Here is a 140,611-nt window from a genome sequence, read left to right on the forward strand (position 1 = left end):
CAGAGGAATTAGACATGTATTGGATATTTTATTATTTTGACTTAACACCTGAGCTTTTCTGTGTGCAGATCCTCATTTAACCTCCAAACTGATGAATTTGTTGTTTGATAAGGCTGATAAGATTTATTTCTTCTTTTTAAAGTTTACCAAGTTTATTTAATTTTCTTTTAAATTATTTTAGTTTGATATACTGAAAAATGGCAAACTATTCTCATAAATGAACAAAAAACACAATTCCAGAATTCTGATTAAAAAAATGAGTTGTGAACTACAAGGTGTTTATTCTAACACCTAACATCATTGGAATTTCAATAAAATTGATTAATTAAACATTTTAAGGCACATTTATCTGCTGCCTTAGTCTTTCTGCACAGCAATAAAAAAATCAAAGAAGATTTTGCAAACCAAGAACTAAAGAAACGCTTAACAAATTTAGAATTACATAATGTAAAAGGTCAATACAGTTTACAGTAAATACTTTCAGTAAATTAAAATTTAATGGAATTAATCACCAAAGGGGTTGAAATGTTTTACCCAACTCCTGATTACATAAAAGGAGCCAGTTTTCTCTACTATTTAAAATGTTGATATCTAAGTAAGAGTTTCTAGCTTGTAGATGTTTTTCCAATTGCAAAGCCCTTCCTGACCTGAACACATTAAACACCACTATATAATGACACTCTGAGAGCAATTACAAACAATAACATTGAGGCATACCAAGAGAAAACAAACATGCATTATCATTATTTCTATTCTTCAAAATATTGTTTTTCTTTATTTGAAAGAAAAAACGTTTTCTAGAAACCAATCAAATATTTTCAGAAAAATAACCATATAAAGCACCAATCAGTGTAAAAAATATTTATTGTCAGTCAGTATATTTAGACAAATTCAGACAAACACATGCATATACATAAATAGTTTTTTCCCAGACGTGTATATATATATATATATATATATATAGTTCACTTTCTTTAAAAAAAACAAAAAACGTCAGTGTTTGTAAAATGTTTAGTATTTTTTTATATGTATTTGTTTGTGTGTGTGTGTGTGTTACAAATGCACTGAACTTTTAGGTTTCTGAGCCAAAAGAAAAACTGGCACATCATGAAGTCTGACCAAACAAACTGCTGGTTTACTAAAACACGTTATGTGTTACATAAAGAATAAAACACAAAACCTGACATTCAAGAAAAATGGCTGGGCATATGAGAGCTTAGATCAAAACAGGAGCTTTAAAAAGTGCATGACGAATAAAAAGTCATCATTTTCACAAAATAATAACAACATTTAAAACATATCTTATCTTCCCTTTTTCTGTTTTGCTTTCAGCCAAATAATGGCGGATCTTATTCCGACAAGGCTGCAAAAATAATCTCATACATCCAGTGCTGATAGAGCCGTCAGTGTTTTCTGGAGAGCTCACGAGCTTCCCATGAGTCTCAAGAGCCTCTGAGCACCCAAGCATCTATCAAACATCTCAGGCAAAACAAAGTGCATTCTCTGGAAATTGAGGTTCTGAGTGGTTTTTAGCAAAAGTACTCATTAGGGGCCCCTTCAGTTCTGGCAATGGCCTCTGAATCCACGCTTGACCGTGCTGACAGAAGCCTGTTGGATTCATCGGGGTTTAAGCGAGTAAGATACTCGCCCTCCATCCCTTTGGCTTTGCCCCCAGGCCCGAGCGTCTCAAACGTTACATAGGAGTCCTGCAGTTCTTTAGTCTGACGGCCCAGAAGCTTTTGACAACGTTTCTTCAGCGCCCCGCAGCAAACGATCAGGGTCAAAGGGACAGCGATCACACAAGCCACAGTTATCACCACAACATTGATAAGCTTCTGAGTGCCACTGGCACTGGCGGCCTCATCTGTTGAAAAGATTACACACTGCTCCTTTTTTGGGATCAAACCTTTGACGCACACGCAAGCGATGTACTTGGTCTTTGGTACGAGGCCTTCAATGGTCATCCGGTTCTTTCCGGCGCCTACATTGATGCGGCGCATGTCTCGCTCCCCAAACACAGCATAGAGGATACTGAATTCTGTGGTGTTTGTGGCCGTGGGAGCTCGCCAGTTCAGGGAGACTGTATGGTCAGTGTCGCCAATCACCTTGACTGAGCGCACCACCCTTTTTTCAGGAGCTTGCTGTAAGGATGAGGCATTAGCTGCCAAGTTACTTAAAGCCTCCTGACGGTCATCTTTTGGCTTTTTAGATTTTGAAGCTTTTCCTCGTCCTGGAGATGCATCGTCAGAGACACTGTAGCTCTCTATCTCATACTTTCCAGTCACGCCTTTGCCATTTAGAGGTTCAATAATGGGTTGGGCTGCAGTTCTGGTTGGTGGGGGAACATATCTTGCAATGAGCTTCTCTTGGTAGGCAGCTCTCCCCATCCCACTGGGTTTCTTCCCTTTGCCTCTCTTAGATACTCCCCCAACAGGTTCATCTGATTTGATTGAATCTGTAATCACCAAGGAGATGATGGCATCCGCGGTGCCCATAAAGTTGGTTGCTTTGCAGATATACTTTCCAGAATCTCTGTAGGAGACTGCAGGCACACTCAGAATCGACCAAATGATCCCTTCTTTTGAAATCTCTTCCTGAACTGAAAGATCAAAACAGAGAATTTTTAACAAGACTTTAAAGACGTGAACATAAATGGATGTACACACATGTGCTATTAGTTCAACTCACCAGTGCCATTTAGCTTCTTCCCATCTGCGCGACTCCAAGTCAACTCTGGAATGGGAACCCCAACGGTGCCACAGCGAAGCAGAACATTATTCCCCAGCGAGCTCCGAACCCGTGCCACAGCCGTGTGCACCCGAGGGCCCTGGCACCTCTCCAACTCAGCTTCGGTGAAAAAAACTCCTGACAGGCTTTCTGGATCGACGCACCTGAGCCTTGTGTCAATGAGAGCCACAGAGGAGGAGGGCGACTTTTGAAATTCAACCAGGTCATACAGTCGGCAGTCACACAGCCACGGGTTGTCGTGAAGACCTGCAGGGGGAACCAAAAGTGACAAATTTCTGTCAGTTTACCTAATGTTGAGTGGATTGAGAACCTGCAGCAGAGTTAAACTGAGTTGAATAAGTCTGTCAGCGTGCCACAAAGCACACACCTATAATTAGAAGAATCCTGACTCTTTCTTTTAAAAAAAAACTTTTCGGAGATCTAAAGTGTAACAGATTTCTCACCCAGAATTAATTTGGAGGATTCAGAGTCTGGAGATGGCTTTATACTAAGCCACATTGAGAGGACCTCAGCTGGAAGGGTTGTCAAACTGTTGCTGGATAAATCCAGATAAGTGATGTTCCTGATGTACGTGGTGGCTGATGCAGGGATGCTAGAGATCTTGTTGTTGTGTAGGTCAAGGAGCCTCAGGATTGGCATGTCGATCAGAGATTCCCATGGAAAGGAAGTGAGGGCATTGCCATCCAGCCTGAGCTCATCCAGGTTGTAAAGACCCCGAAAGCTACCAGCATTCAGTGAATTTAGGGAATTGAATGACATCCAGAGATACTCCAGACTGTTGAGGTAGTGAAAGTTATCGCTGGCAATGCGTGTGATGGCAGTCTTTTCTATGCGCAGCTTAGAGGTGTCAGAGGGGAAGTTTGGAGGAACCACAGTGATCTCTGGATCATTGCATAGCACACTCCTGCAAGACAGAGGCAAACAAGCTTATTTAACGCACACATGGGCTCAACTGTACATAAAAATTACAATTTTTACAATTGATTTGAGTAAAGAAGTCTAAAAAGCTTTTGTTTTGTAATATCCATAGGAGATTAAAGAGAAACCTCGACTTAATCCTCTCCACACAGAATGACTAAAAAGACGAGAGGCTTGCGTGAAACAGCTAACAAAAATATTCAATGAGAACATTTTCTGAAGGTTTACTTTGCTTTGGATCCATCACTCAGCTTGTGGTAGAAGCAGCTGCATTGTGAAGGACAGGAAGTGCTCATCGCAGGAACAAAAACTAAAACAAAGCAAAAAGCTGCTGAGTAGTGTCGCCTCATGACTAAAACTCCAACTATCTAAACTACAATAGCTTAAAAAAAAAAGAAAATAGCTGTAGCAAAGATTCCTAATAAGACCTGGGATGCATGATGCTGGTTTGCAAGCGCACAACTCCACACTGTTCTGCCTGTTCTGAATCCTCAGATAAAAGGGATAGGCAGGATTAGAGGAGGACTTGGGTTATTTTCATTCACACGATTAGGCTATTCTTTCCTGCAAGCTTATTGGCCGAACACATTTCCCTTTCTTTGCTGAGGACCACTTTCCTAACATTTGATTGGCTGGTTAAACAAGACCAATGCGCAAATTACAAGTATTAAAGCTCTTAAACAATGCAATGATGGATGAAAAAAACCCACCATGGAAAAATATTGATTTTTTTTTTCTCAATAGAGACTTTTAAGTTGTATTTAATTTTGAAATTCACTGTGCTTTTATTTATTTGGGATACATTAAAATCAATAAAAGTAATAAATCGAAAGTGCTTAATAATCTTGCAATGCCTGCAGTTTTTGCAACCCTTTTTGAGCCCCAAGGTAACAGAATGGTCAGGTTTTTGAAAAATAACCACTAAGTGGCAGTAGAGAGCCTCTTCAGCTTCAGCATAAAAAAAGGGACAAACCTTGAACACTAATGAAAAGAAAAAGTATGAGACTTTACTTCCTAAATATGTTAATGCAACAGTATAAAGTCAAATAAGAACCATTTTTAATATTCCTGAGGTACAAGAGGTGCAGAAAAAGAAGAGTCCATAAATATAAGGGTCAACGGTGTAACCACATTTGCATGTGTAACACTTTGTGGGTGACGTATGTGTTGTCACAGATGCTGACAGTTTGTTTTTAGGTGTAGGGAAAGGCGATGCTGCAGCAGGGGGATTTTTAAATCCCTTAATCCAGTCATCTCTCTGTCTCTTGTTATTTTCTCTTTGTTCCATTTCTCTCAGAGGAGCTGTCCCAGACAGGAATTCCAACTATCATGTATTAAAATGTCATTTAAATCAGCTAATAATTAACTATTATTGAATTTCAGGTTTGTTTTTAATATAATCCATAAAACTTCTACATTTCATGCAAACTCTGTGACAAAAGCTCTTTCCTGCAAAAAATGAAATAAAGAAACAGCATGATAAAAGCTGGGTTTCTAATACTAATTCTTTTACTCCTGTTTCAGATGAAGTAAAGTGAAAGGTCAATTTTGCAGAAGAATTAAGGCTGTTTAAAAGCAATAAAAGCTGAAGATGGAACAGTCAAAGAGGAGACAAGCAAGAGTGAAGGAGAAGGACCCACAGCGCAGCAGTCTAAGCTTGTGACAAAACCTCAAAGGTTTAAGAAATAAACCTAAACTTGAAGAGACTGAGATATCAGGGAGAAACAAAAAGTGTAACATCACAGATGACCTGAAAACTAAACACTGATATACAGATGGTGGGTAAATAACATTAATCCAGGTGCTGCTATGACAAAAACACACAAAAACATGAAAAAAAAATAAGAAAACATTACTAAAATTTAACAAAGGAAACAAGAAGGCACATTCCTTACACAAAAAGCCATTTTGTTAAGGAAAATTGAGCCTGGGATTTGGAGAAAATGAAACAGTGAGACCTTTGTTTGATTGCAAAACGAAAAGATTATGCAGAAGTATTTTATACACCGCATGTTTGGTTCTATGGAATAAAGTCCATGTGACACAAAAAAAGAGAACTTTATTTTTGTTCTGTGTTTGGCCGTCTCATCAACCTTCAAGGCCAAATAAAGATGACTTGATAATTTTAGTTGATCTTGAACCCCTCTCTATTGGTTTCCATTTAGAACAGGGGTGGGTAAACCTTTTTTACTCGTGGGCCAAAAAGGGTTCCAAAATTTGACAGAAGGGTATGTGGTCTGTTTTTGGCAATTCTTCTAATTAGAGGGAAAAAAACATGGAATCTGGACAAAAACACAATTTAGTTTTGATTAAAGATTAATTATATTTTTGAAAGCATAACATTTTAAACTTTCAAACTGTGACTTTGTTCTCATTTTAGTGCGTATTGTACCAATGGGTTGATGTACGTCAGGGAAAAATGTAAACTTAGAGAAATGCTGCGTAGAATGATCAGAAAAATAATTGTCCAACTCTGAAAACAAACATGAACGTGAGAAAAACAACAAATCTTCAGACACCACATTAATGCAGAATAACTTTTTGCATTTGAACAGAGCTCAATGTATCTGTGTTGCACCATTTATGGGAAGACATCAGAATTAAAAGTTAAAAAAAAAATACTAATGAGGACAAAGGACTGTCACTGAACCTGTAACTTATATAATAAAAGGAAACATATTAGTAAACAGACAAAGTAGTAGGTTTTGCTCCTCAAAATGTATTAAATGAGCTCCAGAGTCTTTCTCTGACAGTAATTAACCATCAACACAAATCAGAGTCAGAATTTGAGGCTAAAATTCAAAAGTTTTACTTTTACACACTTTTAAGCCACTGTTGATCCACAGCAGCAAAATTAACTAGATATTTAAGTTGGTTTGGTGAGTTTTACTTTCTATTTTTCTTTTAGTGACATGATAAACAGTTAGGATGACCATGAAGTAATAGGTTATTATTAATATCTTGATGCTCAGAGTTAAAATGTTTATATCTCTCAAGTATTTCAGTTGACCTATTAAAGTGAAGTTGTGCATCTTCCATGTCATCCTGCTGCACTCATGCTCAGGTGGGCTCAGGCTGGCTCCGGTTTCATCACCCTCAGTTGCAGCAGATTAAAAGATTGTGCTATTGAATCTTTTGAATTGTGAAACTTGGCACAGTGTTTGCTTTATGCTCCTGCATGGTGTTGCACTGCTCCCCACACCCACACCCTTTAGCTGTGTACCAACTTGCAGGCCTCTTACTTGGATTAAGGGCAGCAGAACTAATTTTCTGAACCAAATGTTCCAAATCTGAGTTTCGGTAGTGTCAGAGCAGCAGATGCCAGCGTGAACATCAACACTGCTGCAGCTCCACTTTACTCAATGAGAGGAAGTCTGGGCCCTCGGTCAGGACAATATGGACTGTTTCAGAAAAGGGTACTATAAGTCTATTGGGACACACCACTTCTGCATAGTTAATGAGTTTGTGGTAATCTGTGGACAGATTAGTGGAGGAGACTCTACCCAAATGTTGCATTCTAAAAGGTTCAAGCTAATGCGTGAGTCTCAGGTCAATTCTTGCTGTCCTCATTTTATAAAAGGTTATTCTGGTTGACTGTGTGACACACACAAACACAAATGTCTGATGTTTTTCTGATTTTAGAAATGATCTTCTTCTTCTACTGATTGAACTCAGTGACAGAACTAGAACTTTGAGCTGCAGCAGACTGATAAAATATATCCTGGGTGCTGAGTTTTAGTTTGTTTACTGATATAAGAACAGAAGCAGAGGAAAGTAGATATTTAAATCTGTTGGGCACTTTTTTCTAAAAAATAAATTTCAAATGGGAGTTCCTCAGAGAATTAGGACAGTTATTTGTCTAAATACACCCACCAACGTAAAAGGTGCACATTTTATTGATACTTTTCTCCTGATATATTAAAAACAATAAGGAAAAGTGACAACAAACGAAAATTTACTGAAAATCAGGTAATCAAAATTTAAACAGTCGGCCAACTAACTAAAAAAATTCAGTTTAGCCATTCCTGGGTCATTAATCTGTTGGAAGAAGCATGACCTGCAGCTGAAAAACAATCTTTTTGACAATTGGCTGTACAAAAAAAAAAAATAATCTGGTTAATTTTTTAGCAAGACTGCCTCTCAGCGTATTTGTAAAGCATCTTCTTGAACTGACAAATCTCTTCTTAGAATAGCTGTTAATGTTTTTAAAGAAGGCTCAACACTTACATTTTTAATATGGCTCTTAGCTGAAATGTAGAAATATATTTATTTGATATTTAAACAATTTGATTTCTTAACTTTTTTTGTTTGGACTGTTTATTTTGCGACTATTTGATTATTTCAATTAAAGTATGTCTTTTCATTTTATTCTTTTTAAATGTTTTAACTTTAGTGTTGTATATTTATGGAGGGGGATCCTTCAAAAACTGACCAACCATTTTTGTGGAACGGGTTCATTGCCATGGGATATTCTGGGTCTGGCTGCTTGCCTTGATCAGGAGGTATCCTATATGGTGATGTCCTCTGTGTCGGTCTCCAGTGTGGACAGTTCTCCCAAATGTCACTTCCTCACATCAGTATCCAGCCAGGTTTCCATGTCAGTTTGTTTATCTATTTACACTTTAAATTTTGTTCATGTGTCATTTTATGTCTCATTTTGTTGGCTGCGAGGAGTCGGAAGGATTGATGGGATTGTGTGTGTTTTACACAATAATTATATTTTTAATTGTTTTAAACCTGTAAAGCACTTTGTGTTGCTGCTGTGTGAAACTGCTCTATGAATAAAATGTGGATTTGAATAAAAAGCAAGGATTTACCAGACAGGAAGAAGAAAAATGTTTTAAATATCACCTCTAACTTGCCATAAAAACAATTACTTCAAAGCATTTATGCTACTTAAAGACTCCTTGGCTATAAAGTCAATGGCTTTGTTTAACTGGACTCTGTCTTTTGGAGATGTGGTTTAACTTTACTTTCCTTATCACACTGACCCACTTTCAGAAAACCCAGGGACTGAGTCAAGCCTGCTGTCAAAAAACAACATTTCCCATGGTCCCATTTTCCTGAATCAGCCACCAAGGCCAGCTGAGTGGAGGAAACTTGCTGGAAGTCAGGTTTTTCAGCGGGTAGTTTCATTTTACTGCAGAGAAACGTCGCTGCGCAGCAACCAGCTGCAGAAAGTTTGCAGGACGTGTGCTCGTTAGTACATTCCTGGGAGGATTGCAAACGGGGGAGTTTGAGGGGGGGTTAACCGAAATAAGACCCTTATGCTTTTTCACGTGAGAAGAGGTCCTTTATAAAGCGAAGCGGAGAAGCTTTAGACGCATAGAGAAGGAGCTGTGTTTTACGCAAACGTGTGGCTGTGCATCCATCCAACCATGGGGACGCACACATTACCGGAGGGATTCACGGACTTTGACATGTTTACATTCGGCTCTGCGCTTCTAGTTGGGGGTAAGTGGAGGAAATCCATGCAAAGATCTCATAGAAGCATAAAATTAATCTGTGTCGTTCTGTAAAACGTTTCTTGCTGAAGGCAGCTTTTATTTTGGAGGATTTGGCAATTTGGGTGCTGGATCTGTTTGTTTGTTTGTTTGTTTGTTTGTTTGTTTGTTTGTTTGTTTGTTTGTTTGATAGATAGATAGATAGATAGATAGATAGATAGATAGATAGATAGATAGATAGATAGATAGATAGATAGATAGATAGATAGATAGATAGATAGATAGATAGATAGATAACTTTCTTTGCTGTGTTTGTTTCTGTAACTCAGTGGTAAAATTATGGATTCCAATTTTTAAGAAAAAAGTGTTCCTTGTCATCCCTTCCAGGCCTGTTAGGATTCTTCCTCAACGCCATCAGCATCCTGGCCTTCCTCAGAGTTAAGGAGATGAGAAGTCCCAGCAGCTTCCTCGTTTTCAATCTGGCACTGGCTGACATCAGCTTGAATATAAATGGGCTCACTGCTGCTTATGCGAGTTATCTCAGGTATCAAACAGAAGAAACACCATTTATGCTTGTGTTGCTCTGCTTATATAAGCACTTCCTTTTTTTTTATCATAGATTGGTACAAAGCCTCTTTACGTAGTCCCTTGGCAAAATTAAGTCCAGTGTTTGATATTATCCTGCTCAAACCAAGTAAGCCTCTGGATTTCATAATCCAATCCACAATCCCCTTTGTTCACACTGGAAAGTGTTGCAACCAGCTCTGTTGCAAGTGACCAACCAAAGTTATTCAACTATTGTGTTTTATTATTAGAAATAATAATATTAATCATATTTTAAGTCAATTATAGTCCTGCTTTGAAATAATCGTTCCAGGAAAAGTGTTTTACCAATATTTTATCGGTATGATTAACATTTATTTTTGATATTTGCTCATTCTTGAGAGTGCAAATTTGTTTTTTTAAAAGGCCCAAAAAAGCTTTAAAGCGAAAAACTTCTTATTTAAAAGTAGTTTTCCTCTGAAATAACTACCTTAGTTTGTGAACTGTTACTAATGTGCATCCTAGTGTAAAATATTAGCATAATCTGCTATTGAAGCACAAACAAAACCAAACTTGTTGGTAGTCTTTTCTGCCACTGTAATTATTTCGAACACTGGGCATTTTTAATGAGGTGAGAATTACAGCAAGAGTTCAGACAATGGATGCTCCTTTGTTTTCTTCTATGTCAATGCATGCCTTTAGTAAAAGTGAAAAAATAATTAACATCCATCAGTTTAATGCTGCCTGTGATGTGGGGTTTAGAAGTATGCATTGTTTTGTGGATCATCAGCCAAAAAGCTCTCGAGCCAGTGCCCTAATCCAAAGTGGTTGCTGAGAAATGCAACTATTCGGTGTTTAAAAAAATGCAGTAAGCTGGAGCGGAGTGTGACAGAAGGCTCTTTGTTTCCTCTCTAGGTACTGGCCCTTTGGCCAGGAAGGTTGTGACTATCACGGCTTCCAAGGGATGATATCAGTTCTGGCTTCCATCAGTTTCATGGCTGCAATTGCTTGGGACAGATATCACCAATACTGCACCAGTAAGCAAAAGAATGCCCACATCAAATCTTATTCATCCTCACATTTCTTGGTGGACATTTCTTTTTGATCCTCTGTAAGGAAGATTTAAGAACAATTAGAGCATTCAAACATTGTCAATACGAACTTTCAAACAAGAAATAGATATGTTGAAAAATGTATTTTTAAAACTCCATCCACTTTAACAACAGGCTTATAAGTGACAGAACTGACATTTCACTAAAAAATATATATATAATAATTCCTGTTGACTACATCCTATATAACCCAGTGAGATAAAACTTAGGTAATATCAGACACTCCAAAGAGATAAGTTTTTTAAAAACTTTGAGATCAACCAAAAAATACATGTTAACAATTTAAAAAATGGCAATTGATTTATTAGTATTTTTTAGTAGTTTTATTCCCTTGAAATAAAACCCAAACAAGTCATTAAAAGGGTCAACATGTGTACTCATTCACTTTTTTTTAAATATAGAAAAGAATCAAGGAAATCCTTGGAAACATTGGGATTTTATGAATACTATAAAACAAAAATGCCTTACGGAGAAGAAAAAGGCTTCATGTTTAATGATGTAGTGCTGTGAGCCTCATCTGACAGTGTAACAGGACTGCAAAGGAAGCTATATTAATCAGAAACTCATTTTTCAAATGTAGCTGAAGTAGTTGAAAAAATTTGCAGTTGCAGAGCTTCAGGAGTAATATAATTCTGAGGTTTTTTAGGCTAAGGATGCTATTTTGCCATTTCATTCAGGACAATAGTGCAACAGAGGTCAGAGACGGAATGTGTTTTATAACAAGAGAGTCTTTGTGCCAATGGGATGGTTCTGGTCTTGGAAGACCAAACCATATTTTTACCCTCACAAAAATATAGGAAAATGTAAGACAGTGTTCCCTATGTTTTATAACAATCACATCAGTGATTGGGATTATTTGTTGGTGTAGGTTTCCAATTATTCAAGCATAAGATTAGGTCTTTCTGGCTTCATCGCTCCAAGGCATCTAAAGAATACTAGGAAGAAGAATACTAAGTTCAAAGCAATAAAAGCTCAATTCCACACAGAGATGTTGTCTTTTAGAATAGAAAGTTAATCTGGAAAACGCTTTATTTTAAATTCCATTTGCAATTCCTGTAATTAAACATCCCCTGTCGTCGCGGTGACTCCATACCTCTGTTTTTCTGCAGGGCAGAAGCTCTTCTGGAGCACATCTATAACAATAAGCCTCATCATCTGGATCCTCTCAATTTTATGGTCTGCTTTTCCACTTATGGGTTGGGGCGTCTATGACTTTGAGCCTATGAGGATTGGCTGCACTCTGGACTACACCAAAGGAGATCGGTGAAGTTCTATTAACACAATATTTAAAAAAAAAAAAAAAAAAGCTTCACTAAGAAATGTGCCGTGACAAGGAGAATCTGCATTTTGACTATTTAGCACTTTTTTTTTGTCATTTTCCTCTGTAACAGGGACTACATCACCTACATGCTGTCTCTGGTGTTCTTCTACCTGATGTTCCCGGCTTTCATCATGTTGTCATGCTACGATGCCATCTACAAACACTTCAAGAAGATCCACTACTACAGGGTAAATGCATTACAATATATTAATCAAACAGTCTGAGATATTAGACATGAAAATTATAATTGCTAACTCACAAAAAACATTGTAAACGTTCATATCCAACAAGATAGATAATGTGCTGTAATTTAGGTATTAGTTTTATTTTCTTAAAAAAAGAACTAAAGGGTAAATCTATTAAAAAAAGATTAATTTTGCATGTTAAGTGAAAATGAGCTCTGTAGTCTAAAATTTAACATATAAAGTGATTGGAACCTACATGCATTTCAATCATTGACTGTATATGAGAACTGGACTGAGTGTGACATCACCCATAGAAAAGGCCTTGCTTCCGGTTCTAAGCCATTTTTCCACGATATGCCCGTCGCCATGTTAGAAACGTCCTCAGTAAGCCATGATGGGTTTGTGTCGGTCTGAGTCTACATTTCTATGACGACTCTCCATTCAGGAGACGGCATGTTGGAAGGCCACACCCCTTCCACTGAAGGTGGGCTTGGGAGAATCTGTCAATCAAGCGCTTTGAACATTTGATGTGAGCCCACCTACTTTCCTTTGAGGCATCTGATTGGTCAGTTTATAACTTGAGTAACTTGCACTACAGCAAAAATTTTAATTTAAAAAAAATTAAGATCAGCAAGAACATGTTAGAAAGATGTTGCAGCCCAAGAATGGTTATTCTGACAAATAGAATGACAGTGATTGCTGTTTATATCTTAATAGAAGTCTATTGGATTTTGGCTTTTTGGGACCAGCAGGTACTTCCTGTTTGGAACATGAGCGGATGCTCAGTCCATTTCTCATTTACAGTCATTGATTTTAAGAGGCTTGCTTGATGAATTGCACATGGCTACTGTTTTTTTAATTTCTTTTTTTAAATGATGAAGTTTCCAACATTTGGGGCACAGGGATAACATTTTCAGTAAATGAGAGATTTATGGATTTATGTAAATAACTATGATAAAAATCTGAATTGAAGAATTCACGAAACAAAAAACAAAAAAGAAAGAGATATACACTCACTGGCCACTTTATTTGGTCCACCTGGCTAGTACCGAGTTGGACCACCTTTTGCCTTCAGAACTTCCTTAATCCTTCGTGGCATTTGTAGTTCCACTACTGTTACTTTTGTCTAAAATACTTCCTGGAAATTTCGGAAAAGTAACTCAAAACTAATTTTTGTTTATTAACATTGTCAAGTAGTTTTCTTGTCTTCATTGGATAATACAATCCCTGTTGTTTGAGTTGTAAACAAGTCATTTTGACATCTCTTGTCTTGTTTTCACTATTTTTAGGATTCTTACATACAAATTAGATTCATTTGTTATCATGGAAGTGCCTACATTTTAAATGACTACTTTTTTTTGTTTATTGTTTTTTTGGAGATGCAATTCTCCCTGTGAGTTAAAATAATAGCAGCGAGGTAAAAAAGGTTCGACTCAAAATTGAATTTTGCACTCTTTACTAAAATAATTTTTGCTTGTTTATGGAATATCAGTCATTTTTATGCCATTAATGAACCTTTTTAAACAGGCAAAAAATATATAATTGGTGTACCACATTTTTTTTAATATGAGACGATATTTATTATCTTTGGATTCTTCTAACATAATGTATAAAAATGTGCTCTTTTTCAGTTTAACACTAGCTTGCCCTTAAGGGTTATGCTAATGTGCTGGGGTCCATACGTCCTCATGTGTATCTACGCCTGCTTTGAAAATGTCAAACTCGTCTCTCCGAAGCTGCGAATGGTGAGCGTTTATTGTCAATTATTTTAACAAATCACATGAAAAGTTATCCAAAAACTCTTCATTTCCTTTTTGTCCATGAGTTTGTTTAATATTTATAGATTAATGAGCTTCACTCAAACGTTTTGTTTTTGGCATTTAAGATATCCTGCCATGTTGCACTATTAGCACAATCCAAATGCTTAGTGAGGGCTAAACTACCCAGAATCCACCAGGTGTAAATGCATTTTATGATCTGTTTTCTCTCCTTCAGTTGCTTCCTGTCATTGCAAAGACAAACCCCTTCTTCAACGCTCTCCTCTACTCATTCGGGAACGAGTTCTACCGAGGCGGTGTGTGGAACTTCCTCACCGGACAAAAGATTGTGGAGCCAGACGTTAAGAAGTCAAAACAAAAATAAAAAAACCTAATATGATTTTTAAAAGCAAGTGAATGCAAGATGGACTTAGATTTTTAAATCCAGTTTAATATATGTTCAGCATGAAAACAGTGTAGTTGGCTTTCTAATTTCTTATTTTCCGACTCTTGGTAAATTTGCAGACCCTTTTTTCTGTTTGAAGCAAACCCTACGCTGCAATTATGCATTATTTTGGTGCCGCTCCTCCATCCGCACTCATTAACACCCACAATAAACGGATGCTGCTACTCACCTGTTGTGTACTTTATCTACTGGGATCTGTGACAATGCGCCACTCTTTGATGACATGGCGGCATCGGGCCATCACCAGACAGATTAAACTGTTGCGTTTCTGTTCGTTAGACAGGTGATGTAACTTCTATTTAAGGAGAGGATTCATCTACTGTGTTAAGACTATTAAGCACTAAGGCAGCACTTGACATAAGTGAGCCTCAACACATACTCAGTGGCTGATTCTAAAGGGCCTTCAATAAATAAACAAATGAATGTCACTTTTTATTCTTCCTTTTACTTTTTTGGAGGCTTTAATTGTATACATTTTATTGTAAGAAGTTTTCTTATGGTTGCTTAAGAAAACATCTAGGTTGAAAAGTTGATAAAACCTTTGAAATTTAAGGATAAAGTTTAGAAATGAACTGATTTTATCTTCACTTAGTGCCTACAGTTACAGTAAAATAGCCTCTTTTGAGATGAAATGCCTCTGATTTGTGATGATTAAATCACTGACATGCATTTTCTTAAGTATAGGGCTGCTAAACCAGTCACTCTGTTAAGAATCCTGTTGCGCAAAGTTCCTGTGACACTAACCTCAACTTTTGGGTCATTGGTTAAAATCCTCTCGTTGCTAATTTGTCTTGCCAGAAGAGAAGTCAGTCCTAAAGAGGGTCACAGCACTAGAGTACTGATTATTTATCACCTAAGTTATGTAAAAGGAGACAAAAAGCTACACAAAACTGTTGTTTCGGTTTGTGCTGATGCAACAAAATCAGCATTTCTGTGCTGCGTTGTAATTTATCAGCAAAGAATGATCCAGCACTGTTGGATCTATAATGGTAAATAGGGTACATTGTGCTTTTCTGACCCGAAGTGCTTCACAGTCCCATTCACAAACTGATGGTGGTTCTGCTGCCTTACACTGGCGCCAACTTTTAACCACCAAGACCCATGTGGGGTTCAGAGTCTTGAAACTTGGACACTTGGGTGCGCAGGGTAGGAACCGAGCCTGTGAACTTCCGATCAGAGGTTGACCGCCCTACGTCTGCACCACTGCTGCCCTATTTTGAGGAAAACGCTGATAATATATTGCAGCGTTTGGCCTTCTTGCCTCACAGCAAGAAGGCACTGGTTCAAAAATCCGCTGGGACCTTTCTGTGTGGAGTTTGCTTATTCTCCTTGTGCGTCTATGGGTTTTCTCTGGGGACTCCAGCTTCCCCCCACAGTCCAAAAGCACGCTTTATAGGTTGATTGGTTGCTCTAAAATTGCCCACAGCTGTACATGTATAGGTGTATGATTTTGTGGCCCTGTCCAGGCTGTAACTCACCTTTGCCCAAAAGCAGCCCTATGACCCCAAAGTGGTTAAGAAGATGGATGGAATGTTAATGTTTGGCCATAAAACAGAAGTTGACAAAAAGAAGTTGAAGCCGGATAGGCTCTGGCAGCCCCGTGACTCCAAAAGGGACAAAACGGGTTTAGAAGATGAATGAATCAATGATAGTTGAAGCCGCTCTGTATAAAGTTAAGGGGGATTGTTGCAGTTCTACTTTTAGCCAAGTCTATAATTTCACCTTTAGCCTTCATCTCAGAATGAATACTTCACTGCAGATGTTTGGAGTTAATTAAGTATTGGTTTGAAGTTGTGTCTTAATTCGTTTAAATATATACAGTTAGACAGGTTTATTAATTTGCCCTCTTAAGTCTGTGTCTGTTTGGATGTAACTGCTGCTCAAAGATGTTGCCAATGTTAGCAGTAAATGTAGTTTTTAAATTGGGAAACATCAACTTCCCTAATGAGAAGCTGAGTCAGGATCACTGTTACAGAGTGGACTCATCGGATACGCCTGTAGCACCTCATTAGTGGGCACAACACAACAATGGCATCCTTCCTGCAGACTCTAGCCGCTGCTCTTCCACCTGCAGTCGTGGGGGGATTTTCTCAGCAACGTCTGAGGAATCCAACAGATTAGAATCAAATTCTCTGAAACAGCTTTGCCTTCTGGTTGCAAAGCAGTAGGTGTGTGGAGCAGTTGTCTAATTTGGTTAAAGCTGGAGGTAAAAACAGTAAGCACAGACTCAAAGGAGGAAGCACAGACAGCTCCGAACTTGCAGATTAAGCCTTGTTAAGCTGCTGACACACTGTATAAATAAGTAAATCTGGTTTCATTCAGTGAATTGAGGATTTGGAAAGGTAGATTGCAGTTCTCACAGTTCTACTAAATTATAAAAGAAGTCCTTACTATTAGACTAATATGATTAATTCTACTATTAAGTTTTAAAACACCCTGATAGAAAGGAAAAATTTTAATTTGTAATGTTAACATCAAAATTCATTTAAAAAAATAATGCTAGCCATAAAGCATGCAGCATAATCTCGGGATGCTGAAGCTAAATTGGGAAACAATGCACGTTAAGCTGTTTGTTCCAAATAACCAATTAAGTCAAACTGTATTGGTCCAATAAGAGCAGCGGTACTATGAAGGTCTATAAGTACCAAGCTTGTTGTCATGTGTTGCAACAGGACAAAGGTGAAAGCTTTTTATAGCCCAACAAAGGTCAAAGAAAATCCTCTAAACATTACACATTAGATCTCAACACAGGTAAAGGGGACACGGCAAAACTTGTGTTTTGTGTAATACAATATCTGTTTTTCAAGTAAAAAAAACCTTATAAGATCAAGTACAATTTTGATTTCAAATTCAGCTTTATTTTCGGAGCACTTTTCGTGTTACAGAACACGTCAAAGGGGTTTACATAAAACAAATAATCATAAAAATAACAATACAAATTCAAACATAAGGAAAAACTACTTAAAAGCTAAGCAAGAAGCATGAGTTGCAGGCCGTTCCACTGGCACTTCAATGTAGAAGTTTGTCAAAAATGTGACCTTTTTCTCTGGAATTAATACTAAGGCCTTTTAAAGAATTAACCTTTTTCCATCATTGGACCTAACCTCTTCCAAACTGTGCCTGTGTCAGACATCAAGTCATCATCCACAACTTGACCTCAATGATCTCTGCTCCACCAACATAAATGTCAGCTGAGTCACTGCAACGCATGGGATTGATGTTTTTGTTTGTTTGTTTGTTTGTTTGGTTAATTTGAATGAAGCTGACGTCTGGGATATAACTTGGATGTAGTGGCGACTGCAGAGTAAAGCCTCTGTCATCAATTAAACTGGGCAGTTATTTACAGTAGCGTGTCAACGTGTGGTCACACTGAAGATAATTCCTTAAAGACACACAGAGAGCCTCCTTTAGTAAGAATTACAGATTTAAACCCCATGTTTTCAGACCTAAAGCTGTAAAAAAAAAAAAACAATAAAATCCATAATTGCTTCTTTTAAAAAACGTTTTGATATCAAGCTTACAAGAAAAGTAGAACATAAGTGAATATAATCATCATGCAACATGTTGTAATTGCTTTGACAATATTCAGCACTTGATTGTCCTTCTGTACACCTTTTTCAGGTATAATTCATTATAACCCTTGTGCTATCCTATGGGGTCCATTTGACCCGACCCTTACATTGACGTGTTATCCCTGCCATGACAAAGGTGCATTAAGGTGGAGAGGATTTCATGTAATCCACGGACACCAGTGAAGATCACAAATCATTGAAGAAAAAAAGGTTTAGTGCACTGTCTTGTGAGGTCTAGATGACCCCACTCCCAATGTTAAAGTGCCTAGGATAGCACAAGGGTTAAGAGGTTTGTATGTGGTTCTTTTTGTTGCTGTAGATGCGTGTCTGATCTTTCAGGGAAGTCTTGGTCTCCCTCTGCTGGCATAAAACGGGAAATGTATCAATTTTTTTGTTTTTTAGATCCATGGAAAGTTATTCGGAAAACACACACACACACACACACGCACACCCACACACACACACACACACATATATATATATATATATATATATATATGAACAAAACAGATTTTAAACTCTGAATTAAAAATGTTTTAAATATTAAGGATGCTTGACAGTTATGTAGCAAAATCATTGTTCAATTTTTCAAATTCTTATTTTTAAATTACACTGTATTGAAAATAAATTAGTGTATGACTAAAATTGTCCACACTTACTTTATCACTGTTGCTGTAATTGCAAGATTTTACCACAAGATTCCGCTGTTGCTCAAGTAAACATGGATGTGGGCGTTCACACCAAAAGTTTCTCCTCACAGCCTGCTGTCTCAAATGTTGATCTTCTTACTTTGTTAACCAAATTTTGCTTGAGATTTTACCCCGTGCAATAATTAGATAACAGAGACCTTTTTCTAAACAAAAATAAAAACAAATAGAAAAAAAACGCAACCAATGGCCGTGTTGATGGAACTTTCCACACTTCTATGGGGCTGAAATGTCCTTAAAACTTTTCTTAAGAGCACAAAAAACTAACAAAGAAAACTTGTTTTGACCATAACTCCTTTTAAAAAATGCATGTGTGGAATCTAAACAGTTCATTTTAACTTTCTTTTGGTGTTTCTGTTGATAAATGTTGCTTTGTTTACCTTTTTGGTCTAAATTATATGTTATATTTAGGGTTCCTATTAATAAAAGCAGTTTTATCTGTAACATTTTAAACTTACGTGACATTTTGTAACTGAATGGTGTGAATGTTGTAACGTTTTTCTATGCGCACATCGATCACAAAAGTGGCTTTATTTCAGTTGTGGTTTCTGCAGTGCCCACAGGCTCTTATTGGTGGAAGGGATTGCCGGCAAATTTACATAAAGGAAGCAAGTGGCGAAGGGATTCACTCGGGGGCAAGCTGGTGATGCGTCACAGCTCTGAATGACAAAGAGAGACACAAAAGGGACTAAAATAGCATCGAACCTGCGGGTTAATGTGCACCAATGGCCACAAAGTCATTCGTGGTCTCAGAGCAGAGCGGCGAGGTGCCACAGGTTACAGAAGGCATGGAGCCTGGGATAAGAAAGTTTCCTGCAGCATGTGCTGCTTGTGAGTGAACGGGAAATCTTTGTGCACAACTTTGCCGTTCCGGGCAGAAGCTTCTGCAAGGTTGGAGGAAAATCCGCCGCCTCGACACGTCACTTCTCCGGTGATCATGAACCTGCGTCTGATGATGCTGAAACGAAGACACGCCGGGAAAGCTGAGGAGAGTCATCTTCACCGATGAAGCAGCCGAGTTCCTCTGCGCCTCTCCTTTTACGCACGGGCAAGGTGAGGACGGAGAGCATTACATCAATGTAGAGGCAACACCAATGACTCATCCGAGGAGTTAAAAGATCTGCAGCACAAGTATAAGCACAACTACAGCAACAATTTAAGCATTTTTTTAAAGAGGCACATCATGGATGGAGAAGGAGGTTCATCCGGGCTGGCCAAATCAGCCGCCGTGAAACTATCTGAGATGGGCAGAAGAACCAAGCAGCTGGGCACAGCGATGAGGGATCCTCACCAGCAAAGACGGATCATATTAGTGATTGTTTGCGTTGCTCTCCTCTTGGACAATATGCTCTACATGGTGATTGTGCCAATAATTCCAGACTACCTGGCGGATCTGGAGAATGAGCAGTTGGAGCACGTCCACGTTGTGATGCACCCCAACACTTCAGGAAACAGCACAAGTCAAGACAAAAGCAACAAGAACAATTTAGATCTTCAGATAGGAGTACTTTTTGCTTCTAAAGCCATCCTGCAGCTCTTAGTGAACCCACTCTCGGGGACTTTCATAGACCGGGTGGGATATGACATCCCCCTCTTGATCGGACTGACCGTCATGTTCATTTCCACCTGCATTTTTGCTTTCGGGGAGAATTACGCGACGCTCTTTGCGGCCAGGAGCCTGCAGGGACTCGGCTCCGCGTTCGCAGACACCTCTGGGATCGCGATGATCGCCGACAAGTACACGGAGGAGGCAGAGCGCAGCACGGCGCTCGGCATCGCTCTGGCGTTCATCTCTTTCGGGAGTTTGGTGGCACCGCCCTTCGGGGGGGTGCTGTATGAGTTCGCGGGCAAGAGAGTGCCCTTCCTCGTGCTTGCCAGCATTTGTCTGGCAGACGGCGTCCTGGTGCTGACCGTGATTAAGCCTTTCTCCAACAGGACTAGAGAGAACATGCCAGTCGGCACCCCCATTTACAAACTCATGGTTGACCCCTACATAGCCGTGGTGGCTGGGGCTCTGACAGTGGCCAACATCCCTCTAGCCTTTTTGGAACCCACCATAGCCAACTGGATGGAGACCACCATGCACTCCACTCAGTGGGAAATGGGACTCACCTGGCTACCGGCCTTCTTCCCCCACGTCCTGGGTGTGTATATCACAGTCAAACTGGCGGCTAAAAACCCACATTTGCAGTGGTTCTATGGAGCCTTGGGTATGGTGATCATCGGTGCGAGCTCATGCACTGTACCTGCATGCAAAACTTTCGGGCAGCTCATCGCCCCATTGTGCGGTATTTGCTTTGGCATCGCGCTGGTAGACACAGCCCTGCTCCCCACGCTCGCGTTTTTGGTGGACGTGCGCCACGTCTCTGTGTATGGCAGCGTTTATGCCATAGCAGACATTTCTTATTCCGTCGCATACGCCATGGGTCCAATCGTTGCCGGACAGATCGTGCACACACTCGGGTTTGTACAACTTAATCTGGGTATGGGACTCGTCAATGTGCTTTACGCGCCAGCCCTGCTGCTATTGCGCACCGTGAGCCAAATGAAACCATCCTTCTCGGAGAGAGACAACCTTTTAGACGAAGCCCCACAGGGTCTATACGACACTATTAAAATGGAGGAGAGGAGGGTCAAAAAGAAGGGCTATAGTTCGGCGGGAAACTGCCTGTCAGTAGATGAAAACGGGTTCGACGCCTTTAGCGCACAGCGGTCAATGTCAGTAGAGTCATCCGGTCCGGAGTACACTTAAACAGACCGATCCAAACATTCATTTATAGGACATTTTATAGCCTGGATGAGGCCAACACGTTCTTTTTCTGTCAGTTACAACTTTTCTGTACGTACAGATGTGCAATATAAACACCCACGAAAATCACAACTGCGTGACGCGATTCCCAAAGTTTCCTTTCTTTTCTTTTCTCATGTGGTTTTATTGTGTCAAAACTGTCGATGTGACGTTTGTCAACTGGAGTTCTGTGATCAATTTATCAAGACTTGTTGAATTTGTGTGTATTTCTGAATATGTAAGAAAAAAAACTATAAATATATATTTAAATGTGCAACGAAGAGTATGTGGGACCAAGTGAAAAGCACATTTGCCCCCTCACACAAAATAGCCTTCATTTAAAAGAGAAAGTTTTTTCAATATATGCACAATTTTTTCTTTATTTCTTTTTGATGTGTCTTTAAATTTGTGTGCAGTAATTGTTCAATTTTCAGGTATTATAATTTTCTTTAGGAGAGTAAATGTACCATAAAAAATGCGTAAATTTGTGGACGACTGCACAACTATTTTCAGTAAAACCCTTACAAAGTGTTTACGTGCGTGTGAGTGCGTGAGCGCACGGTGTTAAGACGTAGCCGACGAAATCCTTCTCCTCAAGACGAGCACATATGTATTCATTCAAACAATGGCTGTTTTAATAAATCTCTGGATGTGTGGGAATGTGGTGATTTCATTTTTTAAAATAATAAATGAAAAGTTAACAGTTTAACCCGACTATTTATTTTTGACTATTCAGACAGACGAGCTGAACACGCAAACTATTTCAGAACTTGAGTTTTCCCAACAAGTAGCTTATAACTGAGGTTAACAAATTTTTAAAAAGAAAAGTTTTGTGTTTTTTTTTTTTTTTTTTTTTTTGTTTTTTTGTCGGGCCCTTTCCTCTCCCTGCACCAACATTTAGTTTCTTTTTTAAAAGCATCCAGCTTGATGTCAGCTGGGAGGGTGGGGGCTGGTGGAGGGGGGGGGGGGGGGGGGGCAAGCTGTCTGATAATATGTTCCACGAATGGATTGTGATGGGAGGAGTTTCTTGCCTCGAGGGAGTAGGTAAACGCAAACACCTTCAGCATCTTTTCCAAGCCGCGCGCTTTGACGCGAGCCGCAGCCTCATGGCGAGCCGCGGGAAACAGCAGAGCAGTCCGGCGGATGGAGTGCGCGGAACCTTCCTCTGCTATGGAGTTTCTCTATGAAGGCTGCGCAAACTTTTCTGACGTCTTGAGCGCTTCAGCGACAGGTATGAAAATTTTTGTCAAATTAAAAAAGTTTTTTTTTTGTTTAGTTAGTTAGAATTAAGGGAATGATCCATTATTTTTATTTGTACTTAAAATGAATTGGATGTCATCATCAGCAAAGAAAAGTTTCTTTTTTTATAGTTTTGAATTCCCTCGATTGAAAGAGTTTTAGTTTAAAAAAGATGACAGATGAAGCATAATTTAAGTGGCATATCTATTTCTGAAGGATGGGTGCATGCAGCTGGAATTCAAGGACATGCAGCAAATTGCATTAGGCTGCAAAGCGATGAAGAATGGCATTGCACTTGCTTACCTTCAGACTGCATCAAACCTATACGTTTCTCAAGTTTTTTTTCCTGTCTCTTTTATTTTATTTATATCATGTTTCAAACAAGAAGTGACCAAACCCAGCCCACCTCCAAGAGTGTTTCCACCTAATTCTTCTTTGACTGGACTGCAAATATGCCAATCTTGGAGAAACAGGCTGCTGATGGTCGAGACAGCCAAGTAAGAAATAAAAGCTCACGTTATTCAAAGAAAAGTGTTTCCTACGCTCCTCCTGCACCACCTTTGCTTTCTGAAACTGTCTTCAAGTACAGAAGTAAGCAAAACAGCGCGGCGGATTTTCAGTACCGCGGACAGCTCCACTACTCCCGACTGACCTCTAGGAGCAAAAAGCTTAAGTAACCTCTTGCTTGGGGTTTTTCTTCTGCAGTTTTTAAAATTAAATAGTAATTCAACATATCAAACTAAGCTTTTTTTACATTTCTTTACACAGATGAGTAAAAAAAAATCTTTTTATTATTGTTTTCATAAACCAACATCTTTCCTAATTACCTCAAACTTACAGACATTAATAATAATAATAATAATAATAATAATGGATTGGATTTTTCTGCGCTTTTCCAGACGCTCAAAGCGCTTACATTGTATCATATTCCGCATGCAAATCAACTAACATCAGTCAGAAAAGATAATCAATTTGCCTTTGCCAACAATACCCATGAGGCAGTGAGATTTATTCTCAACTAAGCCTCAAAGCATTCAAGATAAATTATTAACCTAAGTGTTAATGATAAACGCATTAAGAAAACATGTGAAGGACTTGTTCATTTCCTAATTAACAGCAAATCAGGGCATGAGCATGAAAATTACAAGCATCTGCCATCCTTCCATTGCTCCTTATGAGCATATATCTCCCAGTCTGATTTATTGTTGTTCCAGGTGCTGCCAAAAGTCCCTGTCCCTCCACTTACACAAACCCTCGACATGTACCTGAAGAGCGTTCAGCACCTGGTGAAGGAGGAGCAGTTCAAGAAGACAAAAGCCATTGTTGAAAAGTTTGGAGCTCCTGGAGGAGTTGGAGAGGCTCTGCAGAGGAAGCTTTTAAAGCGGAGGGAGAAAACTACTAACTGGGTAAATACTGTTTTAAAAAGTGAATTCCTGGAATGGAATTTGAAAAAAGAAAAAAGAAAAATGAAATCTCAGAATTCCCTGAAGATGTATGTTTTTCAAAAACACCTACATTGAAAGATAATATTAACCCCGGAGAACCCTCTGGACTAAATTTGACCACGTTTTTTTTTTTTTTATTTCTTTAGCTGCTGGTATCGATAATTAAAATAAAAATAAAAAATTAAATCTTAAAAGCTCAGAAAACAGATGTTCTTGGGTTCCTCAGGGTTAAATATCATCTGTTAAGTATTTAGACAAATTTCTGCAAATTGCTGATTTATGTTGGTACTATAATATCATTAATATGGCACATAATGAAATTTGTCACAAAAACATTCAGAACTTCAACTGAATGTATAGCAAATTCGACACATTTTTGTTTGAAAATACCCTCTTTTTTCCACAATATTAAAAAAAATCTCAGTATTTGTGTAATTTTATCCAAAAAAAGTTTGTCTCTCTGATCTTTTCACTGCACTGTTTTTACCCTGGTACCACAACTTTAGTTCTGCATACTCAGCAGAATCCCCAAAAAAGAAAACATTTTTACTAAGTATCCCTACGCCCACATCCAGGTTTATGACTACTGGCTGGAGGACATGTATCTGAACAACAGGCTACCTTTGCCTGTCAACTCCAGTCCTGCCATGGTATTTCCAAAGCAGCCATTCAGAGACCGGACAGATGCCCTCAGGTATGTGTGGAAGTCATCTGTGTTCAAACTTTTAAAAAATCAACTAACATGTCTAGGAAAAAAGAAAGGAATCAACATCTCTGCCTAATCCGTTTAATTTAAAAGAACAAAGAAACTATATAATGAACACAGGTGATGCACAGGTATGCCCTAGATCTGTGTCTGTTTGCATGAATTGCACAAACAGTTATCTTATAAGATTCTATTATACAATAAAAGTATATGCTGTGTCAAAGTAATGTGTTAATCTGCAACAAAAGATTTTAAAAGCATGACCATAAAATCTTTTTCTTTTCTTTAAACAGAAAATATTTATATCTAACTGAGTTTGTTGGAATCTGTCACAACAAATTTGCTTTGGCCTTTGAAAGATTGTTTCTATTTCTAATCTACACTATAATTAAATATCAGGGGAGATTTCCAACATTCAAGAACTTAATAGTGAAATATTTAAAATATAATATATAGTGACAAAAATATTAGGAAATTGCAAGCTATAGTAAGTTAAATGTTGAGGTCATACCACGTACAAGTCACAGCAAGCAAAAGGAAAATAATACGCATTTATAATGTAATTGATATTTAAACCATAAAACAAACATTAAACCTGCTGACATTGTTTATGACTTTCTAAATCCACAAGCTCAGATTTAGATCTGAATCATGTCTATTATTAAATGAACCCAGATGTTACACATGTCTGTCCAACTCTAGCTTTTGTCGAGGCGAACCGCACTGGCTGAATATTTCCAGAGCAGCTGGAAATCTAATGACACCACCACTTATCAAATTGGAAGTGACAGGGCTAAGTTGTCCACAGAGGCCCCTTGTCAGGCCCTGTTTCAGGGGTGTGGTGCAGTGCGGTTCCGTCCTTTGTATTGATTTGGCTTTGAGCGTAATAACACTAAGACAAATGGCTTACAGCATAAGACCTGACACGGCACTGTGTTTTTCCTCTTTGCCCACACTGCCCACTCACACATACAGACTCCCTGACACATGCACTGTATCCTTGTAATTTACCATGATTTGATTATTGTTGATCTTCAAAGAGATACAAGTATATTGAATTATACTCATAATCAGCTTTGTACCACAGATGTCTCACAGAAACCCTGCAGTTTTTTTTTTAGTTTTTGTTCAATTTCATCCTTTTTTACTCCTAAGATTTGCTGCCCGACTCATCTGCGGAGTGCTGGAGTATAAGGCACTCATAGATAAGTAAGTATTGTCTGGAATCAATTACCCTGCTGTAACTGATGAAGTTCAACAATGAGTCAGGGTTAATCACATTTGTGCAATGATGTCTCTAAGGCGAGCTCTGCCAGTGGATTTTGCCCGAGGGCAACTAGCTGGGACTCCTCTGTGCATGGAGCAGTACTATCGCCTCTTCACCTCCTACCGCTATCCTGGCTTAAAGACAGACACGCTGAGAGTGAACGCTGCCTCCAAAGCCCCAGAGCACGTGATTGTGGCGTGCAAGAACCAGGTCAGGGTGTTGCCCTTTAATAGGACTTTCACACTCCACCGTAGTTGTACTTAAAATGGTTTTAACCCCTTATAGTCTGAATTTATTTTTAATTGTTTAACACATATTCTTCAGTGTTTTTTTCTAATCAAGGTGATATTAAATTAAGTGGAGTCTTAGACTTAATGGTACGTTGCCGATTAACGATACATATGGCGTGAAGGGATAAACCATTACAGAAAAAAATGGGAAAAATTATTTTCCAGTAAATTTTCCACCTTGTATTAAATACAAACCTTTGTTTTTATTATTTTAGATAGACCTATTTTAAGACTATTAAATGTGTATGGTGGTCCATAATGTGAGGATGTACAGCTTCAGAACACAAAAATATATTATCTATGAACCTGGTTAAAAATACAAACTTTTTAAATATATCCATGTGGATATTCGGGCTTCCTTGTATCATAAATTGTTGGTCTAAATGATCTGGCTATGTCAGAGCTAAAGGTCAATCATTTGACTGCTATCATTGATGAAGGTTATCTTTGTTAAGATAAGAGGGCCAGCCTTTAGTATGGATGAACACCTAAAAAACAGGGCCTTTATAAAACTGCAAACACCTTTAAAGAATCGTGGAGATGAGCATTTGATTACTTAAAATGGACAGAACATCAAATATAGAAAAAATGCTGAGTATAAAACCCTTCAGCTGATTGGTTATTTGTCCAGAACTTCAAAAGCAGGAAGGAAAGAATTTTTTTTTCAGCTTTACTTCTCTATACATTTTCTAAAAATAAATATTGGACATTTTGATAAGTAAAGGTATGAAATGTTCATAAGTGTATAACCTTGGGGTTAAAGTGAGATTTGTATTCATAAACACTTCACAAACCTTTTTATTTTTATTATAACTAACATGAAGGATGGGGTCACGTCCAAAAAACTTTATCTAAATACATAAAGAAGTAGTGTTTTCTGTTTCAATTTGTAAAAAAAAAAAAAAGTATGTGTTCACCTAAGCATTACTATGGATCACCTCGGGAAATGTGCACTATGTTTAGAAGTGGTTTAATAACTTTCTTTCCCAATTAAAATGACTAGGTTTCTTGTTCTTGATAGTTTTTCGTGTTGGATGTGGTCGCAAACGACAAGCAGCTCAGTGAGGTGGAAATCCTCGGCCAACTGGAAAAGATCATGAAAACGTCAGAAAATTCTAAAGATGGGTGTCCACCAATGGGCCTCCTGACATCAGATGGGAGGACAGAATGGGCACGAGCTCGAGAAGCTCTGACAAGAGGTTTCCCTTTCCAACTTTCTTCCTAATCAGATTAATTTTTAACATACCCTTGGCATTGTTCTGAAAAACGCTCTGCAGTCATGCTTCACCTATTTCCTGCTCCATCCAGATCAGGTCAACCGGGATTCTTTGAGCCTGATTGAGAACTGTTTGGGAGTTTTGTGTTTGGATGAGCCCTGCGGCCTGCAGCCCAATGACACCAACAGAGCCCTGATGATGCTGCACGGTGGTGGTGCTGAAAAGAACGGGGCAAATCGCTGGTATGACAAGTCGATGCAGGTAGATTTTTTTACTGCATGCACTTAAGGCCACCGTTTATTGTAACATAGGACAATTACTTAATCCACGCTCTCCCAGTTTATCGTAGGGATGGATGGGATATGTGGAGTAGTGTGTGAGCACTCTCCGTTTGAAGGAATAGTGATGGTGCAGTGTTCTGAACACCTGATTAAATACATGTAAGTCAGCATAAAACTAGTCAATGAGCCTCCCTGAGACTAATAGAATGAAAAATAAATGTGTTGATGATTCCAAACAGAAAAAAAACCCCACCTGAGATGGTTAAGTCCTCCAGCTTTCGAGAGCTTCCCCCACCAAGGAGACTGCAGTGGAAATGTGACCATCAAACCCAAGCTCTCATAGAAGCAGCTGGACACAGACTTCAGAGGTAAAACAGCTTAATTTGTAGAAAACACACAAGTTCACGAGAGATTTCACTAGCTTTTTTTTTCCTTCACAGGCTAGTGGATAATCTCGACATGGATGTCTTCACATTCAAAGCCTATGGAAAAGAGTATATCAAAAAGCAGAAAGTGAGTCCAGACGCTTTCATACAAGTTGCCATGCAGCTTGCTTTCTACAAGTGCAGAGGAAGGCTGGTGTCCACCTATGAGAGTGCGTCCATCCGTCGCTTTCAAGACGGTCGGGTGGACAATATTCGCTCAGCCACTCCTGAGGCTCTGGCTTTTGTGAAGTCCATGACAGATGAAAGAGATACGTTCTCCGTGAGTCATTTTTCTCCCTTTATCCCGGAGTACTGACTCCCACATTTCTGTTCACCTCTAAATGGAACAGGTGCATCTAGCCAGCTTGGCGGGCCAAACCCAGCCTCTCAATTCAAACAGATGATCTCCCTGCTGATTTAATGGATTTGTGAAGAATGTTGTGCTGTACAACTGTCTATCTCCATCAAATAATGCATACTTCATGTCTTCTGAATGTTTTTTTCCAGCTGTGTTTACTTTCTTCACTGTTTCTTTTTCATACAGGATTTGGAAAAAATGAAACGACTGAAGGAATCAATTAATGCCCAGACCAATTACACGATTGCAGTAAGGATTTAAAACACTTTTTATTTCAAGTACAGATTGATTTATCCATTTAGGTCATTTTAGTATGTTTTACTGTTAAAAGTTGTCTTCTAATGACGTTTTGGTTTGTTGATGGAGTTCAGGGTGTGTCTGCGTCACCAAACGTTGAGGAAACTTTACTATGATTCAAAACATTCAAAGCATTCAATTTCATGCAAACCTTAGAAAATTAAATGCAGATACATACAAAAGTTTTACAGTAGATACATTTGGTAGCATACATTTCTATTATGGATAGTGATATGTGAAGGACACAAGCTGTAAGATAATTTATTCTAGAAAACAAATAGTGACAAAGTAAATATTAAAAAGAAATGTTTCTTTTTGGTCTAGCTTCCTTTTTTTTTTTAAATAAAAAAGGACAATTCTCCACATTTTATTCTCTGGTGGTATTTATCTCATGATGGAGGACACATGTTAAGAAAATTAAGACTAAAATTTGCATTTCTGAATATTTCTCTATTCAAATCATTGTGAATCAGGAGCAGTCTAACCTATACAGCTGGATAGCTCCACCGGAAATGTTAGTATGGGAGTTGTAAGGGGCTGTAAGATAGCGGGAAAGAGTGTAATCAAAGTGATGAGAAATGAGAACAGGCTCACTCCACGCCAACGTTCCCATCAGCAACTCAGAGGCAAAATTCTAACTAACTCCGGCCAGTTCGCCCTAGAAAACAACACAAGTTTTTGATTAAGGCTAAAAACAGCATAACCATAAATAAAATTTCACAGGGAACACTTTTAAAACAGATCAAAATATGACTGGAGAGGTACTTTAAGACACTATAAAATGTATTGCATTTTCCTTTCAGATTTTCATCACCATCTCACTCCTTGCAAATATTTACTAGCCTATTCCACCAATATTTTAATGAAAAATAGTGTTTGAATCTACTTCGATAAATTTGAACATTTCACTTGGGTTTTTTAGGAAAACTCTGGTGTGTCTGATGTTTACAAAACATTTATTTTGTTTCATGATTTCATTCATCAATATCAATTTCAAGTGTAAAAAAATGATCAAACTTAGCAAAAGTGTGTTCTTCAGGCTATATCAGGAATGGGAATAGACAATCATCTTCTTGGATTACTGAGGAGTGCAAAGGAGCTCAACATGGAAAAGCCAGAGATCTTCTCTGATGAGACATATGTGACCAGTAACCATTTCATCCTCTCTACTAGTCAGGTAAGGTAAATGCTCACTGCACCCAAATTCATTGTTGACCTAAATGTTCGTTATACGGAAGAGAAAAGCTGCACATCGGTCATGTTCTCATTTGATATTCAAACTCTTGGCATCTCTGTTGCCTACTGTAACCAAGAAAATGCAACGTCATCAAAAGTAATAAATAAATTAGAACTTACAAACATTTACAATTTAAAAAAAAGTTAAATAAAACAATGAGTTCATTGAGGAGGGGGGAAAAACTGTCATAAAACCTATGTGTAGTCACTGAGTAAGACTGCAAACAAACGGTGGCAACATAAAAAAGGAAAAGTCCAGCTAATGCACTCAACCAATTAAGGAAATGTAGTTTCTGCTGGTCTTTGGAATTATACCTGAAGGTTCTGTGATTGTTGCAGAAGTCTTTAATTTAAAACTCAGCCAGAATCGATTGTTTCAGCTAAATGTTTACCCTCTTAGACCTGTGCATCATCTGTCACTTTCCTGGCAGCTCTTACACTCCACACTTAAAATGATCATTTTTTTCCCTTTTGCTTATTACATTGTGGGAAGCAGTATGTAAGGGCTTAACGAGAAGACACACTGTATTTACAGCTGGAACTGCCCAGGAGTCTACAATAGGCTGTCATTGCAATGCAACAAATTGCAACTCAAATTATTTATTTGTTTTTGCTGTAAATGAACATTTTTACTGTTTGTGAGTTGGGCTCTTAAATGAAAGTTTATTCTTGTGTAAAACATTTTATGTGGCTTTATCTGCAGGTTCCCACAACAGAGGAAATGTTCTGCTGCTACGGCCCTGTGGTGCCCAACGGCTACGGCGCCTGCTATAACCCCCAGTCAGACCACATCATCTTCTGCGTGTCCAGTTTCTGGGAAGACACAGAGACGAGCTCGGCTGTTTTCGTCTCGGCTCTGAACGAGGGCCTGCTGGAAATCAGGGAACTTTGCAACAGGAGCAGTGCTGCAGTATCCAAACCGGCTGACAGCAGCCAGGGAGCCAGTCACGCTCCAAAGTCAGGGAAGTAAGTCCCACCCACAAAGCTACTGCTCCGCACTTTGACCTAAACTTAGTTCCTAAAATGCTTTTTGTGTTGTTTGTTCAATAGTACACCTTCACCAACAAACTGCAAAGCCTTAACACTGATGTTTATTTTTGTAAATATTAAAATATAGACCTTATTCATAATATAAAGTATAATTTTTGCTCTGTAGAAGTGAATCTGGGTTCAGCATTGACTGCGATAGCCTGAGGTTAACTGGTCTGCTCCCTTTAGGAATCTGAAGCCATGTCCTCTTTGAAGCACTGATCTGAGGTTCAGTTCCTCTAACAGAGAGTGATTCAGCAGAGTGATCTGATGTAGAATAGATGTGTAACATAAAAAAATGTAGGTTAGTGGCTTTAGCTAGCAAGAAATATCCCAAACAACCTTAATCTATATGCAGTTAGGAGAAAAAAATGTGCTAAAAAGCTATTTAACCTGCCAGGTTTTTGTTTATTTTCCAATTTTTTTCAACTCTAGTTAGGTTTAAAAAAATGTTTTTTTTTCTGTCTGGTTAGACACTCAATAAATAAAAATATATTAATGAAAAATGTTAAATACAAAATAATGTCTGGTATTTTCAGTGGTACTTTTGAGTCTTGAATGCTTTAAGTAATAGTTATAAGTGTTTTAAAGTCTGCTGCTTTTTAACTACAGTTCTGCAAGAACTGAGACGAACCATCGTCTTTATGTTTAGGACCCAGAAAGTCCTTTTTATGATGTTGAGGTATAATCAGTGTAGCAATGCTACACTATAGATAAGGTTTGCTCTATCACAAAAAAGTACAGTAAGGGTAAGAGTGCAATTTCTTAGCTACAGATGCACTGAGTTGTGCAATATGGAGAATTATCAGCTGCTATTTTTGACAATTCCATGTTTAGATACTAAAGTAAATGCATGTTTTAGTGGAAGATGTTTTATTTAAAAAGGTGCTCTGTATGTTTATCAGTGAATATGCTGTGAGTGTAAGTCAATATGGGCTTGCTTGTGCTGCAGTGAAACAAAACAGTGATAAAAGTATAATTTTATTTTTAATATCAGTATTTTTTTGTGTTCTGTGTCTGGGAGACACCAACAGTTCCAAAGTAAATGTGAAACATTTCAAAGACTGTATCATACAAAGATTATGTGTTACATATTTGCATGTCTATTCTCAAGTGAAGCTGTATTTTTTATATATCTTTGTAAAAATGTTATACATCATTTGAATTGAAAAACATATATACAGAGAAAAACAAAATGCCTTAACGTGAGTTGTGATTTCTGTCTAATCCAGTGATAAATCAGTGTAATTGTACCGGCTGAGTAGATGTGCTTCTATTTGACTTGATGTTTGCAGTCTAACATGAGAGAAAAATGTCCTAAAACGTCATATTTATGGTGTGTTGTTTGGTTCTATAGTTTCAGATGCTTTTACTCAGAGAAACATACAGATAGTAAGAAATAAAATGGACACTATGATTACATTAATGTAATTTAAAGTACTGATTATGATTGTGTACATCAGGAAAGTATATTTATATGAAGAAATTACCTCTTAATAGTGAATATATTGGAAATGCTGTATTTTTCAGTTATAGCAGTGTTTTAGTGATTGCCAAAATCTCAGAAAAATGAATCTCATAGAAAAGTTATGAAGTTGTCCAGAAATAAAGAGAAAAGAATAAATTTTTTTGTGTGTGGGTGTGAGTCATTTATAAAATGTAACAATACTAATGTTTTATGTTGTTTTTTTGTTTCTCTTAATGGAAATATGACAGAATCACAAATGAACTTCAAAGACTTCTGCTGTTCTTTTTTCTCTTTCAGTATTTGCCTTAGAGCCTAAATACAATGAAAACAAGCCTGAAATGCTTCAACTAAATGTTAAATATTTCAAAAATTACTCCAGTAATCTTGTAATTTTTCTTGTAATGTTTCTTCTGTTCTGTTTCTTCTGTTATTACATATACATATATATAGCTGATATATTTTAGCTTTGTCAAAGCTGTTTAAACTCAGTATTAAAACAGGAAATAAGTTTTACTATAAAATACTGAGATGTTTTCCAAAATAATCCATTTCCCTGATGCATGTTGACTGCAGAAATACCCCTGAGGATGGGGTAAGAATCCTATGGAAAAAACTGACACTTAAGGACTTTAGTTTTTGAGGTCTTTGAGTACAGTATACAAAGTTTATTTTTAATGTGCAAAGTCACAAAGCATCTAAAATATGAAACAAAAAATCAAAGCAAAAATGACACAACTCAAAAGCACAATTTATACAATTACTGAAACATTTGTCTGAAATAAATAATATTGCAATTTTTTTAGACTTTCCCCAAATCAATAAAAAGCAATGTTGGCAGCTCATAGAGTTGAGGAAAAGACAGATCTCCAAGTGTTTTGAAATAAGTCCACAAACACCATCAGCAGACTCTTAAGATTTCAGGGATTTATTTAAAGTCTAGGTCAAGAAACTCAGACATTTAAAGGAGTCTCTAACCATTTGAAGCACGAGAATCTCAAATATAAACCTTTATATTAAATCATAAACTGACAGTCAGGGAATAAAGAGATTTTATGGTTGGACTGAATTGGTAGTAAATTGGTAACCTGGTTAGGAATAGATCTAAATTTGGTTAAAAAACAGTGACTTGTTTTGACTAGAAATGTGGAGTAAAATAGGGGTAAAAGTAAATGTTTCAACAAATCTTTGTGAGAGACAAAACATATTATATATACTGGTATATACATTTATATTTACTTTTTGACACAGGAATTTGCTTCTTTTTTATGGCACTATCAACAGAAACCATTTTGTTGGTGTTAACTAAACCTTGACTGCAGTAGAGAGGGTAATTAGGACAGACAGTTAAAAAAAAGTTTAAAGAAAAATCAAATCAAAACAGTTATGAAATGCAGTTTTGGTCAAAGACAACCTCCACCTGTCTCAAAGTGTAGCTGTTAACTAAATCGTTCATCTTGACCTGTAAAAAGGTCTGTTTCAGTCAGTTGCACTTAATGGGACCTATTTGCATCCAAGTCATCCATTTGGAGCAATTCCTCATCATCTTCCTATAGCAGATGGCATCATCTGATGCAGACCATATATTCTGAATTATTGGTTAAACTGGAGGAACAGATTAAGCAACAGTACAAAAAGAACAACCATACAATAAAGTCATCTGTTTAATTTTTATTTGGATTACAGAAACAAGAAAACTCTTAAATAGATGTTTCCTAAATGAGACACAAGAGAGTTGCATTTCTCCTATTCATCATATAGGTTGAAGATATTTTTCACAAGTGTTATTAAAATTTAAATACCATTGATAGCACATCTCAGTGCTGTTTGAGAGGCAAAACAGCTGCAAGGAAAATGCATTACCATAGATTCTGCCAATAACATCCTCATATTTTCATGATTATGATGTATGTAGTGCAATCAGGATTTCATCACAAGACATTTTGTTTAAATAAACAATTTTTTGCAAAAATTAACATTTAAACATATTCTTTTGTTGATAAAAAAAACTGATCAAAGTTAACACCTTAAGGAACACATGAATTGATGCATGTGAGTTACAAATGCAATGATGATCAATTGTGGACAAAAGGTTTCAAAGATAAATCAGAAAAACTTTATCAAGGATTCCAATCAAAGAAAACGGTCTTACTGAGTAAACAGATACAAGTTTCCAGTCATGGAAACGTATGCTTCTTATGTATCCAAGCTAAAATCCGAGAGCAGCATGTGCGATAGGTGACTTGGACAGCAGTTGACTTGTGCAAGTCACCTCACAGGTCTAATTATGGCCGCCCAGTCATGACTACATTGACAGAACATTAAGCTAGGTCATTGACTGCCATTGCCAGCAGAGATCAGTGCCCTCGCTGCGTGAGAAGCAGCTTGTGACAAGGCTTGGCATTGAGATCAATGGAGGAAGCCCACCTGGTGATGGATGATGCGAGAAAATTACCACTAATAAGCGTCTGCCATGCTGCAGGGAGAGTCAGAGCCCTACATGCTGGCTGCTATCGACTGGAAAAGCAGACGTGTCCATCTCAAGCCCATTGTTATTGCTCATGAGCCTGCCAGAGTGACAGAAATACAGGACCACTGAGGATGTTTCTGCTTCATCTAACAATGAGAAGATCACGAAGGTTTGAGGAAGACAGACACCTAAAAGTAGCAAATGAAAGTTTGATTTCTTTTTTGAAGTTGGAGATGGGGGGAAAAAAACTATTCTAAAGTAGTTTGCTGTGTCATCGATGATCATCATTTCACAGACTCTAGTAGCTTTAACAGATTATTAGAATAAATCTGCAAAAATAAACACATAAATACTCAATTTTAAAGGCTGGTTGAAATCCTAATTACCGGTAAGTTTATTTTACTTTTTTAATTCTTAGTTTCCTTCCACAAACCAAATACACATCAATTTTGTGGAATTTCGATTCAAAATGTTTCATGGAAACAAACGCTTATGTAGTTAGGTCAGTTGGTCCTGTATGATCCTGAGAAATTCTGGCAACCTTTACACTGGTAATATCTGGGCTCTTAGACAGAATTTTAGTTCCATTCCAATCATCTTTTGATCTTTTTTGAAAGTGCTCTCAGTGGAATTTTTAATTATGATTGTCATTTTAGGCAAAATCCCAAATACCTGGATCGTTTTCTAGGACATACTTTCTGCCGAGAGGCAGTCATTCATCAGAAATTTGCGTCTAAAATGTGAGTGCAGGAGTAAGCCTGCACTCATTTCCCATCATCCCTTTGTTTACACACTTTCCCACTAGCTTTCAGCCTCCTACAACCCCATCCTAACATTACGGGCGCAACAAAAATGACGAGCAATATGGGAGTTGTCAAGTCGTACAGTTTTGAAACAAATGCCAACTGTCTTTGATTAAAGCAAAAAATGCTGTTTTAATCTAAATTTTCTTTATGTATGTCCTCCATAATGAGAGCATTTTCATTGGAGTGGGTCTTTAAATAACAGAACTTAATCAAATAGTCATAACTAGCTTTTTCAGAAACCTCAGCATTAATGTCAATAATATAGACATCTTTAAAAGAACGAATATCTCCCTAAAATTAAAGACCCAAGCAATGTCCCATTATCTTTTGTCATTGATATTGACATTTAATATGAAAAACCAAAAAAAGATAACGGCCGCCTTCTTCACAATCTTTCAATTAAGCCCAGTTTTATATCTTACCTGTCTGTTTTCGCTCACACATATTCTTCTAATGGCCAATCTGGCATTTATGAGCAAACTGCTCCCAGGGCAGGAGTTACATTTACACACCATCTTGGAGCCTAATTGGGCGAATAGTGAGGACCCATTAAATGATATGCTACAATATATTATATGGCAGGAGAAGAAAGTAAGTACGTCCGCAGAGCTGGTCTCGTTTGAGTCAGATGGAGATAATCTGCTTTGACAGAACTCTTATATACTTTACTTTACTCTATAAAGTAATTCTTTAAAAATAAAGAGGAAAATTTGTCAAATTTCCAAAATATTTCAGTTCTTTGGATGACTGCTGTTAAAATTATTATTTTTTGGCTTGACTGTGGTCAGTCATCACAGAAAAAATATTAACCTAAAGCTCTTTAGCAACTGTCAGTGCTTCTTCAGCCCCTGTGATAGGTTGTAATGAGGCTATACCACATGACAATGGGGTGCATTTTCATTTTCAAAGTAATTTACTCCCTATTCCATCCAGGCAGCTGTTTTCTCATGGTTTCCAAACTGTAATCCATCCATAGACTGCACATTAGCCATAACCATACAACTGTAAACGTCGTAGTGAAACAATCTTGGCAACGTATGATTCATTTTGGGAGAAGAAGATCAATAACCAATTTTGAGATGACTTGGTGGAGAGGATCCAGATTGCGACGCTCTGCTTCAATGTGCCGCGTAAATCTCAGCTGGTGGATGTGCGTCTGCGGCTGCCATAGCTCCTGCTTCGGGGAAAGATTAATGATTTGGCCCTGCAACAAGTCCAGCAGGGGTTTGGGTTTCATCGAACAGCCACGGCTAATTTGAGTTGCCCCAGCGAGGGAGTGGTGAACAGTAAGCAAAAGGGTCACCAAGAGAAAGTACAAAAATTAACTGCAGGTTTCGATGGAAAAAAAACGGAATACATTTTGGGGCTTTTTACTCACTAAACTGATAAAAATATATATATATGATAAGTGGATCACACAAGACAAGGAATGATTGTCCTAGGCTGACAACTTCAGATCAGACTCAATCATCCGCAAACTCCCTGTGAGGAGACTAACGCTTAAACGCTCTCTTTACATCAAAGTAACAACCGTTTGTGTGCCTGCATGGCTCCCTATTCGGCATTAGAGCTGGTTGCATAAGAGTCCCAAACGAATGGATCCAGGGCGACAGGGGAAAAGAAATGGACAAGGAAGAACTCATTAGAAGAGCTGCACCCTCTTTGGAAACCCATCTCTGTAATGCAAAGAAATTTGCGAGCTGGCCATGAGTCCTGAGAGATCTCTTATAGCACTTGACAACTGAGAAGCCACACCAGGCAAGAAATGGCTCTGCTGTCATGAGGACAAATAAAAAAACATGACTTTGCATGCATGTGAGCTTGGTGGCTTAGTCATGTGAGACACGGTAAGCAAAATGCCATTCTCATATCCGCCGTTCCTCTGCTGCCATACCAGATGCAATATGTAGGGATTGTTGATGTAAGGAAAATTGGATGACTGAATATAAAAAAAAAAAAAAAAAATTAGTGGGCCTCATTTACTTCTCGGCTCCCAGGCGGACATTTGTCCCAGTAGTGTTGTCCCTATGGAGCGAAGCACACAGCGGGGTGGAGAGGCGATGAACTGAGGCTTTTGTGAGCATTACGCTCTAACCCACAGCTGCCAGTAGCCCCATCACTCTCAGGAGTCCAGCAACTGAAGTCACACGCCATGAGGCAGCCCGACTCCTGCCAGTTATATAGACCCATTAGGAAAAACAAACGGAGTCGCAACAGATGGAAAAGTGCAGGTGTGTTTAATGGTTTGCTTTAAGATAAAGAGTATGATGTTTGTGAGAATTTTTTTGTACAGATTTGGGAGAAATACTCTTTAGAATAAAAGAAAAATCTTTAGTTAATGTAGCAATATTTGGATTCTTGGGCAGAACTAAAAAGCCTGGTTCAATTATTTAATTGTTGAAGGGGCTTTAATGTCAGTTTTCCTTCAACCTATATTTTCTTGTGTATTCAGAGCAGCAGAAATGCAAATAACACCACAGGAGACATACACATATACTCTAATCCATGCACACATCACAGTGAACAGTTCACAAGGGAATTCCCTGGCTGATAAATGAATTCAACCGCTAAGAGGTACTGGTAGAAATAGAAAAATTAAAACCCACTATATAGTTGCTGTATGCATTTAGTTTTTTCTCCACAAAGAGTTCAGTTGGGTTTATTTACTACTGTGTGGATGTGAGAGTAGCAGAGGAGCCGACTGAAGTGAGCTGTGAAATAACGGTTGCATGCTTGAAGAGCAGATGGGGACTGCAATATCTGCAGCCAAAGAGAATTCTTCCGCCGAGTCTCTTGTCGGAGGGAAAGCGCTTGCGCTAAATCTTTTCCGTATTGCAATGAGCAGAGCTCCAGTATCTCACTCTGGAGACGGCACATCAAGTTTTTATGAGTGCTAAAGTAATTGAACAGCAGAAGAAAAAAGGGGTCTAATCTACTTATCCGTAAAGGAACTGCGTCTACATGAGTGGTGAGTAAATGGGGATTTTCCATTTACAGACCCTCTGTTGCCTTAAACACTTTACAATTTGTCAGTAAGATTTGTTTGTGAACCAGCTGTGTTTGGCAAAGGAGTGATGGTATTATCTTGGCTGCATGTGTCCCGGCATAAATAAGCCTGTCAGTTTGGCCACGGGTTCATACGTAACAGAGAACGGGGCTGTGAGATGATGGCACTGTCGCTTTATGGCCCATTCAGCCACACTTGTCAAGGATGCTCCGCTGCAAGACAGCAAAGATGCACACATCAGATGGGCTTTTGTTTGTGTGGTTTGCAATTACCCAACACAGGGATAAACTGTACAGCATTTTCAGAGAATGCCACCATTAAAGTCGTCAAATGTTTGAAAATGTTAATCTTATAGTAAATATTGTCTTATTTTAAAGCGCATTAAGTTATTAGATGCTTATGGGTATCCTGTCGGCTGCGGGAGGGGTCGGGCATGCGGCGCTGGGGGTCGGCCGGCTGGGGGGGGGGGTTACTGCGTGGCGGCGGGGGTAGGGAGGGTAACCAGATGATTGTGAGTACGTGTGTGTGAGTGCATGGGTAGGACCGACCTGGGGGCTGGCTCGCTGGGACCCTCTGGGGCTTTCCCTCCCCATCACACTGAGAGGGTTGGGGAGGGGGGGTCAGATATTAGGGCGGGGGGGGGGGGGGGGGGGGGGTTGTAGTGCGTAGGGTTTTAGGGGGGTGGCTGTGGCTGTGGGTGCGTGGCGATCCCTGGGTTGCTAAGGTCGCGTGCCTGGGCTGGCTTGCGGGGACGGGGCGCCGGTCGGGTGGTGGCTGGCTCATGGGTTCCGGGGGCCCTGGCTTCGTCCCTGGCCTTTGTCTCGGTGTCCGGCGCCCGGTGGCCCCCATGGCTGCCGCCTGGTACGGCTAAGCGCTCCTGTCTTGTGGCCTGGGGGCCGGACACTGGGTTCGCTTGTGTCTCTGGGCATTGGGGGGCCCCTGTAGGGGGGCCCTCTCTGTGCCTGGCTGGTGGGGTGGGCGGTCCCCTCCTCCTCCCCTCCCGGGCTGCCTGGGTCCGGATGCTGGGGGGGCTTCTGGCCTGGGGGGCTCTCCTCCCCTTTCCTGGTCTGGCTGGGTAGGTTCTGGCTCCCTTTATGAACACACGGTTCACGTCGGCAGCATGCATGTATCTCCACCCCCACGTGCACGTGCACACTGCCACACTCCCTGTCTGCTTCATCCCTCCTCCTTACCTACAGTGTATTGATGGACAGATTTTTTTTCGCTCATCTTAGTCTCAGATTTTCACCTTTGATGTAACATTCGTCTTTCCAGCAGATCTGGTATAATTGTTACAGCTTAAATTAATAACTTAGTCAAATCAGTGCTTATATCCCCCACCTTTTCACCTTTCTTCCTTTTACTCTCTTCCACCCTCCCCTCACATTCTTCCCCTCTCCCTCCCCACACACACTAAATGTAACAAATAAATAAAAAATAATAAGACAAAAAGGGGTTTATACAAATCTACACTCTAGTTTCTTGAAGCTATATAACCTCTTTTTGTGATAGTAAAACCTGTCCAACACAAAAAGCCTTCAGCTCTAATCTGTTTGCTCAGCTGTTGGACAGAACAAGTTAGAAATAAAAAAAAATAAAATAAAAAATAAAAAAAAAATCTAATGAAGAACTGATTGAAATACTTTTGGAAACCTTTAGTGAAATAATGCAAAATCATTGAAAGATCTCTCTAAAGATAGACTAATTTATTTTCCTTTACCTTCTCAACATCCAAGACATCCATTCTGTGCTGCCACCCCAGCAGCGACAGCTCTTAGACAAGCCCAGCGCACGGCAGAACCCGGAGGTCTCTTCTGCAGACGCTGCAGTGAAAAGCCCTGAACAGACATGGAGACAGCCCCCTCCCCTCCAGAAACACTCACACAATCATACAGCCAACATGTGAAAGATCCCTCAGATTGCCCTGTACCACACTTACCTGTCAAAGAGCCTTCACATATGTCACATGTGGACAAGAAGTTTAAACTGTGGGGACAAATAAGTTGTGGTTCCAAAAAGAAATGTGACACGCAAGAAGCAGGAGATTATTATCGTCCTCTAACAGTTGTCTAACTTCATATTTTTAAAGACTTTTCCAAAAAAAAAAGTGAAGCTACTGCAACACATGAACAGGTGATTTTTCACCTTCTTAACCACTGATACCATGTGTCGAATCCTAATCACATCCGGAAAATGATCAAGGCCAGCAAGCAATAAAATGCCTTCTTTGAAATGTTTGGGAAACATCTGTCTCAGATGGAGACATCTGTTTGGTGAGGCAACAAGATCCATGCATACATTAGCTCTTCTAGGAGTTTTAAAAGATTCTTTTTTTAAATTAAATTTCCCTCAAAAAAATTTAAAGATGCCTTACATATTTAAACTTTTCGCAGCAGTTTAAATTCCATCTTAAGAAAACAACAAACTTGACTCTTTTCAAGAGTATCTCTGGCTGTGGACTGACGTGGAACAGATGGATTTGCACACATCCTTTGGGAGAGATGCAACAAGTGTGCAATTAAATGTCTAAGATAGACAAACTAAGCAGATTAACTCGGAAAAATCAACCATTTTGGCTGTGATGCACGAGAATGAACACTAGCATTTATGAGTTCTGTTATAAAGTAAATCCAAATCAGTGATCATTCTTTAAAATTAATGAAGCGGATGCACTTTTTTGGACTAGTTTTTGCAAAAGTACTGAGAAAAGATTTTCTTTCTTCAAAGGCAAATATTGTGTTGAACAAGGCAAATCTTTCAATGCCAAGTTGGGTGCAATAAAGCTCAAACATTACACTCTAAATGTAGATTATGCAGTTTGCATAGAGGTTCAATCTTGCACACACGCCTCTTTACATATTCAACATGAAAATAAGAGTTTTTTTATGTGATCGTAAGTTGCATAAATGGACTTTTTATATTTTAGTTGTCCTGTAGTTGTAAAAAAAACAAATGTTTCTTGATAATAGTACTTGTTTTTTATTTCTTTATATCCTTGGCTTTAAACCTCTCTTAGATTTATGCATCTATATTAAATATTTTCAAAGTGACAGATGGCTGAAATTATCTGCAGAGAAAATGGCAAAGACTGCCTATTAAAGTTTGACTCCATGTTGTGGGACTCCAATAATGCATGTGTTGTATGACTCACAGAGCTGATGTGTGCCTTTTAAAGCTGCGCTTGTTAATAGATGTATTTGTACATGGCATGTAAAGCTACGTCAACTCAAAAATACAAAAAGCTTTCACCCAACAATGGGCTTTAAAAATACTCTAAATGTTTTCTTTGATTTAAAAAAAAATACTTTCTAAGGGCTTTTTTAAATGTTTACTTCTAAAAAAACATTTCTACTGAAGATATTGTGCTTATGGATTGCCCTCAGGGAGTCCCTGAATATGACAAGTCTCAAACTTTGACTGAAAACCAGCATCTGAAAGAAATGTTGCTGAAAGGGCTATAGACTTAACTCAGAAAACTCTGAAAATGTCTCTGCTCAGGCCAGGATTGCCTCTGCATACAACTCACTAATATCTATCAATGTCTTGTTGACAGAATTACTTAGTATCTAATTTTCACATTTTTAGCAATATTTAAAGACAAGTGATAGGCATTTTTAAAAATGTATGAGTTTTTGTCAATTTTATATTTCCAGTTTTATATAGTTAAGTTTGTAGGTCCTCGTGGTTCAATCAATAAAATGTACAGAAACAGAGAAACAACCTCAAAAAAAGGAAAAACGAACAAATAACCAACAAGTTATGAAGACCTCAGTGTCATGTGCCACATATCAATTCAAACTCTCAGAAAGGCCCTAATCATGGTTCCTTTGGTGTTTATGATGTCGATAGTCATAAAAGCAGGACAATCACCTTAATGATAATCAAAAACTTTCATTACCCCCGAAAAATAGGCCATATTTTGCAAGATCAAAAACATTTACATCAAGATTTAATGGTCTGAGTTGGTACTTATTTAAAGAAATCGATTGAAAACATATTTCTAAAGGCAGAATGAGAATATTGTCATGTCAAAAGTGGCGAGGACTCATCCAAATGGATACCTATCAGTAATGTTTAACAGAAGTTTGCTAGAGTCATCAGGCACAAAGGGAGGGTCTGAGCTGCTGATTGATGATTGCGCAGAGTTGGGGAACCATATTAGGCAGTTTATCCATATTAAGTTGCACTATGAGATCAAACACCTGTGACAGACAAGACAGCTGTCTTTGCAGTGCATTTTTACTCCAGGATTCTTGTTTCAGGAGATTGTCTTACCAATCTGTTGTTTATGTCCTTAGGTAAGACACTTCACCCTCCCTGCACTCCAGTGTGGCTCCACTAGTGTGTGGATGCGTATCAATGTCCCGGTGACGGTCAGAGGGGCCATCGGCGTGAACTGGGAGCCACGCCTCTGTCAGTCTGCCCCAGGGCAGCTGTGGCTACAACAGTAGTTACCATCACCAAGTATGAATGAGGAGTGAATGAATAATGGACATACATTGTAAGTACTTTGAGTGTCTGGAAAAGAGCAGCTAATTCAAATTCATCATTTTCATTATTATAACACTTCAAAGAAAATGGATTCAAGTGCAGAAGAAATCCAAAAATGTTTCATAAAACAGGTAGAAAAAAAGAGGCGCATGTCTGTTCCTTTAGGTTGCATTGTGATGTGGTGGTTAGTACTCTCTTCTTGTGGCGAGAAGGCTCTGCTTTGAATCCCGGTTTGTTCTTTTCTGTGTGTAGTTTGTATGTTTTCCCTGTGCAAGCGTGGGTTTTCTCCAGACACTCCGGTTTCCTCCCACAGTCCAAAAACATCCTTCATCGGTTAATTGATTATTCTACATTGTCCCTAGGTGTGATTGTTAGTGTGGCCCTGCACCAGACTGGCAACTTTTCCAGAGGTTCCCCAACCTTTGTCAAACAGTAGCTGGGATAGGCTCTAGCAATCCCATGACCTCAAAGGACTTTCAGTGGGTTTGGAAAATGAATGGATGGTCTGTACTCTTTACAAACAATATTTTTTGGACAAATGTTCTGATGGGGCTTTGGTATTTGAGAATATTGACCTATAATTGTCATTTGAAGGGAGCAAACAGTTGTGTGATCATAAAAAAATGACTAACCGTAAATGGCAAGCTAAAGTATTTTGCAAGATCAAACACATTTTCATGAAAATGACCACATGGGTGCTGAAACTTTTGTTTTTTTTTCCAAATCAGTGTATCTTCGATACACTAGTACTGATGCATGCGGTCCGAGACAGTCTTCCTTCATCCTTCATTCCAGCTGAGACGGTATCAATCACACAAGGCCCTCGTGATAGATAGGCAATTTAATAACACTGGAAGCAGAAATAACTTCACTCTCTCAATCCTTGACCTTACAGAGCGAGGCAGTCAGTTTGGTTAAAAGCCACAGATTTCACGTAAAATGGATTTTTCTTTTGGATCAATCACAGAGGAAACATTTGAGCTAAACTGGCCACAGAGAGCTGCCATTAATGAATAATTGCTTTGGTCACAGATTTATACGCTGCCTTCTCATCCTTTTAGCACGGTCTGTTCACAAAAACTAATTTTGACTGCAGGCTTTTCAACCCAAACAAAACACAAGGCAAGCAGGTTTCTAGTAAAGGAAAGGAACCGCCTTTGGTGGAGGAACCGTCTCAGCATGGGTGGAGCTGGAGGATTAAAAAAAAAATTCACAACAGTCGCCTAAAAAGTGCACTGGACACAAAGAACTTAATAAAACATGTCATAAGTTCAAAGTATATCTATGGATCACAATTTCATTTAACCAAATAGAAATGCGAAAAAATGTTAAGATTTTAATTGGGCAAACATCCCGTCTAAAAAGCAGAATAAGAGGTCTCCTCCAAAGGTTTAAATTAAAAAGCAGCTAGAAGAACAAGAATTTTAGTTTTTATTTTAAAAGCAATCATAAGAAAACACAAATAAGTTTGATCGTGAAAGGAAATCCAACTCAACTGAATCACGCTCCAACAAAGCAGCTGCTACAAGATGCACCTGTGGTCGAGTTTTTGCCAGAACATCTTTTAATAAGTCTCTTTGAGGATATCAGTTTACAGATTAATGGGAGTTGGCCAGGAGCCTAATCACCTCAGTGTAAAACACTCTGATTAGGAAAATGTAATTTTAAACTTTAAGCATGTCTTCTGCAAAGATCTGTTCGCGATATTTTAGTCACCTTGAGAGAATCCTATAAAAACATTAGGTTTGCTGATGACTGGTCATTGAAATGTATCTTTTTAGATCTAGATTAGCCTGTTTTTCAATTTGATCTCGTATAAAATGCCATTTTGGCATCAAGCATCTCTTCTAATATAAATAGTGTTTACATCGCATAAATAATGTTTTAAGATGAAAATAATTTGTAGATCAGTCTTGTCCCCAAAGACCAGACATGCTGCAAGTTTATTTTAACAAGTCAGTTACTTCGATTACAGGAAAATCAGAAAAAAAAAACCTAAATAAAACCAAGAACCACTTAAAAGTGTTGACAAATGGGCGTGAGTGCCCAAAAAGGCCACCGCCCCTTGGGTTTCAGTAAACATATCAATATTTAATCAATGAGTGATAATACGTCTAATTTGTACCCATGATTCAACACTGCAGGAATCTTCAGCCAAGGGACGAAATTCACTTGGATTAAGTGATTAATTGTAAAGCCATTTTCAAACTCTATACGACCTTAGTGTTTTTTTGTGTTTAGCTCATCTTCATTGCAAAAGCGAGGATCCTCAAAGACCTGAACATAAAAGATCTTTGCCCAAAAAAACACATCTCCTCAGGAATTCCACCAAAACCCAAGAGCTTGTGCTACATCTAAAAAAAAGTGGTTGCTATAAGTCTTAAGTGATCAAGTTCAATAGCATAACTGATTTATCATGCTTTAAGCATATGACTTGTAGTGATTTATCACAGTGTTGCATCAAAGTGATTTTCTACGTGCAATTTGCCACATCATCAGTTTCTTTTCCGTTATTGTTTTGGCACATAGATTTTGATCACCGTCTTTAAAACTGCTTTCCTGCACAGAAACATTACAAGGTGAACACGGTTTCCAAAGTTAGTCACCCTTATATGTAATTAGCCCCAAATTATGATAAATTTAACAGTAATACTCAGTTCATCTCCAATTGAAATAATAAAAATGTGTAACTCATGAAAGTTAGTTTTTTACCTTTATTTTGTGAACAGTTGTATTTTTTCAGAGTTTTTTTTAAGTGTTTGTCCCTTTGTGCTGTCAGATATTTTTTTGTTTTTATGAAAGACTGAATTTTTCATATTTAAGCACGAACACAGTATCAATCAAGCGTTTGTTAAAGGTGGAGGCACTGGAGTTTGGAGATTGTGCTGAGAAACACTCCAAAAATCCTCAAAGCTGGAGATAATGTCTCTTTACTATTATAAACACACAAACATGTTAATGGCAGATCAAACCTTATAAAACCAATTATTCAACTTGTAAATGAAGTTCATGTCTGAAAACAAGTGACTGCATCTTCTTGATTTTATGGCAGACAGTCACCTAAAGGTCAAAAACCCCCATGACGCCCCCTGTGGAGGGATCAGTTCAGTGGGATCCTCCTGTGTGTCTGTGGTGGATCCCCTTCGGAGAGATGCCACCAAAGGTTTATTTTGAACTCAGCAAGCAACAAAGAGACTCCTTTCATCAGGCCCTGATACAGAGAAGACAAACAGCTCCACACTCTACAACAAGCACATTCAGTCCAGAAAACAATTGGTCTTTTAACCAATAGGATCATTAGATTACTTTTTTTGTAACTGGAGATCCTAGATATTATTTTTGTAGCTCATGAATATAAAATATTCACTATAATTACCATAAATAACAAAAATGAGCCAGAGTTTTTTTTCTATCACTACCATATAAACAAATATTACAGGTAAAACTGGCTTTTGATGACCCCCCAAAAAAGTTGAATCATAGAAATCACATTTCAAACTTCACTTCCTAAAAGGATGTTCTGCGATCCAATCTCTAACGAGGTGTCCTTTACAGTTGATATGAAGGGTGTGACCTTATTAAACTGCTAGTGAAAGAGTGAAGCAATAGCTGACAAAGAGAAATTAAAATGCAGCAGAGAAACCCATTCCGTCTGCAACATTCATGGGAAATAAAAGCAGTTTCATCCAAGTTATTGGCCAAATAAAAATAGTAGACTACGTGAACTAAAAATTTAATCTTAATTTATTATAAAGGGAAAGAAAAATCAAAGAAATCAAAGAAATGAGAATGGTTCACACAAAAAAATGTTTTCATGCAAATCACAAACACCAACTATAATCCTAACAAAAGCAATGTACAAGATAAGAAGTTATTTCACGACAATTTATGTTGCTTTTTAAACAAAATGGGCTTTTGAGATTTTTTTTGCCCTTTTTTTTTTTCCATCTACATAATTTACATTGACTTCATTGACTTGGTTGAGAAAAGAAAAAAGAAAAACGACAAACTAAGAAGACTTTATCCGTATTTCCTTCACTTTTCATATCATAGCTGCATTATGAGGACAGGCATTCTAAAACCATATTACTAATTCAGCAAACTAAACACAAGGAAGGTCACTTTATCTACTTAGGCAGTTCCGGTGTTTGTTTTTAAAGAGTATTGAATTGTTCGTACTCAGTGATTAAAGCCACATTTTATCATTCTTACAGCTAAATACATAAAAACATATTCAGAAATTCACCTTAAGGCAGTTATAAGGATGTTTTCATTCCTGGAGGAGTGATGACTCTACAGCTGCAAGGACTTAATGGATACCCATCAGAACATGTTGTCTGGTATAACCTAGCTGGAGTCATCAGACGCCGGCGAGCAGCCAACCTGCTGGTAGATGAAGTCGTAGAGGCTGACGCTGGGGCGCCGAATCAGGCAGCTTTTACACACCGAGCTGTAGTACTGCCCCAGCAGGTCAAACACTTCCCCTGTGACAAACACGAAGATTTTATAAGCTTAGCTACATCATGCGTGGGTTTTCTCCGGGATCTCCGGCTTCCTTCCACCGTCCAAAAACATGCTTCATAGGTTAATTGGCAACTCTAAATTGTCCATAGGTGTGAGTGTGAGAGTGAATGGATGTGTGATTGAGGATATTCTACCCTGCGACAGACTGGCGACCAGTCCAGGGTATCCCTTGCCTACGCCCAAGTGGCCGGGATAGGCTCCGGCAACCCCATGACCCCGAAAGGGAATAAACGGTAAAGAAGATGAATGAATGAATGAATGAGCTACATCATTGTTTTATGGAACTATTTTATCAAATAAAAAACTCTAAAGGAAATGCATAAAAATACATTTTCCTAAAGTTCCAATCCAATAATCTTTTGATCTATTTTAAAAGCGTTCCTAATGGGATTTTAATAATGATCATGCCGCTTTTAAACAAAATCGAAAAATCTGTGTCGTTTTCTAGGAAATAGTTTCTGCAGAGCGACAGCAGTTCATCATAAATTTGCTTGAGTTGTGGGTGGGACCGTTGGTGGGGAGAAAGCCCGCCCAAACTTCCAGTCATCCATTCGTTTAAACGCTCCCTTGCTTTAGCTTTTATTTGAAAAGCAATAATAAGAAAAAACAAATACGCTTAATTGTGAAAGGAATCTTGGCGTTAAGCTAATATTTTAGCAACATGCTAGCTTTTTGGGCTAATTTGGAATCTATTGAGGGTATTTGGGCTAATTTGGAGTTAAGCAAATATGAAATCATTTTCAGAAGATTCTTACCGCAACTTGTTAAATTGCCAAAGCATCTTGAGGGACCACATTCAGCAGAAAGCATTCACACTAGCATTATTACATGTAATGCAATTATTTTACCATAATTTGAAAAAAAAAAATCAGGAAAATAGGATTTTCTGAATTTCTTTTCTCACTTTGTCTCTGATAGTTGAGGTATACCTATGATCAAAAGGCCTCTCTCGTCTGTTTAAGTGGGAGAACTTGCACAATTTGTGGCTGACTAAATACTTTTTTGCCCCACTGTGCATGGATCTAGTTGTCTCCAAGTGGATACATCAGAATGGATCAGAGCAGAACAGAGCAGAGAGCTTGTAGCCTGTCAATTGTAGGTACTGTGTCACATTGACAAGCTTTTTCAAAATCAATTCTTTTTTTGTCTGATCCTGCTTCACAGCAATTTGAGTAAAGAAATACTCAGAATTGCAAATTTCATCTCACATTTACACACAAGAACATGTTAAAACAGGATTTTGGGTCTTGTGTATGTTTCTTTTACCAACGCTGATGTTCCTCTGGGTGAGGAAGGAGTGCATGTTGTTGACATCTGTCATGAGTCGATTGTCACCAAAGGTGAAATAAGCTACATCCCGGCCCGCCTCAGCAGCTGCCAGCATCTGGAGGAGAGCTAGACGGAAAGAAGGGAGCATTAAAGAACTCCAATGAGAGCGGCACACAATATGTCTCACTGCACTAAGTGCAGAAATACAAAACAACAATCCTTTGATAGGAAACGTTTGACTTTGCTATGCCACGGATTGACATTCTTTGTTATAATTAAGTAAAATTTAAAGAAAAAAAGCACCTTGAGTCATTCAGAGGCTAAAGTTTGTGTAACCTGCACAGTGAAATGTACAGAACGAGGGGAATAGGTCTCACCCCCACAGAGAACTCTGGATCAGTTACAAAGGAAAGCCAGGACTGGCACTGGAGAGCTGTAAATATTTGAGAGATTGAAAATATGTCTGCTATCTAATTAGAGCTACTGCTAAGGTAATGAGCAGAACTGAACCAAATTATATATATATATAAAAAAAGGAGAATATTTAAACTTTTCAGAAGCTTTGCTTTCACACAGCTTTCAGAAAATAAGTTGCTGCAATTAAAAAAGCAAAAACCCAGACGGGTGGCTGTGTGTGGTCACAGAAGGCAGATCCAGTCTGACAGCATCTAAATTATGAGACTCTTTCCCAGAAGAACGCCATTAAGCAGACAGAGGGGTATTGTGGCTATTAGGTAGCCATACCTCTCTATCGCTAATTATTAGTTATCCAATAATAGACAGTTTGTATAAACAAAAGGCTTGGAGTCACATTGCAGAAAAAAAAAGCAGTTAGGAGAAGCAAAGTATAAAAAAAACCTGTGACTTCCTGCAAAGAAAAACGGATTCAGCAGCACTGCAACAAAATACACACACACAGAAGATGAAAAATCTGACAAATTGATGAACTCAAGCTGGAAATCTATTCCACTAGAATATTATAGTTGTCAAGTAATCAATAGGAGGAAGGCCACTAACAGTAGCCTTCCTTAAGTAAAGTAATGTATCTTTAGAAGACAAATGGGTGTAGATGCAGTTCTTGTGGAGCTTCTGCTAAATGTGAAATACATTCTATTATATGTAGGCAAATGGTGTCTAAAAAAGGTTCATCTGACACCTATTTTGTTCTGAAAACACACTGCCTGATGTACCTTTCAGACGCGTGTCCCCTCCAAAAACTCCACAGCCCCAGTTGCCTGTTGCCACTGCAGCCAGGTTTTTACTGTCGGTGTCAGGACGGGAAAAACCACAGTAAGCCTGAATGCGGGTCACAAAGAAGAGATACAACATCGGCAAAAGCATTTTAGCAAAAATGAGAAATCACAATTTCATTTTGCTGCAACTAACTCCTTCCAGATTACTTAAAATCTGCCTCATAGCTTTAGACATTTGTGTCTTTTTTTTGCACTGAAGAGAAATTGGCTAAAATATTGTATGAGATTTGCATATGTTTAACACGTAAAACTTTTGCTTAAATAAAGGAATGACTGACATTATTCTGAGGTTTTAATCTGCTAATTTTTTTTGTTAAAAACATTACTCTAGTTTCACAGTACTGCTACAACAAGATACCAAATCTAAAGGTGTGGGGATCTGGGAAATGGAGTTTTTTGTGGCCTGGAAACATTTTTTTCTGTTCAGGGCTCCAGACTGCGACCAATTGCTCGCATTTTGCGACCAAAATTTGAGAGTGTGCGACTAAATTTTACATCCAGTCGCACATGTGCGACCAGTAGATTTGCCTCCCCCACCCTCCGTATTTTTTTATACATTAAATGTGGAAGGGGCACGTCAATGATCAATGAAATAATCTGAGACGCGAGCGCAGGCAGACACACAAACTCGCGCACATACTCATGAAACGCGAGCACACACTCTCGCGTGATTCCTGTGTGTGAGGCGGACACTGCGTGTGAGAAGAATAAGTCACTGTAAGTGGCTAAAATATGTGGAGGGGGCGGGGCCTAGAGATATTCGCGCGCGCGTTAACATCCGTGGGAAGGAAACGGAGACAAATATAGTCACAACGTGATATGTGCGTCTGAGCTATGAGCAAGCGAACTATTGATTCGTTCTTCCGGCCTGCGGCTAGTGTACCAGTGCCAGAGTGTACAGCAGGGGTCTCAAACTCGCGGCCCGCAGGCTATTTGCGGCCCCAAAGATGATATTTTGCGGCCCCAGCCTTAAATGAAAATTTAATGTTACTGCAGCCCGCCAGTTTTAATGAATGACACTTTTTCATTGTCGTGCACGGAGATGACCAACCAATCACAGTGGGGTAAATGACTCTTGGGGGCGGGACAATGACAGGGCTTGAAAGGAGGACACCTGACAGCCCCCTCCCTCCCCGGACCACATTAAGTAGTTCCTTACTTTCCTTTCTAGAACGTATCTATTCGCTCGTAATTTTCTAAATACATGCAGTCCGTGCTGAACTTTTCTCTGGGTCCCACAGACCCGGAGGAAGGTTAAGTTTTGGTTACGGTTACGGCGGCGCATCAAACGGTTTATGCACGGCTGTTACGGCAGCGGGAGTCGGGTCAGCTGAGGAGAATAAATGTCCCCCACGTACGTGCGTGACAGCTAACGGGGCTTGAAAACGGGGCTACGTGGGGAAAATGCAACGATAGACGTGTTTGAGATGAACCGGCACCTCGCCTGGATCGTTGGGGAGACCAGGCCGGGGGGGGGGGGGGGGGGGGGGGGGGTGGGGTGGCGCTGTGGGATAAAGGCGAATCTGCAGCAAGACTAAAGGACAACAGGAAGTTGGAGTTGTCCTAAACATTCAATTTAGTTTTAATATTCCTCTCCCCCTTAGTGTGATCTGTGTTATTATATATTTATTTTACGATTATTTTAATGTTTTGTAATGCATGTAGCCTTTTTTTATGAATTGGTATTTTAAATTATTTTAATTAATCACTCAACTACAAAAACCATCAGGACACATGTCCCATAATGCATTGTTTTGTAGTCTGTAGGGCAGCTTTCAGTCAGTTCAGTTTCCAGCTGTGTCCGGGTAGGTTTGCCCCTTGCTCTCATCCCTTTCTCGCAATATTTTTGTGATGATTGACAGTTGATGTTGGAGCAAAAACAAAAATATATGTCTCACACCAGGTGATCTGCGCAGCGTTGAGTCCACCTGGGTGATCTCAAACACGCTTATTGTGCATCTTGGCTGCACCTATTTGGTGTCACAAAGATAAATTCCCATCAGTTTTCTTTACTATTCGTACTGTCATGACAGCGATGCTGCTGTCAGTTTACCTGTTGTTGCATTTTCAAAAGTGAAGAATAAAATGTGACACTGAATCAGAAACAGCACATTCTAATTTCTGCATCTATTATTAAAGTATTTATTAGTAATACAGTGGAAATTAGTAGATTTGGTCAGCATGTTGATTTACGGTATGCGCCCCTAAATTTACTGGTTGTGCCCCTAAAATTTTCAGTTAGGGGCCACTGTGCTCCTAGTGAAAAAAGTTAGTCTGGAGCCCTGCTGTTAGTTAAGTGTGTGAAGCTTTACTCGCTGCATTCCACAAAAAAGTTTTTTTGGGACAACTTTCAAGCAAAAACCACAACATGAAGTGTTGCAGCCACTCAATTACTGAGATAATATTCTAAATGGCAAAAAAAAAACCTGTACCATTTGTAAGAATCTGGACATTGATTTTTACATCGAAAATAAACATTCTCCCCCCCCCCCCCCCCCCGTCCAATAATATATTTTCCTTGTAAATGACAGATTTGACATTTAACTGAACATTGTTCAAACTGGGATTGATCTTCACGCTGTCGCATTTTTCACGGCCTTGTCAGAACTGCCAAACACCTCTTAAGCTTTCCTGACAGCAGACCTGACAACATCTTGATTTTCTATTACAAATAAGAACAGCACTACCAAACAGATTATGCAAACAGTAAAACCCCTGTTAGCTAAATAAAAAGGTACCAACTATGATCTGATTAGTTACTCCCTACATAAATATACTATTCATATTCATTCATTCTGGCCAAATTAGAGTGCATTAGCATTATGTTTGTTATGTATTCAATCATGGCATACTGTGTTCATGACGTTTCTTCACAAATCATATATTTACCCTTTTTAAAGTAAATTAATATTCCTTGGATGAACATTCAAGTTAGAAGCTTTTTAAATCAGACAGTAGTTGGTTTGACACTTCAATGTTTGAATCTGCGCAACACGATCAAGAAATAAAAGGGAATATAGTAGAATTGTTTCTGTAAACTCATAAAGAATACATGGATAAGGAAAATTAAATCCTTAAATCTGAGAAACTACCCGAAGAGCCTCACAAAAAAATAGCAAAAATAACAAATTTAAGAAGAAGAAGAAAATGTATGGTGAAGTACTTAAAGAGACACAAACCAAAAACTCCAACAGTCAGAAAATAAAGAAAAAGCAGGAAGAAGGCAGGAAAAAAACAACAACCCTGACCTTGTTAAGTTCTCGGGTAATTTTGTCAGGATGAAACTGTTCAAGAAAGTTCTTGAACTGCATGGCATCAATGGCCACAATCTCTGTGCATCTTCTCTGCCAGCCATCCCTGAAAAGAAATAAATGAAGAATATTCAATATCATGACAAAATTAAAAGCAAAAAAATATTGGCTTCTCCTAAATTCTTCTTCTTTTGATGACACTTTATAAATGGTTAGGAGGATCGTTCATTATGATTTGTCTTTATTTAGACATCAGTGACTGTTGTTGTTGACTGATGTTCAGGTGATTCATCCTGAAGTCTTTAGACTTTAGAAAAATATCTCAATATCAATGTTGCATCAGAAGAAAATGTATCGAACCATCGCTAAAATCGGTGACTGCAAAAACAAGACATCCAACTGTTGAAACCATAGATCCAAAAATAAAAATAAAACATGACCTTGGAGTTGCATCTTGGTGGCTGCCGCCCCACTGGTAGGTCTGGGAATAGCCTGTATATTTACTGAACTGTTGAGTTCCTAAAAGACAGTAAAATTCATTCAAGCTGTACCAATGAAAGAAAAAAATTGCATAAAACATAGTTTTTTAGAACACAATTTAAACAAAATACTAATAAACATGTTCGAAGTACTAATGCAGAGAACATTATGGCTTAGCAACACCAGTTAGTGGCTCAAAAACTAATCTAAAACCAATTTTCATTTATACTTTAAAACATAAAAACGTACTGTAACATTCAGAACAATAAATTCCTGTCACCGGCTGTGCCGGTAGTAATTTGTCTGATGCGATTAGATGAAAATCAGGCAGCAGTGCTTTTGACAAGAGGAAATTCAACTTATTGGCTTCCAGAAATGATGCAGCACTGACTGACCACCAGCCTACAGGGAAACGCACAACAGCCTGAAAAGGGAGAAAACGGCACCGCCATTTGTCAGCACCTGCTTTTTAGGAGGTTTTGCAGAGGCAGCTCACGCGAGGCGGTGACTGACCAACATGATTATCTAAAGAGCTTCAAAAGAGCATTTACAATAAAAATAGACAGAATTTTTACCTTGAATCTACATTTCATAAAATTAGACAATCTTTCTTTCTGTAACTAATCAGCAAAATTCCTTTCAAAAGTTTATTGTTTTTGCATGTTGATGGCTAAAAAACTATAAAATGAAATAAAGTAGAACTGTGGTAAGGCAAGGCCACGTTCTGCAAAATCAGTATGATTAATAGCAGCAGTGTAATACAAGGCATGGACTGCAAATAAATGACAGTTAATTATATTCACAAAATGTCAGGCATTTAGACAATGCATTTATTTCAAGTTATTCAATTTATTTTACAGGTTTATTTATTGAAAAATCCCAATAGTTAGGTTTGCTTGTTTATAGTATTGGAAAATATACCAAGAAGATAGAAAATATTACCTGTAATAATTATCAAGGCACTGTCGGCCACTATTTATATTAGATTTTTTGCCAAAAAGCAAAATACAATAAGAATAAAGAACCAAATATTTATGTTGTGAGTGATAGTGTGAAAAAAATCAGCAATAATTACATAAGTGAGAAACACCCCTGATATATATGAATACATATAATTCAATTTCTTTTATATAACAGGCTAAATCATTCCTAAGAACAATCTAATTAATATATATTATGAAGCTGGATTTTTTAATCTGCACAAACCTGTGACATTTCAGTTTTCCAAAAATATTACAATTCACTGATGAGCCATGTTTACATTTGAAAGGCACATTTTTCCAATAGTAGATTAATTATGCTTTTGGTATTTATGCAACACAATTGTCATCTGCAGTCATTTGTAGAGAGAAGCACAGAATTCTGTGTGGCTAGAGAAAAAGGCGTTTGTTTCCCTTCATCAATGTTGTAAAGGTTGCTTTATTCATGTGTAAATCCATCAAACCAAAAAGCCTTGCATTTTTAGCAGATGAGACACTGAAAGGTCAGAGGAGTACCAAGTTAATCTAAAGTGGTCAAATAAAACAATATTTTAAGATAATAAACATCAAATTTGTATATTCTAGTTATCCACAACTGTATAAAATTTGGGGCTTTTTTTGTTCTTTTTCTTGCTTGAATTGAGTTTCTTGCATTTGATGAACAGTTTTTGCCATTCAGGACCTCTCTTTGGTGCTATTTATACCTGTGATTGTCCCCATGCCAGCAAGATATCCAACAATTGAGGACAAATTTAATTAGCCAGAGCACTCTTGCAAATTTCAGAGCAAAAGTAAGATCCATTAGATTCCTTACTCTGTGACAAGATCTCTCACAGGGAATATGATTTACGGAATGGCAACGGTGCAGCCAAAGCTTGGACTTTTACACGACCCGTTTCAATAAAGATGATGGAATGGAAGAGTCCATTAGTGGAGAAGGTCTTGGGCGGTTCTTCCAGCTATAATTAATTTTGGGCCCATATAATCAAGTTAAGTGGTTTAAGTGAGGGCATGGAGGAGACGGCCAGAACAAAGTCTGAAGGTGACTCTCCCAAAAGAGAAGCTGTGATATCTTACTTCCTGTTTTTGTTTACAGTTTTGGTGATATTACTGTCTGCCACTGATTGCCAAATGGCAGGCGATGTTTTTGTCTTTATCTGAACAGTCTTCCTTTAGAGAAATAAAAGAAAAAGAGTTCTATTTTTATCATTTTTTATCCAAACATGAAGTCTGTTGCAGGAGTTTAAAAAGGACAAAGAAAAAAAGAAAACAGACAGGTGCCATCAGCCTCCTGCAAGGACCCCTGAGTCTAGCTCCTGTCACGAGGTTTCCAATAGCCTTCCTCACTACCGTTTTTATGTGTAAACATTGAATGGCGGAGCATAGTCTGGGGTGGGCATTACTCAACAGAAACCCAGCAGGGCAATCAGGAAAACTTCGTCTCCATCTTCAGTCTCTACCCTTTGCAGCCAATCAGAGGAGGCGTTTGACAGGAACAGAGGGCAAAAACACAAACTGCCATACAGGCCTTTCAGTGTCCTGCTGAGGCAGAGGGTGGTAAATTAAAGCTGAAGCCTTTGCTGTGTTTGACTGGAGAGGCACAAGTTTGTTTGTGTTCTTGTCGTCAGTTCACAAACTCCAGGCATTGTTGATCGACGAGTATTCTTCACCACTGACCTGTAATTATCAGACATTCATTGTCATCCAGCGCTTCGGTGAAAAGGCGAGAAACGATCAGCTCGGGATTTATGAGGAACCGGATCTCCTCCTGAACCAGACCGGTACTTGTGACCCCTCCTCCCACAAATTTGTTGGCAAAATCCACCTGAAAAATAAAGAGAAAATATTTGCAAAAGAAATGTGTGCTGACATATAAAAAGCAAACTTTCAAAAGCCTTTCGAGAACAGGGGGACAGAAGACAACACTTCTGTGCCCTTTTTATCTCATGAGGGACAGAATCAATGACAAGCTGAAGGGGAATGTAGTCATAGGTGCTGCCATTACTCTGACAATCTGTCCAGCATGTTAAAATGTAAAACACATGGAGCAGTACTGCAGCTCGAGGTACAGATCTTTCAGAACTCCTAATAAGTATTTTTTCTCATAGCCTTTGTTGGTGTAAAAATTAAAACAAAGATGTTTTGTCTCAGATACGTAGTTTATTTTGTTTTGTTTTTTAAACCGTATTTGGGAGACTCGCCTGCAGCTAACCTATACATAAAGCCCTGAAAGACATAACAAAAGCGTAAGCAGCAGCCTGATAGCTGATCTCCACAAACTGGTCACTCAACTCTGGGACAGCGAGCCAGCCTGCAGAGTCTGCTTTGACAGGCTGTCAAAAGCTCACCCCGCCCCTCAACCCGGCACGGCGTCCATCAATCGAAGCTGCTGTGCGCTCCGAAGCTGGCCGTGTGAGCACATCAACTGTCAGTTTGTGGCGACTTGAGGCAAACAAAAGGTGAAAGGCGGAGTGGGACATCCTGACAGTGTACGGGAAGTCAAGGCCAACACAGAGAGTGGAAAGGGCCCAGGGGCCTCGACCCCGCTCCCAGCTCACCCTCCCTCTGATGTGTCAGTGACTCCCTCAGAGGCGTTTCCAGCTGTAGTAAGCTTTCTGGGAGAAAAACTCAAGGATGGTGTGGCAAAGTGGCTGACGACAACAGGCGGCATTGAGCATGTGCTTCACGTACACATACTCTGAGTCTACGTCTCTGCAAGATCACGCTTCTCCAAGTCACACCATCACATTAAGATTCCTCACTACCAGTAAAACCTGATGTCTTACCTGAAGCATCCCAGACCCATCATCTTCAATGGTTCCATCACATGTGATGTGCAGTTTAGTAAGCTGAGTCTGTGAACTGAAACACAGTTGCTCCGGTTATTAAAGACTCACTTTGATGAAAATGGTGTTTTTAACATGTTCTTGTAGCATTTTTCTGACGATGGAAGACAAGTATAAAGAAAATTAGGATTCAATTTGCGTTTCTGAGTATTTCTTTGTTTAAATTTTTGTGAATCAGTTAAAAAAGAGCTCATTTGTGACGTAGAATATACGCTGGGCAGGCCACAAGCTCTCTGCTCTGAGCTCTCAGCGACGGGGAGGGGGGGACTGCTCGGTCCCGCCCACAACTCAGAGGTGAATTGCTAATGAGCTACTGTTGCTCTGCAGAAACTACGTCCTACAAAACGACATTGGTTTTTGATTTGGGCTAAAAGCGACATCTTTGTTATTAAAAAACCACTGGGAACTTGTTTTTTTGAATAGATCAAAACATGATCATAGTGAGACTAAAGCAAGTGAATTTTAGAAGAACACTTTTTTTTTTAATTTTCTTTTCTAAAAACAAACCTTCTCCAGACGGGAGATTTGTCCAAAACCTTTCGTGAGAATGTGACAAGTCCAATAGGCTCTGAGGAACACACAAAAGTCACAAACATGTCAAACAAAAACTTCACTAGAGCTAGATATAATTTTTGTCCAAAAAATAAAACAAATATGCACCTACTTTGTTCAGTAACACTTTTAAAATAACACATCAGTGTTTTCAGCTTTTCTATCTTCTTTGGAGAGGATCCCTCAAACAGTCTGATGAGAGAAAGAAAGAAATTAAAAAAAGACATTCAATTATTCTTTGTTTGCCAAACTCACTTTTAGAATCAAGTAGGTTTATTAAGGCATTCCAGTCCGAAATCTTCTAGACAACCTAAAACCAGACCAGCAAAAAGTGCTTCTCATAAAAGCATCGCTCCAGAGACACATGACCTCCATTTTAGCCATGTGAGTTCAGTCATGCTTTAACTTTTGACGTGAATTAATCCATCTCTCTGTCAGCTTCCTTTTCAAGCACTGGCCGATTATGTAGAGACTTTCTTTGCAGCTACGACAACAAAGTCGCCCGAGGCTTGCCACCACAGAGTAACACTGATGCCATTTCACAGCACTTACACAAAAGAATGAAGGAAAGGGCGGAAAAGTGGGATCCATCTCTAGTGATATATTAAGAGCCACTGTGTCTCTTTTAAACAGCGTTGTCCTCAGGAAGCAAAAGGCTACACACATATTCAAATGCAGTCCAAAGCTGCTGGCAGTGAGGTGTAGTGGAAGACGCCCCCATTTTCATCCAACTCTACCAGAAGCCCCATGGTCTCACGGCACAACAACAACAAAAAAAGGACAAATTTCATGGAAAGGAAATATTGACAAAAGCTTTGCGCACTAAAAGCCCCTTAAGGAATCTGAAACGTATTTATTCAAGCTCACTCCAGCCTTCATTTCTTCTTTTTAACCCTCAGGGAGAAAAGAAAAAAAGGAAGTACAAGCATCTCAAAGTCCCCAGGAAAAGGTTGTTGACATCAGCTAGCCTGTGATGAGAGCAGCCTTTTAGAAACGAGGATATTTTTGGATCAATAGAACACACTGATTTTTAACAATAAAACTGTTGATGTACCAAAAATTAAGGACTTCTTACAAACATGTTGACATCTGTATCATCAGAAATATGTTTGATCTATTTTGTGTTTTTCTGTTGACTTTATTTTTACAATTCTAGGACGTTTATGTTTATAAAATTCTGTTGTAATTTCAATTTTCCTAAATATGAGTGGTCAAAAGCTGCACCACAGAATGAATCTAGTTTTCTCTTCCATTTAGATAATTACTTACTGCTTGGTGTCAAAAGATAAGGAGAACCTAACAAACCAAAGATCTGAAGACAGATTTCAAATTAAAAATGGATGGTGAATGGGGCACTTGTACAGCATCTTCAATGTTTTCCTTAAAACTGTTTTCATCTGAACATAAAAAGTACTTTATTCATGCTTTCTAAAATGTAAAAATATTTTAGAGCCCTCTTGAAAGCTACAAATGGTGCTGCTTATATTTTTTTCGATATTGTTACACATTTTATTTATTCTTACCTTAAAACATTAAATTTTTCTTTTAAGAAAAATAATGAAGAAATTATTTAAAAAGAATGATATCTAACAACGAGTGTGCTGTGTGTCCTAGATCACCAAGGAAAACACAGTAATAAAATTATAAATAGAATGAGGTATTTGTTGCAGGGTTAGCCCTAACCTTTCTAAACTGATTTTTACACCAGTAAAATGTTTATTTTCCTAAAAATTATGAGTTAACAAGCAGTTTATTGTTAAAGAGCTGACATGTAAATACCACTGGGGTCTTTAGAACGCCTTAAATATCTGGCAGTAGCACAAATACAGAACGAGACACAAAATACTGAAAGGCTTTATACTGATCCCATAGACATCTGTAGGAGACGCAGCGCTTTACCGCCCCCTTGCAAAGATGAGGTGTCCATTTCAGTTAACTGTATGAGCTCAATATGCAAATGAAAGCACAATAAAGGAAGATGCTTTGTGAACATGTTACCTGAAGAAGTTTATATCTGGGAAGTTGGAGTACTCTGCCTTTCTGGAGTTCCGTCGAGGAAAGGTGCAGAAGAAGGCATTGGCGAGCAGACACGCCGCCTGCTCCTGAGACATGGTGATGGAGTGATTCATGCCTCTTTTCAGGAGAGGTATTGGCTGGAGGAGGAACGGAGACACAGCTAAAGAAGGTCAAACTCATTTGTTTTGATGGTTTTCTCCACATTAAATACAGGTATGATGCAAAAATGTCATCATTCATCTGGAACCATCTTGTGGGGTTTTAATCAAGATGTATTTCTACTTGTGCATGAGGCCACGGACAACTAGAATAGAAAATAAAAGGACAGACATGCTTAAACATATACCCTTTGTGTGGGTTTCTGCTGTTAACAGTATAATCAATCGTGGCCATATGACAAGTGGTAAAAAAAACTAAACAGTTTTAATCAAATTTACATTTTTAAAGTAAATATCTAACTTGCTGCAAAAGAAAAAAAATCCCTGGTCTTCTAAATGAACATACTGAGAGCGCGGTCAACAAAGGACATCCACTTTCAATAGGCTTTGATCACAACATTTCTGCTGCCGTTTCATGATGACATTTGTCACGTTGTGACCTTTGCCATCAACCTACTGCGCTGAACTTCTCCATGAACCTAGTTAGTTATTGATGTTACCTTGGTGCACAGTTCAGATGCTCTCATTGCTAATTGCACCATGTCTGGCAGCAGGGAGTTAAACAGATGTTCAGCAGCATCAGGCTCCAGGACCTTGGAGAGAGCAAGAGATCGGTTTATGTTTGTTGCTCTGCCATGAAATACAGCTGTGACATTATTAGCTGTCAGCGTTGATTAGTTTCAGACAGACAGATAAGATTCACTTGTAAAAAAAAAAAATTACAAAAAACAACTTTTTTAGAGTGAAATATAAGCAATATAAATGACCAGGACAGCTAAGCAAATCTAAACCTGTTCTGACCGCTCTTCTAATGGGATTTTGGAATAAAGGTCAATGATATGACTTCAAATAGAACACATGTTCAATTGGACCGCACAGGTTATACAATTATATACATTTATTTTCCAAATCAAGCAAACAAATTCCCAAAAGTAAACTTGTACTCAAATGTGATCTGAGAATCATTTTCCTGTAGGATGATGGTGCTGACTGCATCCCTGGCATGGTTTCTATTTATGACAACATTACCAAATATTACAGGAACAAACCCATCAACCATGCTTCTTCTCTTAAAGACGTGATATACTACTTGTGTTTACACCCATACTAGGAACAAAATGTCAGAATGATCAATCACAGAGGAGTGTCATCGAGGTGGCACAGCCTTTTCTGGACAAGATGCAAATGAACCATTGTTTGAAATAAAAGAGGCGTAGCATATACCTATAAGACAAAAGGATTGGGTAGGTGATTTAGGGAAGGAAATTTATATTAGGAAGCCTGACTAAATGCTGTCATAAGTAATGACCAGGCTGACATCATAAACTGTTCCTATGGGGGTAATAAATGTAGCCAGCTGACAGCTTGGGACAGTAGATATAGCTGAGGTAATATAAAGCAAGCTCCCTAAATCAGAAGACAGTGCATCAAATCAGCTGAGCTAACTGTCTGTGTGACTTAATATGGGCCTGTACATCACACCAGACTGACAAAGCAATCAAGCAAGATGTGGGGGTGTGGACAGTGAGGAACCAGTACCACAGACCGCTGCAAGTGGGACTGCCACCCAGGTGGCAGCAGCTGGGTATCTGAATACATAATATTTACCAGGGCATCTCTCGCTCTAATAATTCTGACAAAAAAAAGGTAGTCTGTTGGATCAACCCATGAACACATGACTGTGTAGAAATAAACCACTTTTGTGCTCGCAACTATATCCTGGTTGGGCTGCTGTCCATCAACAACTATTCTGATATTCATAGGAAATAGGAGCTGAGATGAATATTCTATGAAGGTGCCAGGCCCGTCACTTCATGCCATTCATATTTACTTTCCTCTGACACTCAAATTCTACATGCTTGAATCTAGCATGAAGGCTGAGGAAAAGTAATGTGACAAATAGGGGAAGTGGTTCACACCCATTGGTTTATTTTCACCGTAACTGTTACTCAACAATGGAGGTTCAATTTTTCTTTCCACATGTAAAACCTTTAACCATAAATGTGATCTTTTTTTAATCTTTACTTTACACAATAGACTGCAACATTACCTTTATTTTTGAAAATACAAAATATTTGATTTTCAAAATAAAAGAGAAGGTTTACGTAACCTAGAAGGTATATAAAAATACAAATAAAAATTGTATCTATTGTTTTGTCAACACTACGACAGAGTTAAAAAGTAAAATTATGAGATTTAAAGTCTTAAATTTACGAGAAAGAAAAGAAAATAAATTTATTACTTAAAAGTCGTAATTAAGAAGAAAAATTGTTTGTAAACTGGCCCTAAAACTGTCGTACATCACAACCAATTTCCATATTTTTATTATGTTGATGTGTTTTAAGAGTGAAGACTTTAAAGACATTACATAAATGAACATTTATGAAGTTAAAACTACAAAAAAGGCAAACAAATGAGTGCATGGCTGTACTTTCAAGAATTGAAAGAAAAATACTATGGGGAATGAATGTGTAAACCTCTTTTGAGGTAGAAAAAAAGGATGTCAAATATTGGAACCTCAACTCCACTGAACACTTTGGGAGATCGGTTTGAGCGTACTTCATGAGTGATCAACGTTACCAGCATTTGCTCACATGCAACACGTGCTGATGAAAAAAATAGGAGACCGTCTCATTGTAGCATGAAGTGTCAGATTGTTGGAGCCAACTATGATCTTTTAGGACATATAATAAATCAACTTTTTTTTTTTTTTTTCAGGCTTTGGTGAGGCAACCAACAAAGCGCTGTCAGTGTGAAGAAGACTTTAAAATGTTTGAAAGCAAACATATTTGAACAGCATTAGACATTTTGCCAAGAAAAAATGTTTACATGAAATTATTCACTTTCAAACGTTTTTGTGCAAACTTTGGTTCAGTTTGTTTGAATTAACAATTCATTAATTTGACACATTAACATACCTGACACCTGTGAATAGAGCGCATCTTTCATCAACAATGAATATCACTTCAATACAACAGATAAATGACAGTGAAGTGTAAGCAATAAGAGAAGGGTTATGGCTTACCTTACAACAGTATAAACTTAATGCTGTGAAGTCCCATTTTTTAGCACTAGATGCGTTGTATTTCAATAATGCTTTCTGTAGAGAAAAATATAAACGCTATAAACATTCGTAAATGGTAGGCAAAATTTTATTTTAAATTACACACTGCAAATTATGAAATGTATAATTTGCAACAGCAGCCTTCTCAATTCCCTGCAACATCAGAACTGTGAGGCCGCTTTTACTTTCAGTTTCTGGTCCAATGCTGCCATCTTATGGCCAAATGTGGTATAAAACATTGAGTTTTAATTGACTTTTTTTTTTTACATTCAGACTAGATTTTATTTAGCAATTACGTCGACACTGTTTTCATGAAAAAATACTGTTTGCGGTTCATGTTAAAATAATTACACTGAAGGGGAAAAGTTAATTGAACAAATTATTTGTTCCAAAACAAACGATGGGATATCAAACTACTTGCCTTTAGTTCATATGCACTTGTGAATTTCTTGTTTAAAGTTTCCTTGATGAGTTCCCATCGGCTTTTATTCTGCTGTTCTTGCGTGTCCTGAAGAAATATAAATTGTTTTTGAGATATGTGGAAAGTTAGTTACCTTTAATACATATAGTACTTCCAGAAGAGAACTAATAAGTTCAAAGACACATTTAGTACTAGAATATTGTAAATTAAACAGATGTTCTATTATAAAACATCAATAAAATATACATGTCAATAAGTAAACAGTGCAATGTTTACCAATAGAGAAAAAAACATTTTCCTTGCAGTGGTGGAAAAAACCCATAAGCATGACTTTGCGTATAAAAATAAATAAACTAAAAAGTCTATAAACATCTACCGTTTTACCTCATCTATTACAGGAAACAGGTTCTCCTTGGAGCAGGGCATCTTAACATGGACATCATCCCAAGTATCCTGAAACTTGGCAGGAGAAGGAATGGGAGCAGTTCCTTTGTGAAGGAGGCCTGCCTGTCAATGGGAACCAATATGTATTAGTCAATTATAGACAGTTAAAAACAAACGATGCTTTCTGTTGTGGTTCAGTTAAATTACACAAATGAGAATCTAAGAGATTCAAGTCCACATTTTGGTACAAAAATAAGGAAGATTCACTGTTTAATTTATTAATTTTAGGGGAATAAATTACTAAAAATAAAATACAATCGCAAATGACTATGTATTTATGTGTTTAAATAAAAAACAGCTCAAACCATTATCATCACAGTGTGCTTTCCGGGGATATCTTTTAGTGGAGGAGGCTCCCCACCGCATTCTGGCATTCTCTTTAGAGCACTGATAGGAGTCCCCAACCATCTCGCATCAGCAGAAGGGTCTGTGTCTTTTTCTTCTGGAGATTTATCTGGCTTAATCCTCTTCAATTGTAGATTCTGTGTTGAATGTCCTGAGAAAAAATCTGTTATTTTCACTTTATGCTTAACAGAGTCCCCTGAGCATCTTTCCTTTTCTTGCTTTTCCAATCCATCATCATTATGAGAGAGTGTCTGCCCTCCAGAATCTGCAGAAAACTGTGAGACGGAAGAGTCCTGCTCGATGTCTGGTGGAGTTAAAACTTGGGTTTCCTCGTCCAGATCAGAGGAAGACATTCCAGTGATCTTGCCTTCTGGAGACGGCGCTAAAGGAGTTTCAACACTACTCTCACCAAGCATTTCAACATCCTCTTGAGTTTGACTTGCTTCAGCTGTGGCAACACATTTTGAAGGCTTAACCAACCAACCTTCAAGAGTGTTTAAGGGCTTCTGTTGAAAATTGGCTCCAATTTTCTTTCCTTTCACACCTCGCAAATCATTTGCTCTGGTTTTTGGTTGCATATCTAGCTTTCTCTCTGTTTTGTTCTCGCTTTTTCCTTCGTCTGGGGTCTCATTACTTGTTCCATGACTGCATGAAGCTGAGCCTGGAGGGTAGAATAAAAACAAAAGCAAGAATTGGAATTGGCATTTTTAGAGAAGTTATCACACTGAAATTATGAAGTTACAATGCCTTTCTGGGAAGATGAAGACGGAGTTTCTGCTTCAACCCTTTGTCTCTTTGTTGAGGGTTCAAAGTCCGTCAGTGTAGCCATTCTAAACACAAATAAAGCATAATTTCACATACAAATATTCGGTAGAAAAATATTGTTACATCTGTCTGAGAAAAAACAGTTTTACTTACAGAACAGCTTGAGTCGACAATAGGAACAAAGTTTTGTTTGGTTTAACCCAATTTTGTTTTCGTAGCAGCACTCGTTTTCTTAACAAGCTAGCTACTCTAGCAATACGTTGGTATGGTATAAAGCCAAACATGGCACAAAATACCTTGTAAAATACACACTGACGTCTCAGGTAGAATCATAGCAAGATTTAAAACAATAACTGTGACAATATTGGCAGCAACCCCAACCTTGGTAAGTGCTGCACGTAGTAAAACAGTACCAATAAACACAAATACAAGCCTCAAAAACTCTACGTGATGAGCGGCTACTGGACAAAATTTGGCGTTTCTATGTGGTTTTGTTTAAAACAGCGACTATAAAATATCAGACTAATCTCTTGTCAATAAACTCCCCTTGCAAAGTTGTGGGTAAACTTCTGCCGCTCACTGTCGAAACACTTCCGCTTTAACGTGACGTCACTCAGTGTAAACATCGCGATATCTAGAAAATATTTTAAGTAGCCTGAATTTGATCTTTTTTTTATATAGACATATATATATTATATACAAGGTGAGAAAATGTGAAATTGGAGGTTTTTTCTTTTAATATTAAAAAAATAAAAAAGAACTACCCGGATATTGGCAAGTAGTTAAAGCATCTTAATTTTGTGAATTTGTGATCCTGCGGATTTTCGCTAAGGTGCTCACCTGCATTAGCCACGCCCATCACCACACCTGACCAAGAGAAGCCGCCACGAATCGTTCCTTCATCCTCTCTACCATTCCGGAGACTAGTGACCATAAAAATAAAAACGAGAGTCATGATCATAAAACGCGTTTTAATAATCTTCATTTTGCAGTGCTTTGTTCGGGGAGTTGAAAACAAAGGTGAGTTCGAGCAGACAATTTTTTTTCTCTCTCTCTCGCTAAACCAAAGAAAAAACTCTTCATGTTCTTCTGTTTTTTCAACTAAAGCGTTTTACTCATTTGTGGGTTTCGCTGGTGAGAAAGCGTTTTCCGTCCATTTTCCTTCTAAAATTAGACCATCTGTACACTTTTAACGTTTGGGTTTATTGGGTTTCAATCTGTGTTCAGTAAGAAAATGCTTAAATTAGGCCTATTTTGTATGTTTACAGTCAGACACAACATATAATAATTAAAAAAAATCAAAGTATTGTTTTTATCGTATTGATCTTTGTCTTTTCTACGTTTTATAGACGATGTACACGAATTTACCTCAAGATTATCCAAGTATTCTATTGTAAAACCTCAAGTGATTCACAGGTGGGCCAGAAGCATTAGTGGGTCACAAGATTCAAACGAGGTTGGTATTCAGTGGACAATGCATTTTTTAGGGGTTTAACCATTTGTAGGCCTTTCGTTACCTTTTGTACTTTATTTGTTTCAAAAATTCAGAAGCACAGCGATGAAAGCGTTTCTTATGCAGTCAGTATAAACCACAGGAGGCACGTCCTTCACCTGAAAAGGAACAGGTACACTAACAGAGATACAGTTGGAGCTGTTGGTTAATGATTCTAAAAGTGATAGATGTTCTTCTCCATTTGTCAGGGGCTTTTTGCACTCAAATGTCCTTCGTTCTCTTCATGGTGCCTCTGGGAGCGACAACTCCTCACATCCAAGACGCCATGTGAGTTTCTTACTCCCCATCATGACAAAAAAACGTGTCATTTAAGATTATTTCATTTTTTTTCCTCTTTTATTCTCTTTTTTTATAGGTACATTGCTATTATCATGGGAAAGTGGAAGGGTACAACAATTCAATGCTTGCCCTCAGCACATGCTATGGCCTCAGGTTTGAACTTTAGATCAGAAGTCATGCAGATGTCTCTGAGATCCACTAAGCAACTAAAACTAGGGCAAAATTAAAATGGACAACTAAAGAATGTAGCAGTAAAATAAAATCAGACATAAAGTGGAAGTTGATTAAAGCCAACAACTAAAGAATGTAGCAGTAAAATAAAATCAGACATGAAGTGGAAGTTGATTAAAGCCAAACAAAAAAATCTAAAAACTCTTAAGTTATCAAATGGTTTTGGTAAAGCTGAAGGCTAAATAAGGAGTGGGTGGTGCAGAATGAATACTGGATCAGCTGGTAATTTGTAAGGCGTGTTGCTGTAACAGAGGCGAAGGTGGGGATTCCATCGAGAATAAGCTTGAGTTAGATTTTGTTTACCATTAAGATGAAAAGACTGGCCAAAAAGGTCAGACAGAAATCTCAATGAAGACTATGGATGTTGTAGATGACTTTGGGATGGACATCAAATAGGTGGGGGTGTGCTTTGGAAAGACAGTCATGTGTAGACTGTATTGCTCAAGAATAATGTTTAGTGAATGGTGACAAAAGACAGAAAGTGAAAACAAATGCTTGCAAGTTTGCCTTGACAGCTGCACTGTAGTATAATTGAAAGTCAGTGGCTCTTGAGACATGTCCACAGGTAACCAAACAACAGTAGCAGAGCTTTAAAACACCTTGTTAACAATAAAACAGTAAGACAAGTATAAAGATCACAAATAAATCACCAAAAATGCATGGACATGCAATCTAATTAAACTTTTTTTTTCACTGACAAATGTTAAATATTTGATCTCCATTTGAACTGCTATTCTTTGTAGCTTTAACATTTTGAAGTAGTTGTGTAACAGAAATTTTGACACTATGGATCGTAACATTTTTGTAAACAAACTGGAAATATATGGAATACGAGGACTGGCATTAAGTGGGTTAAACAGTTGCATTAAAAACAGGCAACAGTTTGTACAACTGGAAATTTGTAAATTATCCCTGCTGAATTTAAGCTGTGGAGTACCACAAGGGTCAATATTAGGTCCAACACGATATTACTCTTGGCAAGCAAGAAAACGATAACAAAAAAATGGCACAAAGTGGAGCCCCCTGGAAAAGATGACTGGTTGAAGATCATATGGACCATTTACTCAGTGGAAAAATTGACATTTCTACTCAAATTAAAGTTAGACATTTTCAAAAAAAAAAAATGGCAAAAATGGTACAACTATATGGAAAACTAATAAAAAGTTCAGAGGATTTCGTGTAAGTAAAAAAAAAAAAATGTAATAACAATAAGAAAAACAGCCCAATTGCAGTTTGTTGTGTCTGTTCTGTTGTTTGTTGTGGTTGCTGACCCGTGTATGTAAATGCTGTCAACTGAAAACGTTCAATAAAAACAGAGTTTAAAAAAAATATATATATATTAGGTCCAACACTGTTCATCCTACATCTAAATGACATACAGGTGGTGTCAAATACACGCAAATACTTTTTATATGCCGACGACACAAGCATAGTATTTACAGGGGAGAACCTCGGGGAAGTAAAAATTGTAAAAACCGAGTTAGGGAAACTAATACAATTGTTAAACAAAAATAAACTCTCATTCAATTAGGCCTGCACAATATACCGCAAATTTATCGTTATCGCGAAATCAAGCTGTGCAATATGCATACCGCAAAAGACGGCAAAAATTGCAATAAATGATTACCTTAAATGTGCTAAAACAAACTCATGGCAGCTTGAAATGTTGAACAAATGAAATAAATCCCTTTATGCATTTAACCAATCAGAAGGACCCGTTTACGTTTTTGATCAATCAGATAAGCCCTTTTATGTTTGATGTTTGCCTCCTACGTCGACAAGGGTCATTTGGAGTATAATTTTTAAACTGTTGCAGTCAAATGGAAATGATGTTTTTGTTTTTTTTTGCTATTTGTTTATGTACCGCAATTTATATCGTTATCGCAATATTAATTACCAATATCGCATATCGCGAGTTTTCCTCATATCGTGCAGCCCTACACTCAATATTAACAAAACAATAATGATTTTTGGAAAATGCCACATTTTTGCAGATTTGGAAATAAAAGTTGCCATTGATAATCATGTGTTGGAAAGAGTGACTGGAATTGAATTCTTAGGAGTAATTACGGATGACAAAATAAGCTGGAACCCACAATTAGAGCAAGTTGGAGCTAGACTTGCTAAAGGCATCGATGATTTGGGGAAAAATGCACTCGCCAAGCAGGTTTACTAATATATTTATTGATAATACTACCGTATTTATAGTACAGTGTAGAAGTTTGGGGAAATTCTTATAAAAAATCTACAGTGTTTGTACATCGTACAAAAAAAAGATATTTGAACCGTTCATGTTGTGGATTATGGGACACATAGAAATGCACTATCTTTAAAGTCGGGTTTATTGAAATTATGGGAACTAGTGAAACTTAAAACAGCACTCATCATGTTTAAAACCAGAAATAACTTACTTCCATAAACTTACAACAAATGTTCAAGGACAGAGTTGGGTGTTACGAGTTAAGAAATCCGCTGAACTTCAAAAAGCAGTGCATTCATACTACAAAAAGAAAATGTGCTTATCAATTTGTGGTGTGGATTTATGGAACGGATTGGATGAAGGTTTAAGAAAAAGCTAAAGTTTACATGTATTCGAAAAAACTTACATGTCACTAATGGAACCTTACAAGGCCAGAAATGATCAATTAAAAGAAAAAATGTCACTTCTGCAAAGGTGCTATGCAGAAGGTAATGTGTCTTGAAAAAAAAAGAGTAAATAGAAATAGGCACATCATCAGGTGTAAAGAAAAAAAAGGGGGGGTGAGATGATACAAGATTTCCCTTCAAACACTCCTTTTCAAGCAATCTTGAGTCTTGTTTTATCTGTGTATTTTAAACTCTTGTGTTTGTTTTCATTTGTGTTGGAAATAGAGAAATTGAAAAAAGCTGAAATAATGTTGTACATCAAGAAGTCTTTGTTGCGATCTATTTTCTGACAGGGGTGTGATCGTCCTGGAAAATGACACATTCGGAATTGAGCCTGTACCAAAATCCTCAACAAATGAGCATATCCTGTACCACCTTAATGACACCCAATACAAAACTGCCACCTGTGGGGTCGTTAATGAGGCTGGATCATCGCCAAGCTATAAACCCTTTGAGCCCGACCAGATGCTAGTGTCTCTGCTAAGGGTTAGGATGCTCTTTTTCTTCTCTAAACTTATTTTGTCCACTGGAACCATCCTCAGAGACACAGTAAATGCCATTTCTAGTTCCTACTCTAATGCTTTTGTCTGTCGCTCCACTAGAGGAAGCGCAATTTACCAGAAACAAGCTATGTGGAGTTGGTGTTGGTGGTTGACAACCTCAGGGTGAGTAAACATGTGTTTAATGGTTTTCTAAAATTTTACCACCAACTGGTTTACTTAAAACTGTTTTATGCTCTGAAAAGACATCATTATGTGTTTTTTCTCTTTTTTTCTGTATTTTTATGTATGTTTTCAAGTGTAAAGTGCTTTTTATAAATGACAATTTAATAAGTTCAGTTTGCTGAATTTTAAGCAAGGAAGGTCAGATTATACCCAGACTTTTCCTTTTTGTTCCGCCAGATGTCAATACGATGCTAACAAGTTTTAAAATTAATACTACAGATGATCACCACTCTATTTACTGGGGATGAAAAAAAAACCAATAATGTAGCTGTCCATCTACCAAAGATTTCTATTACTATAATTGGCATGTTAACCATAAAGTAAAAACATTTCTTTTTTCTTGCAATAAAGGCACCATCATACAATAAACTTACATCAGGTAATCAGGCCTTGTCTCATAATGTAACATAAGATGTATAAAGCCAAACACATATGATTTTTTTTTTCCATGTTAATGGTTGTGAAGTTCTTAGAAATATTGATGGTAGTTTGGTCTGACATAGCCAATCTTATTGCTGTAGGTATAACATGCAACACATGCAGTACTTTTCGCTTCAAGCAAACGTACAGTAGATGCAATATTATTTCTACTTTGGCCTGTTTTCCTTGCGCAACATTGTTATGAAAGCACTTTTTTTTGTTATTGCCAACATAAATTTAGAAAAGCTATTTGACCTGCTGTTTGTGAATTAAATACAATTTCAGATACATTTGAAATGATTTTGTATGTATTTGAATTAAAGTTTGCATTATAGTTGGTGACGGCACGGTTGTTGAGGAGACGTTGCTGACTTCTGGTCTAGTGGGATACACTGCCTTTAGTGCTAAACCCAAATTTTGATCATAACAAAATTATAATTTTATTATGCAAATTTTTGTTGGCAGTATCGGTTTAAGGACAAAAATGCGACGGCAGTCCGAGATGAGATGGTGGAGTTGGCCAATCTACTGGATGGGGTAAACGCTGCATGTACACACCTGGCATAAATGCCAGACAAAAGGTTGTTTTTTTTTCAATGTGCATTTCTCCTTCCATTTCTAGTACTACAAGGAGCTGAATATTCGCATTATTTTAGTTGGTCTGGAAATTTTTAAGGATACAAATCCTTTTAGTGTGGAAGGCAGCGCTGGAGATGTGTTGGAGCGCTTTGTTAAATGGAGGAAATCGACTCTTATACCCAAAATCCGACATGACATAGGACAACTCATTATGTAAGGATGCCTGTTTTTTTTATTATTATAACAACTGAAGAAGGTGCAATCTAATTTACGGTTAAATTTGTCCCGCTTGTTTTCAGTGGTCCACCCCAAGATTATGGAAACATTCTTGGTATGGCCTATGTGGGTACAGTCTGCTCCGTAGCATCATCTGGAGGCATTAATTTGGTAAGTACCATGTTTTCCCCTCTAACCCCATGTTCAGATAGGATACGATGTTTATTTGTCTCTCAGTCTCTCTGTAAGTTGCCATAACTGTTTAAACTTTCACATAGAAACTGATCCTGTCTGCATTTTTAATGAATGACTCAATGGAGCAGCTCTTTGACACAGGTTTTCTGTAACCAAGCAGTCAGACAAGTTAAACTAGAGTGACGACCTGTTGAGCATTATCATAAAACTCTAGTTTTCTTTCTTATTTGGTTCAAAAAAGGATCTGTTTTTCTAATTTCTGTTAAAAAAAAGACCCAGTGACTGCAGTGTTGGTTAACAAAACAGGTCATAACATATAACAAAAATACTTCAATTAATAATTTAAATATAGATATTTTCAATCTAAAATTATTTAAACATGTAAATAGCTGTTTGAAAATGTATAATTAGTTTATTTTGTACCATCAGCTAGATAAAAAAAGAGATAAGATTGCATGAAGTTAGCCAACTTTACTACTGATTAGAGAAAACATGACAAAGAGCTTTACACAACATGTTAACATGCTCTGTCATAGTAAAAGAAACACTTTGCATAAAAACTTGTAAAACTGCTCTCTTGGATAACTTCTAGACCCACTTTTAGGAAGAACAACTTGCAGTAAGTCTCTCCATATGAGATCCTCATTTTTTCTCATCAAGGTTATTTATACTTGTATACACAGTTCTAAATACAAATTTGACAAATGTTAGAGGACACTGAAGTTGTTCGTTGTTTTCAGTCTCTTGTTTGGAAGATTGTATTTGCAAACTCTTTCATTATAGACCTTTTTTATCACCATGCATTGCAAATTAACCAGAAATTTTTAAATCAATATATATAAAAAGTAGTTTTGTGACATTTTCAATGCATTCCAAATTATGTGAGATCTTGATTTTTAAATAGCTGACAACAACAACTTGATTCCAGAAGGTTTACTCCTGTCTTTTGATTGTGGTTTTTGCTCCATAACCCAATTTCAGCTCTTTGAGAAACTATTTCCACATATAGCTACTGGGACACAAAGGACTTGTCCATGAATTCCTTGCTTTGACAGCTAAAATCATTTCTGCTTCACACATAAAACTCACTATACGCTTAATTTTGAGATTTGTAAACTATAGACATCTGTCCCAGCTGCATTGCTCAGAATATAATTGTATTTGGAAAAATAACCTGGCGAAACTAAAATAAAATTTGTGCAAATCTTTTCAAATAATATGCCTTACCTTTGCCTTTTTCTTTCACTTGTTTCAAAGGCCCAACTCAGACTTGTGGTCAAGGTGCTTAGTTTTAAAATCAAAGAACTGAAATAAAAATGTTTTAACTATTGTCTTTCCCTTTTGTTTTACAGTTCAAAAGCCAAAGCTTGGCATCTTTCTCCACTGTGGTGGCTCATGAGATGGGTCATAACCTGGGTATGAATCATGATGGTGATAACTGTGACTGCGGTGGGGGAAACTGTATTATGGCACCAAGTGCAGGGTAAACCCTTTCTACAAATACTTTGCTTTACATAATAGTTATACATCAAGAAACTTTCACTATATATGTTCTAGTTGAAAATCTGACTTTTTTTTTTTTAATGAAATGAGAGATTTCCCCAATGGTCTAAATTCTATTTCTCTGCAGTGGTTCCACCAAATTTAGCCAGTGTAGTGAGACGTACTTTGAGAATTTGATTCTCCGTGGAGGAGGAGGGTGTCTTAGGAATCAACCGTCTCCCTCAGACGTGATCGGCACAGCCGAATGTGGCAACGGTCGTCTGGATGAGGGAGAGGACTGCGACTGTGGCAAACCAACGGTACTGCTTGTTTCCAAATGGAGAACTGGAACGGACTACTTCATGTTATTATGTTTCTATAAATAATTCACTTTGACATTATTGATGAGTGCTTTCACAGCTCTGATGTATAGAACACGATGCATTATTTAAGTCATATCAGATACCTAAGCCATTTTTGTTTAAGACAGTTACAACCTAGAACACTAAAATGTAAACTAATTTAAAAATGTAAATAAAACTGTATATATATATAATTTATAGGAATACTTCCTTGAATAAAAGTATTTATTTATTTATTTTTTATTCTTTTTAGGAATGCAAGAATAAGTGCTGTAATGCTGCCACTTGCACATTCACACGTGGATCCGCTTGTGCTGATGGGCGCTGCTGTGAAAACTGTCAAGTATGTCAAATTTAGCTTTTTTGAATGTATGTCTATGAAGACTCTCATTCATCCAGGTTGGTTCCATTGTAGTAGGTTTAGGGGATGTCATCTGGACTTGGTTTTTAAAGTTAGAAGACGTTTCGCCTCTTATCCAAGAGGCTTTGTCAATTCTGAATGTAATTATGAATGTAATTATGTTGAATGTAATTATTTCGGTAAACTTTAGAGCACTGGTGTAAACTGGTATTTGTGTATCAGATCAAAGTTGCTGGATGGCCATGCAGAAAGTCTGTGGACTCCTGTGATCTTCCTGAATATTGTGATGGCAAAAAGGCCTTTTGCCCTACTGACTTCTATATGATGGACGGCTTGTTGTGTCAAAACAATGCTGCATACTGCTATGAAGGTCGCTGCCAGACGTATGATTACCAGTGCAGGCATCTGTTTGCACCAGGTAAGTTAACATTTATGCACTGGATGATGAAAGCTGTTGCCTTCAATTATAAACCTTAAAGTTTTTACTTTAATCACTGAAATGTACGACACGTCTATAAGGTAAATTTCCAAGAACCTAGAAAACATGCCCCATGAGTCGAGCTGTGACCAGCAACAGTCTGCTAAAGGCTCAAAAAAACTTTCTTTCTGTTCTTCAAAGATAATGCAAGAAAGGCAGAAGATATTTGTTTTAAAACTGCAAATACTAAAGGAGATAAATTTGGAAATTGTGGACCAGAACCAGGTGGATCAGGATACTTAAAATGTAGCGTGGCGTAAGTGGTCTGTTTTTTGTTTGTTTTTTTCTTTCCCTTTTGGTCTCAGTTAATAAGTATCTTATGCAAAGTTAAATTTATATACAAATGGTCATTTTAAAATATGAATCAGTTAATAATAAAATAAAATAAAACAATGGAACTTGGTTGTACCATCAGTGTTTATTATTATTATTAATTTATTTTTACTTGATTGTAAAAACTGAACTTGAACTACTGTAGATGATATTACTAAAACAATAAATCTATAGATAAAATGTCTTTGTTTAGGCAGTTTACATATTAAATGTTAGTTGGTGGTGTTTAGACAAAAGCAATGCGATGTAACTTAAAACTGAATTTAACTTGCAATTCCCATGTTGCAGAAATTCTATGTGTGGGAAGGTGCAGTGTACCAATGTGGATGTAAACACGCCCCCTACTGGTGCACAAGTCAGCATCCAACAAATTCAAGGAGCCACTTGTGTTAATGCAGACTTTAACTTCGGCACAGATGTGCTCGATCCTGCCTATGTTAACCCTGGCAGCCCTTGTGATACAGGAAAGGTAAGTCTGACATGTGAAAAAAAATATATTTTTATGTTTTTTGCCAAAGAAAGTGTAAGTGTGAAACTTCTTGTTTGCCTTTATTAACACATTCTACTCTTTTCCTGCAGACCTGTGTGGACTTTAAGTGTGTGAATGCTTCTGTTCTGTTGCCAGATTTAGACTGTGACGCCAAGACTACTTGCAATGGTCATGGGGTTAGTGAGGATTACCTTATTGTTTACATATCGATAAAGACAGACCTTCATATGTTATGTTCTCTTCAGGTATGCAATGACCGGGGACACTGTCATTGTGACAATGGTTGGGGGCCACCCTTCTGTGATAAATCGGGATGGGGTGGGAGCATCGACAGTGGTCCTGCTCAAATAGGTACGTTTCACTTTGCTCATCAAGAATTAGGTTAAAGAACTGTAAATTTGTTTTAAAGCTTTTCCATCTAGTGATGCCGAATAAGGGAGCCACGAGCACCAAATTTAAGCAGGCACGCTAAATTCTTCTGATAGTCATAATTTTTAGACCTTAATGCAATGCCTTTAACTGGCTTTAGTCAAAATGCAAGATGTTTCTATTTTCCATGCATAATTTCTTGTACAGCTCCCTTTAAGACCAAGAAAAGACAACTAAAGTGCAACCCCTCCTTTTTTGCTTGGTGTGTTACTTCTGGAAAATGTAGCACAGAGTTTTGAATGAAGGCACACAGTGGAATTCATTACAAATTTCAACAGTGCAAACTTATAACTTGTCTAATACTTAAACAAATATGCAGCAAACTAAACAACAAAAAAAGAACCAAACCTATATTTGAGTTTTACATGTTGTTCTATTAACATTTGTTTAATTTTATTTCATTTTTTCTAAGACTACTCCCTCAGAAATGGCCTGTTGATCTTCTTTTTCCTGGTGGTTCCCCTTCTTGTTCTCCTTATTCTTGTGCTTCTCTACATCTTTAAAAGGGATTCACTGGATGTCTGCCTAAAAAGGTAAAGCATAAACTCTCTTTAACTGAACTTACCAAATGGATTTTTCTTTTCAGTAGTTTATATATTTTGTTGTTGTTTTTGGTTTGTTTCAGATCACGTAATACTGGCAATAGAAATACAAATGTACAACCCAAAAACAACGTTCAAGCAGGTGTTACAGCACCAACTCCGCAAGCCCCACCTGAAAGGGTAACTTCACATTCTTTTGTAATAATCACAAATAAAATGGTGAATGCTTTCAGGATATTGGATAGCGTAGCACTAAACACAAACTCCAAAATAGTCCTATCATTGTAGATGGTATAATTAAAAAAATTTAGACAGAGGAAGATTTTTATTTTATTTTTTTACTATTAAATGTTCAAGATTGTTTTGGCCTCTTACCAATGATGTTATTTTTTTCTCACTACAGCCTACAAATTCCCCTTCAACTGCAGCACCGATTTCTGGGTATCACATTTTTGAGCTATAAACCTTATTAAATGTATATTTCTCTTTCCCTGCCAGACCAAACACGTGAAAAAGATTTTAACAAATGTTCTTTTATCCTGTAATTGTCAGGTTTAGGTATGGCGAACTAGATTATTGGCGTCATGAAACGAACAATCCTCCTCCACGACCACCACCTCCTGGAGGTCGTCCTCCACGACCATCACCTCCTGTTCAGGGACCTGGAGTCCCTAAACCAATTCCATCCAACCAGATCGCCTAAATGTCTTTTTATACAACACATCAGCATCATCTAAGGAGAGACTAATTTAATCCACTGTAAACACTGAATATTCTCAAACTTTTGAACACCTTTAAATTATTATTATTATTTTCTTGGTGGTGGCTATGAATGATAAATGTTTGTTAGAGAATGTGTTTTTACTTGGCTGTTACACACTTATTTAAAAAAAAAACTTTTAATGGGTTTTTCCAAATAAATCTTTTTATACAGGGATGTTAACTATTAAAAAATATTTTAACGTTTCATTTTGTTTTAGAGATTTATGTCAAAATTAATAAAAAATGTATGAAAGCGTTGTTTGCATTCAATTTTTTTATGTGGTATTTGTCACTCCTCTACTTGATCTTGAGCTAAATGACAAACTTTTTTTTTTACATTTTCTTCAGATGTAGAGGTTTTTGCTTTCATTGAGTACTTTTCTTGTAACGAAAAATTAAAACGAAAGGCTAATTGTTAAGCTACTCAGTGTTTTTTTTTTTTTTTTTTGAATTAGTCAATTTATCTACGGGGTATTTGTAAGTGGAAAATATATTATTAAATTTTGAGAGTTAAATGTTGAAAATGTACGATTTCCTGCGCAAATGATTTGCTGAAAACTGTTTTTAATCTATGGCCCAGCCTCTCGCTTTACTTTGAAAGGTTCATTTCCGGATATCCTTTGGTTTCCTGATGACGTAGGCCAATACGGAAGTTGTATATCAACAAACAAATCCCGATATGTAAAAGGACCGCCACAAAGAAAGGCTATATTTAAACCTTTTTTAAGGGCGGGACATGGCAGCAGCAGTAGCCGGGAGAGTCGACAGGGTTGCGGTGTGTCTGTGTGTCCTTTGCGGGTTACCTGCCGCTGGGAAGAGCACCCTGGCCAGCAGGATTGTCTGTGCCGCCGCAGAACAGGGATGGAGAGGAATTGTGGTTCCGTATGATAACCTGATTCCCGAGCAGGCATTTAGGATTAAAGATGGAGAGGAATTACAAGATATGGTACATCCCAATTGAGTTTAAATGTATTATTTGCAGGTCTTTAAATTATTGTTTTATTTATTTTCCAAGTACAAGTCAAGAGTCTTGAATCGCAACCTGTTATGTGTCTAGCATGAGTGAACATTCAAATGCCTCAGTGTTAGAAATGTGTGTTTATATTTTTGCAGCACACTGAATGGAAGTCTCACAGACGAGCAGTGCTGCAGTGCATCCAGCAGTTTTTGGAGAACCCTGGTGTGAGGATGGAACTACAGAGCAGCTCTCTGATCAACAACGCCGCATGGGAACAATGCATTCAATCTCAGCTGATGTCTGAAAGTTTGGCGTCTGATGGGGCCCCCTATCTCTTTCTATTAGACGACAACTTCTACTACCCAAGCATGAGATATGAAGTGTTTCAGCTTGCAAGAAAGTGTATGAACTCTTTCCCTGCAGACATCTGCAGTGACATTGCCCTATAATCAACATGACATTTGAAAAATTGTAACCTGTTTTTACAGATTCGCTTGGTTTCTGCCAAGTGTATCTGCAGTGTGACCTGGAATCCTGCATCCGCAGAAACCAAATAAGGTCTCGGCCCATTCCTGCTGATGTGATGCTGGAGATGGCAAAGCGCTTGGAGCCTCCAAATCCTGAGAAGAACTCATGGGAGACGCAAAGTCTGTCAATTTATACTGCAAGCAACTTGTCGAAAAATGACATGTTAGTTGATAGAAGAATTAGGTTACAGCAGAATAAGACATTTTGGATCAAGTTCAATTAAATAATTATTATTTTTCTTTCCATGTGACTTTTCCTCAGCCAGAGAGTAATGGACTTGATCTCTTCAGCTTTAAGTAACCCGTTAAGTGCAGCTGAAGATAACACTGAACAAAAGGTATGTGTGGGCCTACATAAGATAGATATTATAAAACAATATAAACAGCAGAAGTTCTTTTTTTGTTGTTGTTGTACATATTGCAGGAAGCTGATCGTCAAAAATGTGCATCTAGCGTCATCCACCAGGTTGACCAGGCCTGTCGACGCCTCATTTCTGAAGCCATGAAGACTGCCAAAGGTGATTTGGGAGCTTTTTTTTTTTCACATTCTGTTATTTAATGTTCTCTACAATAACAAACGTTCTGATTTCAGATCATCAGATTATTTCTCGGCACATGAGATCATTGGCCACACAGCTGAATGAATCCAAAGCAGCACTTCTCCACAATCTGCGCCAACAGTTGCTTCAGGAAGCAATTTTCCTTCAAGAAGAAGACCTCGATGTAGACCTTGTCAAGAACAGAGCTGTCAGTATTTTTAAAGAAAATAAGAAAGAAATCCTAGTCAAATTTATCAACAATCAGATGTAATTTTTTAAGAATTAAATCACATGGGATTTGTGATGCTCCTGACAAATTTAAATGAATAAAAAAAATGTGTTTGGTGTTTTTATCTAGAAATGAATAATTCAAAATGAAACTGCTTTTTGCACCAGCTTTAAGCTATGAAGAACTGTGTACAACCAGTACATGCTTAATTAGTTGAATCTGATTTTAAAAATATATAAAACATGGAAAAGCTTGATGTAAAACCACCTAAAATTGCCCCAATTCTCTGAAAGAAAACTCTTGAATACTAATTCCAACACAATGCAAATTGACAGTTCTCTCTGTTTTTTTTTTAAAAATAATTTGTGATTATTATAAATTATCATATATTATAAAAAAAATGTATGGTAAAAAGGCAACCAAGGCCCTTGTGATCAAGGATTATTTATAAAAGCAACAAATACATTGCTCAAAAACTGAAGAAAACATCTAGACATAAATGAACACGAGGGACTGGCTCCAAAGTGGGGCATTTCTCTGGATCTGGGGTTTAAAAAAAAGTCAAATAGGCAGCGATTATTTAAAACAATCTGCTGTTTTATACTGTTCCTGCATTTCATTAAAACAAATTGATGTTTTTGCACCAAATACATTTTTTTTCATAAAAAATATAACCAAAGGAAATATGTATACAATAAAATCGAATCTCATGTCATTGTTTAATACTGGCAGTGTAGCTTTAATCAAATCTTTTTTGTACCAACGTATCTCTTGAAACTCAGCAGATATCATAATGGTTTTAGGACAAAGTGTATACAAAAACATTACACATTGTGAACAAAACTTGCTTTCCACAGTAGAGGTTGTGAAAAATTCATTAAAACTATTGAGGTTTTATTACAGTGTTTAGGCTTTGGATCAGGTTTAGATACTAGATCGAAGATGTAAAATTGTAGGCGTGGTTTATTAAAGAGAGACACTTTGTCCCCTTTTTTTTAAAATCCTTTCCAGGGAGCTGAACGACAACAGTTTATGAAACAAAGGGGAATGTTGCAGGAAATCATAGGGTTAAATTAACCACATCAATTTAAATCAAATTCATAAATTGATCAAATTTGAGCTGCTCACTTTTTATAAAAGAATTGTTTTCTTTTATTTGGAAGATAAAGGCATTTCCTCTTGGATAAATATGATGCTTCACTCCGACTCAGCATTTAGGTCGAGCATAATGCCAGTTAAGGTCTCAGTTTTGAGGTTGATGATGGGCTCAGATTAAAATGTTTTACAGGATCCATCTGGGTCTTAGGCCATGTATTTTACACGGGTGCTTTTAAATGAGCATTTCTTTTATCTGTCCAATTATATTTTTGCTAACAGTTCAGTAGTTCAGTAATGAGGGGGAAACAATGCTGTCAGTATCTGCTTTATGTTTTAAGGTTTCCAGTGAAAATGATAGGAATTACTGACCAGATCTCAATCACTTCAGAATTGAGCTTTGGAGTTTCCCTTAGTCAAGCTAAATCGGTCAAACTAAATGCATCATGACTTGAAAAATAGTCCTAAAGGGTAGAAAATGGCCCAGAGGGTATTATTTCTTATGCTGACCACGAGCAAAATGGCAGGCAAAGTCATATTTGTCTGTGCACATATGACCACAGTTGTTGCACTGAAATGGATGGTCGTATCCATGGCAACCCATATGAATAGTGTAGAGTATATTATCAGAAAAGTAAACTTCACAGTGTTGGCATTTATATGAGGATTGCTGGTCTGGTGGAGTCTGGGTAGGACTGGGTATGCTAGGTTGACTGCTGCATATTCCCTCAGTAACAGGATCCATGTTATCTTTCAAGCTAAGGTGGGGAACAGGACTGCAACTCTCCTGAGCTGAGGAGGGACATGTTTCTGTAGGTGGTGACATATCTGCCCCATTTAAACCCACTGCATCTTGTTGACTAGAAACATTGTGAATAAGGATTGGTTTCTCATCTTTTAAGGACTCCCTATCAGGGGACACGGCTGTATGAGAATCTGCGTGAAGGTGGCTGGCAAGAGTAGACAACTGGTCGAGGGGGGTCTTAAAAGTCAAACAATCAGCACCCCTACTCTCATCCACTTTAGGAAGAATGTTGATCTCAGAGCTGTTCAAATGGTGAGTCTTGTCGGATAAGTCGTTCACATAGTCGGATTTTGGCATCACCGCAGGGGGAGAGTTGAAATTGAGGAGGAGCCGCCGGCCAAAACCCAGCGAGCCTGTCCTTTTCTGCAGAGTGTTCAGCATCCGCTTGTTGGAAAAAGGAGAGCGGACAGCTCTCGTGGGCAGGAGCTTGTGGCGCCGCCGCCGATGATGTGACAGGTTACTGCGGTCGCTACATCGGAAAGTGCAGAGGTCACACTTGTATGGTTTCTCTCCTGTGTGTGAGCGCATATGGGCTTCCAAGTGGCGCTCATATGCAGACGCAAATGGGCACAGCTGGCATCTATGAGGCTTTTCTCCTATGTTAGAATAATCGAAAAATGCAAATGTGAGATAAAATTTTACATATGTGAGTCAGTGCTAAATACTGGAAAATTAAATTAAAGGTGAGTGATGAGAAACATGGAGACATACTTTGTACTGTATTCACACAATACATATTGAGCAGCGTGGCTGCATCACTCACCTGTGTGGATGCGGATATGCTCGATTACACGGCCCATGCCTTTGTTAGCATAGCTGCAGTATCTGCACTTGTATTTTCCTTCGCATGTCCTTTCCAGTCCTTCCATCTGCACATCTGATCCATCCACCACCGACAGGCTGACCTCCACAGACGCCGGAGGCTCCAGCCCATTCTGCACACACCTGGGAGGAACTAAAAAAAAACACATCAATGTTCATTTTGCTGTTAAGATACAATATCGGATATCGTGAGAGTAGTTTTACCATCTCGGAAATGCTCCGCCGTCTCTTTCCCCCTACAAACAGAGCCTGAAATCATGTTGACATGATGAGTTTGCTGTGTAAGGTACTCTTGAAATTCCTTCACAAAATCCACAGGTTCCGTCTTTATTTCCTCCATTTCTCTGTTTCACCTGAAATCATCAACAGATTACAGGATTAAAGTAGACGTGACAGAACTTTTGTTATTTGTTACTTTGTTATTACACGGCTAGCTTAGACAGTCTAAGACGTAAAATATGTATATTATGGCTACTGTAACTTTATTTAAAAGTCCAACATCTTTCAAATTTCACACTTCTTACCTTTAAATGCCTGCGTACTTTAGTTCGATAAAATAGTAAAAGTATGGCCCTGAGTATAAAGTGTCTGCCTAGCTAAAAAATCCTAACCTGTCCCGGCTTCCGTCTTTTTCTTATACGTCATCTGTTGCTTTTGTAAACCATCTGAAAACAATTAAAAATAACTTGTTTACTATTTTAACTCTATGTATTTGCAGTTTAATTAACTCGTATAATCATTATTTATATATATATATACTTTTTAAATACGTTTCCGGATCTTAGGCAAAGTACTGACTTTATATGTACCCTATAATTGTAGGTGTTGCCTGAATTCCGATCTCTTCCGTGAGGCAATTGAATGCATCACAAGCCCCCTGGTGGTCAGTTACGTAAAACGTTTTTATAACAAAACCATGGCTGCTCCGTTTGCGAGGATCTTCTCTAAGGTGAGACTGTTTTTGTTGTCTTTCAGAGTAGAATTTGACGGGTCTTACGCAGAAGTCTCACCGTATATTTTATTATCTGCTGTTATTCTCTATTTTAGGCGTCAATTTATCAACCAGCGCATGCTAATGTTTGCTAAAAAGTACAAGCTAATAGACATTGTTTATATAGTTGGTTAAGGCTGAAGCACAGCTAGAATCATGCATCTATCCAGACATCGCTTGTAAATCTTTCAAATGTTGGCTTTCAGTCGCTCAGACAGATCCCTCGACCATGGGGATCATCATGTCAGTCTGGATTGAGGAGCAGGTCCACCAAATCTCTCCCTGTTATGGGTTCAGATCACACAAGTGGCGTGGTTTCTTTCCCTCCCCTTCAGACATATTCAGAGGAGGAGAGCATGATGAAGGATGCAGGTGAGCATGGAGGCTTTTTTTAGTGAGCAGCTGTATTTGAAACGCCCTGTAATAATAAAACCTCTTCTGTTTCAACAGTGAAGAAGTACGCACAAGAGCGCATTGCACCCTTTGTGTCAAAGATGGATGAAAAGTCTGCCATGGACGAAGAAGTGATCAAATCTCTTTTTGAGCAGGGTGTAGGTCATTCATTTCAGCTGAACAGGTGTGCTGTTATATGCTTTACTTTATGTGAAGTAACTTTTCCATAAAATTATGCTTATAGTTAATGGGAATTGAGATTGACCCAGAATATGGAGGGACTGGCTCCTCGTTCTTTGCCTCAATTCTGGTCATTGAAGAGCTGGCTAAAGTGGATCCGTCTGTTTCTGTTCTGTGTGACATCCAAAACACACTAATCAACGTTCTGTTCACGAAACTTGGTACTCCAGCCCAAAAGGAGAAGTACCTGAGCCATCTGTCTACTGACATGGTGAGTTGTTGACAACCAATCGTGTATATCTACATTCTTTTAATTTAACACCTCACATTCAGTGATGTGGTTTTGAGCTTTATGTTTTGCATCAAGCAAATTTACTGAACAAAAATATAAATTCACTTTAGAATTTTTCTTTTTGAAAATATTGTCATCATTTTTAGGTTGAGGATTAAAAGAGATCTTATAAAAAAAACAGGTTTTAACACTTACATTTAGATTTGATTAAAAAAATAAAATGAGAAAAGATGACTCTTAAGAAACTGATTGAGTTGGTATCTCAGCAAACAAGCTGTGTCTGAACTCTGTCAATAAAAACAGTATGTTTGTAAAATGCTTATTCTACATACAAGGCCCCACATAATAATAATAATAATAATAATGATGAACCGTAACAGATGCTATGGGAGCTCCAAAATATTTTAAAAGTATCTTGAAATTGCACTGAAATAAAGTACTGGTATAAAAATGTAACTTCAGTTGTAAATAAACACTTTCACGTTATGGTAAATATAGATCCTTGTACCCCATGAGGGCCAATGCCTACCGGTCTCCATTCCTCTTTAATTGTGAATAATTCATAGCGAAAACATCTCCATGGTCTGAACCAGAGAAATGAATCTACAAGGTGACATTTGATGTGAAAATTTAAAAGAAGGTTAATAATGGGATTCTGCATTAAATTATAGGGGGTCTTTTTTTGTTTGTTTGTTTCTGTAAATTCTCCATGTCGAGCCCAGCAGGATGCCATTTTTTAGTTTGTACATTTTTATACATAAGAGAAAACAGGAAAGTGCTTTTATTTTGAAAAAGGTAGGAGGTTGTTTCTTAAATTCTCTAAAATCATATTTAATGAAGGAGATTTGTCAGGCACATCAGTGAACTGAGCAATGGAGGACGGCCATGGCGCAGAGAGAGAGCGGTCTACCTCTGATTGGAAGATGACAGATTGAGTTCCCGCTCTGTGCACCCATGTGTTGAAGTGTCTTTGATCAAGACATTGAACCCCAGATTGCTCCTAGTAGTTACAGGTTGGCTTTGTTGTAAAGCTTTCTCACATCACCTTCTCAAACAGATCGGGAGCTTCTGCCTGTCTGAAGCAGAGTCGGGGAGTGATGCTTTTGCCCTGAAGACACGTGCTGAAAAACACAAGGACTTTTATGTGATCAATGGATCAAAGATGTGGATCAGTAATGCAGAGCATGCAGGCGTTTTCTTGGTGATGGCTAATGTAAATCCCTCTGCTGTAAGTAACACTGCATTTCAGACATCTTTCTTTCTTTTGGAGTATAATCTAAAAATGTATTTTAGGATCTATTTACATTTCCCTATTTAAAATACTTTTTTTTTTCTTTTGCAGGGATATCGGGGAATCACTTGTTTTATTGTGGACCGGGAAACTGAGGGGCTTGAGATTGGCAAGAAGGAAAACAAACTTGGTCTGCGTGCGTCCTCAACCTGCCCAGTTAATTTTGATAATGTCAAGGTGCAAACAAAAGTTCTGTATTTGTTTGAATAATGTTGATGTGTTGAAACCTCTTAATTGTATATTTTGTATTTTAACTTTGTAATTAGGTCCCTGAAAGTAATATCTTAGGTGAGATCGGCCATGGATACAAATATGCCATAGGAATGTTAAACGAGGGCAGAATTGGAATTGCAGCTCAGGTATTTTTGTCATTTTGATTAACTGTGCTAAAATGATCAAGTGAAAGATTTGAAAGCCTGCAAATCTGAAATTGTCTGTTTCAGATGGTTGGTCTCGCACAAGGTTGCTTTGACCACACAGTTCCTTACACCAGACAGAGAGTGCAATTTGGAAAACGCATCTTTGACTTCCAGGTTAGGACTCTCATTGAAACCGTTCTTCTGTTTCTAGGATTTAGAATGTTTGTCGCTGGATTTCATGTCACGTTCTGTTCCAGGGCATGCAGCACCAAATAGCCCATGTGGCCACACAGATTGAAGCTGCTCGGCTGCTGACGTACAACGCTGCTCGTCTGAAGGAAGCCGGCAGACCTTTTATCAAGGAGGCCTGCATGGCCAAGTACTTTTCTGCTGAAGTGAGCTCATGTTTTTTGTTAGAATTAAAAGCATTTTAAGCTGTCTTTCGTTCATGTTTTTAATCTTACCTTAAGTGGTTGCTTCTCTTTTTAATTCATTATAAATATTTGCCACTGACGCTCCACCTTTCATGTGTTTCTTGTTTTGTCAGGTTGCAACCCTAACCACATCCAAATGCATTGAGTGGATGGGAGGCGTCGGTTTTACCAAAGACTACCCCATTGAAAAATATTACAGAGACTGCAAAATCGGTGAGTTTGCCTTTCACTTTTCTGAACTTTGTTATTCAGAACATGGGGTAGCATGTACTGGATCTAAGAACACAGGAGCTGCAGGAAGGTCATACATATTTGTTTTGTGATTGGAGCAAAGCTGGGCGGGGAAATAGCTGCATCTGTAATCAGACTCCATAGGAATTTCTCTCTGTTACTTATTATAGTAACACACACACCTTGCGTGCCTCTGCTCAAATTAAAACAAAGATTTGTTGGGTTGCATAAAATAATCCCTATTGTTGTTTCAAGCTGTAATTGTTTCTTCGTGCAGGAACTATTTATGAAGGAACAACGAACATCCAGCTGTCCACCATGGCCAAGTTCATCGATAAGGAGTTTGAGCAATAAAACATTGCATGTTACTGTTACACTTAACACTTTATTAGTAGACCTGCTTTTGTATTTAAATAGTTTTTTCTGATCCTTGCTGATATACATTTGTTCTAAATGGTTTTGCAGATATCTATTTTTATTTTCCAAGTTTAGGAAGTACATTGTTTTAAAATATTTTCCCTTAAATTTTATTTCTTGTTAACTCCACAGCTACAAGGCAGTAGCTGCTATTTTGAGATGAACTGTCCCATTTTTTTATTACCGTAGTAAATAGAAATGATTTAAGAAAGTGTGATTTAGTTTGTAAAGCATACATTTATTTTTGGAGGATGTCCTCTACAGTATTCATCAAATCTTTCAGTGCCTTCAGAAATTCATCCATCCTGGTGATCTTTTTTGTTTTTTGCTCAAAGATACTATGAACTCCTGATTTCAGCTTTTTGAAGGGTTAATTCCCGCAGATCCCACTAGATGGCAGCACTTTCCTGAGTGACCACGGCGCTCTTGAGGAGCAGCTCCTTACTGAAAGGGCAGTCAATTATCATGTCCTTTAACATCCTGTCAGCTCTAATGATATTTTAAATCAGTTTAATTACGCTGGTGCTTCTGATGAAAAGAGCCGGCCCTGCATAATCCCCTCATTGATCATTTGTACAGTCGAGGCTAATTAAATTCCCCAGGCCTGTGTATTGCTGTATAAAATAAAGACGTAGCCACATGACTTTACTGAGAATTTATTTTGAGCATGCATCTTGAACACACTTGATTAATGAACACATTTTTAAGAAACGATACAATTAAACTGATTTGGAGAAGGAAAGAATGCAATTCTGGAGATATTTGAGGTTTCGATGCATTAGTTCACTTTTAGCCCACAATAATCTATTCAAATGCTAACATATATTAATAATATCAACATTATAACAGTACAAATGAACACAGATAATAGAGCATATGCCTATTTTTTGCTGTGGTAATTGTCTTTTACAAACTTTAATTACGGATAATTTATTATTTTCAATGTATTCTTTTACATAAAAGACACAGCAATGTTAAATATATTTACATTTAAAATAAGAATATAAAAATATGCATTCCTTGAGGAAGCAAAAATGTGTCCTTTTTTTAAAAAAAAGGACACATTTTATATACAAAAAAGTATATAAAATATATTTTTAAAAACATCTCAGCTTATCACTCAGAATCTTCTTGTGAGTGACAGGTTATAAATGAAGGTTTGGCAGAGAACAAACCATTAAGATATTTCCAAAAATCACTAATAAAATAGATAAAGGAGGCCCAGGCCTGGGCTTGCATGTCTGATTGAGTGGTTTCCCTCTCTCTGATCCACTCACAGTTGTCTGTTTTAATGAATGTAATCTGATGAAAACACACAGCTATCATCCTTTTTTTTTTACTTTGCAAAGCTCTGCTGCCTCTTCCTCCACCCCCATCTTTAACACAGCTATGAGACCTCTAATTATGCAAAGATTCAAGTAGCTTTTCACTAAACACAGTGTTGTCCTTTGGAACTGAAGAGTGCTTCACAAGCTAAAAGGACAGGCTGTGTGCAAGCAGGTTGAGCAAATTCAATTTGTTTGATTAGTTCTCTGCATCTGCTTCCTGTTTGGTTTAAATGGTGACTGTTAAATATAGTTTTTGTCTTTTTCAGGGATTTTTCTGTTCTACTTTCCTGTGTATAAATGCATTTTTTTCCAAGTGTTAGTGCAAATTAACGGATGTAATAAAATCTTTCCCCCATGGAATCAGTGTGACATAAACACTGGTTTTTGATAAATGTGCAGCCAAAGCATGTTTTCCTTCGCCCTAAAGCACATCCCAACTAACAAAATTATATTCCAATTCCATGCGCGCTGAATCAGAAGGTCACGTCAAAACATTTACAAGAAACAAACATTGAATGGTTGACTCCTTTTTGGAGTTTCGATTAAAAAAATACTTTTTTCCGAATGCGCATTCACGTTTTGCGTAAATGCCATTTTTGGTCAGGCTGTTTAGTTGTGTTTGTGCGTAAATATCTGTGCCATTCAATCATCTTAGGTTCCTGACAGGTGATTGCGCACGCCCAACTCCACCCAAAAATCCCAGCGACATCTTCCCCTTTCATCTAATTGGATGATAAGTGGGTGCATTACTGTTGAGCCCGGAGCCAAAACGCTTGCGCGGCCTTTTTCTGCGGAATCCACTCGCGTTTGCATCTCAAACCCCATTTGCTAATGCACCTGTCCAATAGCAGAAGCCGAGCGCGTTTTAACTCGGGTGGCATTCTTGTTTGTCCCATCATTGCGATGCAGCGCAAGTTTGGCGCGCTTGTCTCCGTGTCCACCTGAGGAGCCGGACGGCGCTCCTCCAAGTTCTTCTCTCTTCCTTTGATTTCTAACTTCAACAAAGACAAACAAATCTGCTGATCCTCTGTGCAGCCGCTTTGAGGATTTCTGTTTATCCTCAGCCAAAAGTGAACGGCGATGGCAGACTCTGATGCGCAGGAGACTCGCCCACCAGCAAAAGACTCGCCGTTCTCCATCAAGAACCTGCTGAATATTGAAGACAAGCCCACGAAGCCAAAGAACGGGCTCGGTTCGTCCAAAGGAGTTTTCGAAAGCGGCTTCTTTTCTCGACTCGGGGATTTGTCCCTCCCTCGGTTTGAGCTGCCCGCACAGAGAATTGGACTACCGGCGCAGTATCTGGAAAGAGCGTCAGCCTGGTGGTACCCATACGCCCTCGGAACACATTTCAGGACAGCAGGTAAATATTTAAATCATTTTTATGTTCGTTGACAACATTTCGATGTAGGAAAAATGTTCACGAGATCAGTGAAATAGTGATGAAATTAAATTTACCCCACCCCCCTTTTTTGTCGCTTAAAAACAGATCAGTTTTTATTTGTATGAAAACCATCAACTTGATTTGTTTTTAAGGAGCTGAAAAGGTGAACCAGAGGGAGACATCACCAATACTGGACAGGCACACCCCAGATCCCCCCAAAAGTGACCAAGAATCCAAAGAGGAGAGCGCCGACGACGAAATTGCGCTGGAAGAAAGTGACGCAGAGGAGCCAAAGAAAGAAACAGACCAAGAGGATGACTGGATGAGGGAAGGGGACGACCTGGAGTCGGACAAGAAGCCCTGTCGAAAGAAGAAGACGCGCACAGTGTTTTCCAGGAGTCAGGTCTTCCAGCTGGAGTCCACCTTCGACATCAAGCGCTACCTGAGCAGCTCGGAGCGCGCAGGCCTAGCCGCGTCGTTGCACCTGACGGAGACGCAGGTGAAGATCTGGTTCCAGAACCGCAGGAATAAGTGGAAACGGCAGCTGGCCGCGGAACTGGAGGCGGCCAATATGAGTCACGCGGCAGCGCAGAGGATTGTAAGGGTCCCCATACTGTATCACGACAGCGGGGCCCCGGAAACGACAGGGGGTCCCGGGACAAACTCGCCCGGCGGCCAGCCACTGCTGTCTTTCCCCCACCATATGTACTATTCCAATGCAGTGCCGCTTCTGAGGCCAGTTTAAAGATTTGGTTTGAGACAATGTCACATTGTTTTTAAAAGAAAAAGTAAAAACCAGATAAAATTTTGTATATTTTGTAGATTTACGTTAATAACTACAATTATTATTATTATTATTACTATTTTGTTGCAAGGCAGTTATGGAAAAACAGCTACAAAATGATATTATTTCTATTGATAGACTATGTGTTTTTATTTTAGTGGTTCAAAAATGGTTTACTCGTGCATTTTTAAAAGAACTGTGTCCGTTTTTAATTTTAAAAATGTGTCATTAACTTTTTTTGTGCAATAATGCTGGCCTAAGCAGCGGATCACTGTCATCCATAGCTCATTTTAAAGGGAGGGGGGATTTTTATTTGCTTTGTAATTGTGAGGACAATCATTTAAACCTTTATAAAATAGCTGAAAGTAGAAGGCATTTTAAAAGCTATACAAAAAGGCGACTTTTGGTGTCGGTTTCTGTGTTTGTTTGTTTTTTAATTCTGTATATTATGTGGTCGTACTCAGTAAAGATTTGTTCCAAAAAAGAATTGATGTCAATGATTTAATTGTCAACTTCCCGCATGAAAAGCCTACATTTTTAAATAATTGGTATATTCTCAGCCCTCGAGATTTAAGGGCCAACAGCTATTTAAAGTAAACATATTTACGCATGAAAAAGGGAAACTTTAAAAAACGGCCCAAGGTAGGCCCATAATTTGTCTGATAGGTTGTGACACACGCATTATCCTAAATTGTATTTTGCGTAATTTGTCCAGCTGCCATTCATGTGGAAAAAATAGGTCAGTAATATTTACATTAAATGTATCCCCTTAATAATGTTTTAATATTTTTACTAGGTTATTTAGTCGAAGGTATTTGAACATGATATGATTTTCAGAATGGCAAGCGTCAACCAGTAGCCTGTTTTACAGTTGTTTTTTAGGAGACTGGACTTAATGAGAAAAATGTATCATACATATAAACAACAGATTATAGCTAGAAAGTAGACTGAACTACAGCAACATACATGACCAGTACATTCAATTTAATTAAAATTAACGTACTCTAAAATCACGGCAGCATATTATCAACTAAAAGAAAACAATGAAAAAAAATCCCAGATTTTTTAAATTATTACTGACTTTGCCACAATGCCAATAATAAAATTTTCCCTCAAAAATCTTAAACTTATAATAAGCTAGTCCATTGACCACAAACAAGATAGCAGGTAAAGACCTCTGTCATGTGATCTGCGGGCAGACAACGGAAATAGACGTCACCATGAAATCGACCAATGATGGGGCGCGCGCGAACTTGAACATTCGTTTCCACCAATAGCCTTGCTCCCATTGTAACGGAAGAAAGATAGCTTGGTAGCCACACGCTGCTAAACCCTTTTGTAGCATTGTCAAGGTTTTGTATTTTGTTCAGAGGTCAAGACCTACTTATTTATATCTTTTGAAAAACAGGTTTAGTCTGTATTTTTTATGATATAACGCTGAAGCGGTAAGTATAGCAGAACTTCCACTTTCGAGGCTTTTTGTCGTTACCTTTAGTGAGTAGCCATTCCATGCTAGTTTTAGCAACGAGTTGCTCATGTTAAAATCTATTTGGTGCAATTTGTAGTTTGAAAGACACGAGTATTTGGTCGCTTTAAACAATTATATAAACGTTAGCATCAATTTAATGTAAAGTAATGGCATTACCGTGACTCGCTGGCGATTTTCCTGTAACTAGCCAAAGCTAGCACAGCTTTGCTAAACTGAAGTCAGGCTACTACTACCAATAAACACAAAACAAGCCCCATTAAAAAAATCAAAACATAAAACGGTGGCTTTAAATCAGCACCAATCAACTCTTTCTTTCAGAACAACTACATTTAGTTTAGTATATTAAAGACATGATATTTCAGTGCGATACAAACCTAGAGGTTTTCCGAATAACTAACTACTGTGTGTTTACATCGAACTTTTCTTTCTTTTTTTTCACCGTTAGAGTCTAGAGCTTTGTAATTTTCTCAATGAAATTTCTAGATAATGTCTCTATAAATGCATTTGGTAAAATAAATACGTTGTTGATTCATCTAGTTTATTACTCATATTCTTAATTAAAAGTTTAGCTGCTTTTACTAATTATTTCCTCAAAGTTATGTCAGTTTAATTACTAGGTCTCAAATGTTGAGCTAAAAATTTTATTTTATTTTGCAGATGACGGGCTCAAATGAATACAAGCTGAACCAGGGACCAGAAGACAGCATTTCTGCTGTCAAGTTCAGCCCCAGCACTGCCCAGTTCCTTCTTGTTTCATCTTGGGATTGCACCGTTCGTCTCTTTGATGTTGGAGGCAACACCATGCGAATGAAGTACCAGCACACAGCTCCAGTTCTTGACTGTGCTTTTTATGTAGGTGACAGATTTTTCATATTCAGAATCTGGAAGAAGAAGAAAAAAAGCCTGTCATCCCAAAGTAATAAAACCCTATACTTTGCAGGATCCAACACATTCTTGGAGTGGAGGCTTAGATGCCCAATTAAAAATGCACGACTTGAACACAGATCAAGGTGTGCATAAAAACCTCATTTAATTTAAGATGTTTTTAATTATTTTTAGGCCTGTTGCAAATATCTATTAGCTGTATCTATTTTGCTTTAAACAGATACAATAGTTGGAGCACATGATGCCCCAATTCGTTGTGTGGAGTACTGCCCGGAAGTAAATGTCATGGTAACAGGCAGCTGGGACAGGTCTGTTCGTCTCTGGGACCCTAGGACCCCCTGCAACGCTGGCACATTTACTCAGCCTGAAAAGGTAACCGAATAATGTTCTCTTAATGCAGAATTACGTTCTTTATGAAAACATATGTGGAAGTTTTTTGTTAAGTCACGTACAACTTTAATTGTTAAGCTTTACATGGCGAAATAAAAAAATTCACTCTTTTTGATGTTTACATTTTTATTGCAGACAAAACATTTACTTTTTTGCGGTTTATTTTTGTTTCCATTTAGTTTTCTTAAAGGACTGAGATTTTATTTCGTTTTGTAAAAATTCCATAAAATTTAAAACCTTCTTTGAAGGTTAAAAATCATTACTATATGCTTTTCAGGATAATTAAATTTATTTTATACCAACCACTTCTGCACAATAACAATTTTCTTGTCAGAAACCTTAACGTTTTTGGCAACAATTTCCATTTCAAAGTTGTTGTATTGTTGCATATTTCCTGAAATGCCCTGTGGGTTGTATCCAATACTTTTGGATTGTGAATTCCTTTCCAAGCTATTATCTACCATCTCTTCTGAAAGGTGTACACCCTCTCTGTTGCTGGGGACAGACTGATTGTTGGAACAGCTGGAAGACGAGTCCTGGTGTGGGATTTGAGAAATATGGGATACGTTCAGCAAAGACGAGAGTCCAGTCTCAAGTATCAGACTCGCTGCATTAGGGCATTCCCCAACAAACAGGTACACAGTCAAGTCACATATCAAAAAGTTCTTTTTGTCAAAAGTTTGATGGTATTTCCCACATTTTGTTGTTCTGGCTTTAGGGCTATGTTCTGAGTTCAATTGAAGGACGTGTAGCTGTGGAGTACCTGGACCCCAGCCAGGAGGTTCAGAAAAAGAAATATGCATTCAAGTGCCACCGACTGAAAGAGGATGGAATTGAGCATGTCTATCCCGTCAATGCCATCTCATTTCACAGTGTTCACAATACCTTTGCCACGGGTATACATAACTATTTTACTTATGGAAAAAGTTGCTTTTTATTTAATCTTAAGTTAACATTAGTAGTTTTGGAAAGCATATAGAAAAAAAGCATTGTTTTTTTTATAGAATCTAGTACAGGATAACATTGTGATTGACCTTGAGTCTTATCCTTCCATCAGGTGGTTCAGATGGCTTCGTGAACATCTGGGACCCTTTCAACAAGAAGCGCCTCTGCCAGTTCCACCGCTACCCGACCAGCATCGCCTCTCTGGCTTTCAGCAACGATGGCACAATGCTCGCAATCGCCTCCTCCTACATGCAGGAAAAGGGAGACATAAGCCATCCAGAAGATGCCATCTTTATTCGCCAGGTCACAGACGCTGAAACAAAACCAAAGTGAGTCTTCGTCTCCTTCATTGCCCCTAGGACTGAATAGCTTTTTTTCAGCTCTGTGGGGGAAGCTCACCTGATAAAAGGGGCAAATCCAGCTGCAGCACATTCTGATCTGTATCTTCTTGAATCCACCTTTCAATATCCAACAGCTGACAGATGGATCAGAATTTGAAAATAGTCCCCTATAGTTTTTGTGACTGTTGTAAACATTGTTTAGACAAACAAATTGTGTACTATAAAATGCAAAGCTGTTCAGTATATTCCTTCTCTTCTGTATCCATGGAGGTTTTCATTTATCTTTTCACACTTTTTAATTTTCTAAAAGTTGCCCTGTGGATTACTAAAACAGTGCTGTTGTATTTCATGGTATGCACTTCTTGCTGCAAGCTTTACCAAGAGTTGTCACTGTTTTAGGTTTAAAGTGGTGTACGCTATTGTGTAAACAAACTGAAATTCCTGATGGAACTTATGAGCTTCAACACCATCAGAATGTTTCTTTTTTACTCTTAATGTTTTAAATGTACAAATCTAGCTGAAAATGTCATTTTTGGCCAATTTTGGATGCATGTCAGCGTTTTCATCAAATATCTGATTACTTGTGAATTGTTTTAAAAAGATGTTCTATGTAACCTCATCTGTACCTATAAACCGTTTTTTTAATGGCATAAACTTCACTAGTTTTAACCAATTAATCCTAGAGCAATTTAAATTTCAATTAACAATTTTCAGCTTTAAATGAATAACTAAGAAAACATAACTAAACAGTCCCAAAATGAGAAGACGGGTAAAGTTTTGATGTTACAGCATGACTTGAACTTCATCTTCAGTTATTCTTCTCTTTTTGTCTCATCTGGTTTTCAATCGATCACCCACATTGAACTATCAGAAAATGTATATTTTTGAGAGCTTGAAAAAGCAGTAAAAAAAACCCTTATGCAGACAAGAAAATATCTGACTTTTGGGACTACGATAAAAGAAAAGACATACTTTAGGATTTTTGTTATTTAGGAACCTTAACATCTGTTGCCCAAATAAATCCATTATCATATTCTTGGTTTTCAGATCTACCTAAGTGTACAGTGGAGTGGTTTCCTGTGCGGATGAAACCTTCATCAAGCCATGTTCATCTGCTGGCAGCAGTGTATTATAACTGTCTCGGTTTCCCTGTGTTGTTTTTTTTTTTTTTCCCAGTTTGTTTCCTTTTGTCTTTATGTAATGTTTGTTAGACTTTTCAGTTGTCTGTCTCTTGTTAAATATTTCACTGTTCAGTCAGTTGTCTCATACTTTCTTAAACAAGCTCATTGAAATTAGCCTTTTTATTTGTATTATTATTATTACATTTTCTAGTTGTGATGCCTTAACATAATCCATAGCTATACACCGAACACACATTTACTCCCCAACAGGTTGGCTGGAATCTACACTTGCAGACTAATATTCTTTCCCCTCTTAAAAAAAGTTCAACCTACAGTTTTTTTTTTCATCTCTTTGTGACTAAACCAACCTGGAAGAACGAAAACCTCAGAAATGCTTGGAATGTTTCACAGCACAAGAACTTGTTTTGTTGATGGCGTGTTGAAAGAAAGTAATGATCCTCTAGTTTTGCTGAGGGCTCCACTTGCCCCAGACAGTGACCTTTACCGATGGACGTCACACCACTTAGTACTCATATTTTTTTAACAGTTTCCCCATTCAACAAAGTTCCTACAAGCTGTTACAACACTTCACCAGCTCCACTCTGAAATGGGATTGGGATCTGTTCAGTAGAGTTTGACATTGCATGAATGGCAGCAGCAATATGAAACTGCTCCCTGCGAAATAATGTATTTTTCCCTGCAGAGAAATGTGATTCTAAAGCCCTTTAGTCAAAGCAAAGAGCTGTCAGTTCTTTTCATAAAGGCTTTTTTTTGTCTGCTTTTTGCCTAATGGCTCTGTTCTTTTGGCATCCTGGAAATAATTTGTTTACTTAATTAAAAAGATGTAATTCTGATGAGTGTGGGTAATGAGTCTGCCTTTGAAGTCGAACTGTGTGTGTCGTTCATTTTGGAAACCATGTTCATATTAAGATGTCATTAGGGCCAATGAGGCTCACAGGACAGTCGGGGATCAGAGTGGATTACAGTTTTTGTCTGTGATCTTTGAATTTTCATGTCTAGTATTGATCTTTGTTGTTCAGACTCATCAGCCACTTTGACTTGTGTAATAGAGGCTTATTTTTATTCACATTTCAAAGCGTTGTAACAAAACTCCTTTTACTCAGAACCTTTTAAGAATTAATTTAACAAATTGGTGCCGATTACTCCGTTCCATCAGCGTCTCGTCCCGAAGCCCGTGTCGAAAGACGCCTCCCCAGGGTCATCTGCTCCCCTAGCAAACATCCAGATAACCACATCTGTGGTCATGTGGCCAGGCTCTTCTTTCCAACCACAGAAGTGTTGCAGACAGTTTGGCTCTACATGAAACCGTTACATGACAATTAAAATGGAGGATTGTGCTGCAACAGACTGTCAGGTACATTTAATCCAACCACAAAGGGCTCTTATGTTCACTCGGGAAGGCACAGATGACCTTCAGCCAGACACCTTATCTCACAGTCCTGCTTTCTAATATTGTCTGATGCTGATGATACCACCCTTCATAAGCCGCACAGAAACGGGGAAATCACATGGTCCGTTAGGAAAATATTGACGCCTTTTATCAGGTTTATATTTAACATTTTTGCTGCTGCAGTGCTAAAACACATCCCTGTGTGATTATAGAAGAAAAACGACCCGTTTATTAAAGTTTGTGCAATTGAGCACTTTTTAAATCAATTTCTCAACCTTTTTTAAACGTAAACAGTTAGCACAAGTTCAAGCAACAGGGCATAAAATTCCACCAAATCTTTTACAAAATCACAGCTGTCACATGATTCATGATTTTCATTTCTAAAAAGAAGGGTTCAATTATAAAAAGACATCAAGGGCTAATGTAATTGGTTGTAATTTGCTATTTTAGTCAATTTAATGTGTAAACAGGCACTGTCCAACCATGCCAGTGTTTGACAATGTTTGAAGGCAGCAAATAAAAAGAAACTTTTGCAAAAAATGATATCACAGTGGTGAGGAATGACTCCCACAATACCAAATAGATTCAAATCACAACTTCAAGATTTAATTGGAACAACATTTTCATGCAATTTAATATAATCAATTTCATCAACTTCCTTTTAGAGCCATTTTTGTTCATGAAGACTTTTTCACATAACTAGTGATCTAACCTGAACAAAAGCAGAGGATTTATTAATAAAGTTCGAAACATGTAAAAAGAAAATTAACAATTACTTAAAGACAATTACGTAAAATAAAAATGGATTCACAATGAATTTATAATGCATTTTCTAAGTGAAAAATTATTAAAAATATTAATTGCAAGAACTTGCTAAAGATACCTATGCAATGTTTTATTAAAATACCAAAGTTTAATTACTTTGCAAATGAATTTAAATAAAAAAAAAACCCATAAAGTTGTCTTTCTAAACCAGAAAAGTGTCTGCTTTATGTAAAATGAAAACAGTTTTGTGGTTTAGAAAAGTGTCTTCATTTGACATAAAGATCAGACTTAAGGTTAAAACTTTAAAAAACAAAAAAAGTTCTTTGATCTTTTACTAAAGATGATGGCTCAATGGGGATGCAGTTTGTTGGGATCTGTGTCAAAATCATCCTCCCAGTCCCATTTCCACTAAATGTGATGTCCAGGAAACGGAAACCTAACGCTTTCACTTGGACGTGGCTGTGGCCTGCCACAGCACCTCATCCAAGCTGCCCTTGCCCCAGGGAGGCTTTTAAAGAGCTTTGGTGGCCAAGACAACATCTTCTCCAAGGCCTTGTAGTTACATTAGAGCCCAATTAGAGATTAAGCTCAAGGCCATGTAACCCACTGCTAGGTGTCATGCTTACCCTCATCCATCTCTGTCCTGGGCTGTCAGGAAAGCAGCACATGCCTGACTAGTGAAAGGGGTGCTCACCTGGGAGCTGGACTATAGTAAATCAAAAAATCTTTGTGTGACATGATGGCGGTTTTCATTTTAGGCCCTTGGAATCAGCAGCTTTCAGTTTTATGTCTTCTACCATCCAAAGACGATATGTGTTGTTTCAAATTATGTTATTTCACGAAAGTGATATTATAGATGCTGACACTCCTTAAAGTTGACATCAATTGCTATCTGCAGGCCACGTTTCTGGATTTAACAACAATTCATCAATAAAAAAGGATTGATTAACTCTGCACTTTGCCTGAGTACTGCTTTTTTATCCTGAGGATATTTACATGTTTAACATATATTGCACTAAAAGCCTTTTGACTTATTTAATGATTTGTAGAAATCCAATTGAGTTTAATGTTTCTGCATGAGAAAAAGAATTACATTTCAGGACAGAAAAAGGATTTAAATATTTCCCTTAAAGCAAAATAAATAAATAAATAAATTATCTGTATTTTTTTGTTTTATTTTTGCCCTACTTGTGTCACAAATTAAACAGTTTCAACCAGACACACAATGGGTCATATTGTGTCAAATCTGGGTTGTTACTTTCCTCAAGGGATGAAACTACGAGGAGTGAGACAAAACTGGTCCATATTTAATAAAATCCAGCATATCAGACACATATTCTGTTATTACAGAACCTGTTGCGTCATGGTGATGAGTTTGAGGTCAGCTCAGGAATGTTGACCTCTTTTCAGAGGTGTTGTGCATCCTAAAGGCAGGTTGTTATTTTTGTTGAGAGTGAAATAAAATTGCACGTGCCCTGTATGTCCAAAACTCTCAGGGTTGTTTCGTGGGTTTGTGATCACAGGGCAAAGGTTTGAGTTTGTCCTTCCTGCAATTAGCATTCACGGTTAGCTTAGCAGAACTAATGCACCACATCTTGGAGGCTCAAGTTTCCTCTGAGCCTCGGAGTGGCTGCTGGCAAGATTTAACTGACTGCACGTATCCATTTCAAGCTAGGTGTTGCAGGCACAATTCCCTCAGGAATTCAATTTCAGGAAAACTATCATCAACTAATTAGGCGTCACATTTTTTCTCTCTCACAGGCATTCACACAAAATGACAGAGACATAAATAAACGAGCACAATAATAGGCGGGCTGCAAAAGGGCTGGGGATGTGTATTTATAATACAACCAACATAAAGACCTCATTGGATGGCAGACAGCTCCAGATCAATAAGGCACACTTCCGTCTCACTGTTAGTCTGTTTGCGTGTCCAATGCTTCTCACATTTCTGCACTACAAAAAGATTCATTCATTCTCAGCTTCTGGGATTTTGCCCTGTGACAATTGGGTCAACACTCTGATGGCATTAAGACATTTAGCACACAGCAATGCCTAATTTGAGTCATATCAGGCTTTATATCAAGTTTTTGTATGTTTACATGTTATGAATAATTATTTAGAGGCCAATTTGAGGGTTTTTTCTTTTTAAAGATGCTTTTGATACCAAGGAAAGCAAGCACAAACAAATGATCCATTTCATCTTAAATAAAATTTTATACAAATGGTATTTTAGCAGAAAAATGCCGAAAACTAAAAATCAACATTGATGAAAAGATTTTTTATATATGCCGTTTTTAATTAATCTTATTTGATGTAATTTTAAAAAAATAATAGGTATTGAAAATTTCCTATATGTGTATATTATATATAATATACACATATATTATATATACACATATATATGTATACACATATAATATATGTATATTTAAATGTGTTTACAAGTCAAACTTGTAGCTAAGTAACAAAAAAATCTATGTTATTGAATATAAAATACATTTGTCATTTTCAAAGTGCGTTCTGTCTGAGTGTTCAGTGATTACAGTGCATTATAGATCCAAATAAATGTCCCAAAAAGGAGGAGCTTTCATAAACAGCTTTTGATTATTGGACATTATAAACTTTTCTGAATTCGGTAAAGTGACATGACGTTCTGCCCCATCGACTCCCATAACTATTAGGCAAACGAATGGGAATACAGAGATCAATTCACTCATCTAATTATATTCCTATGTACTGCAGCAAGGCATTGAGATCTCTGCTTGTAATTCATCATTGTCCACACATCATATTGTTATTGATGGCTCTTGCCCTGGGCAAGTCCATTTGTTTTTCTGTTCCGTGACAGACAGCAAAAATGCTGTTTGGAGCTTTATTCTGCGACCCCAGCCAGCAGCAGCACTCTCTTATTCATATATTGATCACCCCATGCCTCTCAATAATCTTTCACCTGACACATTTTACAGCATTATGTGGAACAGGTCAAAGGGCAGTGCTAATGAAATAGAGTGATGGATGCTGCGGTGCGCAGCGACGAGCCTGGATTTGTGTGCCCATGACTGTGACCCTGCAGTCTGCTGGAAATGCCATGGCCACATGAAGAGCACAGCCTTCGTTCAGGTGGTCCGACAGCATTCAGGTGATATGCCATCAGTGTCACGACTTTCTGATGGTTCATGGAGCTGCCTAGGAACAGATTGGGGATAGAAGCTGCTGCAGCTAAAAGAATGTAAAATATACGCAAGTGACAGGATTTCTGTTAAAAAGCGACCTCCAGAGTGTGGTTTTTGCCACACTCTGGAGGTAAAAAAATCACAAAAGAGTTCAGAAACACCGTCATGATGTGAGCTGTATGACTTCCAACTCCCTGGCCTACTCCCTTTGCATTATACATCCATTCAGCCTGGCTAATGTACTCTCTTAGTAGTTGGGGAAGAGAGGAGAAAAGACAGCTAGTGCTAAACACAGGAAGCTGTACAGTGGTCATGTTAATAGCAGTAATTGGCAAAAAAAAGCTACATTTTTCTCACTCATGTTGTTTTGTTCTGCAGGTTGTGGGAGCTGGTGCAACTACCTACACCACAGCTTGTATTAATTATGGTGATAATGAACAATAATTCTCCCCCCTAATAGGTAAAAATATCAATAAATATAACCTCGATGGGGCCTAATTTGAACATTCGGAGTGGGAAACTCTTCTGAATCCTGCTGCTTTCACGCTGAAGAGGTGACAGAACAGGGGTCGGCAGGCATAAAAGGGGTGCCTCGCCTCCTTTCATCATCACGTTCTAGTGGTTGCATAAAAGCCTGCAAACCGTAGCATGTAGTTACATTTCCACCACAATCACACTTTATCCTGTTGTAAAATGCATTTAGAGATTTTTGACTGTGTTTCATCAGTCCATTATTCTTGTGAGCTCTCTTAACCCTCCAACATACAAGTTTTGGATTAGCCCATTAGGAACTGGGGTGTCCTTTGAATGCAGAAACTCCTGTGATCTGATGTTGTGTTGGGTCTAAATGGGTCAAATGCAGCTGCTTAACTACTGCTTGCCTTGCAATTTGATTAAATATATTTTAGGATATTTTTTCTCCATTTTTTGCTTAGTTAGATTCTTTTCTAAAAGGTATTTTAATCAATTAACATCTAAAACAAAATTCTAATGGGCAACCAGTCTAGTTGCTGTGCGGCACTGTTTTTTCAGACTGCTTTAGTTGCGCAAAAAAATACCTGCACGGTGACTCCATCATGTATTACTAATTTTTATTTTAAAGGTTTAAGTAGTCTTAATATTACAATATTCTAAGAAAAGTATTAATACATCTTAGTATTTTCTGTGTTTGTTATTTTCAAAATAAAGTATTTGGGTTTGTACCATTCAGACTGTAGTTTAAAAGAACATCTTGAAGCTCAACTACAGGATTATATTTGACAAAATAACTAAAATATGGAATAAAAATATTCAAAGGAATATCTAGAATAAACAGCTGACTGAAAGCTGTGACTTCTGACATTTTGGTGTTTACATTTGGAGAAACTCTCATTTGTACAACAGTTTTTCCACTTACAGAGAAAATATAGCTTTACCTGTAGGGTTAGACTCTCAGAGCAACACAATTTCATCTGTAGAGCCCTTTACTGATGAAACAGGCTTGCATCTCTGAAAATATTACAGGTAAAAAGAGCATATTGACACCAGCTCGGTCAGAACCTTTGAGCCTGTCGAGCTGAAGCAGCAGCGACACAAGATACGGCGTTCATGTAATGGAGTCAAACCATTTCATTTGCTTGACAAAGTGCATCAAGCAGTGGAGGGAAGTGCAGTAAATATTTCTGAGAGGAATCAGTCCTCCATCAACATGCTCACAGCTCCAAAAGCTCTTCCTAAATGTGTCTGAGAGAGATGTCTCCTTTGTATCTGCGCTGGTCCACAACACAAAGAAGTCGTGCAATCTGGAAGTCCATGCAGATGTTCTGTATCTTGAAAGCAAAAATATATTAAGGAACCTTTCAGGAGGTCAGAAAACTTCTCCTCTTCTTTTGTTGACTCACCTTTGACATGGGTTCCCCTGAAGCTTCCGTGAGGAGTTTCATTTTAACAGAACCCTTATTGATTCAGTTTCCTGAGGAATTGGAGCCTGGATCAGGTTTACCTTGTTACCTTGTCACACTGTGTTCTGGTCTGATCTCCATGTCCATTTCCGCTCAGCTTCCCCTCCTAGTCCCCACCATGCTGCCCAACAGGGTTCTCTTTGTCCCTGTGGCCAGTCATCCATCCTTAATCTGTAGTCTTTTACCACGTTGGAGACGTGATGCATGCTTTCAAAGAGCAGAGTGAGCTGTTGATGGATACCCTCCATCTCCTTAATAAGGCTTTAAGGAAAACCTTGTGCCCCAGCGGTGACAAATGACGGTAGATGAGGTCCAGTAACACAGATCCTTCACAAGTCTGATTGAACATGAGTATGCAGTAGTTCCTTCATAACTAAAACAGCTCTTCTGAACAATATTTTTAACAAAAAGAAATCTGAAGAACAGAAATTTTTTTTGGGCTTTTATTTTGATACTCCAAAAAAGGTGATTCATATATAAGCATAGTATTGGAGTTGACTTATTTTGTAAAATTGAATCCAAAGACCAACGACATGCAGTGAAAGCATCTTTTAAAGATTTTTTTCCTGATGGAGGACACATATAAAGAAAAGTAAGCTTAAAATCATATTCAATTATTCAAATCGTTGTAAATCAGGAGCAGATGAAAAAATGCAATTGGAAAAAGCTTGTAGTTGTGACATCAGAGCTACGACACTAAGCCACGAGCTCCCTGCTCCACCCCTTTCTGATGCCACTTGTGGACAAACAGATCCATGTACGTCTTTGTTTTGCTATGTTGCTTCAAAGGTGAATAATAATTGCCAAAAAAAATTACTGATGCAATATTACAGCTTGGCAAATGCATCAATAGTGCATGGAAACTCACCACGACCGTAGAAAAAAATAAACTTGCAAAGTTTAAAGTACTCTTAAACCAAAAAACATAATCAGCAATTAATACAATTATTTACAAAGGTAGAGATACCAATTTTTACGATAAAATTAAAATTTATTAGATTTATCTACAAAACACAAAATAAAAGGTCCAGTCAAACAACGGTGATTTATTATAGTTTAAAAAGTCATTTTTGTTAATTTTTCAAATGTAAACCAAATTCCCCCTACAGATGTCTTGATGATAATGGATACAAAACAGTTGTTGAAGATTGAGATTGAGAGTTCAATTGTGAATCCAACATTATATTCACCGTAATATTCTGCTGTTGGAAGACAAAACATCTGTTGTTGCCAGCACGTAAATGGTTGTAATGTTAAATGCCAACTCTGCACACAGCTTTATGCTTTAACAAAGTACTCAAAGACACAGCACACCATTTTACATGGCAGTTTTTCATTTTTATTTACACTGGTGGTAAAGAAATTAGGAGAACAAGTAAGATTGTGAAATTGTTTCCCTATCTCCAGAGGTCACTTTTACCTCACTGAGAAAGAAAGACAGCATTGCTTCAAGGGTAACTAACCAAATAGTTTATTTCTCCAAAATATTACACCATTACACACAGAGTAACATTTAAAAAAAGGAACATGCATGAATATATAATGCATAAAAATGTGAAAGAATTTGCATTTGGACAACAAAATGTTCCAATAATGATAAATGAAATTATAATAATATTTGCATGCACTTTTTAGCCAATTTACTGTAATTTCCCATCCTAAAATCAAATATATAAAGTATTTGAAGTAGCTGTTTTTATTTGCTACATCATGTAAACAATTAAAATGCTCATATGTTTGATCAGAGTTGATTATGCTAACTGACAGATCATGATATGTCATATATAAACACAAAACTAAAAAGATATGACTCCAGTTCCCCCCCACAGGTAAACAGTAAACAGGCATCCTGTAAAAGTGAGGAGCCTCAGGTTCAGCGTAATGATGTTTCACGTGAAGACGCCTTCCAAAAAGATAACATCAACAGAAAGAGCTCCTTATATTGAATTAGCTGAAGGCAGTGATATTGTGATGGACCTAACATCATTTTGGCTGCTACCAGGCCTGCTAAATATAATTGCTAGCTGTTAGCGCAGCTGTGTAAGCTTGGTAACTGATGGAAAGTGACTGAGATGCAGTTATGAATGGTGCTGGCAGCTACGCTCATGCACTATCATCTCCCCTGTGTGGTGGGGTATATTAATAAAGCACCTTATACTCTCCAAACAGGCTTTAAATAACTTCCCATTACAGCCAGAGAAGCAGCAACATGCTCGGCCCTCATCATGCCAGAGGCCACTTGTTTTTAACTGCCACAATTAACACATTAAACCCTCATTGCCTGCACTAAAGTGACATGATCAGCCAGCATAATGATTAATTAGCAGCAAGTGAAGTGTGTGCCAGCTCTAGTAATTCAAGACATGGGAAACTATGACTTGCAGATTTAGAAGGAAAAATGTGGCTTTAAAAAAAAAAAAAAAAGACTATAAAAATCCCTACAAACCTTTAATGGTAAAGTGCCAAGAGATAAGAGTTACATTTTCCCATTTGTGTATTAGTTCCTGCTTGTCATGGCCGTCCTCCTTCATATGTGCTGCCTCCATCATGTGCTGAGTGTGATGCTTTCAATGGTGCTAGCTGGGATTCTGGAATTTGCATACTCTCCTCTGATCCTGAACATCACAAAAGAACTGGAGGGGATGGTCGCGGTGGCGTTCAGGGACTTACCCAGCCACCCATGAGAACCGCGTTTGTACATTTTAACAGTAACCTACAGAAAAGGACACAGAAAAATGAAGATGTAAATAAATGCGTTATAAAATTTACATCTTTTCCTGCCCTTTTAAATTTTAAAGATGATAAAAATACATTTTAGCACTTATATTTTTCTAATTTGCATTCTAATTTTAACTAAGCCTTTTGCTTTCTTAAAAATACTTTAGAAGGATGTAAATCATGCAAAACCTAAAAAAAAAAAGTTTCTATTCCAAGAACAGAAACATTTTTATAATTCTTTACATTTGTAGTCACTTTAAAAAATAAAATTCTTCTGCTCAGTTCATGCACTATGATTTAATTTGAATTTAAGACCTACTACAATTAAAATGGTGTTTTTAACATGTCGTTATAGAATTTTCTCATGATGGAGAACATTTATAAAGACAATTAAGATTAAAACTGCATTCCTGAGTATCTCTTTATTCAAACTGTGGCAAATCAGGAGCAGACAAGAAATTCAGTTTGAAAAGGTTTGCAGTTTTTACATACAAACTACAATCGGCAGGCAACAAGCTCCCTGCTACACTCTATTCTGATGTATCCACTTGCAGACAAATAGATCCATGTACGTCTTTGTTTTCCTTGTCTGAGCTGGTATCTGGACCGAAGCCGTACAGCTGCAAAACTCCAATATGTTAGGATGAGGTTGTAAAATAAAGGGATGATGGGAAATGAGTGAAGCTTTACTCCCTGCCAATAATGTCATTCTTCAAAAACTATGTCCTAGAAACTGTCAGGTTTTGACTGAAAACAGCATAATAAACAAATAAAAAACACTGAGAATGCTTTTTACAATAAATCAAAAGATGATCGGAGTGGGACTTTAAAATAGTGTAATAGTGAAAAATCAATAACATTGATTTTAAAGTTTAAAGTACTACAAGAAATGACTAAAAGACCTACATTTTTATTCAGATCAAGACAACTTTTTTCTGGAATCATGCTAAGTAGTGGAGCAACTGCTTGTATAGTTTGAAGGGTGAAGGGCTAAAAAATCTATGTTATTTTATTAGGTTACGAGGGCGTAAATGCAGCAGCGTAAAACTACATTTTAATGAAGATGAAACGATGCAAAGTGAGTCTTATGATTTATCAAATGAATGTCCTCTATGACTTCAGTGAAAATTGAATGCATTGTGCCATACTAACACAAACACTGACTTGGCTTCAAAACTCACCACACCTCTGTCCAATCAAAAATCTAAGGGATGTGTCAGAACTAGTCCATTCGCACAGGTCAACCTTCATGACCCAAAGCATCTGCTGCCAACATTTCGGTGCCAGACATCACGGAGCTCCTGCTGAGGTCCTGCGTACATGCTCTGACAGGTCAGAGCTGTTTGTGTTGCAAGGAAGTGGTCTTCCATTTGGTCAAACATTGCACTACACACAACCAAACCGATGGTTTCTATTTGTGATGGAAAGTAACACATTAATAAAAAAAATTTTTAAACAGTCAAGCCCTGTGTCATCTTGATAAAATACTCAGTATCTTCTTTTAAAGCAGGGATCCAAAGAGAAGTCTGAAACGGACTGAAAGTTAAATTAACCTTGTTCTCCATGTGTGCTTTAATTCTCCCCCACATTTTTGAATGGATTCGTGATTTTATGTAGGTTGTAGGGCAGAATACGTTTTAACACTACATCAAAACTGCCTGTTATGTTTCAAGTCTGACAATGCAAGCCATAACTAGATTTAGACATGCAGGTAATTGAACCACATCCATTTCAAAAAGAATGCCTGGCTGCATCTCTTGTTTGGCTGCATTTACAGGGGATAACAGAATATTACAGTGCCTTTTCACAGTTTCATTTTCTTTCACTTTAGCATTAGGCAATTTTTCAATTACTATCTTTTTTTATGTACTTTCATCCCGGCTCTCCATAATGTCTGGGCCTTTTAGTTAATGCTAGCGACAGTCAGAGCCCAGTATATTGGCCCCTTGTCCATTTTGCAGGTCATTATGGAAGCCCAATAGGCCTTTTATTACGCCAACATCAAAAGGCAGATAAGCATTAGAGGTGGGGAAAATACCCTGCACTAGATATGTTCCCTCTTTCCTTTGTCTGCTATTGAAAGTGATCATTTTAATAGTGAAGAGGTTGCTGAGCTCCGGGGCTGATGGGAAGTGCGACACCCCTGACAGACTACAAATATGAGCAAGTCGATAACACACCGTGAGCACACAGCACACCCTCAGCACCTGCACGCTCTTGCTGCTAACCTAATTATCCACAACAAAGGCCACTGCGATTTCAGACACACATCCTTCCACCATTTACTTACTTACTTATTAGTGTGCATTAAAAGGGTGAGGGAAAAAAAAAGGTAACAGGAAAAAAAATTAACAATTGCATCTAACACTGAAGCCTTGGCCAAATGCCACATGGCTTGAATAACAATATATTCAGACACTTCAGAAGAGCTGAGTGTCTATTAGTTTGGGATGCATGCAAAAATAGCTTTGTGACAGCTGGTGGAAAAGAGATGTATAAACCCAAGACAAAAGTAAATAAAGGGGAAAATTGAAAGCAACAAATTACAGGCAATCATTGCTAATTAGCAATTAACTGATCTAAAATAAGTTGAGTACTTTACCTTCAGAAGGCACAATGTTCCTCCTGCAGCCTCTTTTAACCACAAAAAAATTTTTTGGGAATAAAAACCACAATAATTATCAAAATCTAGAACTTATGTTCCTTCTTCTTGTTAACCCATGATGAGGATAAGATGGGACACACAGAGGCTGTGAGATTTTATACATTGAAACATTTCAACACATGATCTTTTTTTTAATGAAAGAAAGAAGAATGCCAATTAGAGGATTTTTTTTTGTGTGGGTTGTCCAAACGACCTTCCTGCCAAGGTGTTACTGAGCACAGGCGGGTTTTCACAAAACGGAGGAGTCTTATCTTCCTCGTCTCTTCAGGAAAATGCTCCAAGTAAACACAATACAAGTACATGAGGGAAACTATACCTTAAATTGTAATGTATTGTTGTAAAACATTTTTTTGTGTGAACTGTCTGCAAGTTCAAGAGATACATAACTGTTTCAGGCAGCAACAAGCCTGAGCGTCCGTGTCTGTGTGCGTAACACTTAATGTCAAAGATAAGGCCCTTGGGGCTAAGGATGGGTGTCACACAAAGGGCTGCGAGCTCACCTAACGGTCTGTCCTGATCTGTGACAGAGAAAGTGAGAGGCAGGAGCCTCTCGTTTCAGCAAGAAAAAGTCCCTCTTATTTACTGTCTGGTCAGAGAGCCAGCTCTGCTTGAACACAAACTCGATCAATTTTGATCCACATATCCTTTTCAATAGCTGACTTGGTTACCTTTACTCTTAATGGATTTTATGGCAAAGATTCATAGAGAGCTAAATGCAAATAATACAAACAAAATTATTCATAAAATACTGATGAATTTTCATTTCAACTAGAAACTGCAGACTTGCCAGTTTGTTTTTTACATCCAATTATATCAGATAGACCCTGACAACCCTGTCAAATGTGGTTAAAGGGAAGAAATGTGCAATTAGTTAAGGATGTGTCACATCCCTCCGGTGTGCAGCCGCTCACAGCGCTCAGATGATTCCTTGGATAAAGTCATAAAATCCTGGTAGGCCTGTTACCTGGAGCCATAGGTGCAATGTTTCAGGTGAACTCTGAGTGAGCGTAACGCCACACCAGCTTCAGACGACGGCCTCTTTGTTCAGCGTTGTGTCTCTCCGCGTACAGGAGAGGGGGCAACAATGAAAAACACACCTCTGCAGCTCAAAGTCATTGTCAAGCAGCCAATAAATCACTGAAATTGACCTACGATGGCTTCCAGGGTTTGGTAAACCATTTTACAAACCAAAAGCTTGTAAAAACTGGATTTCAATTAGGTAAAATGGCTTACATGTGCCTGTTTTTGTTAGCATATTTATACATAAAGATGATTCAAAAAACTGAAAGCATTTGATTTTTCCAACAAAATGTTTACAGTAAATGCATCATCTTATACTAGATGTAATGCCATAAATATGGTCACTTTGATTTAAACTTATTATTAATTTTTAACTTAAGATTTAACTTAAGACATGAATTTGTCCCACTTGTCCCAAGCACTAAACAAAATATTATATTTAGATTTAATTTCCTCTGCAGCAACATTTTTAAATTACAATCTAATCAAAGAAATTGTGTTTATTTAAGGTTGTAATGTTCAGAGTTACAATTTACTTTGGTTACCTTTATGTCCTTCCTTGATACATTTGGCTCAGCATGATGAGGCTAATGATGGTGAGATACGGCAAATGATTTTATTTAACATCTATATGCTCATACAATAAGGCAAACCTAACCTAAAAAAATAAAAAAATAAACAGCTGTCGTACACGGTTCCAATAAAAGAACAAAGGCTAATCTAAAGTGTATACATCCAGCTTGTAAAGCTACTTTGAGCCTTGCAATAAACCTTTATGACTTTCAAACCTTTATGACTTTCAAATACTTGAGTAAGCAAGTTAATCATTCAGCTTGTAATTAAGCTTGACAACAAAACAAGCCCATATCATTACCTCTCCTTTGCCGTGCTTTGTTATTGAAAAATTGTGTCATGAGCAATTTATCTAATGAAGCACTTTTAAAGAGATCTAAATTGTTCAGAAGTTGCTTTTTAAATGTGTGTACAAGAAGGGGGATCCTTCTCTGCAGCTCTTAAAAAACTATGTTTGCAGAATTTAACTAACTGCATCACCACAAACATTTTTTTTCATGTGTATAGACATTTGGGTCGAAGTTTTAGCTGTACAGTCTTTCACAATTTCTCCATTATTGAGCAAATTAAGTTAAAATCGAACGGTTTCATGAAACATGCAGACTTGCATGTTCCATTTTTGGTTCATCTGTAAAAAATGCCCAAAGTTTAAGTTAGTGACAATGCCATTTATGCCAATAATTGCATTTGTCTAAAGCCAGGAACACGCAAACACACTAGCAAAATGCTGAGGAAATTATGAAGAGTAGCTCCTAAACAGCCAACCGCAGCTAACAGGAAGCCATTAGGCTGTTTGCAATAATAATTTTCATCCAGTCACCCAGCTTTGACTTTGATTCCATCCACATAAGTACATTTTCTATGAGAGGTTAAAATATGAATCCCCTTCCTTTTCTCTTCAATGAGTCTGGTTGTCTGGCTGACTTGAGAGGGCACAATCTATGACTGATTTAATTTGGTCTTTACAAACATCTCTAACAGCATTACCCCCAGAGCATACACTGACCGCCCCTATCTGACTCCATTAACTCTCAAATCAGGTTTAAAAACCATATTGATGCCGTCTGTTATTAAGGGTGATTATCAAAACAACAGACAATGGGCCAAAAGTGTCTGTTAACTAGTTTATCCATAATTTCACATAACTGTAATAGATGTTTTGGCTGTCAATTATTTTCTGTATCTGTCCTGCACTGTCTGGATATGCAACGTTAGCGTCTACATTAAAAGACCGCTCACAGGTGGTCAGGGGGAATGGACTGGAACAGAAAATGGATAAATCAAAACACAAATGCACCATTGGTCTCTTCTAGCTGTCAGTTGGTTTTTGTGCAAAAATATAAAACGAGATAAAAAAAAAAGAAGTGAAGTTGCTTCTCAGTCCACTTCGCCACCTTTATTCTCCTCAATTAACAAGAATGGCTTTTGAAGCTGTAATTAAGTGCCTCTGCTCCACTCAGCCTGCTTCATTATTCATGAATCCCTATTGATCATATCACAGATCCTGTACTGTGAGGATCACTGTAATATCCTGAGTGTACAAAAGAAATAACCGAGCTGGCAAAGATAAAATTAACACCTTTGCCACTGTCCAAGGAAAGCTCCAGTTAGGGACTCAAACCAGCATTTAAGGTGCAATTTAGCCTTGATAGCAGGGCATTAGGAATTGGAAAAATTCTACATGACTCCTGCAGATATTAATAAATACGCTGCACATTTAATAGGCACCTAATCTGTAGTGGACTATATGAATTTTATTCCCTCAAGGTCTTTTATTGAAATTATATTAGCTTTTTATTACTCACAATAACCCTTTTATGGATGAGACTAGAGATTAAGTTCTATAACTCTTTAAATTATTATCCAAAAGACATTAAACATGTTTTATTTATGTATTTAACAGTCTAAAATAGTCATTATCATTCATAACCAAGAATAATTAGCTTAACTCCCTCTTGAGTTATTATTATTATTTTTAATTTAAATCAGACACAAACGTGTACAGGTCTTCTTTCCAGGAAAGGCTTTATCTTTCGATAGAATTAAAAACCAAGTAATAATAATACTTCAAACCTTTATTTTAAAAACATATTCAAATTTACTGAAACCCCAACCGAGTTAAGCAGCGATGTGTAAAACATGATGTTAAACCGAACTGAGGAGAGCGTGTGAAGAGCCCTCTAAATCGGCTGCTATTAAATTCCACGGAGGAAACAAATTACAGTTGCCGGATCTCTCCATGGGACCCTTCACCGGGATTCTGTGCTCAAGTTCATATTTTTCCTTCCTTTTTTTAACAAGTTTAATCATCGGACATAACGAGGTGGCTTTTATGGCGGCCTCACACCGCATAAGTGCTGCTGACTTCACTAGTTCATTACAAACACTTCTGATGCTCTGACGCTCTTCTCTTTGGAAATTGCATGGTTTGCTTCCCTTTGTAGCTTCCTACACACACTCAGGTGCCAATTATTTCCAATCCCAGTTTCTCTTAAGAGTCATCCTGCAATTACAGAAACGTGGACATCCTTGCACTTCCCTTCCACGCCGTTTCCATTTATGTCGCGAAATGGTGCGGAACTAATCATTTCTTATTTGAAGAGACTCGTTTAGAAAACTTTTTGAGAAACTTTATTGGTCAGCAGGTTTAGTGCCCGCATGAATCTAACTGCAGACGCTGCAGAATACACTTTGAGAAAAAAAGTTTAAAGCTTAAACATGTAAAGTCAGTACATACATTTTTAAAAGCTAACAGGATATACAGTCAGTTTTAATTTCAATTTAGAACAGTTTTACGATGTGGCTCCCCCCTTTTTTGATTTAATTAAGACAATAAAATATATATATCAACTCTTAATTAATTTACCTGAACAACCCTAAAACTCTTACCTTTTTTTAAAATCAAGTTTTCAATAGTGAAGCCTTTCTAACCTGTAAAAGCAAGATTGGAGCAGTCCTGCTGCAAAGCATTGCATTAGATTGAACAGGTGAACCTATTAGAGCGGCTGGTAAGCTTTGTGCGCTCGCACACCCTCACTAATATACATCTGTATTTGAGAGTGCGCGTGGATTTTCTTTTAATGGCTTAATACTATAAAAGAGAGCAAAAAGCCACGGTGGCTGTCGACATTATCTATTTAGGCAGGAGAATTTGCAGGCTTTGTAAATGGCCTGCTCGTGGCCTTTTGTGTGGCTTCATTCATTATCGCCACAAAGCAGTTGATGTCTCTCCTTTTTCCCCTCTTCTGTGTAAAGCCCGACATGCACCAGGCTGTCCATTACAGGCCCGTGACACGTGCAGCCTGGGAGACGGCCAAACAGAGAGGAATGTCAGGGTGGAGTTAAATTAACAAGCTACAATTGTGTGGACTCTGTCGTCTGTCAGGGAGATGAAATGTTGCTCCAGTAGCTAAAATCTGCATTCTTTGTACCATATGTTGCCACCTGAGAGGTTTTTTATTTTTATTTTTTTTAATAATCACTTGACAAGACTGTGTCACTCATGATTATTCAAATGAGAAGCTGGTTTTATAAAATTCTGAAGTAGTCAAATGGGAGACAACACAAAGATGCAGGACGTCAGAAATCTGAACTTTGAGTTACGACATACACAGATCTCAAGCCTTTTCTCTGTCTGTTTAATACACACACACACACACACACACACATGCAGAGCGAGTAATTACTCCTCAATCCATACAAATTGAATGAAGCCAGAACTGTGGTCTAAGAATATAGACCATAATTAATAAATTACAGCCGCTCTACTCAATCATTTTCCACTTTGGGGCATGTAGACATCGCGTTTGCTGGAGAATAATTCTCTGAGCTCACAGAAGGCTCACTCAGTGGCTCAATGGTGGATTTGTGAATGCTTCTGATGTCACTTCTTACAAGCAAACAGATGCTTGAGTGTAACTGTAGGTCGGAGCAGCAGTTTTTTTTTTTTTTTTTTGCCAATGTGTTTACAAGTAACAAATCAAAAGCATGCATTATTTCTGAGGCCTGAAAAATGTGCCTGTGGGAGCTATTATGTTTCCCAGCAAACCCCCAAGCTTCCCCTCACAGCTGCTGCACACGAGGAAAGAGCATTCTCTTCTACTTCAAGAGGTGACACAGGTAGCAATACAAAAAAATCTTTTAAGGAAATACAACAATTCATTGGTTTGCTGTGCTTTTTAATGCATTAGATATAAGAGAATAATAGAAGTTCTGTTAAACTTAAATAAGCACATTTAAGACACCTGAAAGTTCTGCCTTCATTTACAAATATGACTTTGAAATGAATATATTTAGCTGTTGCCGTCTGCTTCCCCTTGGGCGAGCAAAGAGCCCACTGGAGACTGTCTAATGACTGCTGGGTCATGTATCAAATACACAGCAGCTGGAGGCAAGTAGGGAGAATGGATAAACTCTGGCTCTTGGGGGGTGGGCAAACTGAAGCCTGAGGGGGCTTGTATGGAAAACCCACGCAGGCTGAGTGTTTGGGTACCAAGGATGACTGTGAATGGCTAATGAATGCTGAGTTGGGGGTCACACTCCCTGGACTTGAAGCAGGAAGGTTCCCTACATAAATCGAACTGATGCACCGCCATCAGATGGACAAAAAAAATGTAATTTGATCATATGTGTATATATTGCTATCCCAGCAATTGTACATAATGTAATAAAGCAATCCAGATCCTCCTGGAGATTGTTTACAACCACAGTGACAGATACGATTGATAGTAAGGCTTTACATATAATATAACAATTCACTTACTTCCTTGCAAAGTTCCAAGAACAAATCAATAACAATTACACAAATTATTTCCAATTTTAACCTATTTTATATCTCATATACAGCTTTTAAAACCTTTTTTTTGCAACACTGACTGAGAATTTAGACAAATTGGTAAAAGAACAAAAAACGAAAGAAAAGATTTAATTTTTTTTAAACAATTATTTAAATTATTTTATTTATTTTCTTGTTTATTTAAATTTTTCATTTACAGAAACACGCGTTTAAAGGCATTTGTGTTTCTCTCTTTGTGCTCTGATGAAATTCCAGTAAGAACCCTGATTCTTTTGACAGCTCAGCATAAAACTGATGAGTTTTTCACATTTACACCACAGTTTGTTAAATTCCAAAAAAAGTTTTTTCAAGAAACCCCAAAAACATGTCTCATTAGATGACTTACAGAATTGTATTGCAATAATGCTAGTTATTTTACACTGTCTTTGATGAGGATTTAACAGAAACTGATTGAGGAGGTTGAGGTACTACTGCCACCTGCTGGATGAAAAGAGGTACTGTGACAAACCAGAAATCAGAGCTTCTGATTTCACTTGTCAGCGGACTAACCTGAGGGGTGTGTCCCAGAAGGGCCCACACCGTATAAGTAGACAGGGTCCGGACTCTGGAGAACTCGAGTGTGCAGGTCTCCTGGCGGTTGAGGGCGATGTACTGGCAGCCCTGATAGTCTCCTTTCAGCTGCTCACCACAGTGCAGCTGCAAGAGATCCCAGGTTCCCACCCTTCTCAGGACCTCCCGCACTGCCTCCATCTGCCTGTACGACAGATGACCTGCAGGACGGAAAACACAAGCTAAACTCATAGCTCTCTTTGTTAGACAATAGTTTTATTTAATCATAACCTATCAGATTAAATGTATCCTTGTTCTGAAAAAAAAAAGACATTGTAACAGAGGTTGGTCACATTTTGAGGGCAATATATTGTTTTATTTGTCTTTATTTTAGGATCAAGTGAAAAAGTCTTTACAGTTTATCAGAATGTCTACTGAAAGTTTGAGAAGTAATGAACTTCATGAGTCCACTCACCTGAGATCCAGGATGGAGTTAAGGCATCTGAAATCCAGGTCATGTAGCTTTCCTTAAAAGATTGGAGGAATTCGTCTATATGGCTGTGCAAGACCAGTTCCTTCCTCTTCATCAACTCCTCTTCTAGAATGCATTCTGGGGAGAGGAAGACTATCCCGGAGAAGAAGAGACTGTGGTGCACTGGAACTCCACTCCTCTTTAAATGGCTGCATAGGTTCATAGTTTTACTCTGAAAAAGACAGATAAAAATCAAGGTTTTAGGAATAAAACCTTATATATTTGTTTTTAGTTTCTACAAAATACTTAATTCGGCTTAAAAACATCTGCCTTAAATTTTTGTAAGAAGTGGTGGGGTTAAGAAATATTTTTTTAAGAAATCTTTACCCGTAAGAACGATTATTGATACTTATTGATTTAAGTCATTAACTAGTTTATTCTTAAACCTATTTATTCTAATCTTTTAAAATAAAAATAAAACTTTTTTTAAATAACTAAAGAGATTTACAATTTTATTAAAGCAACATACCTTTAAGTTCAATTCATAGAGCTAAACTGTTTATAGTAACTGAAATCATATAGTTTGGTAATAATCTAAAACAATCCTTTTTCGAGTGCATCCAACTGAAAAATAAATCACTAAATAAAATTCACAAATGAAATTCTGATTTTTTTTTTAAATGTAATCTAAAAAAAAGGTTTGAGGCAATACTGTTTATTTTAGCAACTGTTAGAAATAATCAATATACATAATACTGCACTGTAAGTTCTTCAATGTAAAACAAGTACATTCTTAAAATATAAGATATGATGGATCAATATGGGGGATTAATAACTAGTCTATTTGTTAGCTAACTATGGGTAAAATCAATCAATGTTACTTAAAGAGTAATTTGTGTGACCTCAAGCTATCAGAACTGAGATGGATCTGCTTTGTGTGCGTTAATAAATTTAATAGATCCAAAAACATGCTTTATAGGTTCATAGGTTAATGGGTTACTCTAAGTTGTCCCCAGGTGTGTGTGTGATTGTGGTCCTGAGACAGACTGGGGTGTACCCTGCCTTTGCCCATGTGTGGCCGGTATGGGCTCCGGCAGGCCCGCGACCCCGAAAGGGACAAAACGGGCTTAAAAGATGAAAAAAGATCCAATTAATTAGAACTATTTCAACAGCTTGTGTTTGCTAGAGTGATCTTCTGTTAAGATTCTGGCCCAAATGAAGCATCTTTGGAAATGGAAATGAATGACGGCTAAAAGACCCCCTGCACAAAGGCTCACAGCTGTGTTTAGGCACCTGCCAGCTTCCCCCCCTCCCACCACCCTTACAGCCTGAAAATAAGACTGTCAGAAACCCCCTTCTGATACAGGCCCTGTCGTATTCAACAGCATATACATAAAGAGTTTCTTATCCTTTAATAGAAAACTGTACATGGAATAATTGACAGTTTTTGCTTCTTTTCTTTATGTTTTTACTAATTTCTATGCTACCTCACCATGAGAGCTTTAAGGGGATCTTCAATCTGCTCAATGCAGGTATTGATCAGGTCGCCGTCCTCCTCTTTCACCTGCACATGCCACTTTGGGTTGTGAGCAGATACCGTCCCCTTCCAGGGTTTCAGATCTATGCAGAAAACTCCTTGGCCTTGAGGAAAACACAGGTAAAGGTGGATTAAAAAAAAAAAAACTCTTCTAACACTCACTTTGTACCCAACAGTTTCCTAAAACATCTTCTATTCGTATTTTACAGTTTAAGAAAATTAAAAACTGACAACAAAATGTATCTCTCTTACAAACAGTAAAGCTGTTTTTTTCCCCCTTTTATTCAAACTGGATTTGGTTCACAAGCTTTAAAATTATCTCCTAAAATCCTCTAATGTCAAATCCGTGTGTCTCTGGACCAAAAGCAAACTTTGTAATTTAAGCTTTTTAAATTAATACAAATGCAACTTTTCTTCAGTTTATAGAATATTTAAACATTAGGAAAAAAAAAGTAGTTTGGGGAATAAATTTCAGAAATACAATTAAATGGTGAGTTAAATACAGCATTAAATCAAACCATAAACGCTACTAAATTAGTTTTTCTTTAGAATGTTTTGAATAACATCACTTTTTGATGAAAATTTGCTAGATTGTAGTTTAAAAGACAAAGAATTACATTTGATAAAATATTGCTAGTTGAAAATAATTGAAAATTCAATTGCTATTTAAAAAGCGCTTTATAATTTGGCTGCAAGTAAAGCTCATGTGACAGAAAGAAAAAAACAGTAAGTTGCATCTGCAGGGATAAATACAGTCCATCTGTAAAAAACTATATTATATAATGCATTTTTAATAGGCTCAGTGGAGGTCGTAGGTTTTTACACTTATTTTGAGGCTTTAAGTTTGCAAAACTTTGTTGGCCATTGAAGACGGGTCAAATAAGACTAAATTAAAAATGCACGCTCTCATATAACTTTGTGTGTGCAGAAATAAAGTCAATTTCCAAGCAAATCTGAATATTTTATATTTAAAAAAAAAAAAACTAGATCAATCATCCCAAACCTGTGAGGATCACAATATTGATGTCATCTTTGGATGTTTGAGGCTGGTCTGGAACTCGAAGGTTACAGAAAATATCTTCCTTTCTTAGTCCAGTGACTTTCCTACACAAGCAGAGCAAAAATGTTAAATAAGAAAAAAAGAGATTTGTGTTTCATCGTGTTAATTCCCTCTTTTTCAATGTACATGGGTAAATAAATATACAGAGCATAAACCACCTTAATACCTTAAAATAAAGCACTTTCAAAAATGTGTTTTGTGACCTGTTTTTATCAGGTACTGGAGCAGTCGTCCAGAATTTATGTCTTTTCTATTTTTTGCAATTGATGATGACGATAATCCTAACATCTACTGGAGAAGGCGAAGATTTGTAAGCCAGGTGTTGCAGTTCCTCTCCAACTGGGAACCATATCTGAGTTGACGAAGCAACTCAAGAGAAAACTTTTACTCATGTCTCAGTGTCTATTTTTAGATGTTTTGTTGACACACAGCCAAAAGCACCAAGTATTTGGGTTCAAGGATTGATCCCTTTGGAGCAGAAAATATCAATTGACCAGCTTTCTGTTTACTCCATCCCATCCCAGTATATCTACTGTTAAACTTTATACTCACATCACATGTTTCACAAAGTCAGGCAGGGTTGTCAGCTGCTTTGGGGTCTGTGCGCTCTCTGAACCTTTGGAGCTCAGATGGAAATGGGTGAAGTTTCCCAGATGAAGCATTGCTTTCTTTTTCTAAGGAATAAGGAAAGAAAAAGTATTATGTACAATTTAAATATTATAAATGTGCACAATTGTACATTTAATTGGCACAACATACGTTTTAAAAGAAAGAAAATAGAGTTAGTAATTAGAAGGAACATTTTTAGTAAAATAGGGAATTATATCTGAGCAAAGGGATCAAAAATCTAAGAGAAAAACACGCAACACAACTACTTTGAAAGTTAAAGTTAGACTCTTGGCTAAAACTGGCTTGTTGACAACTTTTAAAGTTTTCAAACTGACATATTTTAAGCCCTGAAGCCAAGGAGAACAAAGAAATAGTAAGAATCCATGCTCAAGTGAAAACATACATGCGGTCCTCGTCCTTCCTTCTGCAGGAAAAAAACAACAAAACTTCTAAAGTTTCAAAGTTGTTTTTTTTTTTAGATCAACATCGTTCCGGCGTTGGCTTGAAATGCTGAGTAACTCGAGGAAAACTGTTTCACAACTTCGCCTCCCCCCTCCTTTTTTCTCTCTCAGCTGCTACTTCCAACTTTCCTGAAGGAAGTAAACAACAGCCCACGTGCGCCACGTGCAGCGTCGTGTTTCGTCACAGACGACGTCACGCAATGAGACGTCGGTCAATAGCTCCAATGCAAAGAGGGAGCAGCTGAAGAATCATTAAACCTAAAAAAAACAATAGCCTGTGTTGAATTTTTATTTAAAAATGGTTTATTAAAAGTTATTTTAAGATGATTGCTGACATATATAAGATGATAATGTTAACATGTTGCTCCGTACCGTTTCTATAAATAAAAAAAGAGAAATGTTTTTGAAATTATCACAGTAAAGTAATACAAATAACCAGTTTATAGCTTTATTTATTTATTGATTCTTTTTATTTGATTTTAGGGTTGGATGGATTAATGGATGGATGGATGGATGGATGGATGGATATTTCCTCAAAATATTAACATATTTATTACTTCCATTGAAAAGAATAGAGATATAAAAGTCTCAAGAGAAAAGCTTCCACAATTGCTTTGAGGATTTCCAAACAAGTTTGCTTTCATTAAAATCCGACTGACAAGAATTAGTGGCAACAAATCAGTGAGAAAGTAGCAGAGCTGAACAGAGTCAGAGGAGGCCGGGAGCAGAGCAGAGTCATGCAAGCAGACGGACTTGAGGGTATAGGAGGATGCAGCTGCAGAGATGGAGACACAGAGAGAACGCTCAGAGGAGAAGACCAGGGAAAGCGTTTTTGGTTGAACTGCAAATAAATGTTGGGATTTACGCATTTTTTGTGTTACTCTAATTAGATTATGTGTCTTCTGTGTATAGAGTTGTCATAATGTCTTGGTTAACCATAACAACATCTGTTTTTTCTTATTTAACCAATATTATGTATTTAACTCATCTGGGTTATTGTCCAAATTCATGGTTCCAGTTATTTAGCTAAATGACAATCACATAAAATCTGAGGTTTCATGGATTGGCACAGCCTTTGGAGATCTCTGTGACTTGAGGCCCTGAAAGTGTCTAGCTGCACTGAATCCTAACAAAGCTTGAGAGACCTTGTCTTTTGCAAGAATGAAGTGGAAAGGAGACCTAAATGTCTCCTAAAAGAAGGTATCTGCATCATTGCTGGACATCATCGTTTGGAAGAACCTGATGAGATTATTTGTCACATTCAGAACTAGAAGTAAGCAAATGCCCTTAGCCATTCTGGAAAAAATATGGAAACATGAATGTTGATCATTCTCATATATTTTGGTTTTTTCTAAAAATCATATTTCTATTTTTTTTTTTTTTGAGGCACAATTGTTGGCTAAATTGTACCAAAATTGTGTTTAGACAAAAAGTTGGAAAAAATGGTTTCAAAAAGAAGTTTTGTTTGCAGCTTGCAAGAAAGAAATTGGGGTAGAAAGCAGCTCCATCAGTGTAACATGAGAGACAAAAAACACTGAGCAGGTATATTAAATGGAACTTTGACTTATGAAAATAGGACTCAAGAAGATAAGTGACAAAGAAATGAAAAAAGTAGACAATTTATGCAGTGACCACAGCATAATGTGGCAGTAAATTTTACAGACACGAAATTTAACTGGTTTTTATTTCTTTTGAGGTTGGAGTGAATGGTTTATCTTATTGGATTTTTCAGTTTTTATATATTATATATACATATTTTTTTTAAATAAAAACAACCAACAAACACAAAATTATTGATCTCTAAACCCATCTTCTCATATATTTCGTAAAACACAAACCACTAACTGTGCACAATTTTTTTTATTTTTTGCAGAAGTATGAACAATAAATATTTCCTCATTTAGATTTTACAAGATATTCTTTTCACTGTATTTTTTTTCTTTCAAATCTGTGTTCACATTTAGTCGGTGTGAGGAGCTGCTGTCATATTCAACAGAACTCTTACTACTGCACAAACCTGAAGAGAGGATATTACAAAAAAGTGATGAAGAATATTTAATTCCGCTGCAAATACGCTGTGAATATCTCAAAGTGGTGATAAACAATATCCAGATAGCATGAAAAGCTATGAAAGAGCCAAATAATGGGGAACAGATAGCCAAATTCAACTCATATTGGCTCAGTACAAACCAATAAACAAAGGCACTCCGCCTCTCCTGACCTTCACTTCTGGTTGAGATCGGGGCGATAAAATAGGCACAACCTCAATAAAACCGGCACAATAGAGTAAAATAAATAGATATTAAATTAAAGCAGAAGCAATACGGGTTGAACTGCTGCAGGAATTTGAGGACAAAAGGGGTTTTGTGTGGTTTAATATCGTCAACAATCCCCACCTCATCATACATCTGCAATCATTTTCATCTTCTGCTTCAGTGTATCAACACCTTATTATCTTGCATGCGAACAGTTATATATTTGGAATGTTGTGCTACAATAGTTTGGCTTGTTTTGAACCTGCGATACATTTTTATTTCTAACCTTCAAAATAGTACTATGGTGTCTCCTTTTGCTGTAAAAAGTTTTATATTGTCGTTTTTTTAATTCTCCCAAAATACCAAATAAAAATGATAAACCTATTTATGTTTCTCCAAACTATATGCAATCATTATCAATTTTTTAATTCAGGTCAAAACATGAGCAGTTTTCTAATCTACTCATCCTTTAAGTGCCTCCTAAATCCCTGTCTGATTTTATGTCATTTACACCTAATGCACTTGAAGAGCTCAACTCACTGTGTGAAGAGTATTTTTAGGCCAACCCCTGAGGGCAATGCAATATTGAAGTTCATACATGGAGCTTATTTTATGAGGAAATTCACATTGTAAAGACAAAGCATAATCTGGAGAATATCTATGACTGTGCTGTCATTTATAACCAGAGAACATCATAAAAGAAGGACAATCACTTATCCTGGTATTTGCATTTTCAATCTTTCAAATATCTCATTTTCAAAAGTAATGGCTGTGAGACAGCGCTGGTGCTTTGCGCGCTAATTTTGCTCGTCTCCTTTGAATTTTTAATGGGAGAGATTCTCCATATGCTCTCGGAGGTTTTGTGTCCATTTGTTTCAGGGAGAATTAGCATTTTGCGGTGAAGAGTATGAAGAGCTTAACTGCTCCAATCAAACCGGGTGATTCAAAACTGGCCTAATCAAGATGTTAAATGGAGGTTGCAGCTGGATGACCTGGAGTAAATGGCCTGAAAATGTTCATGGGTCTCACTAACCTCAGTCACCTGTATAGTGAGGATAATTTTATATTAGAAAAACACAAAAATAAGCAAAACAGACAAATAAATAGAACAAAAATACTTATGTTTTGCATTGTTAATGTGAATACTTAAAGTGACATTTTCTACCCAAAAACGTGTTTTGGGTGTTTGAATTAACTACCTCTCTGAGCCATTGCTTTGACTGGCCTGCCTCAAAAAATGTTGCCATATGAAGAGAAAATTAGCATGCCAAAGTTTAATTGTTAAATTATTACTGGGTGCAAAAGGAGGCCTCGCTGCCATTTCACAACGTTTCCAAATGGTGTCGAACCCTCGTGGCACATAATGTAATTGCCAACAATTAGAGAGAGGGCTCTCTATGAAAGTTGATTGGTGCAGGCAGCCTCCGCTTTCTGAATGGGGCCGTTGCTTTCGTCAACGAGTGGGTCCATTAAGCCGGCAGCCTGGTCGGGGCGGACCGTCGATGTGCAAAAGTACTCAACAGCTGCAGATGAACAGCATAAATATCAACAGTATCAGACAATGAGTGCAATGTGTTAACAAAACCTTTTTTCCTGCGAAAACAAGATGAGTGTCCTGAAGACAAACTGGTCACATCCTTGTATTGTATTGTATTGTATCAGACAGCACATTTTTTGGTAATTTGTTACCCTACGTAAGCACCTTCTAGTTTAAAACCATTACTCTAACTTGACCACAAAGTATGCATGGTTATGTCATGGTGGCTTTGGTTTAATATTTGAGGAAAACTTAAAAGGCAGCTCTAACAAAGTATTGAGAATTAGCACAAAATGTACAAAAAGATTTTTGATAACCGCATACTTCAAACAAACTAAAAGTATATTTGAAAAAATACAAATTTGATGGAACTATTTCACATTTAAAGACCTTTTTCGTTTGTGGGACATGTGAAAGATAAAGAAAATAAATAATTACTTTGCATAAATCTGGGGTAAAGCTGAATACTCTGTTTTTATCTATTTACTATGTAATCGCTTCATGCTCTTTTATCATGTATGTGATGTGCGAATGCTGAAGTATGTTGTAACAGTTTGCAGCGCTGTGTCCTAGAACAAATTTCCTCCCTGAGGACAATAGAGTTTACCTTACCTTACCTTATAACATCAGGATTTCTATTCATTTGAAGTTGTTGAAGGGATTTCTGAAAGGGCTCTTTGATGAAAATCCTGTTTTTAACTTGTTCTTGTGGCATTTTTCTGATGATGGAGGATATATAAAGACAATTACGCTTAAAATTGTATTTCCAAGTATTTTTTTATTCAAATTGTTGTAAATCAGGAGTACAGGAATAAATGTTGTTTGAAAAAGATCTTATTTGTAACATAGAAAATACGCTGGGCGGGCCACAAACTCCAATGCATCAACTTGTAGACTTCTAAATCCATGTATGTCTTTGTTTTCCTCATCTGAACTGGCATCTGGCTCAAAATTGTACAGCTACATAGCGCCAATATTGCTTGTCATTTCTGTTGCATCACTAAATGGGGGGTGTGAGGTGTCAGGGGCTGTAGACCAGCAGGAGATCATGTAAACAGAGAGCTCTCAGTTATCAGTGATGGGAAGATGGAGTGTGGTTGCTTCGCACCAACGGCTCCGCTCAACCTTTAAGCCAACTCGATTTTGGCTGGAAACAGCATAATCATACTTAACGATTCCTTAGTTTCATTTTCTGGATTGATCCATAAATGCACATCTTTTCACTACATTCATTTAAAACTTCTTTTTCTTTCAGGCTGTAGTAAGTCATTCTTTTATCAAGTCTTTTCTGAATATTTTTAGGTAAATTGAGGTAAATAAATTTAAACCTGCAGCATGGAAATGACACAAAGTTTAGTGAGGACATGACATTATATGTAACATTATATCAAAAATGTTTATTAATAAAAGGAAGGTCTAATCTCAGCAGCATTTAACAATATTGACAGGCTTCACACATATATGCTGTTAAGCTTTTTTTTAATAAAATATGTCACCTGTACATTTGGTTTTAAGAATTTTGTATTTCGAATGAACAACAAGGTTTTGAGGGTTAACCATTATCCGTTCATGCAAATATTACACTTTCAGTCTCAGTTTTAGAAGCTGGAAATGTTGGAATTGGATAAAGTTTTATTTTAATTCAGAGAATAAAACCCCTCACTCCCATGTTCCTTTGAACAGTATAGCTCACACAGCCCCTTTGATGAGTGATTTGTTGAACCAGAACTACGACAAAAGGTATTTTCCTGCCTTTCAAAACAGCAAATGCCTTTTTTATGTTGCTCCAACTCTCTGCACACAACTTGAAACAAGGCTACAATTGTGGATATCACTAAACAATGACATTTTTCTTTCTTTCACTCCCTAAATTCCTCATATCATCTTTACACAGATGAGTAATTTGTCTGTCATGAAGCCGAGGACATCGCCCGACTGCCTACTTATTTCACTGACAACGCTGTTATTAGCGGTAAACCGAGCCAACGCCACATGAATCTGCCTACTGTTCATGAGACCAGGGTTCGTTTCAGCGATTAATTCGATAAATATATTAATTATGAATCTGGATGACAGTACAATCAGATTGTCAGGCTTCCAGGCATGGCCTTTTGTGGTAATTCCACTTTGAGTTTGGGACTCCTTGGGTTTCAGTAGCCATCATCCCTGGGGCTCAGCCTCTTATCAGCACCTGACCCATTCACTCAGTAATTTCCTGTGTGTTGTAATTAAATGGAGGCTTTCTGATTGCAAGCGACTCTCTTCAGGAGGGGCTTCTTGGGTTTCAGGGGCTGTTCAGGGATCTAACTGTGTGTTGCCCTCTGGAGACATGGGGCTCAAAATGTTTGATTTCAGTACTACTGTCTAATGTCGACAATGCTCTTGCATATTCCATTATTTATACTCAGATAAAGTAAGTGCAGTAGTGCTAAAAAATAAATGTTATAAATAATCAAAAAAAAAGTTTTATTATTTGTTTTGCTTAAATATTAATCAAATGTAAATCTTCAAGAAATTGTAAACCACAAAACTAAAACTAGAGATTAATGTATCAACCTAAGGTATTGTTATTTTTTAATATAAATAAATGCTATATTTATTGAACTAATGTGTTTATACTTCTTAGAAAAACTAACAGATTGAAAGTTATGTTAATCATAATTTTATTTCTGAAAGAATCAATAAAATCTAAGATTTAAAGCAATATTTATTCAGCAATGGATGTCAGCTATAATTATTTCATAATAAAGGTTTGTAATTGTCTAAACATTCAACAGTAGGAGATATAAAGCACAAGATGCAAAAACTAAGGTGTGTTTGATCAAATGGAAAATTCAAAATAAGAAAAAAATAGAAAAACTTAAATGTTAATATTTTTTAAGCGACACCTCACCAAAGCTTAGATCAAAGTGCTGTACAATAAGATAATAAAAAACTGAAAATGAGTCAATATAATAACAGTATAATGACAAAACAGCTTTGTAAAAAAAAAGATGTAATAATATGAGTAAAATTAATAAAATAAAACAATAAAGTAAACACCAAGTTATTGAAAAAAACAGAGCTCAACTGTATTTGTAAAGACTTAGAACCAGGAGAGTTTGAGCTGGATGAATAAACTTAATTAAAATGATTATGCTGCTTTTTTCAACTGATAAGGTAGCAGCATTTTTTCAGATTGGATTATTTCAGGAGCCACATCATTAAGGCTATTAGTATAAAAGATTCTGGTAAATTTTCATAAATGTTAAACCAGGGGTCTGCAACCTTTAACACTAAAACACCCCTTTGGTCCAGTTTCTTTCTGACCAAAACCAAGTGAGAGCCACGAAATCACATCACATTTGAAAAAACACTTACTTTTATTAAGGCCATCATTTATAAAATATAGCTTATAATTATTTAAAATAATTTCATTATAAAAGTATTATATTTTTTACAACAATTGTAACTTTTTTATAAACTTTCTGCAGCAACACATACAAGTCCCTTTGCAAAATATCATCCATCCTGTCAAAAAAGGTCCTCCAGCTGCAACAGATTTACTTGAATAAAAAATGCAAGAAAGCCAGAACAAACATGGATTTTTCTATCATTATGACTGCCATCCTTTTTCTTCTTTTACTATAGACTTTAAACATGACGAAATTGATGTATTATCCCTTTTTTTGTATTCGGTACACGTAAATGCATTTTTACCTTTGCCTCTGAACAGTAACTAGACACTGTTGTGCAGCAGAAGATAGAACATGTGTTTTAATCTTAAACCACCACAAAACTTTATTAACTGAAACTAATAAACCAATATTACACACTCATAATTATTTCAAATCATCAACAATGTTCTTCAAAGCCAAAGAGGCAAAATGGAAGGATAAAAGAGTTTCAAGTTGGCAGACGCCTGGGTCAAAGAAACTGTTACTATTGTTTATTGTAAAAGAATAAAACATACATTTTCACAAATTTCCCAGGTTCGAAGTGTCTGGTCCTATGGCTAACAGCTGCAAAATCAATTATATAAATATATTTATAATGGTCAGTGTCACAAGAAGAGGCAGACAGTTGGTTCCAAATGCAGCAGGTTTATTAGCTCAGCTAAAAGTCCACAAAGCTTAATCAGGGTCAGGCTGGCAGGAGTCGATAACAGGCATAAACAGAGGAGAGACAGGATGGTCAAAATCCAGACGAGGGTCAGGGCAGGCAAACAGAGACAGGAGACAGCTATAATGTTCTGTAATGAAGGCAGAGTGGCACAAATACTTTACATTTAGGGATGGCCCGTTTGACACGGGGCTTCGGCGCGCGGTTCACCTTCATGAAACAGAGTGTTTCGGCACAATGTTTCAAAGCGTGTGTCAACCAGCGCAGATCACGTGATTGATGACGTATGACGCGCCAAATGCATCACTCACCTGAACCAGGTTTCAGATCTCAGGTGTGTTTGATCAGAAGGGCGCGCTGTTGTCTATAAATACAGATGAATCCCAAACAACGTTTCCCGACCAGTTCTGTTGTTTCCCGTGTATCGTAAGAATCAACGTCATGGCACCCGGTAAAAAACGTTCTGTGGCTTGGGATCATTTCAACTTGATTTCTCCAAATAAGGTAATACACTATTAACGTTATTTTATTAGTAGCCATTGCTGATTATGTCAGTTTTATAGGTATGTCTGTCAGTTGAAAGGAATCATTTTTATTCTTTCCATTTTTTTTTTTAGGTGCAATGTTTGATTTGCAAACATGAATTTGCATTTAATGATAGTACATCCTCCATTATGCGACATCTCCGCTCCGTTCATCATGTTGAAACTCCGCAGTCGGCAAATCAAGCCTTCAATCCACCTTGTATTGGTAATAAGAATATATCCAACTAATGGCACACTAAGAACTGAAACAGATAGCTCAGTGGAAAAATCAGTGACATGTGAATGCTGAGGTTCCAGGTTCGAGGCTCAGCTTCTACAATTAATATTTTTTTTTTTTTCTTCATATGTATATTTTGCAGTGTCAAGAAAGCAAGAACTTGATTCTGCATTGGTGGATATGATTGTAATGGATGCACAACCATTTTCAATTGTTGAAGACAAAGGCTTCAAGGTAAGGTGGCTAATATTATATAGCATTTACATTATTTATGTTTTTGTGTACATAATAAGCTGTATTTTATTTGTCACTATTAGGCTTTTGTCAACCTTTTGGACCCATCCTACATAATTCCTAATAGGAAGGCCTTGAGGACAATGGTGGAGGAGAAGTACAAAGCCAAAAAGGAGAAGGCTTTAGATGTGGTTAGCAGGGCCTCTGCTGTCAGCCTTACAGCAGACATGTGGACATCCATTAACATGGACGCTTACTTGGCTGTAACATGCCATTTTATCACCGAGGAGGTAGGTATCCCCTGCTTTGTGCAATGCTTTGGTTTATGTATCTCAGTTTGACTTTGTTCATTCTAGGTGGAGCTGGCCTCTGTGGTCTTGGGGGTTCTGAAGTTTCCCCAAACCCACACTGCAGCTCACTTGGCTGAGGCCAAAAATCTTCTCATGGAAGAATGGGGAATTAAAGGGAAGGTGCGAGCCAGATCAATAAAGTACAAAATCATTCATCAATATGGCCTCCCAATACCTAATATACATGATTTGTGAACATGTAATCTTTCTTCCAGGTGACAGGCCTGGTTACAGACTGTGCTCCCAACATGGTTGCATGTGCTAATATATTACTGCTTCGGCACATAATGTGTTTTGCACATATCCTTAATTTGGTGGTGAAAAAGTCCCTTGCCCAAACCCCTGAACTAGAGGATATCCGAAGTAAGGGGCGTAGGATTCTCGGTCTTTTTAAATCCAGCACCACAGCGAAGGAGAAGCTGTCAGAGATGCAGCGACAGCTGGCCAGGCCAGAGCACAAATTAATACAAGAGGTGAAACATTTTCTTTTTTTTAAATCTAAGATTTTACATGTTTTTGCAGTTGTTTATTGTGTTACTTTCTTCTCTCCTTTAAAATGTGCTTGCTGTCTTATCTTAGGTGGAAACAAGATGGAACAGCACATTTAATATGTTGGAAAGGTTGTTTAAGGAGAGAGAGCCACTGGGGGCAGCTCTGGCCACCCTCCATACAGACCTTCCTCCACTCACCTCAGAGGACTACCAGGCCATACACCACTGCTTGAGCATTCTTTCACCGTTTCAAGAGGCCACAGTTGAGCTTTCGACAGAAAAACGAGTGTCAGCATCCAAAGTCATTCCCATGGTCAAAACGCTGAAACATTACATCTCAAGCAGGTGTGGTCAGATCACACACCCACTTGGTGAAAAACTGGCCACTAACTTGAAGAACAATCTCCATGAGAGGTTTTCAGCTCTGGAGAAGGCTCTGTCAATGGCAACCTTGTTGGACCCAAGGTTTAAAGAGCTGGGGTTCTGCAGCCAAGGCTCTGCCCACACGGCCATAGAGCGACTCACTAAAGAGTGTGCTGCAACAATGCAGGCGCTACTTCCAGAGGCACAGCCACAGTCGCCACCTAGAGAAGGTCCTTCAAGTCAGCAGGAAGATGGTGGTCTCTGGGCCCTGCTGGACAGGCATGTGGGGGTTCAACAGCAGGTGACCAGCACAACTGCCAGTGCAACAGTGGAGGTTCAGAGGTACAGTAAAGATTAGAATCCTCATCATAACTTCTGCTCATTTTAGACTGGTGCATGACAATAGGCTATTAATGTCCTTCTAGGTACTTAAAGGAACCTCACATCCCAAGGACTCAGGACCCACTGAGATACTGGGTTACCCACAAGGTTTTATACCCACATCTCTACAAGCTGGCAATGAAGTTTTTATGCACACCAGCTTCATCTGTGCCTTGTGAAAGGATCTTCTCCAAGGCTGGCGAAATCGTCAGCCAAAGACGAAACAGGCTGAAGCCCAGCACAGTGGAGAAAATTCTGTTTTTAAATAAAAATCTATAACATGTATCCCACCCAGTCATGTTAGACCCTGGTTCACAATCACTCATTCTCACTTTATACATGGCATTCACAATGTAACACAAGCACTTCTCACAAATCTTCAAACATTGTCTTTGTTTTATTTCCACACTGAAGTGTTACAAGGGCAAGGAACTTAGTGGAGTAGATGATATATGTCCTGTCTGCCACCAGATGCCGCTGTTCTGTGTGGTTTCGAAGCCCCAAATGCTTCATTCATTTTTCTGGCACATTTACACGAAGCCCCATGAGAGCTTCATGGGGCTTCGATTCCCATCCCTATTTACATTGAGCTCAGCTCAGTGCAGAGCTTAAGCATGCTGTGGTTGATTGAGTGAATAAGAGTCAGGTGTGCGGCCTCCAAGAAGTGTGGTTAGAACCCTGGAGATGGTTCCCGCTGGTGACCAGAGGGGGAGACAGAGTTCTGACTTCTGCCAGCATTTTTTTAATCACTAGAACCTTGTGACCATTTGGCGAATCCACAATAGAGGTTTAAACACCATTTTCAAAGCCCATCTGCTTTGTAAACCTAAGCCGAGGCCGAGTTCCAGTGTGAGAGAAGAGCTTAAAATCTGCCACAGTCTACTGTTACTTTGGAAACATCTAGTCTGTAGTAGAAGGCTATGGCTAAAATAATAAGGAGCTCATTGGTCTTTATGATTTGATGCACTTCAATATGATTTCAATCCCATTCTAAGAAGAAGACTCTAAAAGTAGAATTTAACTATCAAATTCTGAAGAGAACTGCAGCTTTTTTTTTATCATGGGCACTACGAGGATGGGCAATGATGCAATTTGAACAGATGCAACAAGCTTTTCTTTATCTGTCTGAGACAGGATGTACCTCGATTATAAATGTTCAATAAGTGAAATAAGGTGATCTTAGGAAAATGCAACCTATAACAAAATCCAAATTCATTTCTTTCTCTCGAGCAATTGGCTTGAGATAAAAAAGCCATAAGCCTAAAGGCCATAAGCCATAATGAAAATGTAACAAAGCTTTAAGAACAATATGTTGGTTTTTTCTAAAGTGCTCTGGGCCCCAAAAAACATGACGTTTGTGTTATTTTGTGTGTTTGTGTGCATGGTTTTAGTCATTGCTTTTGCTCAGTTCTGTGCTGTAATAAATTTTAATAATATTAGCTCCAAAATGAGAGAAAAGGATGGTTGCAGGCATGTATGGATGGACGGAATTGTTGGGTTTGTTGTTCTCACAATTTGAAAAACCGTGATTTGTGTTTTCACAAAGGTGGCACAGTTTTAAAGAACTCATAAAATATGCCGTCAGTCACAGCATTATCAAATCTAAGTAATTAGAATTTATAATTTTATATATTTATTCACTTAAACACTCAGGCCCCCAAAGCGCCATCCAGAAATACAAATTATCTCTGCTGCGCTCCTTCTGAAGCCACAAAAGCCTTCCCTGCTGCCCTCTTCTACTTCCCCTCTCTTGCAAGGCCTATAATTAAAATCCTGCTTTGTCATGTGGGCAAAGAAGGCCATTAATTCAGAGAATGGAGCCATTATGGAGGTTGTGGCTCCCAGGGTAGCACTGGGAGAGGTGGAGCCGTGCCTTTTCAACATTAATGGCCCCTGTGTGAGACTGCTATTAATCTCAACAAGAAGTGAAGTGGCTTTATCACAGTTGTGGGAGCAGGAGGATGCTCCCATAAGTACTGTAGAAATTAAGTGGAGTTTAGCATGGAGTCTTTTTAGGCACATTTGTCATAAAAAATGTGCTCAAATGGAAAAATCCCTTCTAATGTTCCTAATTTGTGTGCATAAATAAGATTTGTTAGTCCGTTTTAACCTCTGGCTGTTAATTGTTGATTTTCAAACAGCAATTATAGAGACAGCAATTTTCAAATTTCAAACTTTAGTCTTTGGTCAAAAAAGTTATGACATGTGATAGACAGGCAAGTTTTTCAATGATGGCTTTGATTTTTACCAATAATAACAGATACACAAAAACTGACAAAAACTGGCACCAACTACGATTTGCCACCAGGAGGAACCACCGTTCAAATTTTGCTGCAGTCTACTCTTGGCGATGGAGGATTAGTTTACAGATGGCTCTTACTTTGTGTGTAATACTCTCCTGTTTCACTGGATGGCAGGCATGATTTAAAAGCTTCATTTGTGTCATCACGCCAGTGAACTCTCAAAATGATCTGCTTGATTATCCACCCACCTCCCAGACACACAGAGGAGCTGCATCTTTTGTTTTCTAGTCTGGTTGGCAGAGATCACTCACACGCAAAGGAGGTTCCTATAAATAAACCGAGTTCATGTTGGTGGGTGGTGGATCCCCAGTATGTGTTTAAGACAACACTCTTCCTCACAATCCTTCAGAGACTTTGTAGAGCTCATCCTTCAGGAATCTGATCGGGTATCCATCTGCAGAGTGTCGTTCCTGTCCCCAATGTTTACATCGTGTGAGAGCTGTTTGCTCAACAGCAAACACCAACAAATAATTGGAATCTCCTCCAAGCTTGAAGGGGCTTTGATACAAACAAGAAAAAGCAAATGACACTCTCAAAGTCATGTAATCATCCTGATCGGAAATTAATTAAAACCCGTCGTCATCCCCTTGTCCCTTTGTTACATTCTGTTTGTGCTGGTTGAGTTAAGCCCGAATTAAAAGAATAATAATCAAGCATTTGCTTTCCTAATTAGATGTTTCTCTCAGAGGTGACAGAAACACTAAAGAAATTCAATTTTTTTAGATCACTGTAGTACCAAGTTTCTAATCCTTCCACTAAATTAGACAAATTAATTGGACAATTGACTTTAATGCACAGAGACGGGTACGAGAAAGTTAGAACACGAGTTTTCTGCAGGTGTAAGAACTCAGTCCTGTTAACTGAGTAGCTTCTGTTGAATGTGGAGGAGAAGCAAGCCTTCCCTTCTTCTTTCATAATCCTTTCATTCTTCCCATTCTTCTCAAAGCGAGAAAGTCCACAAGACTTTCTTGTTATTTTACTTATCCTCTCACATGTGGAGAAGTCTATAATAATCCAAGTATGACTTTGTGCACAGAGAAGCTCATATATCACCCTGCCAAGCATTTTCACAACAATGGCTTCTAAATTAAGCACAAGATGATAAAAAAAAAATAAAGTTTGTAGTTATTTGCACTGTATCTTATATACACAGATTATAAGGATGCAATGAAATTCTCCCAAAAGAAAAACGGTTCCTATTCGAAGGTAGTTGGTTCAATTCCCAGCTAAACAGTAAGTATGGTGTATTCCAAGAATGGAATTTATTAAAAAGCGTGTCTTGTTAAGACATTTTCATGAACCTAAGTGTGGAGTTAGTCCTCCATTTTCCTACTTAGATCAAAGTCTAATGAGAAAACATTTAATATTTTGCTGATAATGAAATGTTTAAGTTTCCTTTTTTTCTTGCATACAGATGATATTTCAACTTAGGTTTATCTATTCACATGAAGCACTTGTATCATTGTAATACAATATCACATGATGCTGCACAAAAATGTACTTGTCTAAGTGTTTTTGATTAAAAAACCTTGGCCTGCATTTGATGAAGCATCACAGCTTTTAAACAATTTAGGAATTCATGAATTGACAGTTAACACAGTTGTTGCCCTTTTAAAAACAGTACTATAACTGTTGATTACCAATAAAACTTTGATTTTTTTTTAATATCCAAACTTTTGTGATTTTTTTCAAAGCAGACTAGATGTTGTTAGATATTGCACTTCTGATCAAAGACTTCTTATAAGATTAAAGGTTGATATAAGGTCAAATTATTTAGACAGTTATGACATTTTGAAATGCACATATAAAAAAACAGAACACAGACAAAAAAGAGGGAAACACATATTCTGATGAAATTTTCCAAATTGTTGTAGGTCTAGTAAACATGGCTGTGGCACTTTTGTATCCGTGACAAGCAAGCTGGATTATACCAGTGATAATAGGTTTGATCTTCAAAGAAAAAAGCTGTTATCATAAAGCATGCGTGCATTGTTCAAACAAGCAGATGGGGTCGATCACAGGATGTAATCACAGACAAAGAGACATCTGAACAAGGAACTTCCAGCCTTTCATCTTCAAATGCTTTCCAACAGCCTCATTAAGCTGGAGGCTTTCCTGATCTCTCATTGACTCAACCATCCGCTAATTATAGTCTCATCTGATGAGACCAGGTAGCTGGAGATGTGACGAAATAATGTTCATCGAGAGCTCTTTCCAACTCAGACTCCCCTTATCATAACTGGCTATGTTTGCACGAGGAAAATCAGATGTAACTGTAACACAAACCCTCAGACAATAATCTAGTGTGGCTTTTAATACGTTTTGTGGCTCTACAAGATCACAAGAAAAATAAAAATAAAAACAGGTCTTTCAGTTCTTAAGTTTCCCATAAATTATTAACCTGATTAAAAATCTACAACCTAAAAAAAACATAATGACTCTATTTGTTCATTATTTGATTATCAAAACCAAAATGCATGAACTATAAATGAAGAGTGGACCTTTAGTGGGTCAAAAAGGATTTTTTTTAAATGAACCAGGTTGGTGTTGTTAATTAAAATTGTATTGTAACAATTCATTGTAACACAAGCCAAAAGCTTGTTAGTTTTTCTGACATAAAGCATGTAAGTGTGTGCTAACACAATTCTGCTAAGGAAAGACCTCAATTAATATTAAAGGAGTTACAGTGATTGTGACTAAGTCTGGAAACATTTATGAAGCATTTTTAAAGTATTTTAAGTGTTAATTATTGTTTCCAGGTAGGAAACATGAGATGAACATACTTGAGAGTACATTTCAAGGACATACCATAAATGATCAGGAAAAATGACAAAAATAACAAGACAAAGTACTGCATCTTAGACCAGGAACCAAGTCCTTAAAAATCATTGATGCCACATAAAGAAACGCCTTTAAAATGTTTAGCAAAAATGTCCAGATTTCTCCCTTTTGTACCAAGCTGCATAAAGATGACTGCTTGTGTGAAAGTCAAAAGATGCATCAACACTATTTGTCTATGACCAGACCATAGATATCGGGAATAAACTTCTCTTTTGAAGCATTTATAGGAGCATAAGTCATATTTTATCTTTGTAAGAACATCAAGTGACCATGACACTTCCACTGAGACATTTCCACTGTGTGCAATAGCTTGTTGATACAAAGATCTGAATGTTAAAGCTTCTTGCAGTACAAAAAGAAAAAGACTGCAAGTATGGACTGTTAAGACTTTTTCATAGAATTCCAAAGTGATTCTAAAACAAGTGAAAACTTTGGGCACAGTGTCCAGAAAACCAGACTTTGAGCTGAACATGAAACGTCTGCATAGCAAAGTTTTCCGGATTCAAAAGGACCAAAAGCTGAGCAGGAACTGAGTTATGAAATACATTCTTGATCTGAAGCACACCTTTCAATGTCAAACCGAATGTCTAAAAAACTTGCTTGAAGGTGCTTTGATGGTCCAGTCAAAGTGGACACTGTAACAGAGAAGTAGTTATTTAGGAGAACTGTGCTTCAGGAAGTAAAGAAGAGTAATCACAAGATTTCTCTAGGATGAAAGAATTAGGAAGTTTTCCTGTTTTTTGCTGAAAGAAAAGAAAGGGTCATTTTGTGAGCCATTTGCTGTTTGTTGCCATTGTCGTTGTTACTGACTGATGTCTGAAAAAGAAGCCATAAATATAGACCTTGTAAATATGAGTCGTAATACTTCAAAATAATATCTCTCTAGTGAAAATGTAAAAAAAGTTCAAACAACAAAACAAAAAGGGAGGAAAAACAGTAACTGGTAAGAGAAAAATGCAAATAGAGAGAGACAGTAAAAAGTCACATTTGGTTTATTGACTAAATGTATGGAATTCGGCAGACTCAAAAAAATTATTGTGAAAATCCTGTTTTTATAGTTTAAAAGAATTAAAATTCTATGTTAACAGTCATTTTGTTTGTATAATGGGTGCAGAAAGTAGTTAAAATAACTAATAAAACAGTAATCAGACAAAGACAAGTGCAATTAAGTAAAAACACTGGTACTTCAATACAAATATATCCAACTTAAAGTAAAAAGTTTAACCCTTGTGCTATCCTATGAACTCACCCTTCCATTGACGTGTTCTCCCTAACCTGACAAAGATGGATAAAGGTGAAGAGGATTTCATGTAATCCATGGACACCAGTGAAGATCATAAATCATTGAAGAAAAAAGGTTCAGCGCACTGTCTAGTGGGTCTAGATGACCCAACTCCCAAAGTTAAAGTGCCTAGGATAGGACAAGGGTTAATGCAGAAAGGTCTTAAAGTAAAACAGCACAAAAATTATTATTTTATTTTTTCCCCTCTTTTTTTTAAATTTACTAGAAGAAGAATTTACTTTCTTGTTCACTGATATCAGAAATCTTAGAAATGAAGAGTAATTTTGTAATTTTCACATGACTGCACTAGCTGCATGAACTGAGATCAGTGAAAGATATGAATTATGACCAAGTCTGGGGGTATCAGGAAGCCTGGCCTCTCAGCTTTAGTGTCAGCAGTGTCAACACCTTAGCTTCTCTGTACCTGAAGGTTGACATTTAGCTCCTTTTCTGTTCGAGTGTCCGCTCTCTCTTCATATGTGAGCTAAAATACTGCTCCACTTGTTAGCACTCTGAGAAACATAACTCAGAATATTTGCAATTTAACATGAAACTTTTCTGATTCAAATCTCTCTTCTTATGAAGAAGCATCGGTCTTAAAGCACTAAACAAAATAAGTCACATGTCTACTTAACCGGATCTACCATAAGAGGAATTTGGTCAAATCTGGTCAAATACCCTCATGATCTTCAGTGTTGAAAAGACCTACTGCATGCTAAAACATTGGACAAAAGGCTACGAATATTGTAAGATACTGACTATACTTTCAGAACTTTGCTATTCGTACTTATGAAAACATTTGTCAAACATTAAGGTCCTAGTTTTAACCCTTGAATGCCTGAATTTATTTCCAATTATATAAAAATATTTATTCTTCTATGGTTTTTCTGTTCAATGTCATGCTAAATTAAGTTGAGTGCTAAATTTAATTTGCGATGCAAATTGGCGACATACAGCATGAAGGGGTTAAATCTGTGTGTTTCCAGATGACATTTGCATGAGCTCCAGCTTTTGTCATGGTGCCTCTGTCAGACTCCTCCCCCTCTTCAGCTTCACCTGTCGCAACCAGCTGTTCCTGCTCACCTCATCACCCTGCAGCCTCTTAAGGAGACCCTGGATCATTATTCGACGCCAGTTCGTTGTTGTTCCTACGGTGCTTAGTCTGGCCACTTCAAGTCTTCCCTCATGCCTGTCTGCTCCTCGCTAATACTTTGTTTCTATGCTGCTTCAGGAAACCTCACCCACGAGAAGCTCACCTGGTTGCAGTCCATCATCCGCTCGCCTCACCATCCTTCGTCTCTGACTCCATCTTGGAAATCACGGTTACTGCCATCAAGACCCTCCAGCCTCCTCCTCTGGTCGTCCAAGTATCCTGGGATTTATCCATTGTTCATAAATGCCTTCCCAACTGTGAAAAGTATTAAAACTTTTCCCATCGAACACGCCGCCTCCCGAGTCTCCTTCCGGGTTCCAGCATCTGGGTCTGTCACTCTCGCGAGATCATGACAGAACGAACTGGCCATACTTCCGACCCAGCTGACCCGGAAGGGCTCCGTCATGCTGTTACTCAACAAGGTATTTTTCTGGGACTTCATTCTAACTTACTCTCTCGCATTACGTCTGTTCAAGAGGATCTGGTTTCTCGAATCAAAGATATCACTCGGACTCTTAATGAGTTTACTGATCAAACCTCAAGGCCCACAGTCTCTGCTCCGCCTCCTGCTTCCGGCAACACTCCGGCCGTCACTTCCTCCCCGTCAGTTGAAAACATCCGTCTTCAACCAGAACCATTCCACGGAGAGGTTGAGGCCTGCAGCGGGTTTTTGCTTCAATGTCAGCTTCTTTTCCAAATGGCACCCAGGTACTACCATTCCGACCAAAGCAAAATCTCTCTCATTGTAAATTCGCTCCGCAATAAGGCTCTTCGGTGGGCCCAGGCCTTTTTGGCCGCTCACCCTATCACTCACCTCCCCTTTGACCGGTTCATTGGTGAATTTTGCCTCGTGTTTGACCAGCCGCGAAAACAGGAAGAAGCCACTCGGCGGTTACTCAGCCTCAGGCAGGGTAACCGTTCAGTGAGTAATCATATCATAGACTTCCGTATTTTGGCGGTCGAAGCCGGCTGGCCCGACGTCGCCCTCAAGGGGATTTTTTATCAGTCGCTTAATGAAAAAATTAAAGACCATCTATGTACCCAACCAGAAACCAACCATTTTGAAGAACTTGTATCTGCCGCTCTTCGCTCAGACATGCGGCTCCGTGAACGTCAGGCTGAACGTAATCATTCTTCTGACGAACCATTGCACGTAGGGCACTCCAAGCTAACCCCCGAAGAGAGACAGAAACGCAGTAATGAGGGTCTCTGCTTCTATTGTGGAGATGCCGGTCACATTGTTTCACAATGTTCGAAACGTTTAAGCTCTCGTACTCCCTCGCCAAGTGTCAGGTTGCAAGGGAATCTTTCGGAAGATTCTTCTAGTCCTTTTTTGTTTGTTCCTGCCAAGATCTCCAATCTTAACCTCGTTCACAAGCTTAGCGCTCTCATAGACTCTGGTGCTGAACACAGTTTTATCGACTCTAATCTTGTTCGTCAACTCAAATTACCTGTTGAATCACTTGACGTTCCCGTTAAGGCCGCTGGATTGGGGGGTAAACAGTTATCTAGAATCACACTCCGTACCAAGCCCATCTTGTTATTTACCTCAGGTAATCATCGGGAATATCACCAATTCTTTGTTACTGACTCCCCTCAGACCCCTGTTATTTTGGGGTTCTCTTGGTTACATTTACATAATCCTCATATTGACTGGTCGTCTATCCGCATTGTAAATTGGAGTACTTATTGCATGGCCAACTGCTTACATTCCGCCCTTCCGTCCACACCCACTGCTTATCCTCTGGAAGATCCTGACATTGATCTTTCTAAGGTGCCGACCTGCTATCATGATCTCAAGGCTGTATTTAGTAAATCCAAAGCCTGTGCTTTACCACCCCATAGGCCTTATGATTGCGCTATCGAACTTCTCGATGGGGCCCCCCTACCCAAAGGAAGATTATTCAATCTCTCCGGTCCCGAGAAGACCGCCATGGAGAACTACATCCAGGAAGCTCTCTCCCTCGGTCACATTCGACCCTCATCCTCGCCGGTCGGTGCTGGGTTTTTCTTTGTTGAAAAGAAAGATCAGTCCCTTAGACCTTGTATTGATTATCGGGAACTCAATCAAATAACCGTAAAGGATAAGTACTCTCTTCCACTTATCAACTCCGTTTTCGATTCTGTCCAAGGGTCCAATATATTTACTAAACTCGATCTCCGGAATGCTTACCATCTAGTTCGGGTTCGCGAGGGAGATGAATGGAAAACAGCTTTTACCACCCCCCTCGGGCATTACGAGTACTTAGTCATGCCCTTCGGCCTCACCAACGCCCCCCGCTGTGTTCCAGCGTCTCGTGAATGATGTCCTCCGGGACTTTCTCAACCGATTTGTTTTCATCTATCTAGACGATATTCTCATCTACTCTGGCGATCCCTCCGAACATCAGCACCATGTCCGCCTGGTCCTAGAGCGCCTATTAGAAAACAAACTTTTCGTGAAAGCGGAGAAATGTGAGTTTCATGTGAACACTATAGCATTCTTGGGATACATTCTAGAGGCTGGTAAAATCAGGCCCGACCCCTCTAAAATAAAGGCCGTGTCTGAATGGGAGGTCCCCGTATCTCGCAAAAAACTG

The 140,611-nt window shown here is 37.9% G+C and overlaps 13 protein-coding genes across 19 annotated transcripts; 9 read left to right on the forward strand and 4 right to left on the reverse strand.

The window, feature by feature from the left end:
* Positions 1-983: 983 nt before the first annotated feature.
* lrit1 (leucine rich repeat, Ig-like and transmembrane domains 1) lies at positions 984-4,154 on the reverse strand. The gene is made up of 4 exons (XM_004080434.3): positions 3,895-4,154; positions 3,192-3,652; positions 2,689-2,994; positions 984-2,599 (listed from the first exon to the last, which is right to left on the reverse strand). The coding sequence occupies exons 1-4, from the start codon at positions 4,014-4,016 to the stop codon at positions 1,530-1,532; spliced, it is 1,959 nt and encodes a 652-aa protein (XP_004080482.1). The 5' UTR covers positions 4,017-4,154; the 3' UTR covers positions 984-1,529.
* Positions 4,155-8,776: 4,622 nt separating this feature from the next.
* On the forward strand, positions 8,777-14,662 carry LOC101162876 (RPE-retinal G protein-coupled receptor). The gene is made up of 7 exons (XM_004080435.4): positions 8,777-9,120; positions 9,498-9,654; positions 10,569-10,690; positions 11,875-12,028; positions 12,157-12,274; positions 13,903-14,016; positions 14,267-14,662. The coding sequence occupies exons 1-7, from the start codon at positions 9,045-9,047 to the stop codon at positions 14,411-14,413; spliced, it is 888 nt and encodes a 295-aa protein (XP_004080483.1). The 5' UTR covers positions 8,777-9,044; the 3' UTR covers positions 14,414-14,662.
* A 4,629-nt stretch (positions 14,663-19,291) lies between these two features.
* On the forward strand, positions 19,292-22,266 carry LOC101163117 (probable vesicular acetylcholine transporter-B). The gene has a single exon (XM_023949726.1). The coding sequence runs from the start codon at positions 19,957-19,959 to the stop codon at positions 21,523-21,525; it is 1,569 nt and encodes a 522-aa protein (XP_023805494.1). The 5' UTR covers positions 19,292-19,956; the 3' UTR covers positions 21,526-22,266.
* Positions 22,267-22,582: 316 nt separating this feature from the next.
* Positions 22,583-32,978, forward strand: LOC101173179 (choline O-acetyltransferase). Of its 5 annotated transcripts, none has more exons than XM_020712171.2 (14): positions 22,583-22,792; positions 23,186-23,297; positions 23,994-24,206; positions 24,821-24,939; positions 26,107-26,160; positions 26,254-26,428; positions 27,530-27,707; positions 27,817-27,986; positions 28,065-28,165; positions 28,246-28,374; positions 28,447-28,711; positions 28,976-29,038; positions 30,126-30,263; positions 31,026-32,978. In XM_020712171.2, the coding sequence occupies exons 2-14, from the start codon at positions 23,253-23,255 to the stop codon at positions 31,290-31,292; spliced, it is 1,917 nt and encodes a 638-aa protein (XP_020567830.1). In that variant the 5' UTR covers positions 22,583-22,792; positions 23,186-23,252; the 3' UTR covers positions 31,293-32,978. The 5 variants fall into 5 exon arrangements, with proteins under 5 accessions (XP_020567830.1, XP_023805445.1, XP_011486558.1 ...); XM_023949677.1 differs by having other exon boundaries at positions 23,189-23,297; XM_011488256.3 differs by having other exon boundaries at positions 24,015-24,206; positions 31,026-31,292.
* An 11,441-nt stretch (positions 32,979-44,419) lies between these two features.
* Positions 44,420-66,572, reverse strand: LOC101173419 (poly(ADP-ribose) glycohydrolase). Of its 2 annotated transcripts, none has more exons than XM_020712068.2 (17): positions 66,406-66,572; positions 65,941-66,023; positions 65,154-65,854; positions 64,789-64,911; positions 64,405-64,491; positions 63,945-64,019; positions 61,420-61,512; positions 60,744-60,898; positions 58,858-58,937; positions 58,701-58,761; positions 58,134-58,209; positions 57,025-57,172; positions 54,328-54,406; positions 53,885-53,993; positions 50,574-50,679; positions 49,381-49,509; positions 44,420-48,074 (listed from the first exon to the last, which is right to left on the reverse strand). In XM_020712068.2, the coding sequence occupies exons 2-17, from the start codon at positions 66,020-66,022 to the stop codon at positions 47,938-47,940; spliced, it is 2,241 nt and encodes a 746-aa protein (XP_020567727.1). In that variant the 5' UTR covers position 66,023; positions 66,406-66,572; the 3' UTR covers positions 44,420-47,937. The 2 variants fall into 2 exon arrangements, with proteins under 2 accessions (XP_020567727.1, XP_011486559.1); XM_011488257.3 differs by having other exon boundaries at positions 66,112-66,572.
* Positions 66,573-66,783: 211 nt separating this feature from the next.
* On the forward strand, positions 66,784-78,135 carry LOC101173664 (disintegrin and metalloproteinase domain-containing protein 9). Its single transcript, XM_004080560.4, has 22 exons — positions 66,784-66,978; positions 67,308-67,414; positions 67,507-67,583; positions 67,660-67,738; positions 67,827-67,903; positions 70,921-71,113; positions 71,230-71,292; positions 72,238-72,309; positions 72,395-72,564; positions 72,651-72,738; positions 74,115-74,245; positions 74,393-74,564; positions 74,860-74,949; positions 75,190-75,385; positions 75,587-75,701; positions 76,067-76,247; positions 76,358-76,444; positions 76,514-76,619; positions 77,110-77,230; positions 77,323-77,419; positions 77,643-77,680; positions 77,792-78,135. The coding sequence occupies exons 1-22, from the start codon at positions 66,912-66,914 to the stop codon at positions 77,940-77,942; spliced, it is 2,478 nt and encodes an 825-aa protein (XP_004080608.1). The 5' UTR covers positions 66,784-66,911; the 3' UTR covers positions 77,943-78,135.
* Positions 78,136-78,617: 482 nt separating this feature from the next.
* Positions 78,618-80,380, forward strand: pstk (phosphoseryl-tRNA kinase). The gene is made up of 6 exons (XM_004080437.4): positions 78,618-78,947; positions 79,115-79,361; positions 79,448-79,649; positions 79,749-79,824; positions 79,911-80,004; positions 80,079-80,380. The coding sequence occupies exons 1-6, from the start codon at positions 78,738-78,740 to the stop codon at positions 80,294-80,296; spliced, it is 1,047 nt and encodes a 348-aa protein (XP_004080485.1). The 5' UTR covers positions 78,618-78,737; the 3' UTR covers positions 80,297-80,380.
* A 586-nt stretch (positions 80,381-80,966) lies between these two features.
* ikzf5 (IKAROS family zinc finger 5) lies at positions 80,967-83,664 on the reverse strand. Its single transcript, XM_004080438.3, has 4 exons — positions 83,501-83,664; positions 83,181-83,329; positions 82,918-83,109; positions 80,967-82,750 (listed from the first exon to the last, which is right to left on the reverse strand). Exons 2-4 carry the CDS (start codon positions 83,314-83,316, stop codon positions 81,843-81,845), a joined length of 1,236 nt encoding a protein of 411 aa, XP_004080486.1. The 5' UTR covers positions 83,317-83,329; positions 83,501-83,664; the 3' UTR covers positions 80,967-81,842.
* Positions 83,665-83,794: 130 nt separating this feature from the next.
* On the forward strand, positions 83,795-88,207 carry acadsb (acyl-CoA dehydrogenase short/branched chain). Its single transcript, XM_004080439.3, has 11 exons — positions 83,795-83,925; positions 84,174-84,339; positions 84,418-84,518; positions 84,605-84,811; positions 85,890-86,060; positions 86,175-86,300; positions 86,390-86,482; positions 86,567-86,656; positions 86,740-86,877; positions 87,030-87,129; positions 87,425-88,207. Exons 1-11 carry the CDS (start codon positions 83,893-83,895, stop codon positions 87,499-87,501), a joined length of 1,302 nt encoding a protein of 433 aa, XP_004080487.1. The 5' UTR covers positions 83,795-83,892; the 3' UTR covers positions 87,502-88,207.
* Positions 88,208-88,323: 116 nt separating this feature from the next.
* hmx3 (H6 family homeobox 3) lies at positions 88,324-91,530 on the forward strand. The gene is made up of 2 exons (XM_004080440.3): positions 88,324-90,252; positions 90,426-91,530. The coding sequence occupies exons 1-2, from the start codon at positions 89,973-89,975 to the stop codon at positions 91,016-91,018; spliced, it is 873 nt and encodes a 290-aa protein (XP_004080488.1). The 5' UTR covers positions 88,324-89,972; the 3' UTR covers positions 91,019-91,530.
* An 807-nt stretch (positions 91,531-92,337) lies between these two features.
* On the forward strand, positions 92,338-97,082 carry bub3 (BUB3, mitotic checkpoint protein). 2 transcript variants are annotated; one of them, XM_004080441.4, is made up of 8 exons: positions 92,339-92,502; positions 93,204-93,398; positions 93,487-93,556; positions 93,652-93,803; positions 94,298-94,456; positions 94,540-94,717; positions 94,879-95,095; positions 96,155-97,082. In XM_004080441.4, the coding sequence occupies exons 2-8, from the start codon at positions 93,204-93,206 to the stop codon at positions 96,162-96,164; spliced, it is 981 nt and encodes a 326-aa protein (XP_004080489.1). In that variant the 5' UTR covers positions 92,339-92,502; the 3' UTR covers positions 96,165-97,082. The 2 variants fall into 2 exon arrangements, with proteins under 2 accessions (XP_011486560.1, XP_004080489.1); XM_011488258.3 differs by having other exon boundaries at positions 92,338-92,502; positions 94,879-97,082.
* Positions 97,083-104,967: 7,885 nt separating this feature from the next.
* On the reverse strand, positions 104,968-120,102 carry LOC101173897. Its single transcript, XM_023949685.1, has 7 exons — positions 119,922-120,102; positions 119,462-119,583; positions 118,853-118,953; positions 117,805-117,953; positions 116,316-116,544; positions 115,841-116,061; positions 104,968-106,233 (listed from the first exon to the last, which is right to left on the reverse strand). Exons 2-7 carry the CDS (start codon positions 119,569-119,571, stop codon positions 106,066-106,068), a joined length of 978 nt encoding a protein of 325 aa, XP_023805453.1. The 5' UTR covers positions 119,572-119,583; positions 119,922-120,102; the 3' UTR covers positions 104,968-106,065.
* An 8,020-nt stretch (positions 120,103-128,122) lies between these two features.
* LOC110014297 (zinc finger BED domain-containing protein 4-like) lies at positions 128,123-130,738 on the forward strand. Its single transcript, XM_023949749.1, has 8 exons — positions 128,123-128,376; positions 128,490-128,622; positions 128,777-128,868; positions 128,952-129,158; positions 129,225-129,338; positions 129,434-129,691; positions 129,798-130,414; positions 130,498-130,738. Exons 1-8 carry the CDS (start codon positions 128,314-128,316, stop codon positions 130,730-130,732), a joined length of 1,719 nt encoding a protein of 572 aa, XP_023805517.1. The 5' UTR covers positions 128,123-128,313; the 3' UTR covers positions 130,733-130,738.
* Positions 130,739-140,611: the final 9,873 nt, after the last annotated feature.

This window comes from Oryzias latipes, chromosome 19 (assembly GCF_002234675.1).
Source record: "Oryzias latipes chromosome 19, ASM223467v1".
NCBI lineage: Eukaryota > Metazoa > Chordata > Actinopteri > Beloniformes > Adrianichthyidae > Oryzias > Oryzias latipes.

Bases quoted from the DNA above. Each gene is read 5' to 3' on its own strand.
- lrit1 (XM_004080434.3), bottom strand. From the start codon at position 4,016: ATGAGGCGACACTACTCAGCAGCTTTTTGCTTTGTTTTAGTTTTTGTT. The intron at 3,653-3,894 runs GTAAACCTTCAG...TCTGTCTTGCAG, and splicing joins AGTGATGGATCCAAAGCAAA to GAGTGTGCTATGCAATGATC. The intron at 2,995-3,191 runs GTGAGAAATCTG...TTCCCCCTGCAG, and splicing joins ATCCTCCAAATTAATTCTGG to GTCTTCACGACAACCCGTGG.
- LOC101162876 (XM_004080435.4), top strand. From the start codon at position 9,045: ATGGGGACGCACACATTACCGGAGGGATTCACGGACTTTGACATGTTT. The intron at 10,691-11,874 runs GTAAGCAAAAGA...GTTTTTCTGCAG, and splicing joins ATATCACCAATACTGCACCA to GGCAGAAGCTCTTCTGGAGC. The intron at 12,275-13,902 runs GTAAATGCATTA...GCTCTTTTTCAG, and splicing joins AGAAGATCCACTACTACAGG to TTTAACACTAGCTTGCCCTT.
- LOC101163117 (XM_023949726.1), top strand. From the start codon at position 19,957: ATGGATGGAGAAGGAGGTTCATCCGGGCTGGCCAAATCAGCCGCCGTG.
- LOC101173179 (XM_020712171.2), top strand. From the start codon at position 23,253: ATGCCAATCTTGGAGAAACAGGCTGCTGATGGTCGAGACAGCCAA. The intron at 28,375-28,446 runs GTAAAACAGCTT...TTTCCTTCACAG, and splicing joins GCTGGACACAGACTTCAGAG to GCTAGTGGATAATCTCGACA. The intron at 29,039-30,125 runs GTAAGGATTTAA...TGTGTTCTTCAG, and splicing joins AGACCAATTACACGATTGCA to GCTATATCAGGAATGGGAAT.
- LOC101173419 (XM_011488257.3), bottom strand. From the start codon at position 66,242: ATGTTTGGCTTTATACCATACCAACGTATTGCTAGAGTAGCTAGCTTG. The intron at 64,492-64,788 runs GTAAAACGGTAG...ATATTTCTTCAG, and splicing joins TGTTTCCTGTAATAGATGAG to GACACGCAAGAACAGCAGAA. The intron at 60,899-61,419 runs GTAACATCAATA...TTCCTCCTCCAG, and splicing joins CATCTGAACTGTGCACCAAG to CCAATACCTCTCCTGAAAAG.
- LOC101173664 (XM_004080560.4), top strand. From the start codon at position 66,912: ATGATCATAAAACGCGTTTTAATAATCTTCATTTTGCAGTGCTTTGTT. The intron at 71,114-71,229 runs GTTAGGATGCTC...TCGCTCCACTAG, and splicing joins TGCTAGTGTCTCTGCTAAGG to AGGAAGCGCAATTTACCAGA. The intron at 75,386-75,586 runs GTAAGTTAACAT...TGTTCTTCAAAG, and splicing joins CAGGCATCTGTTTGCACCAG to ATAATGCAAGAAAGGCAGAA.
- pstk (XM_004080437.4), top strand. From the start codon at position 78,738: ATGGCAGCAGCAGTAGCCGGGAGAGTCGACAGGGTTGCGGTGTGTCTG. The intron at 78,948-79,114 runs GTACATCCCAAT...ATATTTTTGCAG, and splicing joins GAGAGGAATTACAAGATATG to CACACTGAATGGAAGTCTCA. The intron at 79,362-79,447 runs GTATGAACTCTT...CTGTTTTTACAG, and splicing joins GTTTCAGCTTGCAAGAAAGT to ATTCGCTTGGTTTCTGCCAA.
- ikzf5 (XM_004080438.3), bottom strand. From the start codon at position 83,316: ATGGAGGAAATAAAGACGGAACCTGTGGATTTTGTGAAGGAATTTCAA. The intron at 83,110-83,180 runs GTAAAACTACTC...GTTTTTTTTTAG, and splicing joins GGCGGAGCATTTCCGAGATG to TTCCTCCCAGGTGTGTGCAG. The intron at 82,751-82,917 runs GTGAGTGATGCA...ATTCTAACATAG, and splicing joins GCATATCCGCATCCACACAG to GAGAAAAGCCTCATAGATGC.
- acadsb (XM_004080439.3), top strand. From the start codon at position 83,893: ATGGCTGCTCCGTTTGCGAGGATCTTCTCTAAG. The intron at 86,301-86,389 runs GTGCAAACAAAA...CTTTGTAATTAG, and splicing joins TTAATTTTGATAATGTCAAG to GTCCCTGAAAGTAATATCTT. The intron at 87,130-87,424 runs GTGAGTTTGCCT...TTCTTCGTGCAG, and splicing joins TTACAGAGACTGCAAAATCG to GAACTATTTATGAAGGAACA.
- hmx3 (XM_004080440.3), top strand. From the start codon at position 89,973: ATGGCAGACTCTGATGCGCAGGAGACTCGCCCACCAGCAAAAGACTCG. The intron at 90,253-90,425 runs GTAAATATTTAA...TTTGTTTTTAAG, and splicing joins AACACATTTCAGGACAGCAG to GAGCTGAAAAGGTGAACCAG.
- bub3 (XM_004080441.4), top strand. From the start codon at position 93,204: ATGACGGGCTCAAATGAATACAAGCTGAACCAGGGACCAGAAGACAGC. The intron at 93,557-93,651 runs GTGTGCATAAAA...TGCTTTAAACAG, and splicing joins CGACTTGAACACAGATCAAG to ATACAATAGTTGGAGCACAT. The intron at 94,718-94,878 runs GTATACATAACT...TCCTTCCATCAG, and splicing joins TCACAATACCTTTGCCACGG to GTGGTTCAGATGGCTTCGTG.
- LOC101173897 (XM_023949685.1), bottom strand. From the start codon at position 119,571: ATGCTTCATCTGGGAAACTTCACCCATTTCCATCTGAGCTCCAAAGGT. The intron at 116,545-117,804 runs GTGAGGTAGCAT...TGTCTTTTTCAG, and splicing joins ATCCCCTTAAAGCTCTCATG to AGTAAAACTATGAACCTATG. The intron at 106,234-115,840 runs GTTAGTCCGCTG...CCTTTTCTGTAG, and splicing joins TTCTGGGACACACCCCTCAG to GTTACTGTTAAAATGTACAA.
- LOC110014297 (XM_023949749.1), top strand. From the start codon at position 128,314: ATGGCACCCGGTAAAAAACGTTCTGTGGCTTGGGATCATTTCAACTTG. The intron at 128,377-128,489 runs GTAATACACTAT...TTTTTTTTTTAG, and splicing joins ACTTGATTTCTCCAAATAAG to GTGCAATGTTTGATTTGCAA. The intron at 128,869-128,951 runs GTAAGGTGGCTA...TGTCACTATTAG, and splicing joins TTGAAGACAAAGGCTTCAAG to GCTTTTGTCAACCTTTTGGA.